The sequence below is a fragment of the Barbus barbus genome (assembly GCF_936440315.1).
Source record: "Barbus barbus genome assembly, chromosome: 1".
In the NCBI taxonomy this organism is placed as follows: domain Eukaryota; kingdom Metazoa; phylum Chordata; class Actinopteri; order Cypriniformes; family Cyprinidae; genus Barbus; species Barbus barbus.
This window is the reverse complement of record NC_136729.1, coordinates 23,242,959-23,366,172: the sequence shown is the minus strand read 5'-3', so window position 1 is coordinate 23,366,172 and position 123,214 is coordinate 23,242,959. Positions and strand designations below refer to the sequence as shown.

Sequence of the window (123,214 nt, the reverse complement as noted above, 5' to 3'; positions counted from 1 at the left end):
CTTACCTGCTCAAGTGCCACGCCCCCGATTCGACTTGCTTATAAATGCTCAACTTCAACGTTACTTTTAGCTCAGATATAGGTAACTGTTAAACTAGACGGATAGTTTTCAAATTACAGACCCACACGAAGTTTTGATTTGTCAAATATGACTGTAGTAAAAAATAAACAAATAAATAAAATTTGCTTCTGCAGTGAGACGTACAAACACACACACACACACACACACACTATCTATGCAAATACACTGAATATATGTATCTGTACATAGATTATTTTATACATATTCTGACTCTTTTGCCTGTTGTAAACATAAGTTATTTGTATAGTTGTACAACACACACACACACACACACAAATGATAATACTTATTTTATTTTATTTTTATTATCTGTGTCTTCTTGTTTTTATATTTGATTCCGGTTCTGTATTTAGGCAATAATGTGAGGTGAAAGCGCCCTCTAGTGTTTTGATTCAAGATGTTGAATGCTCTGAAACACGTTGTTCACGTTTGGCCTAAATTATAGCTCCCACCGGAAGCAGATTTATTGAATAGTTTTAGTTAGCCAGACACTCTCTAACACAAACAAACACAGTCTTATGTGTTTGGGAAATCTTTGCAAATACTTTTGAGCTTTGAGGAAATAAGGTCTGACGTAATTTTGCCATTTCATTTTTTTCTGCAGCCTGGGATTATGACTTTTTCTGGGCTGTGCTGTTCCAAATCCTTGTGTGATTTTCTGTATGATCCCACAGCCACTAATAATGTCTGTAGGTTTATTTTTGTTCTTGCCCTTTCAGCCTGGAGAAGAAGTGAAATCTCTCATAATAACATACTGACACACCAGTGTTGGGCAGTAACTAGTTACTAGTAATTTGGTTACTGTAATAATATTACTTTTTGCAGTAACTAGTAGTGTTACTAATTACTTCTAAGATTTCAGTAATAATATTAGTTACCATCCATAAAACAGCTTAGTTACTTAGTTACTTTTGATGCCTCAATCCTGCTGATTTAAAATCCAACAATCAACTAATTCCTAGATTTCTTTTCATAATTTTCACGACTCGATGTGATGTGATGTGATGCATGTGATGTCCCCAGTGCAGCAGGCAAGCTTATGGAAAAGCTTACATTCAGCAGATGGAAATATTGCATTATATTGATTTTGTCAGGAAAAAAGATTATCTGTAAGTTGTGTTTTTACGTTACACTGGCATTACATCCCACCCACATCCCTCTGATCAGCATGTGGTACATTATATTTAATTTTCCAATTTTTTTGGAAAATTAAACAGTATCTTACAAACTTATGTGATTTGATAAAAATACATAATGAAATATAATCGCATATGGGTAACAGAGAAATTACTATTAGCTTCAAGCTACACATGACAATTAATGAGATTCATACAACACTTCTACTTGAATGTCGCTATCAGTCACTATTGAGTGTTTGCAATAACTTCTGACTGTGATCCAATGTGGAATTTGGTCAAATGAAGAGGCAGAAATATGTTGTTAGTAACATTCTTGAAGAATTTTATGTGGAAGATACACAGTTACAACTTCTGTGGGGCGTGAAGAAAAAGTAAAGTAACCAACAGTGAAACTAAATACTGTTGCCATAAAGTAATAAGTAAAGTAACAATATTACTTTTGAAAGGAGTAACTAGTAATGAGTAATAAATGACATGCTTTGAGTAACTAGCCCAACAACACTGCACAACACACAGCAACACACTCAGAGTTCATGTTAGCACTGTTGCCCTCTTTGCCAACTGGATTAATGCTCTCAGACAGCATGTTAACACTGGGGCCAGAGATTTGAGGTCAAATATGCTGTAACTGGCCTCACACAACACTGCAGACCACATATGAATCTTGTTTACTCTTATTTACTGACAGACAGGTTGTCTCATACTGTAGACTTTTTGTTTCTTCTAGAATTGTTGTCCCCAAAAGTTCCAAAAACCTCTTCAGAGGCGTCCTGCCCATTTAAACCAAGGGAGCACTATTTCAAATTTTTGTGTGAAATGCATTTTGAAAGCACTTCCAAAAAAATGTAGGTGTATATAATTCTTCATTTTATTTGCTTTTAGGAGTAATTTGCATAATTCACAAAATTAAATCAGCTGAAATACATTGCATTCAACCGTTTGATGCTCTACACCTCGCAAAGTCAGGGCTTTTAGAAGGTGCTTAACGTGTCTAAAGTTTGTGAATTTGAACTCAGCAAATTGTTTATCATTTTAATCTTTCGTTCAAAAAATTCTAACCATTTATTGAAGAAAAACAATTAAAAGTGGGTGTGAAATCACATTATGAAGTAAAAAAATGTTCTTCAATACACAATAGCCACAATTATTAGCACCCCTAGACATTCTTAGGAATAAAATATCTATGAAGTATATTTCCATTTGCATTTATTAGCACACCAGGGTGACTACGAACATAAAAATGTCAAGCCATGACTTCCTGTTTTACTGGAGTAAAGACCAAATTCCCTTAATCATCCATCACAATGAGAAAAAGCAAAGAGTATAGTTCTGATGTGCAGCAAAAGATTGTTGAGCTCCACCAAATTGCCAGTGGCTATAACAAAATAGCTAAAGCATTGAAAATTTACAGGGCAATTGAGATTTTCCAATCAACTGGATAAGTTATAAATCTGCCTGGAAGGAGACATATACCTTTATCTGTCAGTCTTAGGGCTAGAAGGCCTCAAAAAGAAATATCATAGCACCCCATTTTCAATTGTTTTACTTTTAATTAAATAATTCTATATATGAATTGATTAATTAAGGCGAGACACTGCAGGTGAATAGGGTAAAAGAATTAACTAATAGTTATTGCCTTACCTAGTTGATTGATTACATTGATAATTGCAAACATTTTTTGTATTACAAGTTTTCTAAGATGTTAGATGAGCATGATCTGCAATGATATGCAAAATGAGGCATTATTTAATGAAATATGAGCTAATTTGCATATTCTAGTACAAAAATCTAAACACTGGATGAAGTCAGTTTCAAAATTGTTTTATTGTTTAATTTTTTTTGGACATGAACAAATCCCTCTGTAAAAACCTTCAGGATATAGATAGGAATAAAGATGTAAAGCTTGGTGTGTGTAAGTGCTACTGTAGAGAAAACAGCCTTTAAAAATATGTATTGTAATTGAAATCTATTGACAATTACAATACAATTGGCCTTTTTTATTTAATTATAATTTTTTTTAATTATAATTTATTTATTTATTTTTATTATTATTATTATTATTTTTTATCGGGTTATATTAAATTTTGTCTGATCTGTTTTTCTGTGTATGTGGTATCATCTGTGAAGCACTTTGGTCAGCCTGTTGGCTGTCATATGTGCTATACAAATAAAGTGAACTTGAACTTGAACTTGAACTTGACACAAATAGATAAAGTGCTATACAGACAAATGCATTTCATCCATTGTCTCATCTCAACACCACTGTGTGTGTGTGTATCACTTGGAACATTCCACTAAGTCCAGCTCCATTTGGCTCTATGCCTGCTGACAGTTAGATGTGCAGTTCTTTCCATTCTAATAAAGTACACCACTAGATGGAGCAAAAAGTGTACAAAAGACTCCAGAATGACAGGAACCAGCACTCGAGAATTCAAATGAACATTTCCCATTAAAATAACATTAATCAGGCATGCCTCCCCAGTAAAATAATAATAAAAAATACGTAAATGTTAATGTGCAGTAAAAAGTCAACCCATGTTAACGCAAATCATAAGCAAATATGACCATTTTTACCCAAAAATAATCAGTCAGAATCAGAAGGGGTTTGTGAGAGAGAGTGACAATCTGTCAACTTATTGTAAAGGAGGCCAAGCTACTTTTAGAGAGAGGAGTTCCTCCTCTGAGCCTGAATGACTTGGTTTCCGCTCATTTCTCTCCTCTATTTGGCTAGGCACAAAGCTGAGTGTGAGGCAGTGCTTTCCTGCTCTGAATGGGCTGAGAATGAGAAATGTCATGTTAAACTGACCTCAGATCAGTGGAAACAGAGAAGTGCTCATGGCTGGTGCAGAGTTTAGTTGCTATGCAGCCATAGACCTCACCCCAAGAACTTTTGTTGCGCACTGGACTAATTATGTTTTGTGATCCATAATGGCAGACCATTCGAGGGAGTGAAGTGATCTGAGTAAAATTTCAAGGATTCCTATTTGGTCTGTAAAGAAAAAAAAATGATGTGTGTGTGTGCGGGTGTGTGTGTATGTTTGTGAAAATGGGGGATGAAGGGGGTTGGCATAGAAAGTTGTGATTGTATAATTAATGTGTGTGTGCATGTGTGTCAGTGTGTATGGAAGTGATCATGTATGGGTAAGAGTGTTTGTGTGTGAAAGACCACACCAGCTACATTGAACATTAGACAAAGTGATTGATGATGTTGTGGAAAATCGTGCTCTCGTCGATGGTCTGGATCTCAGTCATGCAATTAGAAAGGCTCAAAAACAGCAGAGTTTCAAATGTGAAAGAAAAGACTTTATTATAACAAGACAATAAAGTCGAGAAGCAGCTGTCCCATTGACTGATTCTGATTCTGTGAGTGTCGGTACAGAGTATATATATGTTTCTTATTGCCCATATTTGGTAGTTCCTGTTATTCTCATTGTCTATGTCTGTTTGATTTACCACATTTAATTACTTGTTCACCTTGTCTATTTTTTAATGGTGGCATTCGTCTGTATTCGTCATTTTTAAAAAGTAAAAGTTCTTCTTCTACTCTCATTGGTTGGCAGTGATCCCAGACGACATACATCACAGTTGGTTACATGTATCTGTCATATTCCTCATATTCTGGAAATCACCCAAAGTTCCCCAGGTTATCCTAAGTTTACTGTACTCCTTGACCGGTGTATACGGCCTATAAAACATCTATACTCAGTATGACCAATAGATGGCACTCTAAGACCATTTATCAGTATTCAGACATCCAGTACAGTAGGATATCACACTTTTGCATAGACTAGTACATGTTTGCATAGAACAGTGCATGAATTACATTTTTAAGCATGTTTTATCATTTTGAATAAGATAATGTTATAGTGAGTAAACAAAAATATACAATATATTCCTCTCTTTGAGACTTTACTAAGTCTCACAATCATGTTCATTACCTAGAGTGCAGTTCCATGAGTCCACCCCTCAGTTTTATACCCTCTTTCAGCCAGCGTGCGGCCTCTCATAACCTCTTGTCAGATTGTTTCTTCATGATACCGCACTCCAGAGGAAGCCAGACCCAAACATCTCTCCTCACCTTTGACTAGAGAAGAGTAAAAGAATCTGTCTTCCTATCCAACCATACTTTTCGGGATTAATAATTCAATCATTAATGTGTGTGTAAGCATGTGCACAAAATGTTCAAGCCTTGCCCATGGTTGTCATGGTTATGTAGAATATATGAGTGATTAATCAATACATCTAGAAAATAGATTTAAAACACTGGTTTGTCCCACGCAGCCAGAGGAACTCTAGGCATTTCCGGTAGCCTAGAGCGCTATCTGGTGTTGTTATCCTTCGTTGCCAGAGGAGCTTCCTCTAGCCCTATCTGGTGTTGGAGTAGATGGTGGGTTTTTAAACCCCAGTTGAATCTACTCGTGTTGCTAAGCACTGAGGTGCTCGTCGATCCTTCCTTCTTCCTTTCTGACAGTATGTTCCAGTGTATACAGCAATCATTGTTATAGTAACTAATGGAATGTTAGTGTAATAGCATAAAAATAAGTATAGAAAAAATTACATATTGATCTCTGAAGGCTGGGCTAAATGAATAAACACTGTTATTGCACTCCTGACTTGGGTCAGACCCTCAATCACCTTTCAGATATCAATTAATCCTTCTTTGTCAGTCCCTTTTTCTGGTTGCAATGCCTCATAACATGGACAATGACCTGCTTCATACCCTTATCGTTCCCTTTTTCTTTCAGTATTTACATTATACATTTAAGATTAGTAAATAAATTTCAATATAAATGATATAAGAAGTAAATATAAATGATATAAGGAGTAAATGACTTCAGGAAGGGGCATATGCCAAAGGAAAATACATAGTACCCCTATCTCTCTCCCTACACTATCCCACACCTCTAATATATCTACAAAAGTGAAAATAAAGAAATATAAAAAATTAAAAGGCACCCCTTCCCTACCACTCCGTTGTTCTTTCAGGAAAGGTTTCACAGAATAGTCTCTTCTAGGTCAAAGTCGTCTAGTTCGTCCAGTCCAGGGCCCACAGTGTATCCGTGAGCATATCCAATGTCAACTCCGGTTGGTCTTACTGATATGCTTAGCATCTGTTTGGCTGCAGCACTGGCTAGCATGGATCTGATGAAAGGTATAACACAACAAAACAGTGCAAAAAACACAACAATAGCAATAGCTATTACAATTCCCACCTTAATCAACCACCCTTTCCAAGACCCAAAAATTGAATTTAACCAGTCTCCAATCTGCAGATCTGTTCCAGCATTCAAGGTCACTTCTTCCCTCAGATTTTTCAGTTTATCCATCGCTTGGGTGAACGATCCATCTGGCGCTGTATTATTTGGGATATAGGTACAACAGTCAGAACCAAACATTACACAAACTCCTCCTTTCTCCGCCAACAGCCAATTCAAAGCTTGTCTATTTTGCCATGTCATTTTGCTTGTTGCATCTAATTGTTCTCCAAGAGCACTTAAGGCATCATTGGTGTAATTAATGAACCTCTGCTGATTATAGTAAATGTAATTAATCCATTCAGTGTTTTTGTTGGTGGCTATCCATACAAGTAGAGACTCAAAGCCAGACTTTACCTCATTTCTTGCTTTAAATTTATCTGGTATTCCTCTAGGTTGGCCAATTGCATCTAAGTACACCTTCGGGTCTGGAGCATACGCTCTCTTTGCTCTGCTTACTTGTGATTTGGGGTTCTTTACACTATCTATGTTTCCCTCAATTATTGTTATTCCTTGCATCAATCTTACTCTGGTACAAATACCTTTCCAATCTTTTGGGAGTGTGGTTCGCAATCTTTTTCCTCCACACATCCAATAATAATCTGCCACGGCTTCTGTTTGATCCATTAGATAATAAATAAAAGGAAAGTGAATTGTAGCTTCTGCACATTTGTCTATTAATCTCACAATTGTCATATTTGTTTTTATAGTTGCGGTAGCATACATCATACTATGAAACTTAGCTACATGTGGATTTCGAAACATGAATACATCCATATGCCAAATTACCGCACAGTTGCCCCCAAATTCACCCACATCTTGTTTTCCGTTGGTTCTGTTGAAGCATTCATAATCTAATGTGTAGTCAATATCATAGGCTGATGGGATCTCTCTTTTATTTCGAGCAACTCTAATATTCATCTGATTACACTCTTTTCCTATTCTTATTTTGCCAAAATCTCTATAGTAGCCCTTGTTTCCTAGCATAAGTAAGCATTCTGCTGGACAATATGTGGCATTTAGAAAACGTATCCCTTTAGCTTTAGTGTCTTTACAATATTGAGCATAATGTTTACCACATTGGATGAAATCATAGGGGCTGGGCACTACTGTTAATTTTTCGAGAGGGGATGGAGAACAAAACACACAACTATCCATTCCTGCTACTTTTGCAGTGTATTCTGCCCATTTGAACCACTCATTGTCATGGGCCGCACCTAGCAGTCCTTCTTTCTTTAAATCTGATGTTTTAGCATTGTTTTCATTATCGTTAGCCCTATTTACTGACCCCTTTCTAACATGTCCGTTTGCATAAATACCTGGTTTCTGATCAGTCATTTTAAGAGAATAATTCAGCAATGGTGTTTGGATCAAGCGTGAGGAATTCATCAGGTTGATATCTGGGTTGAACACTAGTTGATGGCTGTGGTTCGAATGGTCTTGTGGATTGCCCCGCGTCTTGGGCAATCTCTGCAGCAGATATATCATCACCAAGATCACGATCAGTTTCACCCTGATTTTCATGTTCCACTTCCGGAGGCTGCACCCCATCTTCAGTTAGTGCTGCGGCTTCTGCGCGCTCTGTTTCCCTGAAATGAGGTTCATCAGCATTACTTTCTTCCCCCTCCCCGTTACTTTCAGGACTCTGCTCTCTTGGAGGGGGCCCTACTTGCTCATTTTCTTCCCCACCTCTCTCTGGACTGTGCTCCCTTGAAGGGAGCTCTACTATCTGTTCTTCTCGTCTTCTGGGTCTCAATCTGGGTACTCTGGTACAATGATTTAAATGGTACCAAGTTGTGCTACCTTGCACCTGTACTGCTGTTGGGGTGGCTCTTTCTACAGTGTATGGCCCTTCCCTTCTTGGCTCATTCCATTTCCTTCTAAAGACCCTCAAATATACCTGATCTCCAGGTTGTATAACACTAGGTGTTTCCTCTTCCTCTCTTGGACCTCTATTCTGTTCTTGTGTATGGATGGCTTCATGAATTTTCGTCAGCTGTTTCATATATGCTTTTAACTCCATTTGCAACTGTTCAAGGGGCGGTCCTTCATATGGACCTCTCAAATATGGGACTGGCATTGGTCTACCTGTCAGCATTTCATGTGGGGTCAAGTTTGTTATCCTATTTGTTTGCATACGATAACTCATCAACGCCAGGGGCAGTGCATCTACCCAATTTAATTTTGTATCGGCGCAAATTTTGTTCAATTTCGCCTTGAGAGTCCCGTTAACTCTCTCCACGATCCCTTGGGACTGAGGTCTATAGACGCAACCTAGACGTTGCTTTACCCTTAACTGTTGTATTACTGCCTTTACTGTTCTTTGAATGAATGCTGATCCATTGTCTGAACTAATTTGGGATGGTATTCCAAATCTGGGAATTACTTCTCTGGTCAAAAATTTAATCACTGTTTGAGCCCCTTGGTCTGCTGATGGAACAGCTTCCACCCATCTACTAAATCTGTCAATTATAACCAGTAAATATCTTTTACCTCTGACAGTTCTTATCATATCTGCATAGTCCATTACCAAATGTTTGAATGGCCCCTCTGGGACAGGAATATGACCTACGGGTGCGGTTGTTCCCTTTCTTACATTATTTTGGGCACAGACGTCACACTCAGACAGATACTCGTCCACCATTGCTTGTAAATAAGGTGACCAAAATCCTTGGCGTTTTACCTTTCTAATCACTTCCCCCCTCGCGCAATGGTCGAAACCATGCGCGTCAGAGATCAGGATTGTAAGCAATGGTGTGGGAGCTATCATTTGTCCTTCATGTGACCGCCAAAGCCCATTTGCGTCTCTTGTCGCTCCTCTCTGTTGCCATACACTGAGTTCATATGGGGTAGCTTGTTGCTGCATCCGTGCTACATCTGCTAATTGAGGCTGAGGTTGAATTAGAATGGACGGAGCCATTATTGCTGTAGTGCAGCCAGATGCTTGTCTAGCATATTTATCTGCTTCATTATTGCCCCTAATCACAAAGTCATTACCCTTCTTGTGTGCTTGGCATTTAACGATGGCCAATCTCTTTGGATGCATCATAGCTGTTATTAAATCAATTATCTGATCACCATGTTGTATTGGTGTACCATCACTTTTCTTAAATCCCCTTTGCTTCCAAACTGCTCCAAAAAGGTGACATACACCATGAGCATACGCAGAATCAGTATAAATATTTGCTGATATGCCTTTAGCTAATTTACAGGCTTCAGTAAGAGCTTTCAACTCTGCCAGTTGTGCTGAGCATGGTTGTTCACAATGCTGCACCACCACTGGAATAAAGTCATCACTGTCACATCTAACAATTGCAAATCCTGCGTGATTACCCAAATGGTCTCTGAAGCATGATCCATCTACAAAGTAATCAACCTGTGCCTCAGAGATGGGTGTTGATTCTAAATCTGGTCTTAATCTAGTGAATGCTAAGGAGTCAGCTACACATTCGTGAGGTATTCCCTCATCTTGCAAAGGTATGTGATTGGCTGGATTGACTGTTGTGCATCTCTTTATCGTTATATCTGGAAAGGTCAATAATGTTGAATATGCCAGACACCTAGAAGGGGTAAGAACGAATTTACCCTGTTCCCACAACTCCACTATCTTATGATGTGCATATATTATGACTGGATAACCCATAGTTATTGTAGAGGCTTTTTCATATGCAAAGTACACTGCTGCTAATCCTTGTTGATAGCATGGCGGGTATCCTTCAGCCACACTGTCTAATTTTGTGCTGTAGTAGGCAATTGGTTGTTTTTTCCTTCCACTACAAGTCTCTTGCATAAGTACTGCAGATGCATAGCCATCTTTTCTATTTGCAACATACAAATGAAATACTTGGTCATATGCTGGTGTTGCTAATGCAGGTGCAGACTGCAATTCTCTTTTTAATGATTCAAATGCTATTAATGCATCTGTTGTCCATGTCAGTGGTGCCCTAAGATTTTGATGACCCACTTGTTTCATTAAGGCTCTTAACGGGGCTGTTTTAATGGCATAGTCTTCAATCCAATCTGAACTAAAACCTGTCATTCCTAGAAAAGTCATCATCTGCCCTACTGTTTGAGGTTGGGGTACTTTGCTAATGCCCTCTAATTGACTGGGTGATATTGCTTTCATCCCATGTGATATTGTTCGTCCTAAGTACTCAACCTGTGGCAGGCAATATTGGAGCTTGTCTTTGGAAACCTTATGTCCCCCCTCTGCTAATTTAGTAAGCACTTTAATTGAGTCCTGATGACACTGTTCCAGAGTTGCAGAAGCAAGAAGCAAATCATCTACATACTGTATTAGGGTACTATCTAACCTGAGGTCCTCTAGATCGGTTTTTAATACCTGATTAAAAATGTGGGGCGAGTGCTTGAAGCCCTGGGGCATTCGAGTATAACTTAATTTTTTACCTTGATAGGTGAACGCAAACAATGGTCTGCTTTCCTCTGACAGGGGAACACTGAAAAAGGCAGAACACAGATCAATCACAGTGTAATAATTAGCAGTAGATGGAACATTGGTTAGCAGCGTATGCGGATTTGGAACCTCCGCAGGCCAGTCCTCCACAATCTCATTTACTGCTCTCAGGTCATGCACCAGACGCCATTTGGATTTATCTGCTTTAGCTACTGGCAATATTGGAGTGTTGCTAGGACTATTGATTTCAATTAGCACTCCTGCTGTCATTAACCCCTCAATTGTCTTTTTTATTCCTTCTACAGCTTCTGGTTTCAAGGGGTATTGTTTTTTCCTAGGTACTGTAGCTCCAGGTCTAAGTATTATTCTAACCGGGTTAGCTGACTTTACTAGCCCTACATCAGTTTCATGTTGTGACCATAATTCTGATGGCACTTGCCTCTCCATTTCTCTTATTAATTCAGTCTGTTTTGTTTGATGTTCCTCAACTTTTGGTTTGCTTTTTGTATTTACAATCATTCTAGGAACTCCCATCATTGGAGTTGCACATAAAATCTTAAGATACTGGTCATCTGTTGATTGAAATATTAGAGGATTTTCTGTAACTTCCCACTTACTTTTTTCTGCTTTTTTCATCATGGGGCCTAAGTCTTTGGAAACACAGTCTTTATTTACATACAGAGTAACATGGGGAACTGAGTTAGGCACATCAAACCACTCATCAATGAATTCTTCTCTATCTACCTGCAGAGCTGCACCTTTTGGTCCTATCACTATACATTGTGACATCATGGGGATAGTTAGTTCCTTTGTGTCTTTCAGCCATCTTTTTTCAAATTCTGGCTCTTTGCTTTCATCATACTTCATAGTACAATGAAATTCAGTTTTTGGTAGACTTGGTTCACAAAGTTGTTCTCTTATGTATCTTCCCCATTTGCTAAGTGTTTTTTCTACGTCTTCATACAAATCCCCTAACCAATATATATTAGCACATGGCTCTTGTGTTTGTTGTACGTCTGTCAAATTCATTTGTCTCACTGCTCTATCATTTATATAAATTCCATCTGGAGTACACCATATTTGCATTTTCAATTTACATATAGCATCCCTACCTAACAGGTTGACAGGTGTATGTTCTGAAACTAAAATTGGTAATCTTATTTCTGTGTCTTCTAAACTTATGCTTACAGGGGTCGTCATAGGAAGTAGCTGAGTCACTCCCGAGAATCCTACTGTCTTTATATATTTTCCAGACATGGGGAGGTGCGAGGCATATCTTGGATTTAAGCACGAGTACGATGCCCCTGTATCAAGCATAAGAGTTATTGGTTTTCCTTCAATATTAACTCGCAACATTGGTTCTTGATCGGCATCCGAAGATATCATTGGAAGTTGGTTCCTCCCCTCAGGATTCTCTGGGCAGCCCTAGTAACCTTGATTAGGACCACGCCACGGGTTGACAGGTCCTTGAGCTCGGGTCTGTATTGGTTGTTGTTCATAACCAACCCCTGTTGTCATCAATTGGTCTTGCATCCAAGGATTGGAGGGACAGTCTCTTTTAAGATGTCCAGGCTGATTGCATCCCCAGCATATTCCTGGTCTCTGTTGATTGTTGTTGAATCTGCCTCTACCACGCCCTCCTTGTTGTGGTCTGTTCCAATTCCTGTTGTTTGCTTGCTCTGGCTTGAGATATATTACCACTGGTTGCTGTCCTTGTGGTGCATTCCCTGGTCCAGCAGGTGGCGCCTGTGTTGTCACAATCTGATTTGCTGGTGCAGCCACATTCATTGGTGCTGGTGGATTAACTGGCACTGAAGTGTTGACAGGTGCCATAACAGCTGAGGAGTCTTCTTTTTGCACTGCAAGGATCCTTTTCTTTTTGTTCAGGAGCTCTTCAAGTTGCATTTGGGTCAGTTTTCTTTGTAGTTCTTTTTCTTGATTTCTCATCTTCAGTTCTTGCTTTCTGTATTGTTCCACAGCATGAACCACATGGTCTCTGAATTCTTTGTGTGACTTTGAATTCAGACCTACCACATCTTCCAGCTTCAGTTTTACTGATGCAGGCATGGCTTCCACAATTGCAGTCCTGAAGAGTGCTGTCAGTACTCTGTCTTGTTCAGGATCTCTTTCCAGTTCTTCTTTCCATCGTCTCAGTTGTTTCTGTATGTAGGTGGTAGGATTTTCTATTTCTCCCATTGGCTCTCCCTTCAGGCAGCTTGGGTCAGTTTGCATTGGGTACTCAGCTCTCAGCACCCTCCAAATATCACGTCGATGTTTGTCAAAGGAGGTTCCATCTGCTTCAGGTCTGTCCACTGCATGCAGAAGGCCAGACTGCTTTAGGATGTCATTCATCTTGGAGGCTCCTAGGCACTTTACAAGCAATGCTTTGATGTCACCAAGTGCCAACAGCTTTCCAGTTGTTTCTTCTTCCACTGTTTTGATCCATTTTCCAGCTCCTTCATGAATATCTGGGAGACGGGACACTAGAGAGTCCAAATCTTGACTTGCCCAAGGTATATATTGAGCATGCCCTTGCTTGATGAGAATAGGGCACTGATGTCTTGATTCACCATCCTTGGCTTCTTCTGTTGTTCTTGTTGGAGATCTCGTCGTCCGTGCTGATCTGTCTTCATTTCTTTGTCTTTGCACTTGATGCTGATCTTTCAGTGGCTCTATGTCCTGTAAGGTCAGTATCCCTTCAACTTGTTTGTACTGTTTTCGCTGAACTGGGTAACGCAGACTTGAATGAGGCTGCTTTGACTGAAGATGCAATAATTCATTTGCTTCTTGTTGTAATGATCTCTCTACCTGCTCATATTCTTCTCTTGTCATGTTAATAGCTTGCTTGATTTTCTCTCTTGTCCTGTTGCATCTTTCCTCCATCTCAGCCAGTTCTTCCTGTATTGAGTCAGCAGAGGGCGCTCCTTCCTCAGATGATCTTTCTGACTCACTCTCCTCACTTCTCTCACTGCCGCCACCTGCTGCTGTTTCGCGCTTATAACGCTCTTCCATCTCCTTTAACATTGATTCAAGCTCATGACGTGTGGGAGGTGCTCCTGATTTATTTTTCTTCTTGTGGGCTCCAGCCCCCCTTCCTTCAATTCTTGGCTCTTCTTTGTAGATTGCTGCTCTCTCTCTCTCTCTCGGCTGTGGTGCTGGTGTAGATGTCCACTGCCCCTCCTCCTGTAGCTCCAGCCTTTCCTCCTGTGGCTCCAGCCCCTCCTTCACGACCCTGCAAGCATATTCTTTCTCCCTACTTTCTAATGACAATGATTCTGGGCAGCTCTGCGCTTCTATCTCTTCGTCTGAGCTTGTTTCATGTACATACCCCTCAAATTCTATGGGTCCTTTTATATCTATTTTTCCCTGTATGATTGGCATCTGATTGACGACCTGGTCACAGCAAGGAGCATATGGAGGTGGTCTTTCTTCTTTTACTTCACCCGTTTTGTTTCCCCTTTCCAATTTCCATAATTTAATCCCATATTGCTTGAATAAATTCAACACCCCTAATTCTTGTTCCCTCTTGTCATTTCGTTTTCTAGATTTGTCATTGGTCTTGTGATTTTTAATCAGCACTTCCATCTCTCTACACATAGCCACATTAAATGTTCCCTCTACCGGCCACTTGGTGGCCAATTTCTTTGTTCTCTTTGCCCATTTTTTCGAGAGTCCCCCTATATTTTCTTTACATGCTGGATTTTCAGAGGCCAATAATTCTACTGGACTAGACATTATAAAATTTTTCCCTATCAATTTATTTAGCAAATAGTTTTTATCTAATTATTTCTCTGTTTATTAGGTGATTTTACCTCTATAATCCCAGTGGTTTAAAACTTAATAGCTAATTCTTCACCAAGCTCATCAGACGAGGATCACTAAAAGTATCCGACCCCTGATTACACCTGGACTTGTACTGGGCTGAGGACTTTATCACCTTTTTTAAGAAATCTGGTTAGTGTATCTCAAATATTTTAGAATAATCACAATGTGTTTTCTGGTTAATAACTTAAAAGGTAACCCAAAGCCCTTTGTTTCTTTTATCCGAAGATTAGCTTTTGTCCAAATGATGTGTTCCCCCAAGCTGAAAGCTTCAAAACTCCACAGTCTCCTCTCATGAAATTTGCGACCTGTTGCTGTCAATCCTCCTGTCCAAATTGAGTAATTAAGAGATGGCATTAATTCTATACAAAATTCTTTTATCCTAATTATATTGATATTCAATTCATTTCTTGTGCACCACATCGGATACAGAGGTTCCATATAGTCAATCAATAAGCTTCTTTCCGGCATTGTTAAAATTTTTCTACCTCTTTTTCCCCTTTTCTTTTTTCCCTTTATTTCCCCCTCTGCCATCCTTTCTTTTTCTTGTCTTTTTTCTAACTTAATGGAGTATTGTTTTTAGCAATTTGCACTGAGATGAATCCGATCTTTCCTGATCTCCGTGAATCTCCACCCTCACGTGACGTATGAACTGAGGCTGTAACTTCTGCTCAATCGTCACTAGTAGGCGCCTCAGAGTTCTGCCAGTCACAAAGAGAGGCTGCGCACTTCCTATCTCTGGTGACTCAAACAACACTCTGGACGTCCAAATCACTTCTCTCGTCTCAGCTTCCACTCTGAGATGGATGTTATCTAGAATTGTAGCTCCTTTTTCGAGCACTGGCCAGGGTGCCCAACTATTTTTAATATACGGTGCTACAACTGGTTCAACTGGGATGTCAATTGCATTTGACTCAGCTCCCATCCAAGGAAGAGCTGCATCCCAAAGTCTAAACAAATTGTATTTCAATCGCCGAATCGTTATATGTTTCATTACCACATCTTGCCAATTTATTCCTGGCCATTCAGCTGATTTTTCTCCCAAATTTGTAATCTTAATCAATTTTCTGAAAAAGATATTTTTCTTGTATTCTGTCAATTTCTGTTCATGCCCATAGAGATCAATAAAGCTGGATTCCAACCAAAAATGATTGCGAATACCTTGTGTCTGTACCAATACTGCCTGAAACTGATTTTCTTGTTCAGTGTCAGGGTCATTCAAATCGATGTGTTTTATTTTTTCTGTCCGCTTCATGTCTCCGTATGGGCAAACTCAGAATAACAGAATCTCTCTCTCCCTCTCCTTCCTTTTCGCACACACACACACACACACTGCTCGAGCACTTCACACACACACACAGAAAGCCTCAGCCCCCACCCTCGCGGGTCCCCTCTTCTCTCCCTGGCGCAACAATGGGAAAACAGGCGCTCAGATTGCCTTTTTCAATTCTTTTCTTTTTATCAACAATTTAGTTTCACAATTTGGATCACAGCGTCGACACTGTGGAGAATGCCCAAACAAACGACACAACCAATTTTTTGGGGTGTTTCTAGTTCTTTCAATTTTCAATAATCCGTTAAAATATTCCATTCAATACAATATGATCTTTTTCAAATCTTAACGTGATTTTTCTCTGCAGTTTTATCAAATAACCGTGCACTTTTACTTTTAGACAAACATATATTGCTCAAGTGTACCAACACTTACATATAACATATAACATATAACGAACAAAAACTAACTGTTTCGATTAGAAACGGACCTGTCCGAGCAGTCACCCCCTATCCCGGGGCCGGTAACCACAGATCCCCACGCCTCTCAACTTAGGCGTGTGCCGGCATTCAGCATCCCTCTTAACTAGATGCTTTTACACTTCTAGCCCTTCTTCACTAGGCTTTTTCACTACTACTTTATATTGGCACCATCTGTGCTCTTTTAACTAATGGGCATATCCTTTAACACTTGAAACTCATCAATCCATATGCACCTTTTTACATTTAAATAATTTTACGTCCGTTAGCTGGTGAGGCCCTGTCCCAAAACACCGCCACAGGCTCAACCCTTAGTCAACCAGCAAACAATCTCCTTATATCCAAATATATAAGCAAAACTTGCTTACCTTGAGGCCTCGTAATTTCGGATTGTTTGCGTGTTAACCCAGGTCCCTCGCCTGCAACGGCCCTTCAAGACGCCGGAGCCTCAATCCAGTCCCATCTGGGGTGCCACTTTTATGTTGTGGAAAATCGTGCTCTCGTCGATGGTCTGGATCTCAGTCATGCAATTAGAAAGGCTCAAAAACAGCAGAGTTTCAAATGTGAAAGAAAAGACTTTATTATAACAAGACAATAAAGTCGAGAAGCAGCTGTCCCATTGACTGATTCTGATTCTGTGAGTGTCGGTACAGAGTATATATATGTTTCTTATTGCCCATATTTGGTAGTTCCTGTTATTCTCATTGTCTATGTCTGTTTGATTTACCACATTTAATTACTTGTTCACCTTGTCTATTTTTTAATGGTGGCATTCGTCTGTATTCGTCATTTTTAAAAAGTAAAAGTTCTTCTTCTACTCTCATTGGTTGGCAGTGATCCCAGACGACATACATCACAGTTGGTTACATGTATCTGTCATATTCCTCATATTCTGGAAATCACCCAAAGTTCCCCAGGTTATCCTAAGTTTACTGTACTCCTTGACCGGTGTATACGGCCTATAAAACATCTATACTCAGTATGACCAATAGATGGCACTCTAAGACCATTTATCAGTATTCAGACATCCAGTACAGTAGGATATCACACTTTTGCATAGACTAGTACATGTTTGCATAGAACAGTGCATGAATTACATTTTTAAGCATGTTTTATCATTTTGAATAAGATAATGTTATAGTGAGTAAACAAAAATATACAATAATGACAGAATCGTTGGGTCCACCGGTCTCCCATGCACAGATGCATTCTGTACTGGCAATCTAGACTATTAGAGTTCAGGAAGTGTCTCAACCATTAAACAGCCCCTGTATACTTAAAACTGCCAAGAGGGAAAAATGCATTCTGCTTTTTTTCCATCAATTGGCTTACATCGTGAACCATATCTGGAGATAGAGCTATTCGGTTTAGACGCCTGATAAAATTTTCCATGACGGTAGATTAAAGGTTTCCACTCTGTATGTCCAAATGGTTGCTCTTGATACTCTAAAGTTTTTACAGTCTCTACTATAGAGTCTTTAAAATGTACTGTATAGGAAGTAATATGTTTTTTATTGTATTTAATTATTGCAAAGTATTTTAATTACTATATGCTCAGCTAATTAAACCTGAAGGAAAGAGAAAAGACCACTGTAAATTTGAGAATGGGGTGGAGCTTCTGTCCTCACAGACGCCCATGGTGAGAGTTTCTTCAAATGCTATGATATGTTTGTTTACAGGCTGACTACTCCTCTCCATCTCTCACACACACAGTGTCCTGTGTTTTCTTTTTCCCTCATGTTCACATTGCATTTGTTTGCTTTATGGGTATATAAAACCCTCTTAATTTCCTGGGTCACTCATTTTATGGAATATCCTAAGTTTACAGTTCACATAATTTGCTAAACAAAATTTGTTGCACATTATCATTTGAGTAACAGTGAGTTCTCAGCATTTTTTTCATGTTTCTGTCATTATATTATCAATATTATAAAAAATAATTATTAATTCTCTTTATATTTGACACTTATTTTCATCTTTATTTAATCTAATTTATTTAATTAGCGGGAAGAAATAATGAAATTTTGATACTATTTGTACACCAAAACACCAATTAAAAAGATATCATCAGGACAATAATTTTACAAAAGGTCTCAACATGTATAAGCAGATCAGTCTAAAGAGAATAATTTGTTGTTCAGGTGTCATTGTACCTCCATAACAGTCAGTATCACCTTACACACACTCAGTCACAAGAGGGCCACATCCACAATGAACAGGATCTTCTGGGATTTCTTTTGTTTTCCACTCACTCACAAAGAAAATGTATGATTGTATCAAATCAAGTCGAGAAGTGAAGAGAGTTTGTTTCATGATTACTAATATTTCTTCTTCTTCTTCATTTATAATTTTTTAAATGAAGATGAACTTATGCTTCCTGCACTAGATCACTTACGTTCAGTAAAGAGAATGAGAGGGGGAGAGATGGAGTGAGTCATTAAAAGACCCACACAGAATATGAGTGCAAAGAAAGTTATTTTCACAGAATTTCAGTGTTATACAAATTGTGTATGCAATTTTTTTTGGGGCTCTTTAAAAAAAAAAAAAAAAAAAAAAAAAAAAAATCTCTGTTTAATAAATATCTTCATACTGAAATATTTTGCACAAATTTTCCTCACAAACAGTGCAGAAGTTTCCATGTGGGCCTAGTCATTAAAAGCAATGCCTGAACAAAAATATGATGAATATACGTACACTACCAGTCAAAAGTTTTGATGACGATGATACCCATTCAAATCAAATCCATACAAAAAAAAAGTTTTTTTTAAGATCATGAAAAACATACATTCAGGTTAGTGTGTCTAAACCTCTAAAGGTAACCAGACTTTCATAATATATTGACCCAATGTAACTAGACTGCAGCCATTTTTTTTATTATTCCTGCATCATTTTCAAGTTAAACATATCTTAATCCAAACCAATTAAACCAGTGCTTGATCTTTTTGAGCACTTTGATTTCATGCTCTCAACTATCTCAAGACTGTAATGATGTTTATGCAACTTTTTATTTAATTTGTACAGCAATGGAAAACAGAGTCAGACTGAAAGTCCATACCGTCACATCACACCACTTCAACAGAAATCCATGAACACACAGGAGTATATATATTGAAACAATCTAAAGGCATTTGAGATCACTCCTAACACCCATAAAACCACATCAAATCCCCACAGAGTGGAAAGAGTGGGTGGCACTGCCTACTGAAGGTCTAACACAATGAGTAATACCTGTACTGAAGTCATGCCACAGGATCTAATGCAAGAACCATGTGAGTGAAAGCATGACACGGGTTTTAGCAATGGGTTGTGGTGGGAAGTGCTTTGATTAAAGTAAAATATATATTTTTGTTTTATATTATTTGTATATTGTACATGTAGTTAGGCTATTATTAATACTGAGAATAAATTGAATATTTGTACTTGTATTTGTAACATTGCAGGATAATTTAAAATGAAATGGTGATTTTTTTTAGCTAGCCTAAATTAAAAAGAACATAAAAATGTTATATGTGAACTAACCCTTTACACTGTCACGGACCCACATACAGCCAGTCACACATTAACACCAATACAACTGGACACTGAATGCTGTGATATTGAGGTGCTGCAATGCCACACAGGTGTCTAGCTCTTTGTTCGCGTGTGGTGTAGGTGAACACGTGCCAGCGCAAAGCACAACCTGTTGATCTCTATGGAGGCAGGCAGCAGGGGTTCTGCGCATGCGTGAGCGCCTTGCGTCCTGCATCACCTCGCTATATGAGACCGGGCGCGGATACAGATGCAGTCTTCTTGAACAGCCGCCCAAATGGATGGAACTGAAACGAACCGGAGAAACTGCGCAAAAACGGAGCAACAGAAGATGTTAGACTCCGGAGGAAACCAAAGTGGATCTACGGACAGAGTGACTCTTAAAAAAGAAATTGGTCTCTTGAGCGCGTGCGCTATAATTATAGGTGAGATGTTTCCTTATATTTAATATGCCACCGCGTGCGCTCTAACCAGCGTCAACTTTCTCTCTGCATGTTCCTTTGTCATTTTATCACTCTGTTTCTCTTTCCGCTATATATCTTCAGCACTCACGCTTTCATATTCCTTCTCTTCAATTAACTTATATCAGTCCACATCTGCTATCACATGCGCTTCGCTCTAACTGTTGAGTGTTCGTGGTGAAAAATAAAGTATTAAAAACTAGGCTTCAATACTTATATCGTCTTACTTTGTTAGGACGACAGTCCAAGCTTTGCTTGGTTTTCGTAGAGAAGAGCGTCTCGTGCCATGCCGCTGCTTACAGTAGTCTCCATCAGACTCAGTTCATCAGAGCGCGGATTGCATCATTGAGGAAGAGAATCAGGCTGAAACTCAACTCCGCGCATACGTGGCTACAGCCCACTACACTGTGTCCTTCACGTGCCCTGAACAAACCCACCATATAAGACTCCATTGCTATATACACTGCAGTGGAAAATATAGAATTAAAATATGCGGAAGTGTAGACTTTCCTGCAGACTAAGCAAAATCGTACTATTGCCTTCGATGCAAACACAAATGTCTCGTGTTATGGATGTCATCTATCTGTAGGATTACACACACTGCGAGATGTAAATGTTTACTGTAGTCAGTAAATAATGGTATAAGATTAAATGAGTTTTGACAGGAAACTATCCTACATCACAATACAGATTCAGATGTTCTTATGTACCGTATAACATGCTCAAAATTAAACAAGTAAAAAACTTTAGGCAGCCTTTTTATCATTAGTGTGCTAGGCACATCCATCCAATGAATAATCCTCAGTGTGTATGTATTGTATACAATGTATTTTAGTGTTTTTATGTGAACTATTCATCGGAATGTGAGCTGATAATCTTCAACAACACAGCATAAGATATGTTTTTGTTGTTCAGATGAAGGTCATCTAATGGAAGCTTTAAAAAGATCAACACTATACCTTTGTACTTTTGTTAATTTAATTTGTGATATGTTGTGTCTCTCATAACCAGTGTTGGGGGTAACGCATTACAAGTAACGTGAGATACGTAATCAGATTACTTTTTTCAAGTAATTAGTAAAGTAATGCATTACTATATCCGTGTTACTTTTTCAAAAAGTAACGCCAGTTACTTTGTTTTCCCATTTATTGACTGACAAGTCTCCTGTCCACATGTTGGGAGAAATTGGAAGTACAGAGGCGTTGTGTGGACTGTGTGAACATGATGTTACTGTAGTTCTAGACTAAATGTGAATGTGCATTAATTCATTTCGCTCACAAAAAACTGATTCAGTATTCATTTCAGGCTTATTCAGGCTGACCTTTGATAATCCAGTTCAACCATACTAATATGCAAAAATTACTTTAGATAAACTAGCAAAGGATGTTTTATTAACAAAGTTCGGGAGGAGCACGTCAGATACTTAGTCTAATTAAACACAAGTGGTACGCATCATGTTAATCAATACACGGATATAAATACAGCTGACATACCTATACTCACTTGACGGTTAATCAGCATCCCTCCACCACCCCTTCTCCACCAATATCACTAAAGTTCTCACCACACTTTGGGCGGTACTCTGGGTTCGGGCCATTCCCGAGCTCGGAGCCCTTCCCCAGGACAGCACGCCAACAACGTATTATCATACTCGCCAAATACGCATTACGTTACTCGTGCTAAATATATGTAAGTAAGAACTCGTGAATTGTGCTTCATTGTTTTTTTTTATTGCTGAAGAGTGTTGAACCTTCTTCTCCTGCGTTCTTCTGTACAGACGTGAATTTACTCACCCTTCAGCCTGAGGTTCATTCATTACACTTTTTGGTGTGAAAGGGCTTTTACATTTGCTATACTGTAAATAGAACTTCTTATATTAAAAACAAACAATGAAGCCCTGCTCATATTTAAAAAGTAATGCAAAAGTAACGTAATGCATTACTTTCCATAAAAAGTAACGAAGTAATGTAATTAGTTACTTTTTTAGGGAGTAACGCAATATTGTAATGCATTACTTTTAAAAGTAACTTTCCCCAACATTGCTCATAACAATGTCCAACATTGTTCTTCCTGAAGCCTAATATCAGCCCTATAGTATTAGTAGTGACACTTTTTACTCCAGCAAATTTTTTAAAGTCAGTTTCAATACAGGAACGTACTTTAAAGAATTAGCAACAAAAAAAAAAGCCATTATTGTCCAGGATAAAAGGTACAGTTCACACAAGGTTTTTATAGCGATATATAAACAAGTTTAAGGGATTAAAGGGGTCATCGGATGCCCATTTTACATAAGTTGATATAATTCTATAGGGTCTTAATGAAAAGTCTAACATACTTTAGTTACAATTTCTCAATGGTAATGTAGAAAACACATTCTACCCTTTCAAAACCAGCTCTGTTTTTAGCACGCTGATCTAGTCCACGTTGCTTTAAATGCTAGTGAGCTCTGCTGACTCCGCCCCTCTCTTCCGTGGAGTGACGAGCAGACCATGTTCAAGTCATGTCGGATGCATCGTATTTACCAGTTGAACGCACATGAATGCCACCACAAAGTTGTTATTACGAGTGGGAAACTTTCTTTAAGCCCCGAGTTTCCGAGTTGGGGGCGTGTCAGTGACAAAACGTGTCGGATGCAATGGACGCAGCCAATATACAGTGTCGGTAAAGTTGTTGAAATGAATAAAATTATAATTTTTTTGTAATGTACAATAAAACTATATAAGTTACATATACAAAATATTATATAATTATAATAGAATATATAATTATTCAGTTTACATCACCTTCATAAATTAAATAAAAACGTAAAAAAAAAAGAAAAAACACAATGACGCACATTCTTCATTCAATATTTTGTAGGCCTAGATGTAGAGTTAAAAAAAAAAACTTTGAATTTTATGTAGAAAAGTTAAATCGTCATCTTTTTCTGACCAAAGTGACTTGAATGCACCTGACGTCGTAATAACGACTTGTCAACTTGTAAATATGAATGTCCCAGGAGGACTTGAACGCAGCAATAGATATGTATAGATTCCCTATTCGACCACTTCAGATATGTTGACGCGTCAGTCATCTCACATTCACCATAATAATCAATGAATATTCAAAGATATACAAGCGTATAACTGGCTGTTGTAGACGCATACAGTCAATGCGCTCAAAGATTCGCAGACTGTTCCAAAAATGGTGGATGGCTTACATAGAAACAGTCGATAATGAGGCATCTAGGTATATATGTCTATGGAGCATACTAATTTCAGCCGTGAAACTGGATAACTACACATTATTAGGAAAGGCGATTTGCAAAGATTCATAAAAACCCTTATACTCACTTCTTCTATAGATAAAGCTGGATCATGAATGTACAGAACTACATCATTCTGACGGGGCTCTCAGAACAGCCTGATTTGAGAAAGGGGATTTTAAAATAGGGATTTAAAAAAACATCACTGGGTGTTTTTTAATTGTTATAGGATGGATGTGCACACACACTTCCAACACAAATTTATGTTCAAACAACTTGTAAAGTGAATTTAGCATCCGATGACCCCTCTGTTTGATTATGGCCTTGACCTTACTGTAGTACGATCAGATGAAAGTGGTTCTTTTTTCTGTGGAACATCAACATACAGGTGCAGCTGTAGATTTCAGTTATGTTTATGGTTTAGTGGCTTTACGGGTAGGGCTGAAACAATTTTGTTCACAGCCCTTCACTACTTTAAATGTTTGACATTAAGCTGACAAGGACCTTTAAGTATAGAGTATAGAATTGCAGATTCATCTTGTGAAGGATTTTCTAGAGGCAAAATAACTGCTGAAATTTAACTAGTGACTTATTTACCTCCTGTCCAGGGAAAGTTTCTCTGTGCTAGAATGTCCTCCTGATATTACTCAAGGTCAATAACAAATTTTTTCAGTTACTTAACACATTTCTTTGCCAGTGCAGTTTATTTTCTTCTTTAAATAATGTGGACACCGTGAAACCTCATTTACCCTTATCAATTCTGTAGAGTTAAATCTTAATTAAATTAGTGGTTAACTAAAATTAGTTTGTCAATAGTCGTATCTAGAGAGCAGAGTAACAAATGGCCTGAAATCTTTTTTTTTTTTTTAAGATAATCTTTTTTGTTTTGTTTTTAAATAACAAAAAAATATTTAATATCCAGGGAGTGTGTCCAAATTTTGGAACTGACACAAGGCAAGAGGTGGAAATTACAAATTAATTACAAATACTTTTGTACATTTTTTTACTTTCTTGAGTAAAATTGAATTGTACTTTAACTTTTACTTGAGTTGAATAAAAATAAAGTATTCAACTTCACACAAGAAGTACAAAGGACAAAAAAGCTGACATTTGACAGGCACTTTTCAAACTACTGGGGTGGAGCCCTGAGCTTCAGGCAAAAACAGACTGGTCTGACTTTTATGGAAGGAAAATTGGGACTATTTTCGAAAGGAATTGCAAATGTGGACGAAAAAATTGTGCCATAATCCAAATGCAATTCTTGCATTACCAATTACCATTACAATTCTTCTTGTAAAACAGACATTGCATGAACATTTTTAATGCTCCATAATGCTCACATTGCCTCATTTTGGGTAAAAATAAATAATGCAGTGACTTGAGTAGTTTTTCAGCAAACAATTTTTTTACTCTTACTTGAGTCATATTTTTCAGTATTTTTACTTGTTAATTTCTACAAATAACTAAAGTAAATTTTTCCTTAAGTAGCAATATTTTAACTTAAGTAAATTAAGTAAAGTTTTGGTATTCTTTCCACCACTGTACAAGGTGGAGTTAATACTTCTGTTAATCAGCCAAGCGGACATTGTTTTGTTATGCTGTGAGTTGCATGGCCAGTCAGAGTCAAGTGTGGTGTAGCGTGACCCCATGAACTTCATGAGCTTTGAGCCTCATTTGACTGAGTGTTTTTGAGATGCGCTGGGCTCTGTCTCGTCTACTTTATTGCCTTATCCTCTATGGAGTTCTGAGGCGCTTCCACAAACATTCACATCCACTCACAATACTACCAAATTCGATTTCATGTGAACACCCGCAGACAAAGCAAGAACCCAAAATGATTACATAATCTTTCTGCCCGTAGCTGTGGCTGAGCCTCATATAATTGAAACTCTTTTGTTTAAGTTTCCTGAGGCATAATCATTCAGGCACTGCATATGCTCCGGGTGGTTTGACTAAGATGTATATGCAGTGATACAGAACATTTACCTTTTACTGGATACTGGACTCTCATCTTGGATTTCGCAACTGATGTTGACTCTAACATTGTTGATTTGACTGGAATGTGCTGCAGCGTTTTGACAGCTGTGAGAACAGATCTTTAGAACACATTGTCTTGCACTGTAAAAACCCCAACAAGATTGCAGATTTTTAAACAATATATATAAAAAAAATATTTCAAGTGAGAAACTGATATAAAAGCAAGAGATAAACAGCATAATTAAAATCTCACTTAAATATTCCCATGCACTTAGTACAAATAAACTCTTTAAAATGCTCTAATTGAAGAAATTGCCAATAAGATTTTTATGTCTATTTATTTGTGATACATAAAACCAATCATGTCTTGAGGTGAAGGGCTCATGATTCAGTCCAATGTAGTTTAGACTGAACAATATATGAAGACTATACAACCCTTTGCTTATTCTTTTTTTTTTTTTTCAGGCAACATCATTGGCTCAGGGATCTTCATCTCTCCAAAGGGGGTTCTAGATCATGCAGGCAGTGTGGGGTTGTCACTCATCGTGTGGGTCCTAGGAGGAGGAATCTGTGCCTTGGGATCTCTTTGCTATGCCGAGTTGGGCGTCACCATCCCCAAATCAGGGGGAGACTACTCATACGTGACTGAGATCTTCGGGGGACTGGTGGGGTAGGTCTATTGTTGTCCTCCATAGTGTTATACTCAGCATTCATGTAGCTCAAACAGTAGAGCATTAACAATGCAAAGGTCATTGGTTGGATTCCCATGAAATGCATGAACAGATGCAATATTTATTTCTTTGGACGAAAGTGTTTGCCAAATGCTTAAATGTCAATGTGGATGTATCAGTTTGTGTGAGAAACACATAGAATAATTTCTCCTTGGGGAGATTCACATGTGTTTACTTGCTCGCTCAGATGCAACACTAACTGTTTTGTATTGGTGATGATAAAGATGGCCATTTGTTTATGTTTTTGCAGATTCTTGTTGCTGTGGAGTGCTGTGTTGATTATGTACCCAACAACTCTGGCTGTGATTGCGCTCACCTTCTCCAACTATGTGCTGCAGCCTGCCTTCCCTAACTGCCTGCCTCCATACATCGCCACCCGGCTCCTCTCAACCACCTGTGTCTGTGAGTAAAGCACACACCATGAGTAATAATGCAGTCTTCTGCTTTTGCAGGTCAGCTCTGATTTGGTTCTACCGTCATATGACTTCTTAATTCAAATTTTCTAGTTATAGCAAATCAGTTGATAGAAATGCAGTACATACTAGGTAGGCACCTTTATCTGATAATTAAAATTTTGGCCAATAATTATTTTCATGTTATGGTTGATAAGCAAGAAATAGCAGATATGAAAATTCTGGACTAATAAATTAAATAAAACCATAAAAAATACAGTTATTGGTTTTAAATGAAAAAAATTATATTTGAAGATTTGCTGAAGATTACATGTAATTCATCCATCTGTTTATTTTGCAAACTGCTTATCCTGTGTAGGGTTGTGGTGATGACATGTAATAGTGTTATTAAATTGTTAGTGTTTTTAAAGAGAATCTTTAATGAATATTTGATGACAGCAAAGGTAATATAAATGTAAAAATAGAGCATTAACAATTATATATCAAATATCCATCAATGCTGTTAAATTAAAAAACCTTTAATATGGTGTCGACATACTGTATAGTTCACCCCTAGTACATTTAGAATTGAATTCTGACTATCAGACAAAGTCAAAGATGAGTCTACTTTGTCCTTCATTCTGTCTTTCTCTCTTTCTGAATCACTCCCTTGTGTGTATACCACTTCAATCTTGATCCTAGAACTTAACACTGGTGGGCACGTGGCAGGATATTTTTGGAGCTGGTGGAGATAAACCAGTCAAATGTATGTCTACGTGTGTGTGTGTGTTTGTTTCAGTACAGCCCCGTGACTCAGCTGGTTTGGACCTGTCAGATCTGGACAGGGTCTCCCAGGAAGGAGTACTGGGGGTGTGTCAAAGTGAGGGCAGTGGTCCTAATGACAGTGCTGGCTGAGTTGAGCCATCCATCCCTATTTTTGGCAGCAGAATCCAGAAGCTGTCCTGAAGAACAGCCAACAAAAGCTTTGAATCAGACATACTCCAAAGAGCACAGTGATGAGGGCCAGTTGCTCTATTTAAGGAACACACCTCATGTGTGTGCCCTATCAAAGGATGCTAGACCTGCATCCCAAATCACTGCGCTCTCTTCCGATTAGCCAGATACTCGGGGAGCGCATTTGTTTGGGTCTGGATAGCTGGGTGAGGTTGGTATTGATATCGTGGTATTAGGGCACCTGATCCTCAGGCTGTGTGGCGTCAGACTCCATAATGGTGCCAGGCTTTGAGCCGGCGGAACATGTGGGCGTCTCCTCTGTATTGTGTATTGTTTGGGGACCTTGCAGTTGCCCTAGTTACCCCAATGCTCTTTGATGGACAAGAGCATAGAGGCGGGACTTTGTGAATGCCGCTAAAATACTGTTAAACCTGACAAATGAGGAGCGAATTATGATCTTTTGATAAGCCGCTTGGAGTGTGTGAGTCATGCTTAGGAAGGGCACAGTTCTAATGCGCACCCTCCCACTGTCTGCCATTAACCTTTAGACCAAGTAAATACCCCGAAATAAGATGAGACATTCAAAGACCTCAGGAAATCACTTAAGGTCTTCATACACTTAGCACCTATTTTTCACATACGTTTTCCACACAAATGCCCACAAAAATCAAAAATGCCCCTTGCATTGTAAAATAATAGCTCCATTTCAGTTCATAGTTGGAATGTGAATTGAAGTGGAAATTTGTTTTATAAAATGACATGAGATTTACTGGATTGCAACTCAAAAAATAATGCAACAGTAACACAAAAGTAACTAAATAAATCGTTTAATAATAAAAACTAAAATAAATGTTGACAGCAATATTAATTGGTGGGAAATTAAGTGTTCTTTCATCATTTTCTAAAACAATGAAAGATATTTGATTAAATATACTATATATCAAATGCAATGGCAAATACAACAATTGATTCTTGAAATTCAGGAACATGCTCTGTAAATACACAACCCTAGCTTGTACAGGTTTTTTTCTAGCTGTATGTGTTGATGCAGCAGTGGATATTTTTAATGGTAAACTGATGCATTTGGAAACCATTGCATGAACCCCTAGTTATGTGCAAGTGAGTGTTCTTAGTTGCACTGTGTGAGAATTTGTCTATACTGCACCACGTGTTACATTTGCCCTCCCCTTCTGAATGTTCTGAATGAAAGTCACAAGCTCTGTCTGCTGCAGTCAGATTACACACAGACAGATACAGACACACACACACACACACACACACACATGTTGGTTTTTGTGGTTTATGGGGACTCTCCATAGGCGTAATGGTTTTTATACTGAACAAACTGTGTGTGCTATTGCCCTACACCAACCCTACACCTAAACTTAGCCCTCACAGGAGACTTTGTGCATTTTTAGATTTTTTTTTAGATTTTTAGTATGTTTTTTAAGCCTTTTGAATTACGGGGACATAGGCAGTGTCCTCATAAACCACCTTTATACCTCTGTCATACCCATGTCATTATACAAATTTGTGTCCTCATAAACCACATAAACATGCACACACACAGAAACACACACACACACAGTCACACACACACACACACACACACACACACACACACTCAGCTCCCGCTGGTCTGGACACACAAGCAAACACACAGACCTTTGCGGAGCATCTAACCTGCATTAACCTGCATAATTCAACTAAACTCAATCTCTCATTTGACTTGGAAAAAAAGATGTGTGCCACATTACGTTTTTACAACTGTATCTTTAATGACAGGTAGTTTACTGTTCTAATGTACCTTTTTATTGGTTTATGAGTGTGTGGAAATCTTCTCCTGTAAAGGCCACACACTCCAGAGATTGAAAGATTTGTTCATGTGACTCAACTCTTGTTGCCCATGTCTGCAATATTATTTCAAAAACATTTATACATACAGAAATCCTGCCAAAGATGTAAAAGGACAATACAAATAATAAAAAAAAACATCAAAAAGATGAAATAAAACAATGCTTTTTCAAGCATTTTTTAAGATGTTCCCACATATGCTGGTCACTTCATTGTTTTCTTTTTTTTAATTATTGTCTTTTTTAATAAAACTGTTTAAAAAGCCTGCCATTTTCAATACTGAGTAAACATGAAAAACACTTATTTCAGGCTTTGGCCACAGAGAGTTGTAGTGTTTTGCACATTTTTGTGTATTTAGTGCATCTTTTGTTGGCTTTATCGGTCAATTAGCTGCAGAGGGATGCCCCTCTCGGGGGTTTGAAGTGAGTGGTTGTATTTTGGCAGATTTAAAGGCTGTTAGCACTTCATTAGAATTCTCCTCTCATTAGCTTTGTGTTCATTTAACTTCATTTGGCCACCCTTAGTCACTTCTGCACTGTGATACAAAACAAGAAGGAGCTGGAGTCAGATCCGTTAAAGCCAAACATGGCAAACACTGTAGTGCTCTGAAACCTATCATATAAAATGGATAACACCTGTCACCACATATTTTGTTATAATGGGTGTTATTATTAATTATGTGCATTGTGGTAAAGGGTCATACAAAAAGTTTTACAAGTTTACAGTACTTGCACAACATGAGAACAATATTCTTGGGTGAACTATCTCTTATACAAGTTGCTATGTTGCCTGGCTACCGTAAACTGGCAAAACTGGCAATTCAGATTATTATTACTAATAAATGTAACTATGATTTGAACATTTTGGCTTTGATCATACTGCTATTTCTGTCATTTTAAGGTGCCTAAGAACACCTAAAAAACACAGTGACTCTTGAGGCGTATTGTTTTAATCACATTTAACCAAGAAAGAACGAATGTTATACAATCAACTTATGAATCATTTTTTTTCTGAATTAAATATGAAAAATACATTTGGATGCACTCTGGATGCAGGTTTAGGTTTTAAATGTGTTTTTATTTTTTTGCTTTTACCTGAGTTGCACTTTTATTTTTGTTAGGGAATGCTGTACTATCAAGAAAAAATATTCACTGAATGCTGTCTGGGCATGAAGGTTGACAAGTGGTGTGTGTTGAGTTCAGGATCACACGAGCTGATGAAGTTGTGCAGGTTAGCTGTTAGTTTGCAGGCTGTGAGCCTCTCTTGTCGACTGCCTACTCTCACGAAATTTAGCTGGCGTCTGGGCTGTTTTGTTGTGGGGCATCGGAAGCTGTTTGTCTAGGGGGGTCTGACAGATGCCCTGCATGTGTTAGCGTGTGTGGGCGGGTAATTCCGGCCATTGATGGATGAGTGGGGGTAACCCGTCTCCCCTTTGCCCAGTGTCTCCCTCGGCATGCCTGGGTATACTGTGCCGTCAAGCCCTGGAGACGGACCTCTGTGTACCGGATCTACACCGGAGCTGTTACACAATGCGTCTCAACACAGAAACCACTAACCTCAAACACAGATGTACAGACAAGCAATGGCCTCTAACGCCTGTACTTCCGTCCGTGAATCTATAGTGTATTTTTACTTTTTTAATCTGTCAGCTTTAGTCTGATTTGTATTGAGTCCCCTTGATAAGGTACTCTTTTTTTTGTTTCCCAATTGTCCCAATTGTAATGTGTAAAGATATCAAATAAATCTGTAAGGTAACCGTATCAATCCAAGGCCCTTCATTGTTCACAACAATATTTGAAGACCTGACACTTCTAGTTTCTGTAAATTACATTTCAGGATTCCTAAAGTTTCAAAAAAGATGCATGTTTTTCAAGGCTCCCATTTTTTTTTAAACCAATGAATTTGCATTATTTTTCAAGTCATTAGTGATTTACAATTTTTACCTGATTAAATATTTTAGTGCTTGACAAGCATAACTATAAATGTCTTTCCACATTGGAGACGTGCACTTGCACTCTTAGTACTTGCACTCTCAGACACTTGCACTCTCAGTACTTGCACTCTCAGACACTTGCACTCTCAGTACTTGCACTCTCAGACACTTGCACTCTCAGTACTTGCACTCTCAGACACTTGCACTCTCAGACACTTGCACTCTTAGGCCTTGCACTCTCAGACACTTGCACTCTCAGACACTTGCACTCTTAGTACTTGCACTCTCAGACACTTGCACTCTCAGACACTTGCACTCTCAGTACTTGCACTCTCAGACACTTGCACTCTCAGACACTTGCACTCTCAGACACTTGCACTCTCAGTACTTGCACTCTCAGACACTTGCACTCTCAGTACTTGCACTCTCAGTACTTGCACTCTCAGACACTTGCACTCTCAGTACTTGCACTCTCAGTACTTGCACTCTCAGACACTTGCACTCTCAGTACTTGCACTCTCAGACACTTGCACTCTCAGACACTTGCACTCTTAGTACTTGCACTCTCAGTACTTGCACTCTCAGACACTTGCACTCTCAGACACTTGCACTCTTAGTACTTGCACTCTTAGTACTTGCACTCTCAGTACTTGCACTCTTAGTACTTGCACTCTCAGTACTTGCACTCTCAGTACTTGCACTCTCAGACACTTGCACTCTCAGACACTTGCACTCTCAGTACTTGCACTCTCAGTACTTGCACACTCAGTACTTGCACTCTCAGACACTTGCACTCTCAGTACTTGCACTCTCAGTACTTGCACTCTCAGACACTTGCACTCTCAGTACTTGCACTCTCAGACACTTGCACTCTCAGTACTTGCACTCTCAGACACTTGCACTCTCAGACACTTGCACTCTCAGTACTTGCACTCTCAGACACTTGCACTCTCAGTACTTGCACTCTCAGACACTTGCACTCTCAGTACTTGCACTCTCAGACACTTGCACTCTCAGACACTTGCACTCTCAGTACTTGCACTCTCAGACACTTGCACTCTCAGTACTTGCACTCTCAGACACTTGCACTCTCAGACACTTGCACTCTCAGTACTTGCACTCTCAGTACTTGCACTCTCAGTACTTGCACTCTCAGTACTTGCACTCTCAGACACTTGCACTCTCATTACTTGCACTCTCAGTACTTGCACTCTCAGACACTTCCGCGAGTGACGTCACTTGCAGTCTTTTTTATTTTTAATTTTGTTCTATTTATTGATCATTTTTAGTTTGAATCTCTCAACATTTTACAACAGTAGCTAGGTGGTGAAGACAAGAAAAAAGAAACTAAATTACAATGTCACTTGCAATCACTGCTTGAACTTTCTGCTACCTGCGACGTCACGTGCATTCGACATGAATTGTGTGCGTTGCCAATGGAGACAAGACGCTGTGATGGATAAACGATCAAAACTAATTTAGTACAATAACGAACAGGGTCCTGCAAGTCATCTGTAGGAGAAAACGACAAGACCCACAAATCCGTGCAGAACTGCAGAATATGAACGCAATGCGCAGAGTTTCTCGTTAAGCATTTTCCTCCCGCAGAAAATCATAAACACTTAATGTGAGCACGTCACATTAAATGTGTACTTTGTCTTAATTTCAATAATTAAATTATCTTGAGGTTCCCTTGGTAGTGTGCTGAGTGGGCCCCGGCCGTTAGTCGAGAACCACTTAGCCATGAATGGGTTAGCGTTTTGACTGCAGCAGTAAAATAAGTTGCATCTGATCTTTATTCCCCTCTTTAAACTAATAAAAATGGACCATGTGACCAGTTAGTGCTGCTCTGCCAACAAAATCACACTGCTTCCATTGCTGTGTCACAACCTGATTTGTCCCCATGACACTTAAGAGGTTTGGGTTTTTTTTGGTGAAAAAGCACTTTGTAAAACATCTGAAAAAATATAAAACTGTGTTTGGAATATGTTAATGAATAACTGTGTTCACTGTGTGTGTTTACAGTGTTCCTGACTTGGGTGAACTGCTCCAGCGTGCGCTGGGGGACACGGATCCAAGACATTTTCACTGTGGGGAAACTGCTGGCCCTTGTCCTCATCATTGTAGTGGGAATGATCCAGATTGCCAAAGGTGTGTCAAGTACACTTAACATTTATCTTCTTGCCAGCCGTTGTTTTAAATGAAACATGCTACTTCATCTTAAAAAATGGTTTGTGCTGTCTAACATTGAAATCGATGCAGTAAGTATCAAAGCATCTTAAATTATATAAATGTGCAGTGACATTAATTATTAAAATTAAGGGTATCACAATTCTATACTGTATTGATTTTTCACTTTCAGTTGATTGGCCAAACTGTAGCACAGATAAGCGATGTAAGGTGTTTCCTGAACAAATTGTGTCTATGTACAGATGCATTCAGTCCAAAATACGATGAAAAACAACTTTATATAGTCCCAATAATATTGCCAAGTATGTAACCCACAGACGCAGACAGTGAAGTTAGGAGATAAAAGAAAGAAAAAAGCAATAGGCAAAGTAGAGAAAGGAGAAGAGTTTGATAAACTCACATCTGTGAATAATTCCCACAGTTGAATGCCATGAATCATCAAACACTCCCAACATTAAAGCCAGCTGCTGTCAGTCTAAACAGACCAGTTGCCTATTATCTAGTGAATAAAAAGCAAAAGATTCACCTTAAATGGCACAGACCACTGAAATAATCTATTAAACACAAACATAATAGGCTATTTAGAATAAAGAGAGAACCCCATCTAAACCCATTGCTTCTAAAGCTTAAACCCTCTTGGAATATGCTAACATTTCATGAATAAATAAAAATTCTGTCATTGTTCACTCAGCCTGATGTTGTTTATTCTGCAGGTTTTGGGGAAAACCATTCCTTTAACTCCAGTTTTTTTTCAATAGTGACATCTAGTGGTAGATCTTGTATTATGTGTTACTATGCAAGGTTGCATTGCCCAAAAGCATTGTTAGCTAACTGTGGTCGTTAATTCCATTGAACTCTATTGGTGAGGATAGAAATTGTGACCATAGTTGCTTTCAGGGAAATGCACCCCTGATACTTGTTCAAAGTGATTTACAGTGAAGCATCCTGCAGTTAAGTGCTTTGCTTAAGGGCACAATAAAATCACCCCTAGGTTCATAAAATGTGAACCAATGACCTTTAAGGATGCACTTTACAACTTTTAAAATCTAATCTTATTTTAAAACACTTGCCAATATCAGACATCATACACCTGCCGACTTTGGAAATGGCTACAGAGTGAGGCAACCAGTCGTGCCACTTCCCGGGGACACGTTCTGCACAGGATTTCTAAATTGCCTAAAATAACCAGGTGTTGGTTGTTTGCACTGTGCCGATTGATCATTGTATGACATCAAAGTAAAGCAAGAGTGAATCGAAAGCATAAGGAGCTGTCTGCTCTGCTCTCTAGCTCTTGTGGTTTGATGTCGGCGCAGTGCAACAGTCAACACCTGGTTATTTTAGGCAATTTAGAAATCCTGTGCCGAACATGTCCCATAAAGTGGCACGTCCACAGGTTGTGTAGTGTATGTCCCAAGGTTGTGTAGTGTATGTCCCATACACTACACAACCACAACCTGAATTCCGGAAATGTTGGGACGCTTTTTAAATTTGAATAAAATGAAAACTAAAAGACTTTCAAATCACGAGTTCAAGTAGTTTATTTGTATAGTGCTTTTTACGATACAAATCGTTGCAAAGCAGCTCTACAGGAAATTAAGTTTCCACAATATATTTATATATTTATATATTGCAGAAACTTTATATATTTAACTTATGGCAAAATTTGGTAATTCTGTATGTTGGTTGAGCGTTGGCATCCTCTGAGGTCCTCTGAGGGGTTGGCATCATCTCTTCTCAGGTGTTTGGTCATCTCAGATAATTTAAGGGTTGGATCCAGACTGAAGCTTCTGTAATTCCTAGTTACATCCCGTGGCAGGAGCAGAGAAACAAATAGAGACATAATTAGCGTAGCTGCTGTTCCATCTAAGCAAAAATAATTTGTTCAAGGCAAGCTAAAGAATAATAATGTACATTTGATCAGATATAACTGCAGTACAAGATTATAAGATGCATTATGTGAATGCTTGGCTAAAGAGATGTGTCTTTAATCTAGATTTAAACAGAGAGAGTGTGTCTGAACCCCGAACGTTATCAGGAAGGCTATTCCAGAGTTTGGGACCCAAATGTGAAAAAGCTCTACCTCCTTTAGTGGACTTTGCTATCCTAGGTACTACCAAAAGTCCAGAGTTTTGCGACCTTAGGGAGCGGGTTGGATTGTAGCGTGGTAGAAGAAAAGTTAGGTACGCAGGAGCTAAATCATTTAGGGCCTTATAGACAAGTAATAATATTTTGTAAATGATACGGAACTTAATAGGTAGCCAGTGCAGAGACTGTAAAATTGGGGTAATATGATCATATTTTCTTGACCTGGTAAGGACTCTAGCCGCTGCATTTTGGACTATCTGTAGCTTGTTTATTGAAGATGCAGGACAACCACCTAGAAGTGCATTACAATAGTCCAGTCTAGAGGTCATGAATGCATGAACTAGCTTTTCTGCATCAGAAACAGGTAGCATGTTTCGAAGCTTGGCAATGTTTCTAAGATGGAAGAATGCTGTTTTTGTAACATGGCAAATATGATTTTCAAGGGACAAGTTGCTGTCTAATATAACACCCAGATTATTGACTTTAGAGGACGTAACAGTACATCCGTCTAGTTGCAAATTGTAATCCAAGAGATTCTCTGTACTGTTCTGAATTTAATATGAGCCAATATTTTATTCACAATAGAATATAGCTAACATAACAAATGCTTAAAAAGAGAAATTTTACACATTTTGCAACAAAGGGCTGAAAAAGCAAATGTTTTGAAAAGATTCAGCTGGGAGAACATCTAGCAACTAATTAAATGAATTGACATCAGGTCTGTAACATAAAAGGGATGTCTTAGAGAGCCTCTCAGATGTAAAGATGGGCAGAGGCTCTCCAATCCGTGAAAGAGTGCATAAAAAGATTGTGGAATACTTTAAAAACAACGTTGCTCAACATCAAATTGCAAAGGCTTTGCAAATCTCATCATCTACAGTGCATAACATCATCAAAAGTTTCAGAGAAACTGGAGAAATCTGTGTGCATAAGGGACAAGGCCAAAGACCTTTGTTGGATGCCCGTGGTCTTCAGGCCCTCAGATGACACTGCATCACTCATCGGCATGATTCTGTCATTGACATTACTAAATGGGCCCAGGAATACTTCCAGAAACCACTGTCGGTAAACACAATCTGCCGTGCCATCTGCAGATGCCAACTAAAGCTCTATCATGCAAAAAGGAAGCCATATGTGAACATGGTCCAGAAGTGCTGTCGTGTCCTGTGGGCCAAGGCTCATTTAAAATGGACTGTTTCAAAGTGGAAAATGTGTTCTATGGTCAGACGAGTCCAAATTTGACATTCTTGTTGGAAATCACGGACGCCATGTCCTGCATAAAATTGTAAACATTTCTCAGTTTAAACATTTGTTGTTATTTATGTTCTATTTTGAATAAAATTTTGGCTCATGATTTGAAAGTCTTTTAGTTTTAGTAAAAAACGTCCCAACATTTCCAGAATTCGGGTTGTACCAAACTTTAAAGTCATTCAAAACAAAAAGTTGTGTATTGCATTGCAGCCTTTAGGAAAATCACTATTAAAACCTTTATTTTGCATTCTAATTGGTTCAAACTTACAGTCAATTGAATGAACTTTAATTTATTGAATAAGAAAATGTTAGCTTATTAAGATGTTTTGATAGTATTTTGAAGTGTTGCAATACAGTATAAAGCTGACTCATTTACTTTAGGCAGTTCACAATAAACTAAGCTAAGACTGTAGCAAAATGGCAAATTTCGCCTTAATTTGCAGAATAGTTTTAACAATGTGATCTTTGTGTGACTTGTTACACAACTAAGTGCTGTTACAATAAAGCAGTGGTGCTTAGTCATGCTCTGTTATTTACTGTCCTGTGTCAAGAGTTGCAGGTAATGGCTATGACCCATTATGGGAAGACTATTTTTATTTAGCGAGCTTGTCTGGAGGCATTCCCTAAACTGACAAGAGAAGGAATTGAGTAAACGAGAGAGCTAAGCAGTGCAGTTTCACACTTGAGTGACGAGAGAGAAAGGCTTTTTGGAGGCTTTGACTATCTAGTGGAATAATGAAATCAAATGGATGACACTTGAGTGTCAAGATGAATATGAACAGATTATTCCCAAGAGCATCTGAAATATACAGCATTTTATGCTACAGGTACAACCCTTAGGTCATAAGCATATTTTCTGTATTTTCTCTCCAGGACACTATGATTCATTGGAGCCGCAGACAGCATTTGAGTTCATAAAGGATCCGTCGGTGGGGCAGATTGCTCTGGCCTTCCTGCAGGCCTCATTTGCCTACAGTGGATGGAACTTCCTGAACTACGTCACTGAAGAGGTGGTTGAGCCTCGCAAGTAAGTCTTTTATAGTCTATGTCACACCATCTAACAGGCAATTGAGGCAGTCGCCTGGGGCCCCAACGTGAGGAGATGTAAATCAACAAAAATGTAAATATAATGAAAATATAAAACAAATGCTACTTAAAATACAATACCTTGGGTAACTCTTACAGCATATATTTTATGGTGTGGTTTCTGTTCTAGGAACCTTCCACGTGCAATCTACATCTCCATCCCCCTGGTGACACTCGTCTATACTCTCACCAACATTGCGTACTTCTCCTCCATGTCCCCTCAAGAGCTGCTGGAATCGAACGCTGTCGCTGTGGTGAGTTCTCTGACCTCTTCTGGCTTATTCTGCTAAAACAACGTAGCATTTATTAGGTGCTTTGATAAATTGGCATCTGTTTTTTTGTGTGTTGTGTTGAAGACATTTGGAGAGAAGCTGCTAGGAGCGTTCTCCTGGGTGATGCCCATCTCTGTAGCTCTTTCTACCTTTGGGGGGATCAATGGATACTTGTTTACATCTTCTAGGTACAGAAATATTTGAGTATAAACTGGCCTAATACAGCAACCCTTAAAACTTTAAACTAAAACTGGCTTCATTGTCCATCCTCCACAGGTTGTGTTTCTCAGGCGCCAGAGAGGGTCACCTGCCCTACCTGCTGGCTATGATTCACCTTAAGAGCTGCACACCAATCCCTGCCCTACTCGTTTGTGTGAGAGAGAAAGAGCTATTCGCACTCACAGCACATGCAACACAACACTGCTTTCAGTCTGAAAGATTTGGTTGATCCGATTCAGGTCTAAACGGGGTCCAGAATGTTTTGTGTACAGATCACACAAACCACATTTAACGGTAATAGAAAACTCATGTGATTGTATAGAATTAGTTGTATAAACCCTAGCTAATTTGTCCTGTTGTGTTCCAGACAACAGTAAAGGACCGCCTACTCACCTGTCAATCAACCACAGTAGTAAAACAGGTTTAAACATTGCTGGTTATGTTCCCAAATTTGAAAATAGCTGGTTATGTGGCCAAACAAGAAAATAACTGTCCAGTTGAAACATTTTGGAAAAGCCCATTTATACTTAAACAATGTGCTTGACATCAACATTCAATGACTCAGATCAAGCACATTTAAAGTTCAGTTAATATAGCATATAGATTAAAATATGTCCCAAAGCATCTTGTTTCCATCGTTGTTTTTTCACAATGGTGGAAACACATCTTATTGGATAAATAAATTATCCGCGTAAATTGAGAACAGACAATTTTTGCAATTTTACGAATTTATGCGCATATTGGCATTTCCATTCCTTGCTATTTTCAGTTTTTTAAGCAATATCTTAAAATTTTCAGAAAAGTACCTGGATGGGTTGAAAATGTTGTCAGAATTACAGAAGAAATACCAGAGAAAATATATCTCTGGCCAATATGGGTCTTCGAATATTGTGTTGGACAGTGGGGGCCTTTGAGTCAAAAAGATTGAGAACTGCAGCATACAATATGTCCATAATGTCTCCTCTTGTTCTCCATAGTGCACGGCGACCATAGTGATCCTGTGTATCGGGGACACGCATAACCTCATAAACTATGTGTCATTTATAAATTACCTCTCATATGGAGTCACTATAGCTGGGCTGCTGTACTACAGATGGAAGAAACCCAAACTGGTCCGACCCATCAAGGTACTTCAATCGCCAACTACAGACCTCATCAGGAAGATTGATTTAGATTGACTGGTCAGTGTTTAGGTGGTATTCACCTCCCTCTTCTTCTCTAACTTCGCGCAGGTAAACTTGTTGGTCCCTTGCAGCTATCTAGTGTTCTGGGCAGTGTTACTGGGCTTCAGTCTGTACTCGGAGCCAGTGGTGTGTGGTATGGGCCTGGTGATCATGCTCACTGGAGTCCCCATCTACTTCATTGGAGTGCAGTGGAAGAACAAACCACACTGGATTTCCAGTGCAGTGGGTGAGTAAGACCAGCCAAAACTGCTTTGCATTGTTTTGTTAGCACTCTGCAATGAAAAACCATCTGACATCTGTACATTTACGTGTTTTTTAGAGAGAGTCACCTATCTGGGGCAGAAGTTGTGTTATGTGGTCTTCCCTCAGGATGATCCTTCTGAAATACAGCCTCTTACAGAGAAATCAGAGCTGTGAGCGGCATATGACTCCTCACTCTCCTTTTTGGAATAGCAAAGACCTGTTTTCCATCCGTTCTTCAGTGTTATCCTTGTCTGATGCTGTGCGTGAGGAAATGCTCTCCAGCTCCTCTGAGACTCAGCCATCAAAGCAGAAGAAACAGAAGTTTTATGTTTTCTCGCTCAGATGTCAAATTTCTTAGTTGTAACTGTTCTCCCCTCTCATACATTTGTTCGGACATCACCTTGTTATTGAACACACCCTTCTCCCGTTCTGTCGGAGATGAATTCCCTTGACCTCTTCATGTTTTCTCTGGGAATTGTTCAATTTTTGAGAACTGTTGGTGTATTCTCATGTGCCTTACAGGATCTCGCTCTGTTTTTGAGCTTTTATCTTTACTTTAAGTAGACTTTTTATTAGTAATCCCCCTGTAAGTGAGCAGAAGGGGACTTGTTGAAGCCTGCTTACCTATTAACCCAGTCTGATATCTAAACTCCATTTGTGAGTCTGAACTTTTTCACCTTGATGATTAGGCCTTGTCCTCTAGTCCTCCTAATAATTACTGACTCCCTCAAGCAAAAAAGTAGTAGTCTAGCTGCGCTCAAAATGTCTATGCAAGAATAGTCTAGGCACTTTAATTTACTTGCAAATTTTAAGCTCATGTTGCACGATAAACTTATTGCCTTGCTTCCTGAATAAGCAACAATCTCCTGCCACTGTTTAACAGAGGCTCTGCCCCAGCACTTATTAGCACTGCCAATCTCTTAACCTTATGCGAATGATAGGAACCATGGGATGTTCCAAGTTCATTCTTCTCGGATAACGTTATTTACATAAAAGGTGCTTTACATTAAAAAAAAAATCCTCTTAGCCAGACACTTTCAACTGTTGTCCAAAAAGGAGATGAATGCCTTCAGATAACCAAGGCATTTGTCTATTTTGACTGGGATGCATTTATTCTGGGCACTGACCATGGACATTCCACTGAGCTATGCAACAGCGATAATATCCATTTCTGCGTTTTAAACTGACCACCAAACCCCCAAAGTCCGTCAAACAGATTTTGAGAGTTTGGATCTGAAGGAGTTGTGATTAGTGATTTTGCACTTGAACGTCACTTGAGCGCTCTGGTTAGATCTTTCTTGACGCCCGATCACAACCTTTATGAACACCCCAGTGCTCTTCTCTTTCCATGGGTCCAGCTCAGTGTCTCTCAGTGATGTCTGTCAGACTAGCAGTGTTCATGCTCACATGGCCCACAGCGGCACGGCACGTTGAAATTCACAGCACAGTGAAATCTTAATGTAAATATTGCTTAAAGTTTCAAATATATCAGGGATTCATTGTGAGACCGCATTCCTGACATTAGTGTTAGGTGTATGTATTAATTATACATATGTTCCATACTGTAGGCACTCTAGATATGTATGCTGATATACTTGTGTTTTGTAAAAAAAAAATATTAAAAGGCGTTTATCAATAACAATATTAGCACATTAAATTTAATTCTGGAAAAGGTCGCAAATAATTGTGTTATGTGTGTGTTTGAGTAAGGACATGAGGCTTCATTTGTTGGCCACATATGTCATTGAGTCTGCCTCATTTCAGAAAAGTAGCCATTATATTGCGAGAAAAAACATTATGACATCCCCTGACAGAAATGACCATTGGAGAAGAAATATACTAATATACTAACAGAAATATACTAACTCTAGAATCATATCTGTTTAGTAACTAGGATCTTAATACTTTTAACAGGAAGTTTCTGTTATACGGCCCCTGGTCTATATATGCAAAGGGAGTAACTGCCTACATTAGGGAAGATTAGGTTTATGAATGACCACACTTTATCCAGATAACAAGAAGTTGGTCTGAATATCTAATGAAGAAATGTGGATTTAATTCAAGGTACAGGTAAACAGTTTTTCATCCTTCCAGCAAATGAAATACATCAAAACCTTTTCAAACATGTAGCAACCTTGACCATTACCAACCACACACAACCAGATTGGAAGAGGAAAAAAAATATTTACAAAATATGATCAAGGCAACCATAAACTGCAATGAAAAGAGAAGTCAGTCTAGGACAGTGGTGTCAACCAAGGGGCCTCGGTAAACTGCCAAGAGGGGCACGGGATGACTTGCAATTATTTAAATTAATTATGTGAATGTAACGCAGTTAAAATGCTTTCCTCCCTCAATAACTATTGATTTTATTCAAGAACATACAGTTCTTCAAAACTTTTGTAAACACAAAATAAATCATGGTGAACTATTGTGGTCAAATATTGTGTTGGACAATGGGTGGCCTTCGACTCAAAAAGGTTAAGAAACACTGGTCTAGGATTTCAAGATACTGGCCGAATAACGCTAAAAGACTTTATTGTGGCATGTGTTGATTGATCTCTTCTATTGGATTTTACTTGAATTTCACAGAACATAAAGTACACTATTAAAAAAATTCAAAGTAATGATGGATGTCGCAAGTAAAGTCTCTTAGAAGTGCTTTAATCTTCAGCCATTTCATCTGAACCCAACAAATGACAAGACAGAAAGTGCATGACCTCTATAATGGCACTGAATCTAAAGGCTTCACAATGTATTAAAACATCTGCGATTCTATAAAATCTGTCAATCTCTGAAATGGCACATTCTTAAACCTATGGGATTAGACAAGATGATCCTGCAGTCAGAACATGGAGAATGGAAATGTGTGAAATAACAAGCAGTCAGTCAGCAGACAGAATGAAAGGAAGGAACAGACTGGCCCTTCAGAGATGGGACCAGCTTTTAGTTTGATTAGTTCTTATTTCCAAGCTTGGACCAGGGCCAAGTGTGCTAAAGCAGCAAGTGTGACTTGCACTGAGGATGTAGCACTACATTTATTAACAGAACATACATACATTCATGATATGGAAGCAACATAATTTTACTGGCAAATAAGTCTCACAAGTACCAAATGCATGAATGCAGATGAAATTATAACGGCTGATATGAAAAACAAAGACACCAACGTGTGTGAGCTCAAGTACAAATGTGATTATTGAGTCATTTTCCCACGACTCTGATGTCCTGATGGCTTCAGAACTCAACTGAGGCAGCAGTACTTCTCAGAACACCTATATAAACTACAGCCGTTAACAAGGAAATCCAGGTTAACTGCTTCTCTTTCATGAACCATTATACAATCCCTGAGTTCTGCTTCCCTTCAAGAAAGACCCACTGTCTTTTGCATGGGGAAAAAGCTTCTTAACATTAATTAATGTCAATGGTAGACCTGCCATGATATTACAGTCTGGTAGCCAGACTAACAAAACAAACCTTAAATACAAAAAGCTCATGTAGATCATCACTAAATCAGCAAACAGCTCCAGTAGTCTGAGGGTATAAAACTGTACACTACCATTCAAAGGTTTGGGGTCAGTACATTTTTTTTTTTTTTTTAAAGAAATCAATTCTTTTATTTAGCAAGAATGCATTAAATTACAGATAATATTAAGCAGCACAAATGATAATAAGAAACAATAATTGAGTAGCAAATATATGAAAGATTTCTGAATGATCATGTGACACTGAAGACTGGAGTAATACATCACAGAAACACAACATTTATATTAAAGCAGAAAACAGCGGTTTTAAATTCTAATAATATTTCACAATATTACAGTTTTCATTGTATTTTTGAACAAAATAAATTCAGCCTTGGTGAGCATAAAAGACTTCTTTCAAAAACTTAAAACTTTAAAGAAATATCTTGCCGACCTCAACCTTTTGAACGGTAGTGTATGTATAATAAAAGAATAATAGAAATGAAATAAGCGCAGGAACATTTCCCTCTGCGGGCAACACGGCGAATCTCTTATAAGGCATTGGGGAGGCGAGAGGAGATCTCTGAACAGATCTCTTTTCAGAGCTTCTGAAGGTCATGACAGAATGTTACTGATGAAAAACAGAGGTGCAGGCAAATTAAGTTCTGTGTTATAATGATATTCCATGTGGGAAAGTATTTATGCTCAGTCCTTTGTAATCAAATATTGTTATAGTCACATTCATAAGGTTATTGGTGATTTCTAGAAAGTGAACAATATGGAGCTGAACTGTGAGATTATCTAATTAAGCATGAGACTACAGTGTCTGATCTGAGGTTGAATCCTCCATCTTGTACTATGACGGAATAAATGCCAAACATTCTGCAAGTACAAGACTCAAATCTTTAGAATTACACTACTGTTCAAAGGTTTCTTTTGTGAAAATACATAAAAAACAGCAATATTATGAAATATTATTAGAGTTTAACATAACTGTTGAATTTTAATTTCCTGTGATGCAAAGCTGAATTTTCAGCAGTCATTACTCTAGTCTTCAGTGTCACGTGATCCTTCAGAAATCATTTTAATATGCAGATTGGGTGCTTATTTCTTATTATCAATGCTGAAAACAGTGCTGCCTAATACTTTTGTGGAAACTGTCAGTTTTTGCTTTTGATTCTTTGGTAAAAAAGAAAGCCTTTCAGCAGAACAGCATTCATTTGAAGTGCACATTTTTGTAACAATGTAGAATCCATTACTGTCACTTTTGATTTACATTCATTTCTTTAAAAAAAATCTTACTGAACCCAATCCTTTGAACGGTAGCATATGTTTACGTACACAACGATCGTTTTCAGTCGGACTAAAGCAATCAGTTGTCTTTTTAAAATACATATAAATGCTGACTGACATAGTACCAGTCTGGATTCTGCAAAGTTGCACTAACAGACTCAGAGATGTAATTGTAGCTTGATTTTGTCTAGCATGTATACATGTTAAAGGGATAGTTCACCCACCCTCCATCGTGGTACTGTCGTGAACGCACACCAATTTCTGAAACGGAGAATAAATAGTTGAATAAAGTTATTTTTGTTTTCTTTGTGCACAAAAATATTCTCGTGGCTGTATAAAATTAAGGTTGAACCACTGATGTCACATGGACTATTTTAATGATGTCCTTACTACCTTTGTGGGCCTTGAATGTGGTAGTGGTCAGAAAGCTCTTGGATTTCATCAAAAATATATTAATTTGTGTTCTGAAGATAAACGAAGGTCTTATGGGTTTGGAACGACATGAGGGTGAGTAATTAATGACAAAATGAACTATCCCTTTAATCAGACTGCAATCGGCCTTGGCCTTGTGTATTTAATCTTTCACATATCTGTGTACACATTTCATTATGTATGCTTATATAAAGAATGTAGCTTGACAACACAAAAAATTAGATTAAACTGCGCATGTAAACGTACTGTACTTTGTGACTCTGGATGGAAGGCTGTTGGTTGAACCTGGTAAGGCTCACTGTGTTGGCACAAAATCAGAACAGGGATGGTGATAAAGGCTATTCAGTGCACTGACACAATCTCATCATCCTCTTCCTCACTAGTTGTGAGTCTGCAAAGCCTGACACTATCGCCAGGAACCTCTTCTGTTACTGAAGATTTCCTGGCGTGTCCATGAGCATCTGTGAGTGAGTCTGTATGTGGTTTTCTGAATGTAGGAAAGCTTCTCTGCTCCTCAGACTGACCGCTGGAGGACGTCGGTGACTCCGGGGAGGAAAGCGGCGAGATGCCCACAGAGGTATACCGTAAGAGAGAGACTCCTCTGAGCTCTGCAGCCAGTTCCTGCACCAGCTGTCTGGAGGATCTCGACCGGCTTGTGCTGCGTTTGGGGCTATCAGGGGGTCCAGGAGGACTGTCATCATCTTTATGTTTTGGGGAAATGCCCTGTTTGGATCTCATTCTGATCCCCTCTAAACATCTGTCATCTTCATCATCTTCGTCCTCCAGGGTGTCAGAGGTGGAGCGGGGTGAGCTGGGGGAGGGCAGGGAGAGAGGAGAGGATGGAGACTCTCTGTCAGGTAGGCAGAGGGCCTCAGTGTGAGCCTGCAGGGCCAGTCCCAGCGCCACCGTCGAACAGGGTGATGGAGTCTGTCCCACACTCTCACGTGACTCCTCGATGCCATTGTCCCTTGTGTTGTAGCTGTGGAGGCTCAGATAGGGGTGTGTGTTTGTGTGTGTGTCGCCTGGAGGAGTGAGGAGAGGTATCTGACCCCGTAACCGAGAGCCACGATGGAACAGGCGATTCCACAGGCGACCAAGTCGCCGCCGTGACGAGGAACGACGAGAAGAGTGACGACGAATCTGCCTCCGCATAGCTGAGCGGAGATTCTGCAGAACAGATGCCTGGGAGAGACAGAAAAAAAATGTTTTTATGAAAAAAGTGGTATAGTCACATTTACCACAGCTCTAAATTATTTTGCAAGCAAAATCCTGCCATTTCAATAGGAATTGGAAAAATTTTGCTTGTTTTCAAGTTATCAAGTCACGTAAATGCACTGCATCGACCAATAGAAAGTTGTTTGTTTCTAAAGTGACTTCTGTGTGAGCGACTTCTATGTGCATTGCTACACTATTTTCTAATGTGACCACAGTTTAATTTCCATTTTAATTGTTTTCAAATTTGAATTGAAATCCTATTTGCTACCTCAATTCAAATTCAGTGTCATATTCACACACCTGGGTCGGGTTGTACACTGGGAAGTCATCAACTGGAGGTATGAGACCTTGAGCTATCAGTTGACCATAAGAGGGTGGAGCCTCCCTCTGAACAAACTCTGCCTCTAGTCGAGTCATCTGGGTTTCAAAAGCTCTACGAGAAAGAGGAACACAAAAAGAGCTGTTTTATAAAGATGCTGATTGATGCTGTTTAAAAATGTTAGAAAAACAAAGGCTTTTTAAAAAGGGAAGCTACTGAACACATTCAGGCAGGGTATCTCGTGGGAATCTCCAAGAGCTGTTCCTTAACCAGCGGTACTTTGACAGTTTGATGAAGTGCAGGTATTTTGGGTGCTGCTGTGTCTTTACAAGGCTAACTGGAGAAAAACTGTGCATCACCTCCCAGAGCAGCATATGGGCCGTTACTGCAGATCCAATTATGTTAGAAGTAAAACAAGAGAGAGCAAATCCTCTTTCTCCTCATGTTTTCTTTATCTCCTTGGGATAAACTTGTGCTATTCTAGATTTTCAGCAATGGTTTTACTATGGAGGTAAAATTATTTGGAAAACAGTACAAATCCATTTAGCAGAAAATAGAATAAGTTACCAATAAAAAAGAAAGAAAAATTTAAGAATGACAAGCTGCAAAAATAATACATCTTTACATTTTTTTTAACATTTTACCAAACATTTTGGTAACACTTTAGTATTGGGACCAATTCTTACTGTTAACTAGTATCTTATTTGCATGCCAATTATAAACATATTGGCTGTTTATTAGTACTTAAAAATAAAGCACATATGACCATATTCTACATCCATAACCCTACCCAATACCTAAACTTAACAACTACCTTACTAACTATTAATAAGCAGCAAATTAGGAGTTTATGAAGGCAAAAGTCATCAATAAAAATAAATATAAAAAGTAATATACAGTACATACGCATATAATATACATAATATAAAGATACATTGTAAAGCATGAAAAACCATATACCTTGTATATATGAAAAATATAAAAAATAAATCATGAATCACTATACATTTCCTAACACTTAGTTTAAATGCAGGCATGAAGAAGATGGAAATCACCTCACCTGTACTCTCTTGTCCTGAGTGAGTAGAGTTTAAAGGCACAACCTAGTGCAATGACCAGTAGCAGCCCACAGACCAAGCTGCCAATCAGAGCCGCTGTGATCACCTTCCTGGGCACAGATGCAAGACAGTTTCTTTCATCGCTGCCGTCGAGACAGTCCTCCTGCCCATCGCAGCGCCACGTCTCAAAGATGCACAGGTTGGTTCCACAGTGGAAGTTTCCAGGCTGGCAGTCAAAGCAGTTTTTCTCATCTGAGCCGTCGGGGCACTTCTTCTGGTTGTTACACCTCTCAGAGGCTGAGTAACAGGCCCCACTGCCACCTTCGCAGGGATACTCTCCCGGCTGACACAGCAGGCAGTCCTCCTCATCTCGCCCCCCAGGGCAATGCCAGTAGCCATCACAGCGCTGCAGCTCAGAGTAACAGCCCTCGTCTGTGCCACATGGATGCTCACCTGGAAAGCAGTACCCTTTAACCTGCAAAGAGAGGGATGGAGGTTAAACATTATTAGTGTCACAGTGTATCAATCCTAATCATAAACTGCAGTAAGTACAGATTACTTCACATTTTGCTTGTGGATATCTAGTTAAAGCTGCACTGTGAAATTTTGGCTTCTCTATAGCCATAGTATAGTATCTGTATAGCTTCGTACCATAATGTATTAACAAGACATGAACATTTTTCACTTTTTGAACTGATTTTTTTCTATACACACTACTGTTCAAAAACTGGAGGTCGGTAAGATTTTTTGGTAACAATTAAGTTTAAGCGACCGATTTGCACTATTAACTAGTTGCTTGTTAGCATTCATATTCCTGGGATATTGGCTGTTTATTAGTACTTGTAAAGCACATATTAATTCCTTTTTCCGCATGACCTACCCCATACCTAAACATAACAACTACTTTACTAACTATTAATAAGCAGCAAATTAAGAGCTTGTTTAGGGAAAACTCTTAATTAATAGTGAATACTATGAGTGTGTATAGTGAATATTTGTGTGGCTGTTTTTTCTTGAAAGAAGGTTGCATTTATTTGATTAAAAAAACTACAGTAAAAATAACAACTATTATAATGTATTTTAAAATGTTATATATAACAATTTATTTTCTGTGATGGGAAATATTCATCTTTAGCAGCCATTACTCCATCCTTTAGTGTCACATGATTCTTCAGAAATCATTCTAATATGTTGATTTGCTGCTCAAGAAACATTTCTCAATAAATATTATTAAAATCGACCGTGCTACTTAATGTTTTTATAGAAATCCTTTTCACAGAATTCTTTGATTAATAGAAAGTTATGGACGGTTATGGACTTCTAGTTTGCGTTCTTGTGTGTTTCTGTTCTCCTGTCTTGCTTTGACCTAGTTTTCCCATTGTCTGTCATTCTCGGTTCACCTGTTGTCTATTAATTATTAGCCCATTAGTCCTTGTTTAGTTTAGTATTTATAGTCCTATGTTTCCTAAGTTAATTCGTCTTTCTCTGTTTATGCTAGGTGTGTTGTGTTTATTGTTTCTCTAAATTTAGATTAAATACTCTTGTTGCCTGTTCATGGTCTCCGTGAGCTTTTGCTACAACGACCCATACCAGTACTATTGCAAAGTATTCAAACAAGACACACAATGTCAATGCAAATGGAGAGCATAATTTATCATAATTTATAAGCATCCCCAAGAATGAGAGACCTGGTAGGTTGCGTTGAATCCGTGTCCAGGGCTGTGTGGTTTGGCGTGGTAGAAGATGCTCATCTGTCCCTGGGACGACTCAAGCAGGGCTCGTCTGTGGTTATTATGGTGAGAGAGACTCTGTAGAAGGCGTTCTGCACGTTCTCCCAATCCATCGTAAACACTGACAGAATCTCCCACACCCAGCTGTAGATCCACCTGCAGCACCAACGGCTTTGGGTCCTTAAACAAAAACAGTCAAGCATAACGCTCAATCATAAGTGATTTAATGCAACCTAAAATGAGAACAATTGAGGTTCTTATCATACTTGTGTGTCTAGGAACCACGTGCAGTGAAGATCTGTGCCAGCGCTCCTGTTTGGACGGAAAAAATCAGGTGAGGCAAATGTCCCATAAAAGTTGACTAAGCGTTTTCCACAGGACGTGTCGGGACAGTGGGCCTCGTCGGATCCATCAGGACAGTCCCGGGCTCCATTACAGCGCAGAGACACCGGCAGACAGCGGGTAGATTGGATATCAGAGCACTGCAAGGTACCAGGTGGACACAGACTGCTCCGGGCGGGTGTTGGTGGGGCAGCACAGCTCCTTTCGTCTGTATTGTCTCCACACTCGTCAAATCCGTTACAGCGCCAGGAACGTGGAATGCACTTACCATTCCCACATAAAAATTCATCGTTCTCACAACTACTCTGACCCAGTCCACCTAATGAATAAAAAAACAGACAGAGACAAAGAGAGTCTTTTGCACAGGTAAACACTGACAGTTTGCTGAAATAACCCAATCAAATCTACCCACTCTGCAGATGGTGTTTGCCAACTTAACAAACACAGCCGTTCAGTATTATTGATTGAACTGCACCTCTGAGGAAAATGCACAAACACAGCATTTCACTCCTCACACGCACACACTCATGTGGAGTTGAGTAACGACAGCCAATTATCTCCTTCATCTTCATTAGCTACATATTAGATCTAACTAAATAATCCACAGCTGAGATCTGTCTAATACACACTGACAGTAGTGTAATCCAAATATGCACATCAGTTTTCACAGATCATTATGTAACGCGTGCTGCAAAGCATTAGCGTTTCATCATGGCTCTATGGCCATAGACTATTGATCTGCTAAGCCTGCATTCGCCTGGTCAATCTGTGCTTACAGTAAATCTATATGCCACCACGGCAACAGTCTTTGTGATTTAGTTGCTCTCTAATGTAGGAAAACAACTAAATCTGATGAAACAGTACAACTCAAAAGGAAACGCATAAAGTATGATAAAAAAAATATGCCCATTCAATTAATATTAAACCCTAGAACACAAAAGCATAATATGGCATCATCACTGTACTTGTTTGGAGTCTTGTTCATCCAAAAATGTTAAAAAATCACTGGAATGGCAGATTACACAATACTCAAAAGTTTGGAGTCAGTATGATTTTGTTTTCATTTAAAAAATGTACTTTTATTCAGAAAGGATGTAATAAAACAGTAAAGATTTCCGCAAAAGAGTTCCTCAAAAAGTATTAAGAAGCATAACTGTTTTCTACAATGACAATAATAAGAAGCATTTGCTGAGCACCAAATCAGCATATTCGAATGATTTCTGAAGGATCACGTGACACTGAAGCCTGAGGTAATGATTGCTGAAAATTCAGTATAAGTATATGGCAGTATAAGTCACAGTTATCATATTAGAAGACTTGGAGTATAGGGCACACGTATTAACCACTTTTACAATAAAACACAAATGAGCAGAAGGGGCTCTAATGGAACATATTCACACTCTAAGGTCACTCACCTCGTATGTAGGATAGTCTGAAGCCCTGTGCCTGTCCAGAGCTGTTAGCCTGAGAGTGGAAGTAGACCCAGACTCGTCCTCTGGAGGAGATGAAAGGAGGAGGAAGAACAGAGCCACAGAACCGATACTCAGCTTTCCATGTGGGACCGAGCAGCAGCCAGTCGCCCCTGCAGTCCCCCGTGTCCTCCACATCAAAGCTGTGAAAACTGGACACAGCAAACACACGGTGCTTAATACATGGGCTGGAATCTCAGCTGCTTCAGCATGTCCACTGTATAATAATTTATAGTACATAAAAACAATCTAGAACAATATCATCAAATCAAATGTCAGAGGCACAATAAATCGTTAAAAAGAATATTAAAAGAAAAAGTCAAATTAACATTCTAAAAATAAAACAACTCCATTTTAATATCAGATCTTTAACAATTTTAAAGATCGGATTTTTACATAAACGATCATGTGTATATTCATATTATATTTAAAAATCATTAGTTTTATAATCATGACACAAGTTTTATAAATCTTTGGTTTAAATGGATGGTTTGAGCCATTTTTTGCCATGCCAAAAATGTCAATGTATTAAGAAATATTACAGGTGCTTCTCAATCATTTTCCTTAGGAAAATAGTTTTAATTGATATCATAGTATTTCCTGTAATATCTCCTTAAATTTCACAATCATATTGATTTTTCCACATAATAGGAATGGCCCTAATAACATTTCAGTGATACCATGGAATGAGAGAACATAAGCAAAAGAGAGAGAATATGTGCAGTGGAACTATTATCACAGAGTACTCTCTCTCGCTCTCTCTCTTTCTCACACACACTCAAGAGTGAGAGATAAAATCAGCATCCAGTACCATTACAGAAGAATGGGCTATTGGGAGCCAATAACTTGACAATGTTACACATCTATTGCTCTGTTCTCTTTCTTACCTCTCTTTCCCCATATACTCTCCAAAATCTCACTGCTTAAACAAAGCTCTACTTTAACTCTACTGTTTGTTTTACGATAAATTAGTAATGTTTTGTGACTATTTGAGTGGCAAAACATGTCTAAGACATGTTCTTGGTGTTCTTGAACAGATTTCACTTAATGATTTTATGTTTGTTATATCATATTTATATATCACAAATATTATAGCCATAATCAAGAATAAGCACTTTGCAAAAGTAAATGGTTCATTCATCAGAATGCAGAGATATTACTTTTTCACCCCTACTGTGTGACCCAGTAACTCTGCAGAAACTATTTTAATTTATATGATAAAATACACATTATTAAACTGCACTTTCACAGTAATGTTATAGTCATTAAAATACAGACATTCAAGTCTCCTCTGGCTGTCAATCAAATGGAGTCACACACACACACACACATTATGCAAAGCTTCTGAATATTTCAGACAGGACTCAACAATAAGGATGACCTGATGGCCTGGGGCCAGTGCCAGACAGTTTTGGGCCAGTTGGCATAACTGCTTCTTCACCTACCAGGCCGGTGCTGCATTGCTACAATGTCTTATATTCAGTGATCTTACACATATATATTAAGTGTTTTTATGCACTGTTTAGTTTTTTTTTGTGATGTATTAAACATCGTCTTAAACTTGGAAGAATTAAATCAAGGTTTAACACTAGGATTAACAATGGCTGGCTGACAGACGAAGATTAGCCTGTCAATAATAACTTGTGATAGTCATTAAACATTAAGAAAATGATAAACAAATCATCCAGTACCATCAGTTTCCAGCAAATATGTGTTAACTTCTAGATATATGAGATTACATTATAGTAGTCTAGTTTCCATTATTGCAATGGACTAAATTAAAGCTTACTTTAAAAAACATCAAAACCCATTAATTACCTATAAAAAGTAACTCTTTTTTTTTTTTTTTTTTACTTTGTAACATTTTTTGCAATGGGAATAGAGAAAATATCAGCAGGAAAAAAAATGAACCCACAAAAGAAATCTCATCCCAGTACTAGATGAGCGAGTCAGATTCCCATGTCAGTCTGTCTGAGGCAATTTGACAAAATGAGATTGATCAAGTGTTGCATAAATGCCTCTACTTCAGCTTTTAGACAATGAGTAATTAACCAGTATGGATTAAAAGAAATTAAAATTCAATTTATCAGAACTATTATCCTTTTCCACTAAGAACAAATCTATGAGGAGATGATGTCATGCTTTTAGATAATATCATTAAAGCGGTGACGAAGCCCGCAAACACACACATACACACACAACAGTGGCAGGAGAGGCAAGAAAAAGTACATTGTAAAATCCCTGCAGTCAGCTCTAGACATACAGCAGTCTAAGCACTTTCATATGGAAGAATGCGCAAACCAATATGCACTTGCAAACAGGCTCATAAACACTGAAAAAACAATTAATTAGTTTGAAAAACCCTTACATCGGTTTTTTGTTTAGAAATACCATAAAATCATACAACTGATTATATAAATAAAAGCTGTTGGGGTCTCTAACAGTGTGAAAGTTGCTGTGACTAATTGATGTTCATGAAACGTAGCATTTCTTGCTTGCAGAGGAGAAATACAAATGCACAAGAACAGGACAGATGCTGGTGGGACATCTCGTTATGTATCATGGTAATAGAAATAATCAAGCAGCACTCATTTAATCACCACTGTGAGAGACTGCTTGTGTGTGTTTACCTGATTGTGATCACATCTCCGCGGCTTCCCTGTATATTCCAGCTGCAGTTCACTCCGGGCGGGTAGTTGAGGGGCCATGATGGGCTGTAGATCACTCCTCTCCTCTCTGTGTGTAACTCCACTTTCCCACCACAGGCAGCTGAGGAGCACACACAGAAGACATGTGCATTGTTTGTGTGTGGCAGAGTGACTCATGAGCGACCACAGCTGACACACTGTGATCGAGATGACATCAACGCATCACACCAGGCTTTATGGATTCCTGAGATATATATGATGGTAAGAATTTGATCCACTCACCCAAGAAGGATCAGAGAGAGCCTACGGAATTGCACTGACACATAATACTCAATTTAGTGGGGAAATGTGTGAGAGTGTGTGCTAATGATTAGGAATCTCAACAGCAATACAATAAGACCAGGAAGAAATAGCCTGGGAAGCAACCTTTTATTTATTCTAAAGTCTCTTGAAAGAGAAAAAACAACAGTAAAGAACTGTGTCTATTTATGGACCTTTTAGAATTTCCCAGACTTTTCCAATCATTCGTTATTTCTAGATAATAACTCTAGATTTTTAGATAATAATAATCTTTGACTTATCCAGTCATTTGTGATTACTGGATTTAAAAATATTTTATACAATATATATAAATATCTAAATATAATCTAGCATTATTAATAATAATAGTCCTTGACTTTTCCAACGTTTTATATAATAATATATATTAAAATATGTAATACATTTAGAGCTGAACAACAACAAAAATATTCTCTTTATAATAGTTCCATGCACTTTTAAGAACTAGAAATCTCAATCATAAACTTCCCTGATATTTCTCTGTTTTGCATGACATGAGATCCCTGAATACAGATGGCAGCACATGTTGTGATGTAACTCTCTCCTCAGCTCCATCCTCGACACTTACTTACTACCCTCCAGGATGAACACACATCTCTCACACACCCAGAGACTGCTTTTACTCTATATATAATATGATGATGTCTAGGAGCGTCTGAATGCCTTAGGCAAAGCTGAAAAGAAGAAGCTAATAATACCCTGTTCTCCGTGTAAGAGATCAGGGGAATCCCAGCATATGAGTCTCAAGGCTCGCTGACATCCTTTTAGTTTCCGAGATACATACAGCACACACTATAATCTTAATCAGGGTAGACAACACGTGGCATTTTACACAGTGAGGTTTAAATGACCTTAACTCAAAACAGTCTTCCCCATATTCTTTCTGTGTCTGCTTTTGTTACTTTGAGATACCTGGATTTGTTGTTTTTTAATTTCAGAACTATTGCAAACTATTACAGCTGAATATAATGAACATCCTCATTGTCTTCATCTACCAGATGGAACATCCTCAACAGGGAAACACTGTGTAAATATCAGTGATTCACGCTCACATTTAGTGGGGAAAACATGTCTGAACATGGAATATCCATAGTCAAAGGGAAAGGCTTGTATTTGGGTGTGTGAGAGTGATAAGTAAACAGAAGAAGGTCCCTTTGTCTGTCTGTGTGTGAGAGATGAAGAGCGCTAGGTGTCATTGGTACTATCAACATACCCCCACCCCAAACCAAACCCTCTTTTGTCACCACCTTCACTGGATTCCACCTCCACCTTTCTGTGCTTCTGTCTCTGGTACGAGAGCATCTGCTTGAGCAAAAGCAGGCATGTCTCTTTCTCACTCTCTTTTATCTGCGGTTGTTTGTTGAGCATTTAGCTGACCTCAACAGATCATGTGTTACTCAAACAAGCCTAGAGTGCTATCTAGGAATAGATTATGGGTGAGATCAGATGCCCAATGCTTGGCAGACCGTGAAAGCATTGCTGTCTAGTGGTGAACATAGATTTTATGCTCAAAAGAACCAATGTTGAGGAGGTCGAAAAAGTATATCAGATCTTAATATAGTAGCCAGTTATGTTTGTTGTTGGACTGGTTTAAGATGTTCTCCAACCTGGAAGATGCTGGTGCTCAGTTTAGGTGCGGTACCAGTCTGACCTCCTGAAGAGTGTCCCAAACATTTAAAACCATCTAATAGACCAGTCTAGGGAAACCAGCGAACCATTTTAGCAACATTGGTAAGTGCTATACGTAATGTTTACATTTTAATTACGAGAAGGTGTGCAGAATTGAACGTGAACAACTCCACTTGCTTTTTATCCGCGAAAGGCTGCACAATAATGCCCTTATTTTTTTTTATTTTTTTTTATAAAAACACACAATCGGCCAGTGGGTCTTGAAGGAGATGTGTTTATAACTGCCATGGCAACAAGCCAAACGCGGATCTGTCCTCCTCGGTTCTCCCGGTATGAATGCTGCAAAGCCTTTCTTTGTCATCGCTTCAACCTGCAATCACCTGCCTATGCTCTGCATGAAAGATTTAATATTATTCTGACACGTGGGCTGAAAAAGGTAAAATGCAATAAAAAGCGAGCTAGAGCTTGACTGCTCTAATTTAAATCAACCGTGCACATTTTGTTCTATTAAATTATAATATTACAATCCTTATGAAGTCTACTTACACACACAAACCCAAGCCCAGCGTAGACAAATCCACCTCATAAGGTAAAGCCGAGTCGCCCCGATCCTCTCCATCTCGTTCCCAGCTCAGCTCATGCTGCAGCGCATCTCGTGTCGGTTTAGCGTCTTGCTCGAGCATCAACAGCAGCGTCTCTCTCTCTTTCCGAGAGGCTCATTGCGCTGTCTGGAGAAAAGCAGAGATCTTCAGAGAGACGGGATTGGAGGTTCAATGGGGACAGCACAGGACACACAATGATATTGCTCTTCTTGGGGCGATCACTAAGCCTGTTACATTTATTTATCACTACATCTTTTTGTTTTCGCAATATATCTTTACGAGTAATAATATCGTTCCACTCTGTCCAGTTGCACAGTGTGCCAATAATGTAATAAGATGTATGGTGAATAGCGGAAATGCAGCTCAGTGGACTTCATCTGTCCAAATCAGTATTAAAACACCATGCCGATGTAAACGCCAGTGTTTAACTTAAATGTAACATCTTAATACAAAAGACTGGACGCATTCGTGTAAAATCTGATGATGGATTCATGTAAACAGTATTTTTGTTTTCTTGGTTTGGAGGAGACTCACCAGCTGGCAATGAAAGCCTGCACTCTTGTGGACGGAGGGATGCATCGCTGGAAATCTTGGCATTATGTACATGCTTAGCAATACAATATCGTGTTAAGAGTCATTTTGAAAGATTTGTGGACCGACTGGTTTCAAAATTAAAAAGTTTTGCCAGTTTGTACCACGTACTAGAATGTCTTGGCGATACATTTCCAGTCGCATTAGTCCATTTTGAATGCAATGTTTTATTAAATTGTTGTATTATGTACTTTTGTATTGTTGTGCCAATATGGTAGAAAAGGCACCGCTGGGATTCGAACCCAGGATCTCCTGTTTACTAGACAGGCGCTTTAACCAACTAAGCCACGGCGCCGCTGTGATTGGTCGCTACTTAATGTATATATAGGCTACTTCAGTACAGTACGAAGTACAATATATTTGTAAAGTACAGAAAGGTTACGAATCTGTTATTGGACTGAACACAGCGCGCCGAAACACATAGCATTGACACTATTTTGGTTATTTATTTAGGTTTCGCTTAATTTATTTTCCACAACATTTTTGCACATCGAAATGTGCAGTAATTTCTGGTTTACCGTGATGGTTGCTCAGAGAGAACACTGTACACATGTGATGAACGTGATTAATTGACAGTGATTTTTTGTCAGCTATATCCCTTTAAGACACGAGATCTGCTGACTGTGTCTGACCCATGCTTGTCACTTGCGGTATGCGTCCTGACTCCTGACAAAGACAAAGCAGATCGTGACCAGATCTTGAGACATTTCAAATAATTTTACATATCTCATCATGTAGATTGTTTTTTAATCCTGAAGAATAAACCCCCCCAAAAATGCAAAATACATATATTTTTGTACTGTGTTAGATTTGATCACAAACACTGTTACACATGGTGTAAATGCTTATTGCAGATATATTCTATTGGCATTTCCCCCCTATATTTTTATTTCCACATAGCTTTTATTATTATTAATATATATATATATTTTAATTAATTTAGTCATTTATCAGACGCTTTTATCCAAAGCGACTTACAAATGAGGACATAAGAAGCAATCCCAACAAAAGACCAACAACATGCAAGTGCTATTACAAGTCTGGGTAGCCTAACGCAGTACAGATAGAGGTTGTTTTAAAAAAAAAAAAACCTAGTGTTTTTACATATATATATATATATATATATATATATATATAAAGAAAGAAAGAAAAAATAAAGCTAATGTTAGTTTTACAAGAAAAGCTAGCAGTTAGAGAATAAATATGCAATTGATAGAAGGTCAAATGTGTGTTTTTATTTTAAAAAGAAGACAGATGGATAAAATAAAATTAGAATAGAGAATGCTAGAGTTAGAGGGTCAAAGATGGAAGAGATGAGTTTTTAGCTGTTTCTTGAAATGTATTATCTATTCTCTTTATTATTTGTGTTACATTTCTTTTTATTATATGCAAGTCTGCACTGTCTGTACTTTTTTTTGTAGCACTATAAGCTACTGTCAACCCATACAAATGCCTTGTGTAAACACACCCTGTCTTTTCTGATTCTGATGTTAATAGACTAACTTCTGGGTGAGGGCGGGCATACTGTACGGATGGGGAATATTTTATCGGCTCCACTTACGGCACCTAAACTGTCAGCAACTTTTCAATTCAATTAATGAAACAGAGTACAGCTGGTTGACATTTTATTATAATAATCACTTTTTGTTTTTATGAATTTATTATTAAAAAATATCTGCAATCATAACACTTTCGCCATCAGGTACACTTAAATGCACCAACACATGCACGCGCCCACACACACAACATACGCACACTCTCACACACACACCCACCCACCCACACACACACAAAATTAGTATTCTTCTTGAAGTTTCTGTAAGACAAAATCTTCACACTCTCTGTTCTTCAGACACATTCTATCTCTTGTTACTGATGTTTTTTAACCTAAGCCAGAGAGAGAGAGAGAGAGAGAGAAAGAGAAATAAATCACATTTCAAGCATTTAAAATTACTAATATGTATACCAAGATAACCTTACCATTTACAAGATGCATTATAAAAAGCTATATGATTAAAAATATGAGCTCTGACCTCTGGAGCAGTTCACTAGTAGACACAACTCTATTCATCTTCACTGTTGGAGTCGGTGTCGTCTGAGCTGCTATTAGACTCCTCTACCCTCTTCTTCTGTTTCCCTTTATGCTTATGTTTCTTGTTCTTTTTCTTCTGAAAAAAAAAAAAGATGAAAAGTTAAATTAAATGTATTTTCTAATTTTGCAAATATGTTTGGCACTCAGACTGGGTTCATCTGCTCCAGAAGAACCCACCTTTTTCTCTTTTTTGTGTTTCTTGGCTTTGTGTTTCTCCTTATCTTTCTTCTTTTGTTTCTTTAGCTGCGGCAAGTGTGCAGATGGAATAAACCCTGGTAAAGAGACACACAATGTAAAACGTCATGTTAATATAAAAGACGGGCTATAGTGAAAAGAGAAAAAAGTAATATTACTGCACCTGTATATTCAGAAGTCTCAGATATTAAAGAAACTATGTCTTGTGTGATTAAAGACTGGAATACACTACATGACTTTTAAATTCTTGACAGATGGTTTTAAAACACTAGGCATCATACACTTATGACTTTGTAAATAGTGACAGAGGAAAACTGGCCATCATACACTAAACGACTGAGGATCATTACCAGACTTTAAAGTTGTTCCAATCACAACAAACTCACACAGAAACAAGCGCACTGTTGCTAGGAGACGATTGAACAACAATGTGTTTAAAAACACATAAAAACAATGTGTTCTAAAATTGGCTGAAAATGTCAAACAATTTCCAACCGACTGATGGAAAAAAAGCCTTGTTAAGACTGTCAGCCCAAATCCGATTTTTGTGCAAATCCGACTGAAATCCGATCATATTTAAATAGTCTGAACGGCAACGAACTACATGAAATCCAATTTGTGCAAATCCGTTTCGAGCTACATTCGTATGTGGTTTGGAATCCTATTCAAATCGTATTTCTGGAAATCCGTTTCAGTCTGATCAGATTTAGCGTAGCTTTTTCACGTCCTCACGCCTCGTACAATGTAAACACGTCAGACGTTTTTGCAGAAAACACTGAACATCTTTGCAGAAGCAAGCTTGTGTCATTGCGACGTGCAAGTCAAGCGGAAAAAACAATATACTACTAGTATACGTACCTCTTTGTGTTTTGAATGTAGAGATGACAAAAAAAAAGAAAAGAAAAGTAGCGAAGACTAGAGCCCTGCACGGGCCTCAAATTTAGGCCCTAGCCCGGCCCTGGCCCGAGACGCTCAGGCCCAAGCCCGGCCCACGTCCGACAGCTCATCAGAATTAGCGGCCCGAGTCCGACCCGAGCACGTCTTTTTTTCCCTCTTCTCCTAAAACAGTTTATACTACTGTTTCGGCTATTAAAATAGTTCAGTTTTGTGTGTAATAGCAAAATTATTATATTTCGTTTTGATTTTTGAAAAACGTTTGGAGCATTTTTGTTCGTTAAATAGCCTTCTCATATCATCACGACTTGCCTAAAATAAAATCTATAGCTATACTAAAACAGTTCACGTATATAACAACGTTTAAACGTTAAACCTGCGCTATAATAATAATGTGCACTAGCCTATACCTAAGTTTGTGCGGAGAGTGGAAGCTCGCGCTCTGCAGGACATGGAGGCACCAGCTTTGGATTTTTTTCAGTGGAAACACCAGCGCGGCAATTTTTTTCATCACTAATCGATAGACGTCTACAATATAAAAAATATAGCTGCGAGCAGCGATGACGGGCCCAAGCCGTCAGCATACGCCACCCCGGTGGCATCGATAAAACGGTGCCCAGCGAGCACAAGCATCACAGTAACCCTCTGGCAGTTTGGTTTTAAGGGATACGGCAATTAAAGGGTTAATCCAAACCATCAACTCTGTGAAACACACACACACAGAACAACATATAAAACTTTAAATTCTGTGAAAATATATTTTTCATTGGTAGTTGATGTTAGTTAATGCATTTACTAATGCTAACAAATGAGAAATTATTATAGTTACCAAAGGTTTTAATGATTTATAAGCATTTTTTAATTATTTATTTTTCCATTAACTAACATGAATAATTTTTTCTAACACAAATGAATAAAGTAAAAAATATATTGTTAATATTTAATGTTATTTGTGAATTAACCAATGTTAAAAAACAACATTATTTAACTGTTGTTAATTTACATCATTAATAAATATATACCATTTAATGTTGATCAAAATCAATTCCAAAATGTGTTAATATATTATTAAATTTTAAAGTTTTATCTTTTGAACATGACTATTTTTCTAATATAAAAAATATTTTGTTCATTGTTAGTTCATTGTAAGTTCATACTATCAATGAAGAATTAACATGCTGTAAAAAATATATTTTTCATTGTTAGTTCATGTTAATTAATGCATTCACTACTGTTAACAAATGAGACTTAATTATAAAGTGTTATCAAAACCTTTAATGCTTTATAAGCATTTTTTAAGGATTTTATTGAGAAGTTTAAACAGACCCTCTCTCTCGCTCTCTCTCTCTCTCTCTCTCTCTCTCTCTCTCCCCCTCCACACTCACTGAACTCACACAGTCAGTCACCCACCCAGTCACCCACCGCACACATTAGAAGCAGTGACAGGAGATCTCTGATAGTTTTTAAATGTTCTCCTCCGCATAGTGTATTGTAAATTCATGAAATTAATCACATATCCTCAGACTGTATTGTTCTGTGTATGTAATTTTTTATGAAGTGTTTGGAAGCTGAAAAGTTTTCTCTTTTTTACTGTAACTTTAATAAATTGCCATTAAATCATCGTTCAAGATATCCTAAATCCGTCCGCAATTTAGCATCTTCAGTATTTTGGCATCATAAGAAAAAATGTTTGGTGTGATTTACGTGTTTCTGTTTGGAGGAGTATGAATTTGTTTACAGCCTGTTTAAAAACAAAACCCACATTAAAATAAATATAGCCGACTTCCTGTTGGTCGTAGCTAATGACTGTAAATTAGAAAGTTGTCCGGATTAATAAGAACAATTTATGTACCGAGTTTGGTGTCTGTAGCTATCATTATATATATATAAACATTAATAATTATATACCATTTAATGTTGATCAATATTAATTCCAAAATGTGTTAATATATTATTACATTTTAAAGTTTATCTTTTGAACATGACTATTTTTCTAACATTAAAAAGATTAATAAATGCTTTAAAAAAATTGTTCTTTGTTAGTTCATACTATCATGGAAGAATTAACATGCTGTAAAAATATATTTAGGGCCCAAGCCAGTAAGGCGCAGGGCCCTATTGTTCTTCTAAGGATTATTATTTTTTTTTTTATTATTTTTTATTTCGACTATCCGGGTACTTTTGGGGGCCTTAACGTGCCCGAAAACTCTTGAAAATTGGCACGCACATTGGAACCTGCGGCCATTAGGACGCGGCTGAGGCTGGGACCCGGGCGGGGCACAGGGGCTCTACGGCGCCCCCTGGAAAATTGTCAGAAAGCTTGATGTATAGCTCACACATACTTGCACGTATTCATATGAAACTCGGTACACATATAGAACTCATTGAGCCGAACAACTTCCGTGCAGCATTTCATAGGCTCCGCCCAACAGGAAGTCGGCTATTCAGGGCTGTTTAAAAAGCGCATGTTCTGGAATTTGATATACTCCTCTGAGGATTTCCATACGATTGCCACCAAACTCGGTGAACATGATCTCAAGACATTGGGGATGCTAAATTGCGAAGATATTTTTGATATGTCGAACGGTTTGCCCGTGGCGAGGCGATGAAGTTATGGCGAAAAATGAGACCCAGGAAATGCCTAATAACGTCCACATACATTGTATGATGTAGATCAAACTCCAGTGATTTGTTCGTTGTATGATGCCGATCGGATAGATGTGACTATTATGACTGAAAGTTATAGCGCCACCAACTGGCTGCAGGAAGTGTGTCGTTTTCAAAATGCTTTGAATTCAGCATCTTATTTTTACTCGATTTGCTTCAAACTTCACCAGAATAATGTCAAAACACGGCCGATGTAAAACAGTGAAGGGAATATTGATATCTAAAATTATGTTGCCATGGCAACGTGTCAAAGTTGAAAATTCGTTTCTGGTGATTTTGAGGCAGATAACATGTTTAGAATGTCATGAAACTCAACACACATATCAGTATTAATGATAGTTAGACACTGGAAAAAGCTCATAAACGGGCGTGGAAGAGGCACTCTATAGCGCCACCTTTTGTCAAAAAGGGGGGGGTTAGTTTTAGCTACAGACACCAAACTCGGTACATAAATTGTTCTAATTAATCCGGACAACTTTCTAATTTACAGTCATTAGCTACGACCAACAGGAAGTCGGCTATATTTATTTTAATGTGGGTTTTTTTTAAAAACGGGCTGTAAACAAATTCATACTCCTCCAAACAGAAACACGGAAATCACACCAAACATTTTTTATCATGATGCCAAAATACTGAAGATGCTAAATTGCGGACGGATTTAGGATATCGTGAACGATGATTTAATGGCAATTTATTAAAGTTACAGTAAAAAAGATAATTTTTTTTTTTTTTTATCTTTTAAGAGCAGCTTCCAAACACTTCATAAAAAATTACATACACAGAACAATACAGTCTGAGGATATGTGATTAATTTCATGAATTTACAATACACTATGCAGAGGAGAAAATTTAAAAACTATCAGAGAGTTGATATACTGCATCTGAGTGAGAGGTCCCTGTCAGCCTGCAGCTGAGTGAGATCTCCCTGTCACTGCAGCTGAGTGAGGGGGTGGGGTGGGGTGTGAGTGACTGTGTGAGTGACTGTGTGGATTGAGGAGCTGGGTGAGAGAGAGAGAGAGAGAGAGAGAGAGGGTCTGTTTTTTTAAATTTTTAAAAAATGCTTATAAATCATTAAAGATTTTGATAACACTTTATAATAAGGTCTCATTTCTTAACATTAGGAAATGCATTAATTAACGTGAACTAACAATGAAAAATATATTTTTACAGCATGTTAATTCTTCCATGATAGTATGAACTAACAAAGAACAATTTTTTTAAAGCATTTATTAATCTTTTTAATGTTAGAAAAATAATCATGTTCAAAAGATAAACTTTAAAATGTAATAATATATAAACACATTTTGGAATTAATATTGATCAACATTAAATGGTATATAATTATTAAAGATTATATATATACAATGATAGCTACAGACACCAAACTTGGTACATAAATTGTTCTTATTAATCCGGACAACTTTCTAATTTACAGTCATTAGCTACAACCAACAGGAAGTCGGCTATATTTATTTTAATGTGGGTTTTGTTTTTAAAACGGGCTGTAAACAAATTCATACTCCTCCAAACAGAAACACGTAAATCACACCAAACATTTTTTCTTATGATGCCAAAATACTGAAGATGCTACATTGCGGACGGATTTAGGATATCTTGAACGATGATTTAATGGCAATTTATTAAAGTTACAGAAAAGAGAAAACTTTTTTTTTTTATCTTTTAAGAGCAGCTTCCAAACACTTCATAAAAAATTACATACACAGAACAATACAGTCTGAGGATATGTGATTAATTTCATGAATTTACAATACACTATGGAGAGCAGAAAATTAAAACTATCAGAGATCTCCTGTCACTGCTTCTAATGTGTGCGGTGGGTGACTGGGTGGGTGACTGACTGTGAGTTCAGTGAGTGTGGAGGGGGAGAGAGAGAGAGAGAGAGAGGGTCTGTTTAAACTTCTCAATAAAATCCTTAAAAAATGCTTATAAAGCATTAAAGGTTTTGATAACACTTTATAATTAAGTCTCATTTGTTAACAGTAGGGAATGCATTAATTAACATGAACTAACAATGAAAAATATATTTTTTACAGCATGTTAATTCTTCATTGATAGTATGAACTTACAACGAGCTAACAATGAACAAAATATTTTTAATATTAGAAAAATAGTCATGTTCAAAAGATAAAACTTTAAAATGTAATAATATATTAACACATTTTGGAATTGATTTTGATCAACATTAAATGGTATATATTTATTAATGATGTAAATTAACAACAGTTAAATAATGTTGTTTTTTAACATTGGTTAATTCACAAATAACATTAAATATTAACAATATATTTTTTACTTTATTAATTTGTGTTAGAAAAAATTATTCATGTTAGTTAATGGAAAAATAAATCATTAAAAAATGCTTATAAATCATTAAAACCTTTGGTAACTATAATAATTTCTCATTTGTTAGCATTAGTAAATGCATTAACTAACATCAACTACCAATGAAAAATATATTTTCACAGAATTTAAAGTTTTATATGTTGTTCTGTGTGTGTGTGTTTCACAGAGTTGATGGTTTGGATTAACCCTTTAATTGCCGTATCCCTTAAAACCAAACTGCCAGAGGGTTACTGTGATGCTTGTGCTCGCTGGGCACCGTTTTATCGATGCCACCGGGGTGGCGTATGCTGACGGCTTGGGCCCGTCATCGCTGCTTGCAGCTATATTTTTCATTGTTAGTTCACGTTAATTAATGCATTTCCTAATGTTAAGAATTGAGACCTTATTTAATGATTTATAAGCATTTTTTAAAGATTTTAAAAAACAGACCCTCTCTCTCTCTTTCTCTCTCTCACCCAGCTCCTCAATCCACACAGTCACTCACACCCCACCCCACCCCCACCCCTCACTCAGCTGCAGGCTGGCAGGGAGCTCTCACTCAGCAGTCTAACAGCTTTCTGATAGTTTTTAAATTTTCTCCTAAGCATAGTGTATTGTAAATTCATGAAATTAATCACATATCCTCAGACTGTATTGTTCTGTGTATGTAATTTTTTATGAAGTGTTTGGAAGCTTCTCTTAAAAGATAAAAAAAAAAAAAAATTATCTTTTTTACTGTAACTTTAATAAATTGCCATTAAATCATCGTTCAAGATATCCTAAATACGTCCGCAATTTAGCATCTTCAGTATTTTGGCATCATGATAAAAAATGTTTGGTGTGATTTCCGTGTTTCTGCTTGGAGGAGTATTAATTTGTTTACAGCCCGTTTTTAAAAAAAACCCACATTAAAATAAATATAGCCGACTTCCTGTTGGTCGTAGCTAATGACTGTAAATTAGAAAGTTGTCCGGATTAATTAGAACAATTTATGTACCGAGTTTGGGGTCTGTAGCTAAAACTAACCCCCTCATTTTTGACAAAAGGTGGCGCTATAGAGTGCCTCTTCCACGCCCGTTTATGAGCTTTTTCCAGTGTCTAACTATCATTAATACTGATATGTGTGTTGAGTTTCATGACATTCTAAACATGTTATCTGCCTCAAAATCACCAGAAACGAATTTTCAACTTTGACACGTTGCCATGGCAACATAATTTTAGATATCAATATTCCCTTCACAGTTTTACATCGGCCGTGTTTTGACATTATTCTGGTGAAGTTTGAAGCAAATCGAGTAAAAAGAAGATGCTGAATTCAAAGCATTTTGAAAACGACACACTTCCTGCAGCCAGTTGGTGGCGCTATAACTTTCAGTCATAATAGTCACATCTATCCGATCAGCATCATACAACGAACAAACCACTGGAGTTTGATCTACATCATACAATGTATGTGGACGTTATTAGGCATTTCCTGGGTCTCATTTTTCGCCATAACTTCATCGCCTCGCCACGGGCAAACCGTTCGACATATCAAAAATATCTTCGCAATTTAGCGTCCCCAATGTCTTGAGATCATGTTCACCGAGTTTGGTGGCAATCGTATGGAAATCCTCAGAGGAGTATATCAAATTCCAGAGCATGCGCTTTTTAAACAGCCCTGAATAGCCGACTTCCTGTTGGGCGGAGCCTAAGACATGCTGTGCGGAAGTTGTTCAGCTCAATGAGTTCTATATGTGTACCGAGTTTCATATGAATACGTGCAAGTATGTGTGAGCTATACATCAAGTTTTCTGACAATTTTCCAGGGGGCGCCGTAGAGCCCCTGTGCCACGCCCGGGTCCCAGCCTCAGCGGCGTCCTAATGGCCGCAGGTTCCAATGTGCGTGCCAATTTTCGAGAGTTTTCGGGCACGTTAAGGCCCCCAAAAGTGCCCGGATGATTGAAATAAAAAAAAAAAAAAAAAAATATAGCTGCGAGCAGCGATGACGGGCCCAAGCCGTCAGAATACGCCACCCCGGTGGCATCGATAAAACGGTGCCCAGCGAGCACAAGCATCACAGTAACCCTCTGGCAGTTTGGTTTTAAGGGATACGGCAATTAAAGGGTTAATCCAAACCATCAATTCTGTGAAACACACACACACAGAACATATAAAACTTTAAATTCTGTGAAAATATATTTTTCATTGGTAGTTTATGTTAGTTAATGCATTTACTAATGCTAACAAATGAGAAATTATTATAGTTACCAAAGCTTTTAATGATTTATAAGCATTTTTTAATGATTTATTTTTCCATTAACTAACATGAATAATTTTTTCTAACACAAATTAATAAAGTAAAAAATATATTGTTAATATTTAATGTTATTTGTGAATTAACCAATGTTAAAAAACAACATTATTTAACTGTTGTTAATTTACATCATTAATAAATATATACCATTTAATGTTGATCAAAATCAATTCCAAAATGTGTTAATATATTATTAAATTTTAAAGTTTTATCTTTTGAACATGACTATTTTTCTAATATAAAAAATATTTTGTTCATTGTTAGTTCATTGTAAGTTCATACTATCAATGAAGAATTAACATGCTGTAAAAAATATATTTTTCATTGTTAGTTCATGTTAATTAATGCATTCACTACTGTTAACAAATGAGACTTAATTATAAAGTGTTATCAAAACCTTTAATGCTTTATAAGCATTTTTTAAGGATTTTATTGAGATGTTTAAACAGACCCTCTCTCTCTCTCTCTCCCCCTCCACACTCACTGAACTCACACAGTCAGTCACCCACCCAGTCACCCACCGCACACATTAGAAGCACAGAGACAGGAGAACTCTGATAGTTTTTAAATTTTCTCCTCCGCATAGTGTATTGTAAATTCATGAAACTAATCACATATCCTCAGACTGTATAGTTCTGTGTATGTAATTTTTTATGAAGTGTTTGGAAGCTGCTCTTAAAAGAAAAAAAAAAAAGAAAAGTTTTCTCTTTTTTACTGTAACTTTAATAAATTGCCATTAAATCATCGTTCAAGATATCCTAAATCCGTCCGCAATTTAGCATCTTCAGTATTTTGGCATCATAAGAAAAAATGTTTGGTGTGATTTATGTGTTTCTGTTTGGAGGAGTATGAATTTGTTTACAGCCTGTTTAAAAACAAAACCCACATTAAAATAAATATAGCCGACTTCCTGTTGGTCGTAGCTAATGACTGTAAATTAGAAAGTTGTCCGGATTAATAAGAACAATTTATGTACTGAGTTTGGTGTCTGTAGCTATCATTATATATATATAAACATTAATAATTATATACCATTTAATGTTGATCAATATTAATTCCAAAATGTGTTAATATATTATTACATTTTAAAGTTTATCTTTTGAACATGACTATTTTTCTAACATTAAAAAGATTAATAAATGCTTTAAAAAAATTGTTCTTTGTTAGTTCATACTATCATGGAAGAATTAACATGCTGTAAAAATATATTTTTCATTGTTAGTTCACGTTAATTAATGCATTTCCTAATGTTAAGAATTGAGACCTTATTTAATGATTTATAAGCATTTTTTAAAGATTTTAAAAAACAGACCCTCTCTCTCTCTTTCTCTCTCTCACCCAGCTCCTCAATCCACACAGTCACTCACACAGTCACTCACACCCCACCCCTCACTCAGCTGCAGGCTGGCAGGGAGCTCTCACTCAGCAGTCTAACAGCTTTCTGATAGTTTTAAAATTTTCTCCTAAGCATAGTGTATTGTAAATTCATGAAATTAATCACATATCCTCAGACTGTATGGTTCTGTGTATGTAATTTTTTATGAAGTGTTTGGAAGCTTCTCTTAAAAGATAAAAAAAAAAAAAAATTATCTTTTTTACTGTAACTTTAATAAATTGCCATTAAATCATCGTTCAAGATATCCTAAATCCGTCCGCAATTTAGCATCTTCAGTATTTTGGCATCATGATAAAAAATGTTTGGTGTGATTTCCGTGTTTCTGCTTGGAGGAGTATTAATTTGTTTACAGCCCGTTTTTAAAAAAAACCCACATTAAAATAAATATAGCCGACTTCCTGTTGGTCGTAGCTAATGACTGTAAATTAGAAAGTTGTCCGGATTAATTAGAACAATTTATGTACCGAGTTTGGGGTCTGTAGCTAAAACTAACCCCCTCATTTTTGACAAAAGGTGGCGCTATAGAGTGTCTCTTCCACGCCCGTTTATGAGCTTTTTCCAGTGTCTAACTATCATTAATACTCATATGTGTGTTGAGTTTCATGACATTCTAAACATGTTATCTGCCTCAAAATCACCAGAAACGAATTTTCAACTTTGACACGTTGCCATGGCAACATAATTTTAGATATCAATATTCCCTTCACAGTTTTACATCGGCCGTGTTTTGACATTATTCTGGTGAAGTTTGAAGCAAATCGAGTAAAAAGAAGATGCTGAATTCAAAGCATTTTGAAAACGACACACTTCCTGCAGCCAGTTGGTGGCGCTATAACTTTCAGTCATAATAGTCACATCTATCCGATCGGCATCATACAACGAACAAACCACTGGAGTTTGATCTACATCATACAATGTATGTGGACGTTATTAGGCATTTCCTGGGTCTCATTTTTCGCCATAACTTCATCGCCTCGCCACGGGCAAACCGTTCGACATATCAAAAATATCTTCGCAATTTAGCGTCCCCAATGTCTTGAGATCATGTTCACCGAGTTTGGTGGCAATCGTATGGAAATCCTCAGAGGAGTATATCAAATTCCAGAGCATGCGCTTTTTAAACAGCCCTGAATAGCCGACTTCCTGTTGGGCGGAGCCTAAGACATGCTGTGCGGAAGTTGTTCGGCTCAATGAGTTCTATATGTGTACCGAGTTTCATATGAATACGTGCAAGTATGTGTGAGCTATACATCGTGTTTTCTGACAATTTTCCAGGGGGCGCCGTAGAGCCCCTGTGCCACGCCCAGGTCCCAGCCTCAGCGGCGTCCTAATGGCCGCAGGTTCCAATGTGCGTGCCAATTTTCGAGAGTTTTCGGGCACGTTAAGGCCCCCAAAAGTGCCCGGATGATTGAAATAAAAAAAAAAAAAAAAAAAATAAATAAATATAGCTGCGAGCAGCGATGACGGGCCCAAGCCGTCAGCATACGCCATCCCGGTGGCATCGATAAAACGGTGCCCAGCGAGCACACACATTACAGTAACCCTCTGGCAGTTTGGTTTTAAGGGATACGGCAATTAAAGGGTTATTCCAAACCATCAACTCTGTGAAACACACACACACAGAACAACATATAAAACTTTAAATTCTGTGAAAATATATTTTTCATTGGTAGTTGATGTTAGTTAATGCATTTACTAATGCTAACAAATGAGAAATTATTATAGTTACCAAAGGTTTTAATGATTTATAAGCATTTTTTAATGATTTATTTTTCCATTAACTAACATGAATAATTTATTCTAACACAAATGAATAAAGTAAAACATATATTGTTAATATTTAATGTTATTTGTGAATTAACCAATGTTAAAAACAACATTATTTAACTGTTGTTAATTTACATCATTAATAAATATATACCATTTAATGTTTATCAAAATCAATTCCAAAATGTGTTAATATATTATTACATTTTAAAGTTTTATCTTTTGAACATGACTATTTTTCTAATATTAAAAATATTTTGTTCATTGTAAGTTCATTGTAAGTTCATACTATCAATGAAGAATTAACATGCTGTAAAATATATATTTTTCATTGTTAGTTCATGTTAATTAATGCATTCCCTACTGTTAACAAAAGAGACTTAATTATAAAGTGTTATCAAAACCTTTAATGCTTTATAAGCATTTTTTAAGGATTTTATTGAGAAGTTTAAACAGACCCTCTCTCTCTCTCTCTCCCCCTCCACACTCACTGAACTCACACAGTCAGTCACCCACCCAGTCACCCACCGCACACATTAGAAGCACAGAGACAGGAGAACTCTGATAGTTTTAATTTTCTGCTCTCCATAGTGTATTGTAAATTCATGAAATTAATCACATATCTCAGACTGTCTTGTTCTGTGTATGTAATTTTTTATGAAGTGTTTGGAAGCTGCTCTTTAAAGATAAAAAAAAAAAGTGTTCTTTTTTACTGTAACTTTAATAAATTGCCATTAAATCACCGTTCAAGATATCCTAAATCAGTCCGCAATGTAGCATCTTCAGTATCTTGGAAGCATGTGAAAAAATGTTTGGTGTGAATTTTTGGTTTCTGCTTGAAGGAGTATGAATTTGTTTACAGCCCGTTTAAAAAAAAAAAAAACACATAAAAAAAAAAAATAGCCGATTTCCTGTTGGTCGTAGCTAATGACTGTAAATTAGAAAGTTGTCCGGATTAATAAGAACAATTTATGTACCGAGTTTGGTGTCTGTAGCTATCATTATATATATATATATATATATATATATATATATATATAATCATTAATAATTATATACCATTTAATGTTGATCAATATTAATTCCAAAATGTGTTTATATATTATTACATTTTAAAGTTTATCTTTTGAACATGACTAATTTTCTAACATTAAAAAGATTAATAAATGCTTTAAAAAAATTGTTCTTTGTTAGTTCATACTATCATGGAAAAATTAACATGCTGTAAAAATATATTTTTCATTGTTAGTTCACGTTAATTAATGCATTTCCTAATGTTAAGAATTGAGACCTTATTATAAAGTGTTATCAAAATCTTTAATGATTTATAAGCATTTTTTAAAGATTTAAAAAAACAGACCCTCTCTCTCTCTTTCTCTCTCTCACCCACTGGCTCAATCCACACAGTCACTCACACAGTCACTCACACCCCACCCCACCCCTCACTCAGCTGCAGGCTGACAGGGATCTCTCACTCAGAAGCAGTCTAAGTCTAACTCTCTGATAGTTTTCAAATTTTCTCCTCTGCATAGTGTATTGTAAATTCATAAAATTAATCACATATCCTCAGACTGTATTGTTCTGTGTATGTAATTTTTTATGAAGTGTTTGGAAGCTGCTCTTAAAAGATAAAAAAAAAAAAGAAATGATCTTTTTTACTGTAACTTTAATAAATTGCCATTAAATCATCGTTCAAGATATCCTAAATCCGTCCGCAATTTAGCATCTTCAGTATTTTGGCATCATGATAAAAAATGTTTGGTGTGATTTCTGTGTTTCTGCTTGGAGGAGTATTAATTTGTTTACAGCCCGTTTTTAAAAAAAACCCACATTAAAATAAATATAGCCGACTTCCTGTTGGTCGTAGCTAATGACTGTAAATTAGAAAGTTGTCCGGATTAATTAGAACAATTTATGTACCGAGTTTGGGGTCTGTAGCTAAAACTAACCCCCTCATTTTTGACAAAAGGTGGCGCTATAGAGTGCCTCTTCCACGCCCGTATATGAGCTTTTTCCAGTGTCTAACTATCATTAATACTCATATGTGTGTTGAGTTTCATGACATTCTAAACATGTTATCTGCCTCAAAATCACCAGAAACGAATTTTCAACTTTGACACGTTGCCATGGCAACATAATTTTAGATATCAATCTTCCCTTCACAGTTTTACATCGGCCGTGTTTTGACATTATTCTGGTGAAGTTTGAAGCAAATCGAGTAAAAATAAGATGCTGAATTCAAAGCATTTTGAAAACGACACACTTCCTGCAGCCAGTTGGTGGCGCTATAACTTTCAGTCATAATAGTCACATCTATCCGATCGGCATCATACAACGAACAAATCTCTGAAGTTTGATCTACATCATACAATGTATGTGGACGTTATTAGGCATTTCCTGGGTCTCATTTTTCGCCATAACTTCATCGCCTCGCCACGGGCAAACCGTTCGACATATCAAAAATATCTTCGCAATTTAGCGTCCCCAATGTCCTGAGATCATGTTCACCGAGTTTGGTGGCAATCGTATGGAAATCCTCAGAGGAGTATATCAAATTCCAGAGCATGCGCTTTTTAAACAGCCCTGAATAGCCGACTTCCTGTTGGGCGGAGCCTAAGACATGCTGCGTGAAAGTTGTTCAGCTCAATGAGTTCTATATGTGTACCGAGTTTCATATGAATACGTGCAAGTATGTGTGAGCTATACATCAAGTTTTCTGACAATTTTCCAGGGGGCGCCGTAGAGCCCCTGTGCCACGCCCGGGTCCCAGCCTCAGCGGCGTCCTAATGGCCGCAGGTTCCAATGTGCGTGCCAATTTTCGAGAGTTTTCGGGCACGTTAAGGCCCCCAAAAGTGCCCGGATGATTGAAATAAAAAAAAAAAAAAAAAAAAAAAAAAAATAATAATCCTTAGAAGAACAATAGGGCCCTGCGCCTTACTGGCTTGGGCCCTAAAAATAATAATCCTTAGAAGAACAATAGGGCCCTGCGCCTTACTGGCTTGGGCCCTAAATATAGCTGCGAGCAGCGATGACGGGCCCAAGCCGTCAGCATACGCCACCCCGGTGGCATCGATAAAACGGTGCCCAGCGAGCACACACAATACAGTAACCCTCTGGCAGTTTGGTTTTAAGGGATACGGCAATTAAAGGGTTAATCCAAACCATCAACTCTGTGAAACACACACACACAGAACAACATATAAAACTTTAAATTCTATGAAAATATATTTTTCATTGGTAGTTGATGTTAGTTAATGCATTTACTAATGCTAACAAATGAGAAATTATTATAGTTACCAAAGGTTTTAATGATTTATAAGCATTTTTTAATGATTTATTTTTCCATTAACTAAAATGAATAATTTTTTCTAACACAAATGAATAAAGTAAAAAATATATTGTTAATATTTAATGTTATTTGTGAATTAACCAATGTTAAAAAACAACATTATTTAACTGTTGTTAATTTACATCATTAATAAATATATACCATTTAATGTTGAAATCAATGTTTTAATGTTTAAAATCAATTCCAAAATGTGTTAATATATTAAATATTAAATTTTAAAGTTTTATCTTTTGAACATGACTATTTTTCTAATATTAAAAATATTTTGTTCATTGTTAGTTCATGTTAATTAATGCATTCCCTACTGTTAACAAATGAGACTCAATTATAAAGTGTTATCAAAACCTTTAATGCTTTATAAGCATTTTTTAAGGATTTTATTGAGAAGTTTAAACAGTCTCTCTCTCTCTCTCTCTCTCTCTCTCTCTCTCTCTCTCTCTCTCTCTCTCTGTCTCCCTCTCTCTCTCTCTCTGTCTCCCTCTCTCTCTCTCTCCCCCTCCACACTCACTGAACTCACACAGTCAGTCACCCACCCAGTCACCTACCGCACACATTAGAAGCACAGTGACAGGATATCTCTGATAAGTTTTAAAATTTTCTTCTCGCCATAGTGTACTGTAAATTCATGGAATTAATCACATATCCTCAGACTGTCTTGTTCTGTGTTTGGTGTGAATTTGTGGTTTCTGCTTGGAGGTGTATGAATTTGTTTACAGCCCGTTTTGAAAAAAAAAAACACATAAAAAAAAAAAGCCGACTTCCTGTTGGTCGTAGCTAATGTCTGTAAATTAGAAAGTTGTCCGGCTTAATGTGAACAATTTATGTACCAAGTTTGGTGTCTGTAGCTATCATTATATATATATATAATCATTAATAATTATATTCCATTTAATGTTGATCAATATTAATTCCAAAATGTGTTAATATATTATTAAATTTTAAAGTTTCTCTTTTGAACATGACTATTTTTCTAACATTAAAAATATTTTGTTCATTGTTAGTTCATTGTAAGTTCATACTATCAATGAAGAATTAACATGCTGTAAAAAATTATATTTTTCATTGTTAGTTCATGTTAATTAATGCATTCCCTACTGTTAACAAATGAGACTTAATTATAAAGTGTTATGAAAACCTTTAATGCTTTATAAGCATTTTTTAAAGATTTAAAAAAAACAGACCTTCTCTCTCTTTCTCTCTCTCACCCAGCTCCTCAATCCACACAGTCACTCACACCCCACCCCACCCCCACCCCCTCACTCAGCTGCAGGCTGACAGGGAACTCTCACTCATTGAAGCATTGTAACAACTGTCTGATAGTTTTAAAATTTTCTCCTCTGCATAGTGTATTGTAAATTCATGAAATTAATCACATATCGTCAGACTGTATTGTTCTGTGTATGTAATTTTTTATGAAGTGTTTGGAAGCTGCTCTTAAAAGATAAAAAAAAAAAAAAAAAATCTCTTTTTTACTGTAACTTTAATAAATTGCCATTAAATCATCGTTCAAGATATCCTAAATCCGTCCGCAATTTAGCATCTTCAGTATTTTGGCATCATGAGAAAAAATGTTTGGTGTGATTTACGTGTTTCTGCTTTGAGGAGTATGAATTTGTTTACAGCCCGTTTTAAAAAAAAACCCACATTAAAATAAATATAGCCGACGTCCTGTTGGTCGTAGCTAATGACTGTAAATTAGAAAGTTGTCCGGATTAATAAGAACAATTTATGTACCGAGTTTGGTGTCTGTAGCTAAAACTAACCCCCCCATTTTTGACAAAAGGTGGCGCTATAGAGTGCCTCTTCCACGCCCGTTTATGAGCTTTTTCCAGTGTCTAACTATCATTAATACTCATATGTGTGTTGAGTTTCATGACATTCTAAACATGTTATCTGCCTCAAAATCACCAGAAACGAATTTTCAACTTTGACACGTTGCCATGGCAACATAATTTTAGATATCAATATTCCCTTCACAGTTTTACATCGGCCGTGTTTTGACATTATTCTGGTGAAGTTTGAAGCAAATCGAGTAAAAATAAGATGCTGAATTCAAATCATTTTGAAAACGACACACTTCCTGCAGCCAGTTGGTGGCGCTATAACTTTCAGTCATAATAGTCACATCTATCCGATCGGCATCATACAACGAACAAACCACTGGAGTTTGATCTACATCATACAATGTATGTGGACGTTATTAGGCATTTCCTGGGTCTCATTTTTCGCCATAACTTCATCGCCTCGCCACGGGCAAACCGTTCGACATATCAAAAATATCTTCGCAATTTAGCGTCCCCAATGTCTTGAGATCATGTTCACCGAGTTTGGTGGTAATCGTATGGAAATCCTCAGAGGAGTATATCAAATTCCAGAGCATGCGCTTTTTAAACAGCCCTGAATAGCCGACTTCCTGTTGGGCGGACCCTAAGACATGCTGTGCGGAAGTTGTTCAGCTCAATGAGTTCTATATGTGTACCGAGTTTCATATGAATACGTGCAAGTATGTGTGAGCTATACATCAAGCTTTCTGACAATTTTCCAGGGGGCGCCGTAGAGCCCCTGTGCCACGCCCGGGTCCCAGCCTCAGCGGCGTCCTAATGGCCGCAGGTTCCAACGTGCGTGCCAATTTTCGAGAGTTTTCGGGCACGATCCTTAGAAGAACAATAGGGCCCTGCGCCTTACTGGCTTGGGCCCTAATAAGGAGAAACCCAAAACAGGCCCGATGCCCGGCCCGCCTCTGAACTATGACGTGGAAATTGGCCCGAAGCCCGGCCATAGAGGCGTAAAAAAGTCGGGGCCCGTCAGGCCCGGGCCGAAATGCAGGGCTCTAGCGGAGACAGCAGCACGGATATGAACAGTTGCGATATGCTGTGTGGACAGGTTATTCAAATCAGATTCTATCCGGATAGGATTTGGGCTGACAGTCTGAACGAGGCTTTATTATTAATTACAGACTGAAGCTATAAAATCGGAGTCTGTGACCATTATACAGTACGAGAAATTCTATGGAATCTGTCAAGTCAAATCTGCAGACTGGCTTTGACTTTCATCAACTACTCCAGACTGTAAATCGGTGGAAAAATCGTGTAGTGTATTCCAGGCTTTAGCTGAAATCAATTCCATAATTTTAGGATGTTTAGTGACATTCATGCTTTAGACATTTATTTACTCCAAATGCAAGTTACTATCATTGCTTTAACAATTCACGTGATAAATTGAGGGAGATGGTGACTGCAGTGGTTATAGTGACTGACCAGGAGGTGGCAGTCTGGGGCCAAACTCCTCTTCATCCAGGCTTTGTGATTTATCAGGAGCACTGTGTGAGGAGGACTGGGTATTTGGTGCTGTAGTTGTTTCAGCAGATGGCTTGCTCTGGACTGGAAGATGCTTTAAATCTGAGGGGAAGAGCAAACAGTCAATAAATGATTGTCAAATTATTACAATGACATCTGAATCAATGAAAGATTTTTGTGGAACAGCTTATCTTGAGAATATACCTGGCACTTTGCTAATGTCAAGAGCAGGAGTGATCTGAGCAGAGATGGGTGGGCTGAGTGTCCCTGCACTGCTCTGGATTGGTTCAGATGTTGGAGGGGCCACCTCTTCTTCACTATCTTCTTCAGATGAAGATGAGCTCTTCTCATCTGAAGAGCTGGCAAAGATGGCTTTAAAGAGATCCATAGGAGGCCTCACTTCTTCTTCATCCTCTTCTTTCTCCTCTTCAGTCTTTGGCTCAGTCTGCTTCCCATCGGACTGTGCCACTTTTACCTGCATAAAAGTGTGATTGTTACAGAGATTACATTGTATACAATACTAAATTAAAAACACTTTAGCGTTAAATTTATTCCTGTAAAATAATTTTCATTCTTCAGGAGTCTTTTTAATACTTGGAGTTAAATGAATACAGTCAAGTATCCACTGGTACCTCTGGATTGGCAGAAGCATGTGAAGAGTCGGTCTGGTTCTTGTCCCCAGCTTCGATTTGCTTGCCCGCTGAAACCTCAATGCGCGTTTCACTGAGGAACGCACCAAGTGGGTCTTTAGGTTCAGATACCTGCCCTGCTATGTCCCATCTGGATTTCTTATTGACTTCTGGAGTCAAATGGGGAAGGGTTGTGCTGGAGCTGGGAGGTTTGGAAGCACTCTGGGCCTCCCTGCTGACCTGGCTGCTATCCGTTATTGTCAGGAAGTTAAAGACAGAGTACTTATCTCGCTTTATTTTAGGCACTCCCACAGTACTGGACCTGCAAAAGCCAGACAAGATAAATGGAACAAGTGGAGGAAAGAAAAATAAAACACAAAAAAAACATTTTCTTCCAGTTTGAAATAAATTTAGAACGACAAAAATCCAGTTACATTTTAAATTGACTAGTAAAAATATTAGCAAAAATAAAATATTGTAAATTTTACAGGGACAATGCATCAATGTCAATAAAAATTACAATACAAATGACAGTTCAATTTTTATTTAATTTTACTACAATATTGTTAGCATGAAAAGAAAAATGAAAGAAATATCTAAACAATAAAAGTGACTGAATGTAAATTTAAATGTAATAATTTTAATCAAATTTTTAAAAATGTTAAATTTATTTAAAAGTTGGTGGAAAGTACAAAAAATAAACTAAAAACATTGCATTAGCAGTACTTGTATTTTCTTTGAGGCTGTCTATTCTTTCAATTAGTGCAAATCACCAATGTTGTTTTTTTTGTCCTGCTTTGTCCTTAATATACTCATATAGTAAAGGAATATCTTCAGATACAGCATATGATTTGATCCACCAAAACTAAAAGTCTGTCTTACCCTGGATAAGGGTTTGGAACGTTGAACCTTTTACACAATAGTTTATCAGGGTGCCACTCATATGTTTCTCTGGTCAGCTTTCCAAACATCTTCATCTTCACAGCAGCCTGCTTGTCATCCTCATCATTCTAAAAAAACAGAGTGAATATTAAAGTACAATTATAATAAACAGTGAACTGTTCTTGAACCATAAGCACCTTTTAGTTCCATTTTAAACAAATTACCTGAACTTATTACTAAAGATTAATGTAAAAAGTTAATTGATTGAACTGAAGGTAACTCAGTACCTCTTGATCTTGTGTGACCTCAACACTGTCTGCATCATCCTCATGTTTGCCATGTGTGAAACGTGAAGAGAGAGAAGAGTTGCTGGGCTTATAGAGTAATGCAGCACGCATAAATTCCTCCCTTTCTCTCCCTCTCTCCCACTCCGTCATGGAAGAGTCCAGACTCGACTCCACGGCATCTACAAATCACCGCCACAGAGTGGAAATCAGATATTTAGCTAAGCCCAAATTAGCAAAGTCTAGTATAAATCACATCAAACATAACTGATCCAATTCACCTTTATCGCCCTTTTTGAGTTTGTTGATGTACAAATCATAGCGAGCCTGTTTCTGAGAATTTTTTGCAAAAGGTTTAAAGGTTTTGCTAGCATCTGCAGTGGGACCGGACCAAGCATTCAAAACCATCTGTGTTTCAGTGGAAGCCTGAGTTTTGGCTGGAGAGGTTAGAGAATCGGGCTGTGGGGTGTTTGACTGGAAACGGCTGGACAGAGCCTGTAGAGCGGCAGCTTTAGCCGAAGCCACCAGAGCAGCGCGATCTTCAGCTGAGGAAAGGTTTCTCACGGACTTATTCTGCTCCTCGGCTGCTCTGCGGATCTCATTCAGCCGCTCTCTGTCCTCACTGCCAAGCAGCTCAAACACAGAGCTTGGGCCTACAAAACATAAACACATTTTAAATTAAGTTTGGGTTAAAAATGGCCCATAATACATTATTGGGTAAAAAAAAAAAAAAAAAAAAAAAAAAAACAGTGTAGTCATTAAGATTCTTTCACATTCAAAACAAATGGTAAATAACAAACAGACCCTAATTTTGTACAACATATTTTAGATATAGATTAAATTTTAATTCACAGAAGGGGTTGTGTGGCTCTGTCATAATATACCAGTATTGACAATAACCGTGATATTTGAAAAAAATGAATCTTTATGGCATGCTAAAACTAAACTTACAATAATATCATCAAATGCCAGTAACTATCTGGTTGACACTTAAACACAATAGATAGCAGTATTGCACCTTGACGCTGGTTGTTACTAGTCATAAAACAGGAAAAAAAGATGACAACAGTGTGTAGCTGAACAAAATCATTCGACTGCTGAACAAAATCATGATGGAGGAGATGATGGATGAAAGCGAGTCACTCCACCCACTTTAAAAAAGTCTGGGAGCTTTTTGGATTCTGGTAAAAGTACAGTTCTTTTGTAAAGTTACGGTTACTAACTCTCTCTCCGCCTACCTCTCTGAGTGATACATCAGCCAAAAAGAGAGAAAACAAAAGATCAATTTGACTGATTGCAATATTTCTATAGATATCACAATAATACTATTATCATGAAATATTTTGCTCTTGATAATCGTGTAGTGAAGATCAGCCTTAATCTGAATTCAATTGCAATTACAAATCTATCATTCAAATTATTTTTAAACAATCTCAACACATACACAGCGATATCATTACCCTGTAGAGGCATTTCTCCCAGCATGTCACGTCTCTGAGAAGAGTCTAAGCTGTGACGGCCCTGCTGCGGTGCTTCCTGTGATAGGTGTCCACGTGAAGTCTGCAGTGCCTGGGCAACGATGGGGCTGACGGTGGATGAATCAACCACAGGACGGAAGTAATGTACGGGCCGATAATCACGGGGCAAATCAGGGGGAGGATAGACCTAGAAAACAAAACCAATTAGCCTATTTTACTGCACAACTTACAAGCCAATAAAGTAACTCAAGCCTAGTGCTGTTATTGTGAAAAAAACAGTATATTACTATTTTAATGTCTGTGATTTGAGAGGCCAATGTAAACCCATCCAGAATCCTGCCTGAATATACCACATCTCTTTTTGAGTCTGGAACAAAAACAGATACATTTGTCATGGAGAAACCATTTTTCCAGCTAAAACACTTAAATAGCATTCTGTTCTGACATCCTGATGCAACTAAAGTGACTGGAAGTATCATGACATTATAAGAACACAGAAAAGTACTTCCTGTCACCAACCATTCTTCTTCCTGTTGTACTGCTGGGGAGCGGTCCATCCGTAGAGTCCATCCCCTGGTTCTTCTCCTCCCAGAACAGTATCATAGTTGGACATGGAGTCTTTATGATAAATATCGGCATCTTCGTTCTCCATTGCACCAACACCAAAAGCCTACACACATGTATACACTAATGTCAGCATGTATCTTCTAATAGAAGTGTTCAAATTTTTTTTTTTTAGGCCATTACTGATTGTACTTTGGCCTTACCTGTCCTGCGATCCCACCCCTGCGTTGCTGTCCTGAATTTCTGCCTTCAAATAAGCTGCTTGTTCTGTCAGACTGAAGCGTGAAGAGGTTTAGATGTGCTGATTCTGATCCGCCACCCAAGGCCTGAAGTGGGTTCAGCCCTCGGTAACCCAGACCATGGGAGTCGACTTTAGGGGTGAAGTCCACTGGGACCACATCTTTGGGGGCAAAGGTCACATTCTCTGGAGCGAATTCATCATCACCCTCCTTTAAAAAAAATTGGGTATATGTTTTTCAGTCTGACTAAAGCAAGTTCAGCAGTAAGTCAATTCTTCAAATTATAATCATATAGGCTGCATCCAAATATCCATACTTCCCTACTAAACAGTAGGCGAAAAACAGTATGTGAAAAGAGTAGAGTATCTGAATTTACATTATTCATAAAACCTGGCAATAGCCAGATTATCTACTACTTTCTAAATTGCGCATCCAGTGGACACTTTACTACGCCATGACGCCCCAGACACTGGAGGGGATTTGTGACTAGAAGTAAAGTGACGCAAATGACCCAGGTAAGTCACATAGCAATGAAGACAACATAGCAAATGTATTGGTCCAGATTATATTTATTCTATACAGAACACACTTTTTAAACAGTCATGCAAGTATATGATTCCAGACACAGCCATAATAATCTTCAAATGAATCTGATTAAACCCATACACTGAACAATGCCCACCTCTGACTCCTCTGATCCATTGGGCGGCAACGCACAGCCATAAAGTTTAAACGCATCTGAAAGTTGAGAAAGAACAAATGTTAACATGCAGCCTTTCAAAATCTAAAACCTAAAAATGGCACTACAGTTGAAACAAAACATTTATGATATCTTGTCTCATTACCAGTGTTTTGCTTGCGTTGCTTTCTCTTCAGTCTTGGTCCGACTCCCTGGCCATCTTTCCAGCCCATTTTTCTCAGCAGCTCCACACCAATTGATGACCTGGAATTACACAATGCAATGCAAAAACTTCAGTCTACGACTACATTTTAGTTAGATAACATATATAGTTAGAGAGTGATGAGTACCTTGCAGGGGCAATAAGCTCTTCCAGCAGTCCAGTGTCTCCAGGTATCAAAGCAGCAAGAGAGATGACCGCTCGCACCTTGTCCTTTAACTGATCCTTCCTCTCAGACACAAAATCATCTGTAGTGATAATCTCTTGAGGGGCAATACCATGCTCACTAAAATCCTTTAAGTAAACATATTCTTTATTAGACAACATGTCAAGAACTTCACAGGTAGCACAGTATTATTGAAGTGGAGACCTGAGATCCACACACAAACCTCCTCATCCATGAAGTCCTCTGGTCTAGCATTCGGTCTCTCTGCCTTTTGCTGTCGAGATGATACAAATGTTGATGGAGCCCAGCCTAAAGAACACAGCAGACTAGTTAAACTGCGACAAGACCCGGTTAACAGAATTAAAGCATCAGTGCACTGAGCAAGACTGCCACTGACCTTCTTTAGTGCCAACTGTGTTGAAGTAACCAGCGGAGAAGCCACCAGTGAAAGCCCCATGAAATCTCTTGTAACGGCCCTTCTCATCTTTAACCGTCTGTTCGTGCACAGGCACCGGCTTTCTGATGGGTTCATCTGAAATACACATGACGTTATACGAACATCGTGGATTTGCGTAACTAGAGAAGTGTGCGCTTTCTGCGCCTGCATTTTTTATTAAAACATTCACAACTCCTCCGTATAAAAAAAAAAAACCCATGCAAATTCACACAAATGACAGCTTCATTACACTCATTTTAGTACCTTCTTCCAGAGGCTCTAAAGGAGTTCCATAAGTCACGAAATCTTCATCGCTATCTTCATCGGACGCCATGTTTACAAGAACAGTACGGTGGCCGCGTGAGTTTCTGCGAAGTCTGATTCGTGAACCATTCGCTCTTTTGATTCGGATCTTTTAAATGAATCAGTTGAACCGGTTCACCGGTCTGAACCTATTGTTTCACGAGTCTGACTGAATCGGTCCGAGCTGGTCAACTCGCTGACATAAATGATTCACAATGTGTCGATAGATAGAGAATTTGAAGCGATTACACGTTTGACTGATAGTGTGAATAAAATATGGTGTGGAATTGCGTTTTATTATAGTTTTTGCGTTTTTTTATTAGTATTATCCTGGTTTGAAAACACGAAATTGCAATAAAACCTCTACTATCCGTTTTATAAACCTTATTTTATTATCATTGTAACATATGGATTTTCGAATCGTTTTTGAAATATGTAATATATCACTAGGAAGACGTGATGACGCAAATAAGTTCGAAAGAACCGATTTGTGGAAATGACTCAGTTCAAATCACTTTTAAGATGTCTTTACGCGAAATAAGGCTGCTTTGTGTTCAGCGAATTCAGTTTAAAATGCTGCATAAAAGCCAGACCCACCTTAGCCCCTCAGTATCAAATTATACAGTTGTAATTTTCTTTGAGCATCAATAGTGTGTAAAGACAGCTATGACACTTCAGAAGCACATTTGCAGTGTAAAATTGACATACTACCTTCACATTTATGCATTTGGTAGTCACTTTTATCCAAATCGACTTACATTCAAGGTTTACAATTTCATCATTACATGCACTGCCTGGAAACAGAATCCGCCATGACCTTTGCACAATCTGATTCTGCTTTAGCCTAGATTTAAACTGCTGATTTTGTCTGGCCAGAGGAGAATGACACTATTTCAACAAACTATTTCCCCGTCTAAATACTGTAAAGCTGATATAAAGCCACCCAGTTTTATATCAAGCCGATGTAAAGCTGCTTTGACAATTTACATTGTTAAAAGTGCTATACAAATAATATTGACTTGACTTTGTATTGCTAGCACCATGCTGTACCATTTGGGCTATAGGAATTTGATAAGCAGACACGTTGTCTGTCTTGATAACTGGTTTTCAGGTAAAGAGACATTAATATTAATAAATAGCAACAAACACTGTACAACAAACTACTTTTATTATTGCCAACACAGCTTATTTAAAGATTTTCTTGTAGACTTTTACTCTGGAGTGAAAGTAAATAAAATCTCAGCCAACCATGACACTCATTAAAGATGCATTTGCCTGTTTCCCTTATATGTTAAACATCTAGTGCAGCCTTTGGTCACATAAAAGTACTTTTTAAAAACAACAAAAAGCAGCGCATCATGTCACAGGCATTGACATTGTACAAATGTTGCCTACATATATAAAGGTCAGCTTAAGGTGAACAAATATCTGCACTTCAACATTTATGATGTGTTCAGCAATTTACTTAAAAATACATACACCGTATGCATCTAAAATAGGACAACAGCTTTACAAATTAGGATATCAAAATCCACAATCAAATAAAACTCAAATTTTCCAACAGAAATATAAGGATGTTATCTAAAAATAGAAGAAACAATGTTTTTCTTCAAAATTGGCATTTCCGTTTGAGCTCCCATTGCTTCTTCATAAATTGCAGAGGGAAGTTAGAGTCTTATTTGGGAGGTCGACCTTCACACACTTTAGATAATCTCCCGGCATTGAGGCCTATGTGCAATCTTGATGAATAATATGATGATATGAAATACTCTCCATTTCTGTCTCTTCAAGGTGCTACTGGATATGAGGCCGTGGTTTCAGGATAAGTTTCCCCGTCTAGTATGTGAGAGGGAAAAATACAAATGTTTGGACAAGAAGAGTTACTTTGCATTCATAAACCAGTGAAACTGAGAGATCATAAAGGGCAATTCAGAGGACACAAGTACTCACATCATCACAGGACATGTTATATTCTGCTAGTACTGTCCGACAGCGTGCTGCAATACTGCAAGTGGTTAAGGGGAGATTTGGTAGTCACTGATCATTTACAGTTTTGTAATTGTCAATAGTCAACAGAATGGCTGAATACAATGAAGACAGTACAAATTTCCTGTATTAAAAAGGATACATAGAAGGTGCAACAACTCGTTTGTGTATTCCAGCAAAGAAAAGCCCAATCAGAGTCACACAGCTGATTGTGAAAAATGGATGATTCCATAAAGATGAGAAGAAAGAAACCTGTGGAAAGAGAGAACATGACAGTCTAACAAGGGCAAACAGGCAGAGTGTGGCATTTGACGCTAATCTGACACCTCTAAATTTGACATACTTTCTGAGTGTCTGGATCTATCAGCCAGTTCCAGGCACCTGTGGCTGTGCACACAGACACCACGATCAGAATCACTGCAAAAAAAGAAAAAGAAAAGCAGAATTCATTAATTAAAACAAGGCAATGTAAGGCACAAAATATGCTTCATTTCAGTCCTTGTTGATTAACATGTTATAGACACTTGGAAAGCATGTACAGATCTTGGCTCAGACCAGACACATAGTCCAGGTTTTAAACTGCTTGAAACAGATTCAATAAAGATTTGACCAGACAAGCTGGACTGACTTACTGCGCCAACGACCTGTAGCTGGCTGCAAACAAGACACATACTCCGTCAGTCTCCTCTCAAAAGCCTTCAGGTCTGCGGAGCAGCAAAATAACTGTATCAGCACAGGACTTACAGTGAGGTAAGCAACATCTGTTTTCCAATTTGAAGAAATTTTAGTTTTAAATTACAAAGAATTCAACCACCACTTAAAGGACAAGTTCAAAGACAGCTTTGTATCATTACAATGTTGGTAGTACATATAAATGAACTGTGTATCCCCCATGTGACCTGTACCCAGATCTCCCAATTTATTTATCAGCTAAAGTGATTTTCTGACAGCTGCAGGGCTTTTGTTAAAACTACAGAAGGTACTTCCGCATTTTTGTATTCTCGACCATGGACAGTTGGATCGAGCCCAGAGCATTATGGGTGTTGGAGTTTTCCTACATTTCTAGCAAAAGTGAACGCCACAAACCTTTTCTTCGTTTTTAAGTCATGTAACAACTCTTTCAAAAACTTTTCGCCTTTCTACTGTATAGACAGCCAAGTGTTATTAAAAGACTATATTGTCAGCGGCGAATCACCCCTTTAAGACACCGTGCTGCTATCTTTCACATCACTCTGAAAAAACGCATAACGAAGAAAAGCTAAAAATATAGATGGGCAAATACACTGATTTGAGTTTATAGGGTCAGAAACATCAGCTGTACCAGGCATATCAATGCACAGGCAGCTTTATGGCTTTTATCATTTCTGGAAAATGTGCACTACTTTGCATGTCTTATACGTCAGTGTCAGATATGATGGCGTTATGATTGGCCAATGTTTAAAAACCAAGACTTGCGAGATTTAGTTGTACATACTTACGTTCATAATGTTGCTGCAGTGCATGTCAGCAAAATAAATCACGCTTTAATCAGCTGAAGGGTCTAGAATCTTAGCTTAGATGCTAGCAGCCCTGTGTCAACATTATACATCTAACTTGCCATAACAAACACATAGACCCTGCGCTAATATTTGGATATGACACTTGGAGATGAGATAATCGATCTATTAAAAAATACCTTCGGCTTGTTCTAATGAATTCATTGTTCTTCCCCCAAGTGCTGTAGTCGCCGAGTGTAGGCCTGCAAACACACGCAGCTGCCGTCAGCGTGCGCCAGCCAATCGCGGAAGCTCTCTTCTCATTGGCTCCTAGAGAAGAGGGCGTCATCTTAAAGAAATATGTTCCTTTATTTTGTTTGTTTGTTTATTAGATGCTTCGATGTTTAGTTGTTTACTATTCTTCCAGCTAAGTATATTCAGTAATCAGACTCCTTCATTTATTTAATATAAATGCTTGCTTACTTTTTTTGAAATTACTTGCTTACTTGTATTTTTACAATTGGTACAAGGAGTTGAAATGACAGCCAATCTGATTATACTTAAAAATGTAATGCAACTGAACTTACTTTTTGAAGCTGAAGTAGGTAGATTTTTTTTTACACTGCATGTCTTCTGTGTTCAAAGGAAATTTCGTACCAAAAGTATATTGTTGAAAACAAAATTACATCTCTAGCACATCTGTAAGCTTAAGATTTTGAGTTTCTTATTAATTAAATTATTTTTGTAATGTGCTGATGGGGGTTTCCCCTTGTATTATTCTTGGAAGAAAAACAACTTGAGAAAAAAAAAAACCTGTGTGTGTTTTATCTCCCCATCTTTCTCTTTTATAGTCATGTGCTTTGTGAGATCAACATGAGAAATGGATCTGACATCATATATTATTTATTTGTTTGTTTGTCTGTTTTTTAAAATGATTAAATATATATAGAGAGCATTAACAAAATAATAAAAGACAAAGAAGCATTCAGAGAGTACAATTTTTATCTCAATATTCAAGCAAACACACTGATTGCTAAAATTATTAGATGAGCTGAGTACTAGATGCAATAATCAGCTTTGTTGTTTTTGGGTGTGAATTTATTTACTAACACCACGTTAAACTTTTCCCTCAATAAAGCCTCTATCTCACAGTCTGGGATTTCTTTCATGTCCACCAAGTCTGAGTCCTCTTTGAATGTGACCTCGCTGTACGTCCAACCAATCAGAGCTCTGAAACCTGTGGGTGTCTGAAGGGAGCAAATGGATTTGAGCATGAACAGAGAGTCTGGACTAGTCTGCAGGCAATCTGATGTCTCTAGGAAATGATCTGCATCACGGGGTGTTAATGTGAAGGAGTATAATATATTTGGTGAGCCATTTATCAACGAGGCTGGAATTAGCAAAGGCCTTATCTTGGACCAATTGCTTCCGTCCGGTCCTCTTCAAAACCCACTGCATCCCATTATTTATGAGGCAGAATACACCTGGAGGCTGCGGCTGGTCTTTACCTGAGATCAACTCTAAGGGATGCCAGATTTGGCACGACACTCCAAAGCTCACATCTGCTATGTACTGCTTCCATCAATCTCCACCAGATTGATAAAATGAGAGTCCATGGTGAGGAACTCCTGTTCCAGTGAGTTGAACACTTTGGAGCTTAGTATGCTGAATTTGTATCCCATTTCCTTCAGCACCCATGAGAACAAGAGGTTGTTTTCACAACACCAGCCTCCCCGGTTGCTCTTGGGACTATTTTATCATAGATGATGCGCAGGTCCATAGTGTTCTTCTCACCAGAATGGATGCTGAGCTTCTCAAATGGAATATTCATAACATGGAGCTTGTGGATGGTGAACAAATTGTCCTGGTTTTTCTTCTGTTATTTTATATTTAAATTATTTTGTGCAAACACTTGTTCCAGTCTTTAATAATAAAACAAGTTTACTTGATTTATTCTCTCTAGTGTTGGCTACTATCACTCACACACACACAGACTGAATTCTGACATTGCTCCGAACTGGTCTAATGTTCCCCTTCTTAGTCCCTAGACGCTTAACAATCAAAGAAGGGTCGTAACACCATGCTACTGGTTTGCATAATGTCTAAATGTTAAATTCATCACAATATAAACAGTTTATATTTACTTCAAATATTTTCATATACTGTGAAACATAATGTCATGCAAACTCATGATATCTAAATTAGAAATTTATATTATGGCACTTATGAACACCTGCAACTTGGGTAGAAGTACAATAATTATAGGGCTAAAATAGAGCCTTTTGTTTTACAGCGTCCTCAAGTGGTCAAATTAAGCTAATGTTTAAGATTCAGATTCATTTTTATTTTTTGTATAAATAAAGGTCTCAGCATGCATCAGTGTCATTCCTCAAATAACAGCTTATAAAAGGTCTGTTTAATTACTAAATAAAAATGCCACCACTATACTATATGTAGCAATTAATAAATATTAATACTGATGTTCTCGAGCAACACCAGTTTGATATTTATCTAAACTAACAGAAAACATGAACATTTCTTGAGAAAAATGCTTTAAACTCTCACATTTCCTGACACAATTATAATAGTGCATTTGCCAAATTATGTTCCACTGTAAAATACAATTGAATTATGTGCAGACTCATTGTGATGATTGTGCAACATGAAGGACTGAAATTATTTCAGTGGCATCTTCTGGCTGCTACAAAAATCACCACATCCCTTATATGTGGACTTATAACTTTTGTGGTCTTACACATCATAGATTAATCTCACCAATACATCTATATTGGTCTGAATCCATTCAAATATTGTATGACTATTCACACAATATTATATCAAATACCTCCCTTATTCTATTGTTTATTTATTCAGTTTCTAGATGACTTTGTCTGCATTTTTTATATATGCCTGTGTTGACTATTGTTGTCTGTCTGTATGCAATATCATCAAATTATTTTACTTTTTCAGCAGTTTGTTTTTCTTTGGATTGATAATGACTGTTTGAAACACATACAAGCAATAATCAGTGTAGTGAAAAAACTCATAGGACAGTTTTTATCTTGAGACCGACTTTATCCTTCATGTTCTGTTATAGTTAAAACTGAAGAAAAGCAGAGAAAGTGAACAAGAGTTTCACATGGTTTGGTTAGTAGACACAGAGCTGTTGTTGTGGAAAACATGCATCACTGAGCAAACTCCAAGGCTTGTGTATCTGAAACACTTGCTTGATTGATTGGGAGACAAACATGCTGTATCACGAGTTAGCCCCAAAAAGAAAGGAGGAAATTCCCTTTTGTTCTTTGCACAGAAAAATGAGAAGATTTAAGTTATGCAAGGTATTTTCCATTTTCTGTTTAATTTTGTCAAAATAGGATCTGTTCATAGACAAAGATAAGTAAAATAATAACAATAATTTTATATCAGCATGATGCTATATATTGCTAATAATTTTAATGAGCATGTTGAATACTTGTTTCGATAGTTTCAGAGATAGGCTATAGCTATTCAACAGCACCATAAAATCACATTTAATGATTTAGAACAAATGCTTGTGAGTTTTTATCATAACTAAGCAACTTATTGGCTAGGCTAGCCTACCAAGCTTATTTCTAGGGACATTTATGAAATCATTTACTGCATAGATGGAGCGAAAGGTTCATCTATGATACTTTGGGGGAAAAACAAACAAAACAAAACAAAAGATCAGATAAAGGCATTTTAGACAGGATGCCAAGGAGACAGGATGTTACGCAATTATTTGATTATTTCGGACGTGCTTTGATGTCTGCAGCCACAGCCTATGCAGTCTTTTTCTTTTCATTTATGTATTGCCAAGTTGAAGCTATTCTCCATTTTGAGACAGCAACCCAATTTCCACTTGTAGGTTCTTTTATAATTTTCCTTTAGTCCACGGTCCTTAGACGATGCTAGCTAATATTATGTGCTATTTTGAATCGGTCATTTTTCGTGACTCTTTTTGAACTTGTTCGCAAAAGGAGCAGAACCAAACATTTGATTTTCCGGTTGAGAGGGAATTAGTTAAAACGACTGAATATAGAAGGGCTCTCTGTCTCTGGTCGCTTTCAATCCAGCGCAATGCTGCACGAATGACATGATGTGGAGAGCGCATGCGCTGGAGGATTAGTCGGAAAAAAGGTGATAATGCGCAACATGCGTTTGTTTTTATAATGTAATATTTTTTTTTAATGAAAACATAAGTAATTTATTACTCCAAATAAATTATTAAAGCATTGGTATTCTATAAAATATATATGTAGTTGCTACTGTTTTGTATTAAACGTGTTGCTACTCTTCTGCCAAGTTAATGTAATAATGTTACTGGCTATTGCTTGACTATGGGTTGGTCTAAAAACCTGGGCCGAATTTGGTTTTATTTTCCTTTTACTACACAGTTTACAAGATGTTGAGTAGTTAGTAGCCTACTGTTGGACAGGTCGCTTCTTTTTTGTTCTTTGTTGTGTTCGATACATAAAATAATCCAGAACATTTTGAACGTGTGAACAAGGCAATGATAAGATAATAAGAAATTATAAAATGATAATATTATTTTATTTACACCGTGCCAATCATAAATGTAACGTGACGCAGTGCTTGGGCAGGTTAATAGATAGTGAACTTAGCTAACTGTCATGTGAACAAACCTGACTCATCAGAAATAGCCTAAGTGTTCATTGGTCAGGAGGCTTTAAAGCAGCATTGACCTGTACTGAGGACAGGTGCACCATGCCCTACTGAGAAGTTATGATGGTTCATATATAAACAAACAGGACAGACCTCACATTTTGATTGATAAAAAGATTTAAGTGTTCAATACGTTGTCAAGAATGCTGTAGAATGCAAATAATGGCAGGTATTTATTTTTTTTAAATAATTGCTAAAGTTATCTGCCCTAGTGCCCTTCATGTTGCCGAGAGAAATAAAAGCTTTAGAGTCTGCAAATTCATTGTTAAAATTTGTATTCTTAGAAACTGCAACTCGTTTTGACCGTAACTGTGGTGACTGACACTCATCAACCGTAACATAACATCTATGTAAAAAGTAGGTGAAAGAACCTTCTTGTGTCTTTGCCTTCTTACCCAGAGTCAGTTTCCTCAGGGCTGTTATAAACTCACTTTGGTTTATTTCACAGGCTGAAAAAAAGACTGTATTTTCAGCATCTGACAGGTGGTGAGAGAGACAGAGTAGGAGTGTCAAGACCTCTGCTCATGTTAACCTTTGAGCCTGGTAAAATAGTGATGTAACTCAGCGTCAGGACATTAAAGCTAGTTGCTGCTAGAGTATTAAGGCATTGGTGATTAGCCTGACAAATACATTGACCAGAACACAGTACCAGTAACAGCAGGTAAAGGGTAAGTAACTTTTACTACTATTACTATATTAGTATTACTGTTTTTGACACAAAGGGCACTGTTTTCATTCATTCAAGACATTATATTTCCTATTTCCTCAAGTTCATGTAAAGTTCTCGAATAATAACCTACAGAAACTGAAAAAATGAGGACCTCCACAGAGAAACAGAATGTGGAAGGAGATTCTTCTGTAAGTGAGATGCAGACTGTATATTTGACTTTTTTTCTGTCAAAACATTTGTCCTCTAATGAGATATTTTTGACTCTTCATTTTTGTTGGCTTTTATTTTATGATATCTATATATCTGTTTTTCTCTCTTATTGTGCAGAAACAGAGAAGAGATAGTGCTTCAGTCATGAGTGCTTTTCCTGAAGGTCCTCCGGTTCTAGATTACAGGGAACCAGAACCTCCTCCTAAGAAGCACAAGTACCAGCAAAGCTTAAAAACCCTCATCCCATTCCGTTTGGGCTCAAAGTAAGACATTCACCAGATTTCTCAACATTTTATAAGCATATTACACATTTTTATATCAATAATGAAAGTGATCTGTCCATTTCATCAAGAGATCAGAGAAAAACTAAAACATCTGTTTTCATCATTGCAAATGAATGAAATGCCCCAAGGTTTCTGTTTTTAATCAACAAGCCTTTCATTCATATATAATTTCTGAAAAATTCATAATGTGATCTTAAATGTACATTTTCTAACTTTTTACAGCTCACACCCAGTCGATGATGCTGGTTTCTTCTCCTTCACATCATTTGCATGGATGTCACCCATGATGTGGAAGCTCTTTAGGAATCGGTTAGATGAGGACTCACTTAATCTCTCACCTCATGATGGAGCCCACACCAATGGAGAGAGGTACAACAATTAAGCAAATTCTTCATAAGCTTTCCATTCTAATCTTTTAGGAAGTCTCAGCAGAATGAGTAGCTGCAGTGTAGCACTTGGCGAACTGAAACCCCAAGTCATTGTCTGATGTTTTTTCATATATCTAGGTTGAGTCTGGGAAAATGTATTAGTGGGGAAATGGATTATGTTCAAAAAATTATTATTATTTTTGTGATTTCTGTTGTGTTCAGGCTCCAAAGACTGTGGGATGAAGAAGTCGCCCGTGTGGGTCTAGAGAAGGCATCTCTTCCTGCAGTGGTCATGCGTTTCCAGAAGACAAGATTTATAGTGGCTTTCCTCGTCTCTGTCCTGTTTGCTTTCGGAGCATTTGTTGGTCCGGTATGTAAAATGGCTTAGAACAGGGGTGTCTAAACTCGGTCCTGGAGGGCCGGTGTCCTGCAGAGTTTAGCTCCAACCCTAATTAACCACACCTGAAGCAGCTAATCAGGCTCTGACTAGGCTTACTAGAAGCTTCCATGCAGGTGTGTTGAGGCAAGTTGGAGCTAAACTCTGTAGGACACCGGCCCTCCAGGACCGAGTTTGGACAGCCCTGGCTTAGAAGTACACAGCATCATTCAGTTGAAAAATGAATAAAATATATTACTTCCATGTTTGTTATAGTGCTCTATATTTTATATTGAAGATGATACCCTTTTGAGTGACCCACTTGCAAAAAATATAGTAGCAACTGTATATTTTTATGTATAAATACATATTTATACTTTGTGAGAAAAAAGTAAGCATGCTATTATAAAGTTGTTTCTTAAACTGAATAATTTATATTGTCATTGTACTAAAGGCAGATAATTCTAATTAAATGTGAAAACCTCTAGTGTGCATGATTTCTTATTATGTTTTGTCGTTTGAATGTTACTTTTTTACATTTGATCTCTCTTCTAGTCTATTTTAGTAAACGAAATCCTGAGCTACATTGAACAGCCTGAGTCATCTACACTGTTGCGTGGCATTGGTTTGTGTGTGGCTCTGTTCGTGGGTGAATTTAGCAAGGCATTTTTTGCATCACTCCTGTGGGCTGTGAACTTGCGCACCGCTGTGAGAGCAAAGGGAGCTTTCTCAATGCTCGCTTTCAACAAAATCATCTCTCTCAGGAGTCTAACCAGCATTAGTATAGGAGAGGTAAGCTATTGATTGTTGATTCAGCAGTGAATATCACCACTTTATCGTTTGTAGAATCTATTTATTGGTTATTTGATGTGGGATTTATTTGTGTTTATTTACTCTCTTTTACTAATCACTTTTTAATTACTTAAGGGGATAGCTCACCCAAAAATGAAAATTCTGTCATCATTTACTCACCCTCAAGTAGTTCCAAACCTGTATGAATTTCTTTGTTCTGCCGAACACAAAGGAAGATGTTTTGAAGAAAGTTTGTAACCAGGATGTTTTGGGGCACCATTGACTTCTATGGAAGTCAATGGTGCCCCAGAACTGCTCTTTTTCCCACATTCTTCAGAATATCTTCCTTTGTGTTCAGCAGAACAAAGACATTCATACAGGTTTGGAACTACTTGAGGGTGAGTAAATGATGACAGAATTTTCATTTTTGGGTGAACTATCCCTTTAAATTACATACAATACAAACAGAGCTTGTTGTGTTAATGCTTTGTTTCTCTATGGTGTAGACGATAAATGTGTTGACGAGTGATGGCTATCGAATGTTTGAGGCAGTCATGTTTGGAACATTTCTGCTGTGTGTTCCGTTCCTGCTGATCATATGTATCATATATGCCTGCGTCATTCTGGGATACACAGCACTTATTGGAATTCTGGTCTACTTGATCTTCTTACCAATACAGGTGTGCTGGTTTCTTCTGTAATGTGTTTTGATATCTGTATTTGATATTTACTCATCTTAGTAATGTTTTGTGGATTTTTCCTGTGTCTGTATGTGTGCGCTGTAGTTCTCTATTGCCAGGCTGATTGGTGGGTTTAGACGGCGGACTGTATCTGTGACAGACAGACGTGTTCGCACTATGAATGAAGTTCTGACCTGCATCAAACTCATTAAGATGTATGCGTGGGAGGAGTCTTTTGAAAAAACAGTCACAGGTTGTCCATCCATCCATCCATTTTATTTTATTTACTCATGACTCTATGGATTGCAGTAGGTATTCAGTTTTCTCTCATCTATTCCTACCTTATTTTGTCCAACCTAGATATCAGGAAAAAGGAGAAGTTGCTATTACAAAAGGCTGGTTATGTTCAGAGTTTAAACTCTTCCTTTACAACGATAGTTCCCACACTAGCAACCATCCTCACCTTCATTGTCCACACTGCACTGAACCTGCCTCTTCTACCTTCTACCGTGAGTGCAAAAAAACAAAAATATGCTTATATTCTGCTAAATTAATAAATAGGCACTACCCGTCAAAAAGTTTGATGCCTATAAAAAATCAATACGTTTATTACTTTTTAATTAAATGCTGCTTTTGTTTTACTTTAAATTCATCAAAGAATTCTGACAAATAGCAAAAATACCACCAGATCAGCATATTAGAATGATTTCTGAAGGATCGTGTCACACTGACTGGAGCTGCTGAAAATTCAGCTTTTCCATCACAGGAATAAATAGCATTTAAAAATATTTTTTATAGAAATAAAAGTTATATTTTACTGTATATTTGTTTTGCTGTATTTTTGATCAAATAAATGCTGACTTGTTTTAAAAACATATAATCTTACTGACCCCAGTGGACTTTTGGTACTGTAGATATAAATTTGAGTATTTTAACTTCATTACTTTTATACTGTTCAGTTATCTCTAATCTCTAACCTAATCTTATTGTTTCCTCACAGGCCTACACTATCATTGCTGTATTTAACTGCATGAGGATGTCTATGGGCTTGTTGCCATTTTCTGTTAAAGCGGTGGCTGAGGGTAAAGTGGCTCTCGCTAGACTCAAGGTTGGACTCTTTCACGTTTCTCTCATTTTATCCAAAACCAAAGATAATTATCTCTCCTTTATACCTAAACCATTGTTAAAAAGGTATTCTCTTTTCCTCGTGATTTTGTACCCTTGGCCCCATTGTCTGCTCTAATCTGGTATTAGTTCAGGACACATTGAGGAAGATTTAAATATTGTTCATACAAGTGACTCATATGTTTAGGAAACATATTTCCAGAGTATTTTACACACACTGTAGGTTGATACTCTTGACACATGTTGATCATGTCTGTTACACTGAATGAATATTTTGAATGAACCTGATTTTTCTCAGCAGCACGATGCTAATAACCAAACATTTAATGCTTGCATCTCTATAGAAGCTCATGTTGGTAAAGAACCCCAAAGGTTATCTCAAGCAGGATAATAATATGGATTTAGCACTGGCCGTGGAAAAGGCCTCATTCTCATGGAGCCTGCCAGATACCATGAACTCCACCGAGAATCCTCAAGATCCCTCAGAAAATGCCGACTTCAAACCTTCACTCAGAAACATCAGCTTCACTCTTTCAAAGGTGTGATATGACTATATTATATGGGACGTTATGACATTCCAATAGTTGATAAACATTCAGGATGTGTTCTAGCACTACAGCAGAGTCTAATGAATCTCTCTGTTCATTGATAGGGAAGTCTGCTTGGGGTGTGTGGCAATGTTGGAAGTGGAAAAACATCTCTTATTTCAAGTGTTCTTGAGCAGGTGTGGTGCCCCTGTCTTTTCTGCATCCTAACGAACAGATTCAGATATGATGTGATGAGGTGTGACTGACAGTATAATCATTTCTTCCTGCAGATGCATCTTCTGAGCGGGTCTGTGTCAGCTAATGGAACATTAGCATATGTTTCCCAGCAAGCCTGGATATTCCATGGGACTGTACGGGACAATATCCTTATGGGAGAACCATTTGACCAAACCAGGTGAAATTATAAACATCAAAGACTTTAGTCAACAGTTACGTTTCTGTTTGTTTGAAAATTGTCAGTAGAGTTCACTTCTGCTCAGTAAACTTTACAATCCAAAACAGGCAGTGCGGTTGCCAGAGTTTTACTAAACCACAAAGCCACATCTGAAGTTATTTTATGACATTTTACTGGAGGCCAGATGCCAACACTAAGTCTTTCATGTCAGCATCTTTATTGGCCAGAAGAGGAGAGGTTAATGTAGTGGAAGATTCTTACTGAAAACACACAGTCATGTCTCTTAAAGCAATGAGATAATTCATGACCACAGCCTTTCACCTTATATTTCGTCATGGGTTTTAAGCTACAATAAATCTTGATAAAACTTCTATAGCCTGATCTACATGGAAGGTAAAAGAAAAACCTTCATGAAGAAATAGCGATTAAAGGTTGTTCAGATCTCATATGATCAGAATGTATTATACAAATTTAGCTAATATATGAATAAAAGCGTCCCACAGTCTTGGAAATATATTGCAGCCAAAAAAGCTCAATTGTCTGCTGTCAATAGTGTAGCGATGCATGTAGCACAGCTCACAGAGAATCACTTTTAAACCAAGCAGTTTTCTCTTGGTTAACAAGGCGAATCTGCATGACCAACCTGATCCTGTTGCAAAATCTGCATAGGGTAGTCTTTCACCCTCACACAAAATTCCAGATTGTGTGGACTCTTGAAATTACTGGATTACACCTGCAAAAATGTCAGAACGGTGGTAAATGTGAGCACTCTTAGTCTTTCTATCTAAATATTAGGCGGTGGGATTGCAAGACTTGACAAAAGAAGAGTAGCTTAGTGTGAAACTCGACAGCTAAATTTAGTGAGCAGGTCTCCGACATACACAGTTTAGACACCACTAACCCATTCATCTTGAAATTACAAATATAGCAAGTAATAATTTACCTCCATGCCAGTCCTGTCATTCTAGGAAGTTGGCCCTCACCTTTCTAACACATGTAATATACCAGATATGTTGCCAAGAAGACAATGAACCGCTTTATGGTGTTTTTTATTGCTTGTAATGACTTTTATTGGATGGGGTAAATTTCTGTCTCTGGTCACAGTCTTAGCTGTTTTATAATCTATTTAAATTTGTTGTTGAACATTGATCATTTGTACTGAATTGCTGCATCCTAAAAAATGTGGTACGTGCTTGCTGTGTTTTAGATATGCCAGAGTTATTCATGCCTGCTGTCTGAAATCTGATCTAGCAATACTTCCATATGGAGACCAGACAGAGGTCTGTTTCCATATTTTACCAACATACAGTACTCTAATCAGAAACTTATACATTAGTATTGAATTCAGTTAAATAGCATATGAGGATGATAATATTACTTATGTATGTGTGTGTGTGTGTCTAGATTGGAGAGCGAGGTATTAATCTTTCAGGTGGTCAGAAGCAGAGGGTCAGTTTGGCCAGGGCAGTGTATTCTAACAGAGACATCTTCCTTTTGGATGATCCTCTGTCTGCCGTTGATGCACATGTTGGGAAGCACATATTTGAAGAATGCATCAAGAAAGAGCTGAAGGGCAAATCAGTCATTCTGGTCACTCATCAACTGCTGGTAATTCATTATTCATTATAGTAATACATTATTCCATTATGTCCTTTTCATTGGCTTTGCAAGCCTCTTTTCTCTTCGAAAGATTTGAACTGTTAGTAGAGTAAATATTTGCTCCTACCAGAGAACATAGCTGATTCCCAGTAGCTTCTGAAAACATGAAAATATTAGGGAATTTTAAGTGGTGTTTGTGGAAAAGTCATGGTCATCTATAAAATGTTAAAGTCATTATATTATCTAATAAAAAAGATACAAATGCTAAAAATATAAATATTTTTAAAGTAATGCAAAAATCAGGCCATTACAGGTTTCTGTAATGATATAGATTATTCTAGTTTTGATCTAAAACACTTATTTGACCAGCTCTTGTGTATACAGAAACCGGCTCCAAAAATGACATTAGATAAATAATCTTTGCTGAGTTATCCATTGCTTTTTGTCAACAGATATTTCAGAGCTTAAAGTCTGTAGATGTATGTACGTGAAGTTAATGTATTACCGCTGTCCTGGAAGAAGATACAATATAAAACATGCATGGAAATGCACATAAACCTCATGTAGATAGTTTCATGGTGTAAACAGTAATGATTTATGTGTTGTCATAAAACATTTAATGTATAACCTCCTCAGGTTGGGAAAAGGGTCATCTATTATTATTATTATTATTATTTAGTCATTTAGCAGACACTTTTATCCAAAGCGACTTACAAACGAGGACAACAGAAGCAATCAATTGTAGTATTAAAACAACTAAAAACAGATCCAAAACTAAAACTAAAACTTAATACTACCTATACACATTTTAAAAATAAAGAAATTAAATAAAAATGACAAATGCATACAACAACTTAACATTTAAATGAAAAAAAAAATAAAATAAAGCTAAAAACAATTCAAAATATTAAAGAACAAAAGGTATGAGTATAATAATGATTCTAACATAACACTAAGCCAAACACCAAAAAATATATATAAATATATATAAACTATATATATGTATATGTACAACCACACACATACATAAATATATATACACATTTATAAATTCAATATATATATATATTTCATTTCCATTTAGTTTGTTGAAGTATTAAAATAATTCATTAAATAAAACTAAAACTTAATAAAAGACCTATACAGACATAATAAATGACATAAAAAAGACATTAACTAAAATTAAAATAGATAACAAATACAAATCACGACAGTATAGTTTATAAGTAATCCTAAGAAATAACACTGCCAAACACACATGCTAAAAACAACAACTTAATTACACATAGTAAGAAATGGTTATAAAAACTGAAACAGAAGTGAAACAAGTCGTAGAAAAGAGCAGAAATCAAAAGTGATAATTATTAAAAAAAAGTGATACTTATCTAAGCCTGCCTCACTGATTATGTAATGGCTGGAACACATTTTCTTTCACACGCATTCACAAAATTCACCCTAATAGAGAGCTCAAACCTTTTGTTGACTCGTGTGACACGGCATGTCTTAGCAACTGTGTGAGTCAGTGTGACTCAGCACAGATGCCTTTAATGTGTAACTCCACATAATGATCTGAAAATCATAACTTTTAATTAGTAATTCCCAGATTGTTTTTGCATGCTCATCTCAACCGATGTCATCAGGTGCTCCTGCCTGTTGTGTTTGCAGTATTTGGAGTTTTGTGATCAGGTGTTGCTGTTGGATAATGGGGAGATAAAGGAGGCAGGGACTCACAGTGATTTGATGAAATCTAAAGGCCGCTACGCTCACCTCATTAACAACTTCCAGATGGAACAGAGCAATGTAACCACTCTCCCTTACTCCTCTCAATTGCTTTATCAATCAACTAGGCCATTAAAATAAACTTATGTTGACATGTACCAGTTACCAATATTAGAAAAAACTAAATCTGAGAACGGAATGTCACTGAATTTTTTCTTAATTTATATTTTTGGATGGTATAGGAAAATTCAGAGTCTGATTCTAATGACAATGACTCTAAACAGACCAATCCAGATGAGCCCAAAGTCAACGGAATCGAAAATCCAGGTTAGTGGTTAAACATGTTATTGACAAGAGTTAAAAGAATCTACTTTTCTTTCATTTTGGATCCCTTTAGGAGAGCAACAACAAATCAAATTGACCAAGTCTAAAAAATTCACAGCTATTTACTACTGTGAAACCTTTTATATTTTCCTGAGATTATTTTATTTTATAATAAATACATGCAATTTATTTATAAATATATATATTCTAAGATATACGATAATCCTATATCTAAGTATTTATAAATGTTTTATAATAAATATAATTAAATAATAGCTGAACTTGATTAAAAATTGAATTAGAAAAGATTGTCTAAACAAAGCATCATGTAAATTCCGTATAAATTCAAAGTTTTGCATGAACGTTTTAAGTTCAGCATTGTGTTTTACAGATAGATATAAGGCTGGAGGATTGTGACAAATTTGTTTTCAGGTGACTTGCTGTAGGAGATGTTACAGTTTAAATATGCAGTCCCTACGCTCGCTAATTATCAATAAATGTAATGAATAATTATTTTGGTATAACAGACATCTGCTTAAAACTTTATTTATTTTCTCTTGATAGCTTTTGATTTGTCTGATGAGAAACATGTAACAAATGAATTACCCAAAGACTCCACAGAAACAAAAGGTAGATTAATGAAAACATTCACAAGATATAATCAAGAAAATATCTATTATATTCACGCTGGTTAACTTTGACTCACACAATGGTCTGTGTATGTTTTACAGGGAAAAAGGATCAATTAGTAACACGAGAAGTGTCTCTTGAAGGTTCAGTTACGTGGAGGACATACCACGAATACTGCAAAGCTGCCGGAGGTTTTTTTCTTCTTTCTCCACCTCTGTCTCTTTGTACTTTATAAATGCTATTAACGCTGTTTCTAATTTATACCTTTATCTCTGTCTGTATATCTTAATAGGGTATATACTACTGTTCATTGTAATTCTTTTCTTCATTCTTCTCGTGGGATCGACTGTTTTCAGCAGTTGGTGGCTGAGTTACTGGTTACAACAGGGATCGGGGGTAAATACACACACACACACACACACACACACACACACACACACATTCATGTGACTCATCAAGACCTTACCATCGTACTATCAAATCATGCTTTTCTCTCTCTTTTCTTATAGAACAGCAGTAGTAATTCATCAAGCAGTGGTAATATCTCAGAGAATCCAGACCTGCCATTCTACCAAATGATTTATGGCATTATTATTGTTGTTATGGTACTGCTGTGTATTGCCAAGGGCTACGCCTTCACTAAAGTCACTTTGCGTGCTTCTTCCAAACTGCATGACACCATGTTCAAACGGGTACGACATATTATTAGCAGATTAACCCCCCACCCATTAGTAAACATGAACTAGGAATGAACAATACTTCTACAGCATTTATTAATCTTAGTTAATGTTAATTTCAGCATTTACTGATGCATTATTAAATTCACAAGTTGTGTTTGTTAACATTAGTTAATGTAGTGTGAATTAACATGAGTAAACAATGAACAACTGTATTTCCATTAACTAACATTAACAAAGTTTAATAAATAGTGCAATAAATGCATTCTTCATTGTTTTGTTCATGTTAGTTAATACATTAACTAATATTAATAAATGGAACCTTATTTTAAAGTGTTACCGATATTTCCACTATTTCTGCTGTAATTATGACAAAGCTGCTTGTTTTTGAATTTTTTTTATCAGAAACTGGAATTGTATTAATACTATATTAGTGAAATAGTAGATTAATAATGATTTATTTTAATGATTCCTGTACTTTTTTTAGAATTAGATTAGACTTTTAATTTATCGTTATTGGTTCATGGCAAAGGAACTTGTTTTTATAATGTGAGTTGAAGTGAGTTAAGTTGAAGTGATCAAGCATTGTGCTACTATTTTCTCTGTAAAATGAGAACTGCAGCATCTTGATACCATGCGACTGACTGTACTTGTCATCAGATCCTTGGCAGCCCAATGAGTTTTTTCGACACAACTCCAACTGGCCGCTTGGTGAACCGCTTCAGTAAAGACCAAGATGAGGTTGATGCAGTTTTGCCATTCAACATGGAGAACTTTTTGCAGTTCTGTCTGATCGTCACTTTCACCATTCTCACCATCTGCGTAGTGTTCCCATACCTCCTGATCGCAGTGGCAATTCTCGCAGTCATCTTTGCCACAATCCTATAGTGAGACACAAACATTAAACCTTAACATTATAAGATGAGGTTTTGTTTTTATCACAATCACTGATCAGCCAAACAGGTTTCACTGGCATGAAACATACAAACCATCTATGTTTTCTCTTTGCCCTAGTGTTTTCCAAAGGAGCATTCGCCAGATGAAGAGGATGGAGAACGTGAGTCGATCTCCCTGGATCTCCCTCACCACCTCTACCATACAGGGACTCAGCACCATCCATGCCTATGACAAAAGAAATCAGTACATTGAACAGTAAGATATCACTGTCAATATATTTGGATCTATGAAAATATATTAAGATATTCATTTATATTAGAAAATATTTTTAAAAAGTCACACAGTACATGTTGTGGTACTTGCCAAAATGAATATGAAACACCATTATGACACTAATGAATCATTTCCCAGAATACAGCATACATAAGCAATAACAGGAAAGCATAAAGCGTTAATATTTAGACCAACAACATGATTACAAGTGAGATATTGCTTTATGTAACAGTCTAGTTAATATTAAACCCGAAATTGAATTGTAACTTACATTTTAGACACAATATTGCCAGTTACTTCATCTGTTTCTGTTCCACCAATGAAACCAGAACAGAATTAGTGTTTTTTGAGTCAATGACTCAAAGACAGCTGTGTGTCGCCACCTACTGGTGTAATGATGTAACTTGGAGAAAGATACTAAAAAGACCCTGTGCTGTTGGACCATATACAGCCAAATAGATTCAAGGACCAGAACTAACTGTTGTATAATTTGAAATAACATTTAGGCCGTAAGATCGAAGAGAACCTTGTTTGAATTTGAAAAGTTTTTTTTTTTTTTTGTTCTTCACACAGAAGCTGTCACTAATTGTTCAGTAGTCCAGCTGACTGTATGTTGACTTCACATTAAATAAATGTAGAAAGCAAACCAATGAATTGAAAGTCACATGTTGCTTGTGTGTTTCGAATGACAGGTTTAAGATGCTGAGTGACACCAACTCAAACCACTTCATGCTGTTTAATTGTGGGACTCGCTGGCTGTCATTTTGGTTAGACTTCCTGTCCGCTAGTGTTACTCTGATAGTGGCACTTTTTGTAGTGCTCAGCCCCAATGAGGCCATAAACTCTTCTCAAAAGGGCCTGGCCTTATCTTACACAATACAGGTACATCTCACAGACTAGAACAGTAGGTTAACAAATGAAAGTTTATATTATGTCAGAGTCAACTAGGTGTCTGAGCACATTTCTTGCATTTTTGTCATTGCAGTTGACAGGAATGCTTCAGTTTGTGGTGAGATTGTCCACCGAGGTGGAGGCGAAGTTTACCAGTGTAGAGAGGCTGCTGGAGTATATTACGGTAAGAGACTTAAACATTAAGCTTACCTCAGTATATCATGCATTCATATTCAGTTTAGAAGATGGTTTTGATTTCTTACCCCTGCATGCTTGTGTGATGTAGAGTTGTGTATCAGAGGGTCCACGAAGTGTCAAGGATGCAAATACTCCCGCCGGCTGGCCACAGGAGGGCGCCATTACCTTTAAAAACTACAGTATGAGATACAGGGACAATACGCCCATAGTCCTCAATAATCTCCACATAAATATTAAACCCGGGGAAAAAGTCGGCATTGTGGGACGCACTGGCTCTGGTGAGAGAGGATGTATTAAGTTTTATTCAAAGCTTAATTTATGTTTTCATTTTTAAATTCTCTTATTATTGTCATAAGTTAATATTGACAGTTACCTGGGTTAAGTTCAGAAATAGAAAGTCGTGATATGTACTGAAATATATTGTTGCCTTCATAAAATGCATAAAGCAGTTTGTGCATATCAGTAAACGCATTTGCACAATGAATGAGGCTGTTCTGCCAGATCCTTCTGAAATTGACCCTTTCTTTCTAATTCAGGAAAGTCCTCTCTGGGTGTGGCATTGTTCCGTTTGGCAGAGCCGGCTGAGGGCACTATACTTATTGATGGTATGGACATCTGCAAGCTGGGGTTGAGAGATCTTCGCAGCCAACTCTCCATCATACCACAGGATCCTGTACTCTTCATCGGCACAGTCAGGTGACCTGCCACCTTTCAACTCTTCCACTCTTCTACTATCTTATTTACAATTGGTACTTATTCAACCAGTGAATCGCCTCACTTCAAATTACTTGAAACTGAAATTTACAACAGACATTGTGAAATATCACAACTGCAAAAATTTATTTGCAATTACAAGGATTATGCAATTATGAAAAATAAATTGGCAGTGATCTTTGATACTTAGAACCTTAATGTACATATTGTGTGTGTATTATAATCTTATACATTTTGTGGTCACTATAGAAATAGTCACTATAGTTCGCATGAACCAGAAATTGTTACTGATGTAAATCGAAGAAAATGGCTTCTCAAACAGGGGAAAAAAAGGGGAGGGATTGATTTTGTCTATCTGGAATTTATTTGGATTGTTGCTGTCTGCTAATTTCTGTGACGTTTTCACATGATTAACACGGTTGCTTGACGAGAGGGAATGAAACTTGTCTGGTTATTGGACAACTTTTTTGCCCAGCATTCATTCGTGCACAGCGAAGAGCAGTGTTATTTTAGTATTACTGATATGGTACCCTCTCAGAAAAAAAAGGTACAAAAGCGGTCAATGGGGTGGTACCCTTTCACAATGTACTAATATATGTACACTTCAAGTACTAATATGTATATTTTAGGGGTGAATACAGTACAAAGGTGTGTGAGAGAGTGTATTATATTATTAACTTTTATAAATATTTTTAAATAGTTGTAGTTTTATATTTTCTTTGTTGTCCATTTTAGTTAAATGCCTAGTTAGTAATTTTGCTCTGTTTTGTCATTATTATTATTATTTTTTATAAATATGTCTATATATGTATATATATGATAATTTTCAGTCATTTTTGTTTTAGTTGAGCTGATAGCTCAAGTTTAGTTTAGCAAGAGCTGATAAAATGTAAAAACTGTAACTTGAATGCAATGTAAGTCGCTTTGGATAAAAGCGTCTGCTAAATGCATAAATGTAAATGTAAATGTAGTTGTAATTATTAGTACATCAAGTTAAACTCAATGAAAATGAGAAATGTTGCCTTGGCAAAAAAGGCAAAGCATTTTTTTTATTATTTCAAACAATACATTTTAGTTCACTGGTTTTTAAAAAATAATGATTTGCACCGATAAATAATTTATAATAAACATTGCAATATTCCATTAAAAAAATAATTGTTGATTTTGATTTTATGGTGACTTCAAAGAGTTTTCTTTGTCTGGTTACTTTATACAGGTATAACCTGGACCCTTTTAACAACTACAAAGATGAGGAGCTCTGGCTTGCTTTAGAAAAGACCTTCATGAAGGACACGGTAAAGACTTGAACGAGGCCTACAAGCAATACATGCTTCACATAGCAGAAAACAGCTAGGATGCTCACACTTTTTCAGCTACAGGCTTCCGAAGTTTCAAACTTGATGAACAATGCCTTTTTTATATAAGTATTTGGCATTTGATCAATTGGCACTTTAACTCCATTCACTCATTATGATAAAGTTAGCTTTCAGGTGATCCGTGGGGTGCCATGATTTCATTGTGATTTCAACAGTCACGGATTCTACAAGGAGAAGCTCAAACATCATTAAGTTAATCTAGCCTTTTATGTGAGGATATCATTTATTGAAAAACAAAGAAAAATCACAATATAAGAGTGGGCATGTTAGTATGAGCTGCACTATTATAGTGATGAAACATAGACGTAACATCTGCTTAAATTCCTCTCAGTCCCTTTCAGACTTTGGGCCATGGTAACATAAAAAAGAATAGAGAAACAGCAATAGAATATAATAGTCATAGAATATGAAAGAAACACTCAGGTATTCAGGTGTTAAATCATCCACACATCTCTCTCTCTCTCTCTCTCTCTCTCTCGCAGATTGCTAAGCTGCCAGAGAAGTTGTACTCTCCAGTAGTGGAGAATGGAGAGAATTTCTCGGTAGGAGAGCGGCAGCTGATGTGTATGGCTAGAGCGCTCCTCCGCAATTCAAAAGTAAAAACACACCCAGAATCCCCTCAAAAATATCCCTTGTTCTTGAAGTGTCTGATAAATTTGTGTCCATAGATTATTCTACTGGACGAGGCGACAGCGTCTATAGACTCTGAGACTGACAGCATGATCCAGCACACCATCAGAGATGGCTTCCAGCACTGCACTATGCTCACAATCGCCCACAGAATCAACACGGTATTGGAGAGTGACCGCATACTTGTCATGGACCAGGGCAAGGTGATCCACTGCTTCTTATATATAAAATGACACTGAAAACTGTTGTTATTTAAATATATTGTAAATATATAATAGCATAATTAAATAAGCCTAATTTGATGTTTTCTTCCAGGTGGTTGAGTTTGATCCACCACAGGACCTGATACAGAGGCCGAAGTCTTTATTTGCATCACTTCTAGCAGCAGCAAATCAAGTGAACTCCTGAAGCACTCACATACTCATATTAGACCTTCACACTGTTGCAAGAATCTGCGGTAGAGCGTACAAACTGGAGGGGCAATTGTTTTTCTAAAGGGGACCTCAGTAAGGGAGGGAAGGGGGACAGGGCCACATAACTTTTCAAAATTAATAAGTAAAAACATTGCACTTTTTTTATTTAAGCTTCACATTATTAGTGTAATTTTCTTGTAAAAGTTTATATGTCTACTTTATATTTTGTATCTTACTGAGACTGGATTTCGAAAGCTCTTTAGTCGTAGCTATAGCACTTACAGACTACGCTTTAAATGTTCACTCATTTTTCATACGTTCATCAAATGTATATATTTAAAATATTTATATGATTTTTTAAATGTATGAAACGTATATCGAAGGAAAACACATGCACAAATAAAGCCTTGTTTCTATCTTGTAAGCTTGTATTTCACTTTATAGCATAAGATGTTATATAGTACATTTCATTTACTATGCTTGGAGAATGTTCTTGTTGAGTTGGTGTGTGTTTGTGTGTGCTTCTCATCTTGCACACTTGGTGTCTCTCTCCTCCTCCAGTACCAGTGCTTATTGGGCCATGGTTGCATCAGTGGAGACACTAACTGATGAAATGTGTTGAAATTTCAGCGTCAGCGTGCATCTCAGACTGATGAGGGATTGAGGGAATTATTTTAACTCCGTGAAGAGACAGCGTGAAAGACATTAATCAGATATCACTGACTTTTTATTGCTTGTGTCCAATATTCTTCAGCACAACTTCTGCAGTGACGCTCATGTGCCCATATGACGCATCATTTAAAACACTTTCTTTCAGAGACTTTTGTATTTTAAGTTATATTTTTTTGTATTTTGAGCAATGCACCTGCAATACTTATTTAGGCCAATACCTTTCCACACACACACGCACAGTCTTGTTTGAGTACACCAAGTTTCCATTGTCACTTACTGTTTTTTGTTCTGTCAGTCTGTCATCAGGTGAGAGGATTAACCAACCCTCTTGACTTCCTGTGAAAGACTTTTCCCGTCACTTGTAGGTTTCGTTTAACTACAGCATTAGTCGTGATTTACACTTTAGGCGCAGATTTACTCAACAATGAACAAACTGTATTCCAAGAACATGGGAACATGCACACCAACAAAAAGTGTCATTGACTGCCAGTACCTGTGTCAGTATCGTTTGAGTCATCCAATCAAATATTCTTTGACGTGATGCCAAAGTCTCACTTCCCTTTAACCTAGAATCCAACCGTATATTGCATCTTCAACCTTTAAACATTCAGTTAAGGCTTTAGTGATTACTTCTTCATGGAATAAAAACTTCTATGTATTAACTTTGTCTTGCTCCCACTAGGGTGCAGTGTTGTCTGAGAAAGTTGAGAACTTCAGAGCAAAAACTAAAAGCACAAGTATCTTGGCATAGAAACATATACAGTGGCCCCAAAATGTATTTGGACATTTAAGTCACACTTAAAAATGTATCCGTGCCATTGCATTTGGAAATAAAATATCAAACCAAGTGACATTTATTTTAAAGAAAGAATGCTTTTCAGGCAAAACATTAATGTTTAAATGATAAAATAATTGCTATACTGTTTAAAAAAATAAATTTGGTCACCTTGTTTACAAACTGCAACATGTCCATAGTTAATAGTTTGCAGATACTGTTTGGTTTGATATTTTAATTGTGACTCAATGTCCCAACACTTTTAGGTACATGTACTGTATGTACAACTCCACCTTAATCTGCATCAGAGAAGTGGGTAATTGGTGTTAAGGATCCAAAATAGTGCAAACATGATCACCAGCCTGAACGCCAAGACTAACCAATGAGGTAAAATCTGCAGTTGTTTTACAAACCTGTGTTGAACTAAAACTGATTTAGGTTTTTATCAAGCCCCTGTTTCTCTCTCTCTCTCTCTTCCAGTTGGTAGTTTGCAAGAACAATAAATCATTGACAAATGTGAACTCTATTCTTAGCCTTGTATTACAGTTGGCCCCATCTAGTTCTTTCCTAACACTGTTGGACAAAGCTGAATGCTTTGTTTCTGATCAGTGAAAGGGATCTTTGATCAGGCCAAGTCTTAATTGAAGATGATGAAGACAGTAAGCAGGCATGCTCAGTGAGGCCAGATGTGCCTGTAATAGTCCCCAAAGCTTTGCACACGCACAACGATCACAATATAATCGTGTTTTCCCTTTTGGAGAGTTTGGCCAAGCGATGTTAGTAGAGGAAGTCTTCAATCACTCAGCAGTGAAGCTGTTACTCAATACAAGAAAAAAAGAAGAATTATTACACCTCTCAGTCTGTATGTGAAGTCCTGCTGTGATCTGTCAGCTTTGGCATGGTGGAACTTTAAATAGATATTTTTCTGCTTATAAAATAATATAATAATGCTTATCATCATTATAATAATTATAGTCATTTGTTCAAAAATGTAATGAAACGTTTTGTGCTCTGCTGAACTCTAGCATCAAGTGTATTTGAAATCAGAGAATTAAGAGTGATAATTGTTAGCTGAATAATTTAGTTAGCCTACTGTTGCACAACATATGCATGTAATATTGCTGCAGTGTTCGTGTTACTATAGGCTGATTGTTTTGCATATGGCAATGGACCATTTTTTTTTCCTTAGTGGAAGCTAAGCTGAAAACATACAGGTTAACTTATAAAATTGTTTCAACAGAAATTTCATGTCCAAATTATTATTTTATTTTGTAAGTGAGAATAGCCATGCAATAGGCAGGATAATGTGAAGTTGTTCATTTTATTGCCTAAATTGTATCGAGAAATTGTTTTACACATTACTACAAATAAAACAAAAAAAAAAAACATTGTTACTATAGTTAAACCATGGTAACCACAAATTAACCATGGTTTTGCTACACTAACCATAGTTTAACCATGATATTTGTAGTAAAAATGTGATTATCCAAATGGAAATCAATTAAAAAAAAAAAACATGGTTACTACACTTTTACTATAATAAAACCATGGTTAATTTCGGTAAGGGCACACTTAACACAATCATGGAATATGTCTTACTGGTTAGCTGTAATTACATTGCACAGTAGTGTAAAAAAAACTTTATTGCTTAATAATTTATATTTATTCTATAGTGAAATAATGTTAAGTTCACTAAATGTTCAGTTGATTCATAGTAATTAATAGAAAACGACATCGATGTATGTGTTTGTTTCCAAATACATTTCAGGGGGAAACAAATACACATCAAGTACTTGCATCAAACATAAACTTTTCAAAATGTTTGTCTTAGCTTTTTAAGAGAAAGTGCTTATTTAGATTCATTTCACAGAGATGGTACCCAAACCATGTTTTTCAGTTAATCAGATCATGATCCACCATATATAAGTATTTATACTGTTTGCTTTTTTGCAAAGTAAAACAACATGACTATCCTTCCAGGATGACTGGCAGCCTTGACTGGGTCTGAGAATGTTTCTAGAAACAAGCCCACTGTGTCTTCACTCCCCTTCACAAGCACTAAACCCCAATCATAAGAGAACCCTCTGGAAAACATTTCCAAATAAAAAACAAGAGATGTACTTAATCCAAGTACTCCGAGCATATAGCATTCTGAAGCATTTAAAAGCTGTTTAAATGGGAGCAGACATTTTGTTTAGCTCTTTAGCTTGTATTTTGTCAGTATGTATGTTTGTGCTTTCTATTTTTTTTTTGTCCTGCATGTTTTCCCCTTCTCCTCACATAAACACCCTCAGACTGTCTCCTTTCATAATTAGCCCTGTCGCTCTTACTCATCACTCTTACCTCTCTTTCTTTCTCTCTCTCTCTCTCTCGCACGCACGCACACACACCAACAACAACAACAACAGCCTAAAAGGCCCATCACTCCCATCTCTGTCAGCTGGTTGTGGTGGTAATAATGACACATGGTTTCACAGGAAAAAAAAGTCCCACATTGTGATTTACAGAAGATGCTCAAGGTCATAAATCACAAGTCCTGGTTTACATTACCTTTCAGCCAGTTGAATATGCACAGAGCTATACTGGGTGTGGTATGTGTGGGATATACTGAGGTGGATTCAAAGTATGAAATCAAATCCAGTGTCATGACTCTGCAGCAGCAGAATGTACTTGCGGTAACACGGCATTTCCTGTCTCACCCTTTTACAAGGAAAGAATTCCCAATCTGAGTCAGCTAAATCAGGTGTATCTGGAACCAGGTTGTTTACCTGCTACACCAGGGACATTTTTTACGATTAAATCTGACACCTGATATCAGATTCACTTCACAGCTGTGACCAAATGAAATAGTATTAAGAGGTCATGCCACCACATTCAGCTTTGTATGAACGACACCTGTTAATCTGCAGGAATGTTTCCACGAACACCTAAAAACTTGCTCTCTCTGGATAAGATATGGTAGTCAGTGAGCTGTAAAACTAGACCATTGAACCTAACAGGGACTGAGACTGATCTGTGGACTTAAAACACAAAGGACATTCTTTTACCCTCGTCCTTATCTCTTTTTTTTTTCCTGCGGTTTGTTTCTCAGTCTCGAATTCAAAGTTTGATGGTGATAATATATCACTAGCTATTATGCTGAGTATGTGTCTGATAAAGCTAATCCACTGATATTCTTCTGCACTCGAACAGACTGGCCTTCCGGGATTTAGCTGGATCTTCAGTATTTAAATGGCAAAGGTACAAAAACATCTGCATGTTTTTGCACCACTGCCATTTGAAAGCGCAACACTGCTGGCAGCAAGTGAGGACAAGCACCTGAAGTTAATGGCATCACTGTTGCCATAAATCCAGCTTAGCATCTCTACTTCTGTGAGGCCGTTCTTCCCCTGTGTATGGACAAGATGCATCCCAGGTTCCCTTAACAGATTAGTTCACCCAAAAAATGAAAAACCTGTGATTATTTAAACATCATCCAAACTCATCATATGCCAGAACACGAAGGAGAAATTCTGAAGACAATATTGGTCACTGTTTTTCATAATTACAACGAGACTGGAGCTTTCTAGCTACAAAGAGAATGCAATGCACCATAAAACTCTTTATGATGCTGTAAGGTCATCAATACAATAGCATACTGAGATAAAGAGGCATCAAGTCACAACTTTTTAACTTTGACTCAACCAAGAAATTTTAATTGTATTTATTTAGTCTAATGCTTACTCAAAGTTATTCTAAGTCATTAGACATGAAGATATGGTGCTTTGTCTTAAAACGATTTCCTTACAAGTTGCCTTTATACAAAAAAACTGTGGCCTGTAAAGTCATTGACTAACTAGGCCGCAAAGCAGCAAGGTTTCGGACGTAGCATTTATAATCACGGGGTCTGATGAGACCCTTTCACCCCTCCAAGCCTTTTACATTGCAACATTTGATGACATATTGGCCCCATTAACAGCGTGAAGTGATTGACTACAATGCAATAACCTTTTCCCTACTGAAACCCTCCATATGAACAGATAAGCTGTGTAAATCACCTCTGAGTGAATGCAGATGTATGCTCATCTCTAGCTCTCAGGCAACCTTTCTGTTAGGTGAAGAGCCTACAAGTGTGGAAATATACCTGCATTATGTTAAGCAAACACTAAATTATTATATTGTTTGACAGATTAATAATTCCACATAAATGAATAAAAAAACCATGGAGTGTGAAGTACAAGCCATATTATATGCCAATTATAATGTATTTTCATTAGACATACTGCACATGGTGCTGGTGAATGTCACTCATTTGTAACCTGAAAACAAGTGTCTGAATGTACTTCTACAGAATATATAAACAAAAACCAAAGAGGAACATATAAAAATCATGTTTAATTTCAGTAGGCAATAACTTTAATTGAATTGACTGGTCTCACAAAAAAATGGCCATGGATTTTTTTAATACTTTCTAATGCATTTCAGAATCAGCCCCCTGGTACTGCTACTCAGCAATTTTATGTAACACACTGCACAAGCGAAAATGCAGTTGTTTTTTATTGTGTGTGTGTGTGTGTGTTTTGTTTTTTTTGGGGACAAAGTTCTCTTCCCTAGTAAAAAAAGTAATACATTTAAAATACATTTCATACTAAATATAGTTCAAATCTATTAACATATTTACTGACATATCGCTCGAGACATACTTAATTATAAAGATGACAATTAAACTTTATTTGGAGTACTACTTGTGCACAATGCACATTTCTTAATATTAAGCCTAAAATGTGTTTTTGTGTTACTATTGATGAGGACTGTATGATCGTTAAACGATATCAGCCTTTAAAAGCAAGCAAGATATTTTAAATAATATTTGCAATAGTTCCACTTTAGCACAATCAAATATACTTCAGTATATCTTTAGTTCAGCACTACTTCCACACAATTGAAGTGCATTAAGTACAAAATTAATTGTTCCAATTTAGCAGACTTTAAGTGTACCGGTTTAGTATACCAAAAGTACAACTGCAAGGTTTTTGTATTAAGTACATAAATATATACATGTATAAATGTATTTGTAGTACACGTAGCATGAAATACATGTATTTCAAATACATTTTAGTAAATTTATTTTTCACTATAGTGTTCAGAAAGGTTTATAATAAATTTACATCTATCCCAAATCATAAACATAACCCAAGTATTACAGCCACAACAGCATTATTTCGAATTATGCATAAATTAAGAGACATTAATATTTGCCTCATGGTAGCATTAGTTTTACCTTTTGGTGGAAAACAATAAGGAACTAATACCATTCCTGTGTGGACATGTTTATATATGAGGGATATAAGGTGTAATGTAGTATAATATATAACGGACTAAGACATTTTTATATTTTTTCCATATACTGTATATATGTAATGCCCCAAAACTCTACCACCAAGATTCATAAGTAATTTACATAAAAATCCTTAATGCCACCCACACACTAGACCTGATTTTCCTTTCATCAGCACTTAATAGAGACAAAATGTATCAGCAATGCCTGAGAGATATCTAGCAGTTTAAATATTTTGACCTGTCTGATCCAAGTCCAGAACTTTGAAAGTCTTGTAGTGCATGGGCATCAAAAGCTGCCTAAGATGTCAAAGACGGAAGAAAATTGATCAAACTAAAGTGTTAACATGTCCTGTAACACTGAGACTAAATTGGCCATCTGTCCTCAGACAAAAGTTACAGTTTATGATAAGCTGTTTGCTGACCAAGCCATGGGTGTGGACTTTGGTCTTCATTCACATTGTTTGATCAAGTTCAAAACCTTTACAGCTGTATGAGCTCCACCTGGACACAATATGTAATTTTTCTGTTTTTGTATCCAACCTCAGTCTCTCTGCTTCACCAGGATCCTGAGCCCACTATCAGCAATATCAAGGGACTGGTCCATTGCACAATAACAGCACCCAGCCACAAAAAGTACCAACGAAAAAAAATGGTGTGTCATATCAGGAGAGTGTGGTCTAGAGTAATGACTATCAGGGGTCTTATTTGCATATTTTGCAACATCAGTTCTATTGCGTTGTAAAAACTGGGCACACAAACACTGTAGTTTTTTTTTACATGATGGTTCAGCAGCAGAGCCAGAGCACATATGACCTGAAGGTCTGTCCCTAAAAGCCTTGGAGGGACGGAGGCGGAGCTTGGCGAGATAGGCCAGTGGATGGCATTATGGCACAGAGCTTCTAAGAAATGCTGGCATGACAGCCAAACAGAGTCCCATTAGAGATAAAGGTCTGATGAGTAATAGTCAGTTCTGTAATAGTGTAAGAAATGACCATCACACATGGTTAACAGCTATATAGGGCAAGAGTTGATGTTATTTACTGTGTTCAGCAGGTCAATCAGTAGAACTAGTTTTGAAATATAAAATTAAACCTACTGGGATACCAACAAATATACTTAATGTTGAATTTGGATTAGTCAAAGATAAGTTTGGCGAAGTTTTAAACCTAGTGAACACTCAAAAGAATACACTTGCTCTCTGCTTCCAGCACAGAAATTCATTCATCCTTTGAGGAACATAAATGTGTTGTGCAGGGAAATTAAGGAGCCATGAGTGTATGAGTGTGTGTATGTGTGCTTGAATTACCATAAAACTGTCACTTTGCTAAGATCTCTGCTTGAGTCACACAGGCTCCACATTAAACTTGAAATGTTCAACACTAGTCAGAGACTGTTATGGCAGTCATTTTAATAACCTCATTCATACAGGTGTGGGAGTGCATACAAGGAAATTATAGAAGAAACAAGACCTTGAGAAAGCAATTACCATTTTTTTTTTACACACTTCATGATAATTTATTGTACATTTTATCTTCTGAAAGAACAGTGTGGGCACCCACTGGTGAAGTTTTTCCTCAACTATTCGGTGCAGGGCAGTCCATCAGACATCTGTACCAATGAGTCATATTATTATTGCAACAAAGATAGAATATTAAAATACAGTTTAAAGATTCATTATTGAATATTGAAGATTCATTATATAAATGTAATTATTTTATTTTATTTAAACAGACTGGAGTAATGCCTTCTGAAAATTCAGCTTTGTCATCGCAGGAATAGGTAAAATTTTAAAAAGGATTAAAATAGAAAACAGTCATTTTCACAATAGTACTATTTTACTGTATTTTACTGTATCTTTGAAGAGAAAGAATATACCAGCTAAAAGGACACTCGGAAACCTTGTGATGTGGCCCTTAAAGCAATATAGTGTAAAACAGTGACATCAGATGGCAGATTAGCCATTAAGACTCATAAAAAGTCCTCAATCACCATAACGTAGATAATGCAATACAAATAAAGTGTGAATGGAACCGGGCCTCTTAACTTATCAAATTACTTTAATAAGCGGTCATTAGAGTTTATCTCCTCCTGACAGCATACAGACTTTACTCAGAATCAGACAACTCAGATGTGACACATTTAGACCAACCAATGGAAAACTTCTGAGGTGTGTTCATGGTAACGTCACACAAGGCTGAAGGTAAGGCTGCCTGGATATATCAGACACAGGTGCTGCCCTGTCTGATCTTTGACTGTTTGCTTTGAGGTTTACGTCATTTAAAAAAAAAGTTATAACGAGGTCAAACAGAACGGTCAGACTCAAGTCCTTCCATCAAATCATTATAAATGCGTAAATGGGCAACTGTTCTTTTTAAAAATGGAATTAAGTGCTGAGTAATAGACCTGAGTAATAGATTATGCTGTTGGTCGCACTGTGATGTGTTTGGGGTTTGCCTGTTCCATATAAAGATTCCAAAATTTGGATCTGGACTCAAATGGGATAATTTTACTTTCTCAACTGATGGTTTTATCTATAACACATTTTGTTAATAAAGAATCACATGTAACTTTCCAGTTTCAAACAAACACAAACATGTAACAAATTCCCCCTATATAATAAAACAATGGTATACACGCACATGCAAAAACTCACAAACTGACACCAAAGTGGACTAAAGGTGATAGCCTTTCACTGCTGCAACAAGGTTGCTCACCAAAGATCTCTTCTGTGGATTAATCAGAACATCAGTTTGCAAATGGTTTATTTTCCTTGTATGTGCTCTTTCAGCAAACACACTGGAAGTCATTAATTTCTGGCATTAATTTTCCTTTTAGGTTGTGTCTCAAATCCCTAAAGAAGTTTCAAAATCGACGAATGAGCTGTCGGAAGACAGTGGGTGTACGGGGGGTGGTAACAGAACAGCGTGAGGCCGAGGACGAAACTCAGGGAAACTCAAACCAGTAGATCACTGTGACAGGTGAAAGACAAAGAAAGAAAAGAAGTGAAGAAAGCAGAAATATTTGTTGCTTAGTAAATTGAATCTGCCTATTGATGGAATGGTGGAATAATGAGGCATAATGTCTGCAAGTGTCTGATAAATGTCTACTTGCAATTTAATAGCAACAAAAACAGTATGTGATGAAGTCATGGAGTTTTTCTTCTGGATGAATGTTTAGTCAAGCCATAAGAATCAAATTAACAGCAAAAACGGTATTTAACATAAGAACCACTATTACTAACAACTGCGTTCTAATAATAATTGAACACCAAATCAGCAAAATGATTTCTAAAATGTGATGATTGGAGAAGACTGGCTGCTTAAAATTCAGCTTTGGCATCACATGAATGAATGACATTTTAATACATATTCAAATAGAAAACCGTTCAATTGTAAACTGTAATACTACTTCACAATATTACTTATTTTTACTGTATTTTTGATAAAATAAATGCAGCCTTGGTGAGCATAATAGACTCCTTTTAGAATCATAAAAAAAAACTTTATTCCAAACTTTTGGCCGGCAGTGCATATTTTTTTATTGTCAGTATATTTACAGAATTACAAATTTTTGGATTTGACATTAAGACAGGAACAATTATGATGTAAGATGTGCTATTTTTAGAACACTTTTTAGAACACCTGACCATGTTAACTGTTTGTACTAAAGGCCAGTTTAGTACAAGTTCAGTTGAAGTGAAGTGAAGTGACATATGGCCAAGTATGGTGACCCATACTCGGAATTTGTGCTCTGCATTTAACCCATCCAAGTGAACACACACACACCGTGAACACACACCCGGAGCAGTGGGCAGCCAATGCTGCGGCGCCCGGGGAGCAGTTGGGGATTGGTGCCTTGCTCAAGGGTCTCACCTCAGTCATGGTATTGAGGGTGGAGAGAGCGCTGGTTATTCACCCCCCTGCACCGACAATCCCTGCCGGACCCACGACCTTTGGGTTACAAGTCCGACTCTCTATCCATTAGGCCACGACTGCCCCAGGACAAAATGCTCTTTGGATGATCTCATATTATGCTGGATCACACGATCATCAGGTTTTACACAAACTTGTGGAGCTCGTGTTCAGCTGTCTCTTAAGAAAAATATCAAACACTAACAAATTTTGAAACACGTACATTTTTCGGTTATTTTCAAAATCATTTATTTAATTAGAAAAACAGAAGCATTGATACTAGCAGTTCCAGACTCTTGTCCTCCACGTGACAAAAGCATGTGTGTATGTCCGTACATGAAAGTGTTCTTTCATATGTGTGCACGAGTGCTAGTGTCTGTCCTGAACTAACCCCAGCAGTCTCTCAGTGCTGGAAACAGATAAGGCAGCTGTGAAGGCCACAGATTGAGTGCCAGATGCTGTAAATCCAGGGTGCACTCACTCTCTACTGTGCACTGCATTGCAAACCTCCCTTAGGGATCTGCGCCGGATCGATCTCATGCCTGATCCATGATATAGTCACTGTCCTTTAGAACATACACTATTTTAATAATGCCGTTCAAAAGTTTTAGGCTGTATGATTTTTCTGAAAGAAATCAACACTTTCATTCATAAAGGATGCATTAAATGTATCAAAACAGACAGTAAAGACTTTTACAAAACATCTATTTCAAATAAATGCATGATTTTTCAGCATTATAATAATTGTTTCATGAGCGGCAAAGACTGGAGTAATGGCTACTGAAAATTCAAGTTTGCATCACAGGAATTAATTACATTTTAAAATATTTTACAATAAAGTAATTTGAAATTGTATTAATATTTCAAAATTTTAATACATTTTTGATTAAATATAAGCAATGACTATCAAAACATGAAAAAAATATTTCATATGTACATAATCCCAGACTGGACAAGCAGTTTAGGAAGAATTAAATATATTTCCCAGAGGCTCTATAAAAATATATGGGAGCTTTTGTCATGGGTTGAAGTGATTTGTGAATTGAAACATTACCAATCACATTTTACTGATGTCGGGAAAAACTGTAGCTGTTGTACTACATCTTAATGTATGTCCAGCCTCCCTTTCCACATTCACTTAACCACTGCCATCCTTTATCTGTTGCTGGTTATTGCTGTCTTGTGTTACTGTCAAGTTAAGTGGCAAAAACACTATCAGCAGTGCCATCAAACAAGACATGTATCCCCAGAATGCTCTGTGGGAACTCTCAGAAGTGCTTTTGTAATATAACTCGCTTTGTTAGAAAGGCATCAACTAAATTATATGTAATCAGTGGTTTCGACAGCAATGCTGCAGCATGCATTCAGCTTTCGGACATCTTAAATCTACAGAAGATGTAGGATGAGAACATCTCTGTCAAAATATGGTTGAATGGTCCAGTCTGAGTGGCTGTTAGTCATTTTTAATATCCATTTTAAGCTGAAAAGGCCAATTATTCAAGTTACTGGAAAGCCCTAAAGTGAGCTACTTTTGATAACGTTTGGCTAAGAGAAGACGTCCAGCTTTAAGTGTTAAAAACTCCAGTAGCTTCCTAGTCTGCATAAAGCAAGAAAAACGAGACAGAATGTGATAAATATCCCTCTTAGAGTTTACGGTTCTAGCGTGTTTGAGGCCATATTCGACTGTGTGAATGATTCACCCTGAAGTAGTTAGTTCTCTTAAATTATGAGATGTTTGGTAGTTTGGGAATGCTGCTCTGTCCTCAGAATTTCACAATATTATAATATCTCATATTTAAACACCTTCCAGCTAGGCACTAAATATCATTCTAAATCATCTGAACAAGATGGTTGCGGGTTTTTTTATGCAACTGTGTGTGCAATTCAGTGAGAAAGTGAAAAAAGATGTCTAATTTTAATCTTGTTGGGGAGTTCAGACTAAGGGAATTCTCAAAATGTCTTGATTTCTGTGTTGAATTATTCTAAACGAGGCTCTGGTGGAAAATAATTCAGAATAAAGTTTGCTCACACTTGGGCTGTTGCTATGGAAAGACCCACAAAGGGGATAAAGGTATAGGACAGTTTCAGAGATGAGAGCAAAGTTAACTGAAATAGTGGCCAAGGGAAGAGCTGTGCAGATCACACCCAATGAAATCCAGCCTAACATATTACATCCATACAAAACAGTCTAAACTGCAAAAAAATTGACAACAAACTCTTCGTTTCAAAAAAGGTTCTTAAAGGATTAGTTCTTCCAAAAATAAACCTTTTGTCATTACTTACACACAGGGTCTAAATCTAACATTGTTCCGCACCTGCCAATGGCTGGAGACTTGGGAAAATTTACCAGCCATGAAACTGTATGTGCTATATTTCATTAAAAAACAGGCACAACAGCTAGGGAAAACATTGCAATGATTATCATCGCTGTATCATCAGTTTTATTTATTATTATGAAAAAATAAATCAATAAAGGAAAGCCACTATAATACTAATGATAATGAATAGTAAAAAAAATTTTAAATAAAAAGGGGAAAAAAAGTATAGAATTAAACTTTATGGTTTTCTTTGCTTTCAAACAATACCCATAGAGCTTTAATTGGTTACACTTTATTTTGATATTCCACTTTAGACATTCTACTAACTATAAATTACTTTGTAACTACATGTCAACTACATGTCAGCTTATTCTCATTCATTTGCAGCTACATATCTACTAACTCTCAAAGTAGACAGTTTAGGTTTAGGGTTAGTAGAATAAGTTGACATATATTTGCAAAGTTTCTCATAGTCAGTATGTTGTATGTTGTGAACCCATCAAAATAGAGTGTTATAAGTTGCTAAGCAGAAAGTCTACTAATACTCTAATGACTGCTAGTTGACATGTAGTTGCAAAGTTACTTACTGTTAGTAGAATGTCTAAAGTGGACTATCGAAATAAAGTGTTACCTTTTAATTTTGTCAGAAAACTACAGGGAAACTAAAATTACAAATTTATTTAATTACAACACAGTCTTTGTGATTTGATAATTGCACTAAACCATATCGCATTCTTAGGCATTTCTAGAATTAAAATATAAAAAAAGTTAGAAGCCAACTGGCGAGTAATACTGTTTCATACTTGCCAACACAAATTTTTAATTGCATTTGGGGCTTGGCGAGTGTTAATTGTAATTCATGTAATATTTAGGCTACATTATATTTTATTTCAACTGAATTTCAATTAGCATGATGATGATAATAATAATAATAATAATAATAATAATAGTTTTACATACATTTTACATAATAACAACACTGGTTTGTTCCTCACACAAACCTCACACAAGCATTTGGTACATTCTTGAAAATGTCCTTTTGTGTTCTGCAGAAGAAAGATTAATCATTTTGGATGACCCACTCCTTTCATGTTCTTTTTCTGCTGGTGTAATAAAACTAGATAGACTAACTGTCCTCACAATCATAGAAGATTCAGCTTTGTTGGTGTGTTACCAGATATATGCAAGACCTCTGTGTGTAGGTGTATTTTTTATGACCATTCTGTGCTGAAGAACTGATCATGACAATGTTAAATCTTAGACAAACCACAATAACAGACACAGAGATGGTATTATCTTTTGTTTTCTATCAAACCCCCGCCACAACTTCTAAAACCAATCTATTCTGATGCAATACAGTATAATGCTGCTAATGCAACTTTATGCTCCTCCTTTTAAATCGTTTATCTTTAACCCTAACATAACCTCAGACTCCTCCCTAACCTTAATCCTACTACTGTCTCCATCCCTAAACCTTACACAAGTGTTAACCCTGCCTCAAACTGACCCCAGCTGTGCCTCAAACCTTAAGCCCAAGGGGTTAAGCATGACGTCAAGTCTTGAAAGATAAACATATAATGCACTTACTGTGGGTGTAAATGGTTTGTTATGCATACAGTGACAGGGTTTGTTTAGCTTCTGTGGCACATTGCAGCACCCTATGGCTCTGTGTGCTGTTTCAGAGAGATGGCCCAGAGCAAGGGAAAGGGCTTGTTTGGATTATATCCCACTGTCTGCATTTATTCATCTCCTGGAAGCACAAATCCATGAACATTTGTTCTGTCTTCCTGTAGAAGAACCGCAATTTGGGAGATCTCTCGTTTACTCCCTTGCTCACTTTTGAGCATTTACTGCCCTCTCCAATTATTTTTTGATTCCTCATTCTCTTTTAATCCTATCTTTACTATTCCTCCCTTGACTCTTTTTAGCTCCCTCTGCTATTTTTTACTTTGCCTTCACACCTTTGCATTCGTGCTATATTGACAGTGGAGTTTCATATTTTTTATTATGTGTTGCGGAATAACAGTACAGAAAGAGTTCACAAAAACATGAAATACTGGAGTATGGAGCATATTCTACAGCATAGAGCTTATAGTAGATGAGAGTAAGATATTGCAAGAATGCTGCAATATCTAATACCTCTTCTAATCTGATGAAATAGTGGATGTGAGAGTGAAAAGAGAAATTGTGATGTGAAAGTAGGAAAGTTAAATTTACTGGACTTTGTTGCTATTTTGATTTTGTTTGCATGTGTGTTGTAGCAGTAGGATCCACCAAAATGAAGAAAAAAAAAATGTGCGTGTGTGTGTGGTGAATGTTGAAAAGTTCACTGTAAATGACAAAAATATTTATATCTATGTTTTACTAAACTTTACCAAGGTATTGTTGGTAGCTTATTTGCAGAAAAAAACATTTTAAGTATATAAAATAAGTAAATGCTGTGAAAAAGTGAATTCCTGAATTTTAGCTAGGTGCCTTTTTCAGTTGAAAAACTTTCTGAAAAGACAACTATGGAGATTTATACATTTATACAGCTCTCCATCTAAATACTTATTGCAGGATATATTAGAGCAAACTAAGGAAAAAAAAAACCAAAACAAAAATGATAAGTAATAACTGTAATATACTGTATACATACTGTATAGTATGTTCTATCATTTCTGTGCATTCTCATTTATCGTCAGAAAAGTTACTTGAAAATAAACTTAAAATAAAAATTAAATTGATGATATAAAGTTTTTAATTGTATGTCAGAAAACAGGGGATGTCTGGTCACTATACTCTCCCTCTTTCCTTTTTATTATTTCCAATTGAACTTTAGAAGAATTTGCAAAAAAATTTAATTAAAATAAAAATGAAATCATTATAGTGTGTCTAACTGTAATAATAATAA

At 37.2% G+C, this 123,214-nt stretch overlaps 6 protein-coding genes and 1 pseudogene across 9 annotated transcripts; 2 read left to right on the top strand and 5 right to left on the bottom strand.

Moving 5' to 3' along the window:
* Window positions 1-10,013: 10,013 nt before the first annotated feature.
* Window positions 10,014-17,271, bottom strand: LOC306874777 (uncharacterized protein). Its single transcript, XM_079425019.1, has 2 exons — window positions 16,832-17,271; window positions 10,014-15,037 (listed from the first exon to the last, which is right to left on the bottom strand). Exon 2 carries the CDS (start codon window positions 14,622-14,624, stop codon window positions 12,315-12,317), a length of 2,310 nt encoding a protein of 769 aa, XP_079281145.1. The 5' UTR covers window positions 14,625-15,037; window positions 16,832-17,271; the 3' UTR covers window positions 10,014-12,314.
* Window positions 17,272-20,175: 2,904 nt separating this feature from the next.
* LOC306855227 (asc-type amino acid transporter 1-like) lies at window positions 20,176-42,506 on the top strand. Its single transcript, XM_079393757.1, has 11 exons — window positions 20,176-20,416; window positions 26,139-26,343; window positions 26,655-26,806; window positions 33,563-33,688; window positions 37,937-38,090; window positions 38,280-38,403; window positions 38,506-38,609; window positions 38,698-38,794; window positions 39,618-39,767; window positions 39,873-40,050; window positions 40,144-42,506. The coding sequence occupies exons 1-11, from the start codon at window positions 20,269-20,271 to the stop codon at window positions 40,239-40,241; spliced, it is 1,536 nt and encodes a 511-aa protein (XP_079249883.1). The 5' UTR covers window positions 20,176-20,268; the 3' UTR covers window positions 40,242-42,506.
* A 2,227-nt stretch (window positions 42,507-44,733) lies between these two features.
* Window positions 44,734-56,664, bottom strand: LOC306855302 (low-density lipoprotein receptor-related protein 3-like). The gene is made up of 8 exons (XM_079393880.1): window positions 56,552-56,664; window positions 54,020-54,158; window positions 51,336-51,541; window positions 49,845-50,239; window positions 49,537-49,758; window positions 47,851-48,323; window positions 46,772-46,904; window positions 44,734-46,438 (listed from the first exon to the last, which is right to left on the bottom strand). The coding sequence occupies exons 1-8, from the start codon at window positions 56,622-56,624 to the stop codon at window positions 45,599-45,601; spliced, it is 2,481 nt and encodes an 826-aa protein (XP_079250006.1). The 5' UTR covers window positions 56,625-56,664; the 3' UTR covers window positions 44,734-45,598.
* Window positions 56,665-58,413: 1,749 nt separating this feature from the next.
* Window positions 58,414-83,450, bottom strand: LOC306851500 (G patch domain-containing protein 1-like). Of its 2 annotated transcripts, XM_079387781.1 has the most exons (19): window positions 83,335-83,450; window positions 83,032-83,166; window positions 82,858-82,943; window positions 82,599-82,762; window positions 82,415-82,512; window positions 82,252-82,307; window positions 81,534-81,779; window positions 81,286-81,436; window positions 81,054-81,133; window positions 80,749-80,953; window positions 79,570-79,941; window positions 79,292-79,470; window positions 79,005-79,132; window positions 78,126-78,444; window positions 77,698-77,968; window positions 77,455-77,595; window positions 59,468-59,562; window positions 59,232-59,366; window positions 58,414-59,085 (listed from the first exon to the last, which is right to left on the bottom strand). In XM_079387781.1, the coding sequence occupies exons 1-18, from the start codon at window positions 83,402-83,404 to the stop codon at window positions 59,262-59,264; spliced, it is 2,901 nt and encodes a 966-aa protein (XP_079243907.1). In that variant the 5' UTR covers window positions 83,405-83,450; the 3' UTR covers window positions 58,414-59,085; window positions 59,232-59,261. The 2 variants fall into 2 exon arrangements, with proteins under 2 accessions (XP_079243907.1, XP_079243908.1); XM_079387782.1 differs by lacking the exon at window positions 58,414-59,085 and having other exon boundaries at window positions 59,230-59,366.
* A 1,069-nt stretch (window positions 83,451-84,519) lies between these two features.
* Window positions 84,520-87,154, bottom strand: LOC306869472 (nuclear envelope phosphatase-regulatory subunit 1). The gene is made up of 6 exons (XM_079416245.1): window positions 87,035-87,154; window positions 85,992-86,063; window positions 85,703-85,776; window positions 85,502-85,611; window positions 85,324-85,378; window positions 84,520-85,209 (listed from the first exon to the last, which is right to left on the bottom strand). The coding sequence occupies exons 1-6, from the start codon at window positions 87,057-87,059 to the stop codon at window positions 85,168-85,170; spliced, it is 378 nt and encodes a 125-aa protein (XP_079272371.1). The 5' UTR covers window positions 87,060-87,154; the 3' UTR covers window positions 84,520-85,167.
* Window positions 87,155-87,892: 738 nt separating this feature from the next.
* Window positions 87,893-91,582, bottom strand: LOC306870087 (arylamine N-acetyltransferase, pineal gland isozyme NAT-10-like; annotated as a pseudogene). Its single transcript has 2 exons — window positions 91,559-91,582; window positions 87,893-88,710 (listed from the first exon to the last, which is right to left on the bottom strand). The product of its transcript is annotated as an arylamine N-acetyltransferase, pineal gland isozyme NAT-10-like (transcript).
* Window positions 91,583-92,131: 549 nt separating this feature from the next.
* On the top strand, window positions 92,132-107,748 carry LOC306851385 (ATP-binding cassette sub-family C member 12-like). Of its 2 annotated transcripts, none has more exons than XM_079387570.1 (31): window positions 92,132-92,206; window positions 92,309-92,396; window positions 92,536-92,681; window positions 92,925-93,071; window positions 93,293-93,440; window positions 94,002-94,238; window positions 94,745-94,918; window positions 95,024-95,171; window positions 95,279-95,427; window positions 95,919-96,026; window positions 96,388-96,582; window positions 96,696-96,767; window positions 96,861-96,985; window positions 98,193-98,265; window positions 98,390-98,593; window positions 100,250-100,384; window positions 100,546-100,630; window positions 101,192-101,257; window positions 101,359-101,448; window positions 101,550-101,653; window positions 101,767-101,949; window positions 102,595-102,821; window positions 102,949-103,086; window positions 103,797-103,986; window positions 104,090-104,179; window positions 104,282-104,471; window positions 104,730-104,889; window positions 106,124-106,202; window positions 106,766-106,879; window positions 106,952-107,116; window positions 107,229-107,748. In XM_079387570.1, the coding sequence occupies exons 2-31, from the start codon at window positions 92,352-92,354 to the stop codon at window positions 107,319-107,321; spliced, it is 4,080 nt and encodes a 1,359-aa protein (XP_079243696.1). In that variant the 5' UTR covers window positions 92,132-92,206; window positions 92,309-92,351; the 3' UTR covers window positions 107,322-107,748. The 2 variants fall into 2 exon arrangements, with proteins under 2 accessions (XP_079243696.1, XP_079243697.1); XM_079387571.1 differs by having other exon boundaries at window positions 92,145-92,206; window positions 92,341-92,396.
* The last annotated feature ends 15,466 nt before the right edge of the window (window positions 107,749-123,214 follow it).

Excerpts from the sequence above, each read along its gene's own strand:
- LOC306874777 (XM_079425019.1), bottom strand. The coding sequence starts at position 14,624 with ATGTCTAGTCCAGTAGAATTATTGGCCTCTGAAAATCCAGCATGTAAA.
- LOC306855227 (XM_079393757.1), top strand. The coding sequence starts at position 20,269 with ATGGATGGAACTGAAACGAACCGGAGAAACTGCGCAAAAACGGAGCAA. Across the intron at positions 38,404-38,505 it reads AATCGAACGCTGTCGCTGTG|ACATTTGGAGAGAAGCTGCT; the intron begins GTGAGTTCTCTG and ends GTTGTGTTGAAG. Across the intron at positions 40,051-40,143 it reads CTGGATTTCCAGTGCAGTGG|AGAGAGTCACCTATCTGGGG; the intron begins GTGAGTAAGACC and ends CGTGTTTTTTAG.
- LOC306855302 (XM_079393880.1), bottom strand. The coding sequence starts at position 56,624 with ATGGAGAGGATCGGGGCGACTCGGCTTTACCTTATGAGGTGGATTTGT. Across the intron at positions 46,905-47,850 it reads CTCAGGACAAGAGAGTACAG|AGCTTTTGAAACCCAGATGA; the intron begins GTGAGGTGATTT and ends TCTTTCTCGTAG. Across the intron at positions 46,439-46,771 it reads CAGTGTACAACCCGACCCAG|GCATCTGTTCTGCAGAATCT; the intron begins GTGTGTGAATAT and ends TGTCTCTCCCAG.
- LOC306851500 (XM_079387781.1), bottom strand. The coding sequence starts at position 83,404 with ATGGCGTCCGATGAAGATAGCGATGAAGATTTCGTGACTTATGGAACT. Across the intron at positions 82,944-83,031 it reads CACAGTTGGCACTAAAGAAG|GCTGGGCTCCATCAACATTT; the intron begins GTCAGTGGCAGT and ends TGTGTTCTTTAG. Across the intron at positions 79,942-80,748 it reads GGGAGAAATGCCTCTACAGG|GCCCAAGCTCTGTGTTTGAG; the intron begins GTAATGATATCG and ends TATGTTTTGTAG.
- LOC306869472 (XM_079416245.1), bottom strand. The coding sequence starts at position 87,059 with ATGAATTCATTAGAACAAGCCGAAG. Across the intron at positions 86,064-87,034 it reads TTCATTAGAACAAGCCGAAG|ACCTGAAGGCTTTTGAGAGG; the intron begins GTATTTTTTAAT and ends GCTGCTCCGCAG. Across the intron at positions 85,379-85,501 it reads CGAGTTGTTGCACCTTCTAT|TATTGCAGCACGCTGTCGGA; the intron begins GTATCCTTTTTA and ends AACCACTTGCAG.
- LOC306851385 (XM_079387570.1), top strand. The coding sequence starts at position 92,352 with ATGAGGACCTCCACAGAGAAACAGAATGTGGAAGGAGATTCTTCT. Across the intron at positions 101,950-102,594 it reads ATGACACCATGTTCAAACGG|ATCCTTGGCAGCCCAATGAG; the intron begins GTACGACATATT and ends ACTTGTCATCAG. Across the intron at positions 103,987-104,089 it reads CCTTATCTTACACAATACAG|TTGACAGGAATGCTTCAGTT; the intron begins GTACATCTCACA and ends TTGTCATTGCAG.